Raw genomic sequence first — 141,273 nt, forward strand, 5'->3', positions numbered from 1 at the left:
GCTGAAGTTTCATTTTGCTCCACCAGCAGGCTGCTCACTTTCAAGTCTATGTCCATGCTAGGAGGAAAATACAGAGATTCAAGGGAGTAAGACAGAGCCTCTCTTGGCCTACTCAGGTTTGACTACTGGTTCCCTTAACATGGCAATCCCTGGTTTGGTGTAAATCAGCCTTGGACACAGCTTCCTTCCAGAATCACCAGTGTGGAGATGACTAAAAGCCCCCCGTCTGTGCGTGGAGAACAGTCATTAGGTAGTGTACCTTTCTGGCTCCCATCCTAGTCATGGAAAGGAGGAAAAAGCATGACGCACTTCTGATCCTTCCTTTTCACCTTTCTCCTTCTCACCACCTGCTAGGCAAGAAAAAGGGTGAGGCCTCTGTCCTGAGTGGCAGCCTCGCCTTGCAGTTCTGAGTGCCAGTGCTGCTCCATGTTCAGATGTGGCCTTTAATTCACTTGAGAAGAAGAATTTGGAAAACTTCTAAATCAGAGCTAATTTCTTATCTGATTCATCACTCTCTAAAAGGAGAACCTTCACACTTCTTTGTCTGGATATAGAACATATATTTTACATTCTGACCTCATACAAATATACTGTATATGCATATTATATACAACCAGAACAGATGCTACATGATACAGTACCTGGTCTTACTCAATACAATGCATCCTGATGAATATATAGGTGCTGGTGGCTCACAGCTCACATCTGTAATTCTAGCTACTCAGGAGGCTGAAATCTGAGGATCATGGTTCAAAGCCAGACTGGGCAAGAAAGTCTGTGAGACTCTTATCTCCAATTAACCACCAGAAAACTGGTGCTGTGGTTCAAAGTGGTAGAATGCTAACCTTGAGAGAAAAAGCTCAGGGACAGTGCCCAGGTCCTTAGTTCAAGCCCCACAACCAACCCAAAAAAATCATATATGTGTGTGTGTGTGTGTGTGTGTGTGAAAATGCCTGATGAAATATGCCTGTGCTTGACACAACAGAAAAGAATGGTGTAGCATACACACCTAGTCTGGTATTGGAGAGCTCAGAACTTGACAGCGAACAAGTAGGGTCTGGAAGGTATCCCTGTAGACACTAGTACATACCCCTCTTGCAGACAGGATCTAAATGCATAACAAGAACCAGAGATTAACTAGTTCTTGACCCTTGATTTCCCCCTGCCCCGAACCTACCTATATGTATCCCTACCTTAAATTACATCCTCCACAGTAATTTAATGGTGTAAAAAGTGTGCAGACTCAAACTTAGGCATTTGGAGTTTTTGTAAAGCCAGACTCTAGGAAACATGCCCATTGCTGAACATTGGATGTGGTTTAGGTAGCAAAGCAAATGACCTAACAAGGAATATATGTGCTGAGCCCAGGTCCTGAGAAATTAATAGATTCACATTCTGGCACATTCACAACCTCATGAGTCATAGCAACCGGATGACAGCATAGCAACACAGCAGCTGTGGCCACTGCACAAGAGAAAAAAAATCTGAGCCTGGTATCCCTGGAGGGAAAACAGAAATGGCCTGTACAATTGCCAGTTACTGCAAGGTTGGTTAAGGGGAGGAGGCTTGGGGGCTGAAGCCTGTGCTAGTCAGGGCTGAAGAGAATGATATCTGTCTTGCCTTTTAAAACTTTTTTTAAATCTCAAGAGTAAATAATTGGGCTGGGAAGGTGGCTCAGTGGTAGAGTGCTTGCCTCACATGCATGAGGCCCTGGGTTTGATGCTTCAGCACCACATAAGCAGAAAAAGCTAGAAGTGGTGCTGTGGCTCAAGTGGTAGAGCCATAGCCTTGAGCTGAAGAGCTGAGGGACAGCGCCCAGGCCCAGAGTTCAGGCCCCAGCCACAGAGGAAGTGATACTGAAAGACAGATCATACTGACAGCCTGTTCTTAGCCCTGCAGCAGTACGGAGATGATTCTTATCAGAGAGCCAGTGATTTGCTCTTGCAGGACCTCAACTCTTTCAGGTTTTTAGGCTACTCCTGCAGGTCATCTACCCTTTCTGGCTGCCAAAGTTGAAAGCCCTTATTTCAATCTTTCCTTCTAGAACCAAGGCTCAACTTCATGCTCCCTGACTGTGCCAAGACTTCGGGGATCAGAGCAGATGTCCCAAGGAGGAGGGACACAAAGACATCTGCTGTCAGGTAGGTGACACCCAATACCAAAGCTACCTGCCACTGAGCAGTAGTCCACACCCTTTGACCTAGTTTTAATGGAAGGATAACCTTTGTTCTGCAAAAGGAATGAGGGCCAGGACTGACGTCTTACACTTGAAATCTGGTTCTAACTCTCTTACTTTTTTTCTTCACCATTTTGTTTTCCAGATGAGGGATTAGGAAAGCCTAGTAGGGTTGTTACTGGATGCCCCTTGACTGTTCTGTGGACCTCTATTTAAGTTATCATGCGACAAATTACCTCAAAACATAGCAACTTGGACTAGGGAAGTACCTCATTCATAATCTTGCCAAATCCTCACCAAGTCCTCAGTTCAAACCCCAGAACACACACACACACAGAAACACATTTTTAAAATACAGCAGCTTGAGACATCAAACATTTATTAATGTACAGTTCCTGTGAGTCAGGAATCCAAGTAGCTTAGGTGCTGTGAAGTTGTAGCTAAGAGTTGATGGAATTGCAGGTAGCATTGGAACACTTGTTTAGTAGGGGACAGGGGAGGCATTATTTTCCAAGCTCAGGCAGTTGGTTGTGAGCAGGCTTCACTCCCTCTCCACAGGACAGTCTTAGGATATGCTAGGTGGCTCTCACAGTGAGCAGTCGAAGATAAAGTAAAAGACAGAGAGTACTGAAGATGGAAGCTATAGTTTTCTTTATAATCTAACCTCAGAAGTGACATGACCACTGGAAGTAGAGGCCTGCCTTAAGAGGAAAAAGCCAAGCAAGAGCACAAGGCCCTGAGTTCAAGCTCCAGTACCAACACACACACACACACACACACACACACACACACACACACACACAAGGAAATGACATCACATCACTTAGTCCATTTGTTAGAACTGAGTCAGTGGGTCCAGTTTACACTTCAGCAGAGAGATTAGGCAAGGCTGTGGCTATCAGGAGGCAGAGATCATTGGCAGGGCTCATGATCTAGAAGCTGTCTACCACATCTTCCACACAGTGCCCTGAAACTTCAGCAAATGCCACACATGCAGAGAAAGATCATTATATATGTGCATATGTAAGTGTTGCGGCTCCACAAGTTTATACTATCTGCTAATTACTGCTGGGCATGAAGAAATACTGAATATTCATGTAATCGTGGCTGAGAATTTAAAATCACAATACTGAACAAAGAAATATTCTGCTCTTGTTTTTAGCAAATAATGAAATATCACATGGTTGTCTTTAGAAGCCAGACTTGACACTTCTCTTTTGGTTGGTTGCCTTAAGCATAAGGCACTAAGGAATTACTTCCAATTATTTCAATTCCAAAATTGAAATGCTCAATCCCACCACCATCTACCCCCTCCACCACAGCATGATGTAATAAAAATTTCAGAGAATTATAACCATTAAGTCTAATGATGCACTTATTTCTTAAAACAATATTATTTTTCTTACACTGTACATTATGTATTTATAATGTACCATTACATGTTTCCATAGAAATCAGAACTAGCATATCCATAGCTGTAACTTGGAGGATTTCATGTTGCTGGAGAGCTAGGATCTATATTTTCCCAATATTTGAGTGGATCTGTGTTTTTTCTGGAGGGAATTTTTTTTTTTTTCCAGTCCTGGGGCTTGAACTCATGGCCTGGGCACTGATCCTGAGCTGCTTTTGCTCAAGGCTAGCACTCTACCAGTTGAGCCACAGTGCCCCTTCTGGCTTTTTCTGTGTCTGTGCTACTGAGGAATCCAACCCAGGGCTTCATGCATACAGGGCATACCACTAAGCCACATTCTCAGCCCTTTTGTTTTTAAAGCAGACCCAGGAATTGTTCCCCAGATATCATTTCTTTTCTACACAAAAATATCACTCATACTTATGGTCTTCTGTGCTTCAGAAAAAGAAATATAGGGAAGTCTTATCCTGCCATGTGTTAGTTTAGCTAGGAGTAGGATTTGGGGGGAAAATGAAAATTGTTCAGACTTAATTGAGGCTTTTCAACCACCTTTTAAAGGTCTCTTTTCCAGGGCGAGCTACAGTAAGGCTAATGTTCCTCTTAGGAAACCCTCTACTGTGATGAGGCTGTCTGCTATTTTGTAAACCACAGTCAAGGCTAGTTCTAACTTCTCAGTTGAAAACGATTAAGAATTCTTGAACACAGCTGTTTAACTACTTTGTTGCTAATTACCAGAAACTCAAAAGATAGTCTTCTTTAGCTGGGCTCCAGTGGCTCATGCCTGTAATCCTAGCTACTCAGGAGATCTGAGGATGGCGGTTCAAAGCTAGCCTAGGCAGGAAAGTCTGTGAGACTCTTAGCTCCAATTAACCACCAAAAAAACGGAAGTGGTGCTGTGGCTCAAGGGGTAGAGCGCTAGCCTTGAGCTGAAGAGCTGCGGGACAGTGCCCAGGCCCAGAGTTCAAGCCCCACGACTGAAGGAGGGGAGGACTGGGGTGGGAACATAGCCTTCCTCCTCCTCTTCTTTTTATTTGGCAGTCCTGAGTCTTGAACTCAGGGCCTGGACCATTGTCCCTGAGTTTGAGCCACAGCGCCACTGCTGGCTTTTTCTGTTATGTGGTATTGAGGAATCGAACCCAGGGTTTCATGCATGCTGGGCAAGCACTCTACCACTAAGCCACATTCCCAAACCTCAAAAGGTGGTTTCTATTATATCTATTTTTTTTTTATTATAAGTGAACAAATTTATTCTGGGCAATGTAAATTTCAAAAGTACTATTATTACCTGAAGCTCCTGTTCTCAGGTCTCTACCCTACCTTTTAGGTCACTTTTGGCCAGTGATGGACTGCCTTCTCTTCCCCCATCCATCAGGCCTCAAAGAGACATTCTGAGATTTGAGTGCAAAGAATGAGGTGGAAATCAGCCCGGGGTGGGTGGGGGGGAGGACGAGAACGGTCCACGGTCTCTGACAGCTAACACACTGGAAAGGTACTGCGCTCCCACAACCCATGAACGTAACAGGCAGATAGATAGTGCGGACCTTTTAGGGAAATGTAGGGACAAGTGAAGGCAAGCACAGAATGCACTGCGTTCTAATGGGATTTTTAAAATCTCAACAGCAAACTGACAACGTTGTCTTTCCCTTGGCTTGTCCTTGCGTGTGTGTGTGTGTGTGTGTGTGTGTGTGTGTGTGTTGGGGTGGGGTGGGGGAGCAGTTTCCCAGCTCTCTGGGGTCCTGCATCCTAACACCACCTTCCAGGGCAGCTTGAGAGCAGGGCCCCTCGGCGTGGCGCCCTGATCGCACTTCGGATCGCAGTTGGGGCGAGGCTTCCCCAGAGGCAGAGCTCCGAGGCCGGGTGGGGGAAGGGGGCGCAGGGCCAGGAGCGCGCCGAGCCCGGGGCTCGGGCGGGGCCGCGGGCGGCTGCGGGGGCCCGGCGGGGGCGCGGGCCGGACGGGCGGCTGCAGGGCCCGGCGCGCCGCCACGCTGGTTACCGAGTCACAGCCTGGGCCGCGCCGCCGCCTGCTCGGCGAGGAAGTGACGATTGCGCCGTCCCGTGAGCAACAAAGTTTGGGTCTGCGGGGCCGCTCTGCTCTGCGCCCCGCGTCCCTCGGAACGGCTCCAGGATCCAGCGCCCAGGTGAGCAGCGGACACCGCGTCCCGTTCCGCCGCGGGGGCGCCGACGTGGAGCTCGGAAATGCTCCGGGGCTCGGGCGGGGATTTGGCGAGCCGGGCGCCGGGGTGCGGGGTGCGCTGCGCCGGAGCGGGACGGAGAGAGTCGCGTCGCTGGGCTGCGTCCCCAGAGTCGTTGCTTTGCGGTTTTGTTTTTGTTTGTTTTAATACAGCGATGGCTGCAGCCAGGCTGGCTCTGGACGCAGTTCGCGAGAAGAGGGGTGCGGAGGAAGGGGGCTCCCCTGGGCCTAGATGCGGGCCCCGCGCCCCCCTCCCGTTACCCCCGTCCCCCATCCCCGCAGGCTGGGCTCTGCCTGGCCTTCGCTCCTCCGCCCCCAGTGGGAAACATGCTCTTCCTCTTTGCAGCCTTCCACTCGGCTGCTGGAAGGAAGTTAAAGGAACTTTCCCCTCTTTTATTTGCTCGGCCTTCCCAGTGAGGGAGAGTGGAGCAACATCGAAATGTGGAGGAAGAAAACCTTACGGATTTCCAAAAAGCAAAACCCGAATCGCTTCCGATCCCTCGCGCGCCCCCCTCCATCCTCCCCCCTCCCCACGTCCCCAGCCCGACTGTAATCCTTTGCCCTTTAGCCATAAAAACTGTCAGCGCGCCCATGTCCATATGTGTGTTTTCTATATAAAACCCAGAAAGCCGCTTCCAGGGGGACTCGGTCCTTTCTGTTCTCCAAAACTGCTGGGGCTGCAGGAATGCGCGTGGAAACTTTGATGGTGGTTCCTGCCGCCGCCCTCGGTAGCCTCGTGGCGCAGGGCTTTTTAAAAAAGAACAGCTGAGAAGTTTATGACATCTCTGAGAAGTGACTTGGGCCTTCCTTGGCGGGCAGAGCACATGGCCGCGTGGACTCCTGCTTTTGAGTCTGTCTGCCACTGTAGTGGCAGAGGGGCCCTGGGGGTTGTGTGCCAGAATGTGCTTCTGAGCTGTGGAGACTGGAGGAGCCTCCTCCATGGGATGTTTAGAGGTTGAATGGTGCAGTTCCTAGCAGCAGCTTCCTGCCAGCCTGTAATTACAGCCTGACTGCACAGTCAGGCATTGTTGGTGGGGATGTTTATACACTGGCTATTGTGCAAGACCTTGGTAGAGTTGGCCTCCAACAACATGCAGATTTGCATTGCAAATACTCAGGGCAGATCTGGGCCTGCAGCTTCTGAGTTCTTTTATGCCCTTTAACCTTACCTAGGTGGTTTGGTTCCTTGCCTTTCCCTGAACCTTTGATAACTTGCTAAAAGCTTGAAGAGCTGGAGTGGACTCAGTAAGGCAGGACCCTTCCAACTCCTGCTTTAGGCAGCCCCAAAGAACTGTGCCAGGAATTTGTGTCCAGAGAAAATGTGAGATGATGTCAGTAGGAAAGAGGTAGGAGCTGGCAATCAACCCCTGTAAATGGAAAGGTTGTTTGAATTTGCAGCATTGCAATGGTAGTTGGTCAGATCACGCACGTATGTCTGAGTAGGGCAGCTAGACTTTGAGCCTGGAGGTGTCAGCTGCAGGAATTTAGGTCACCTTTAATTCCTTAATTGTGTTCCACAGTTCCTTAACTGTGTTCTAGGGAAAACATGCTCTATCTTTTTTTTTTTTTTATTGGGGTATGCCAGTATTGAGTGAGGCTTGAACTCAGAGCCTGAGTTCTTGCTTTTTATGCTCAAGACTCGTGGTCCATCCACTTGAGCCATACCTCCACTTCTGGCTATTTGCTGGTTAATTGGAGATGAGTCTCTCAGATATGTCTGCCCCAGCTGGCTTTGAATCTTGATCCTCAGATCTCAGCCTTCTGAGCAGCTAGGATTACACGCATGAGCCACCAGTGTCCAGCAGGAAGCTTCTCTCTGGGACTTTGAGAATGTGTATTTGTGATGGTGTCTTCAGGGACAAGAGACATCAGAGTGACTCACTCATGTTTTCTCCAGTGTGGTCCCTAGCTCTTATTTCCTGAGTAGGGACTGAAGTACAGGGCATATCCAAGGTCCTTGCAAAAGATGATACCCTGCAGGAAGAAAACCAAGCCTGCAAATGGAGGAAGTAGGCACTCTCTCCATGAGGACCTCAGAGAAGGCCAGTTATAATAGTGAGATCACACAATTTCTCTAGTATCCAATCAAAAAGCATGTACTGAATTTGTGCCAGCTATTCTTCTCTCATTCTAAATGACCTCACATCCTGAACTAGGCAGAAGACTTTCCAGGACAGTACTCCACCCCTCTGTAGTACATGGGTAGCCTCTTTGCTCAGAATGGCAGTCATAGATGGCCCTGGCATGCTGGAGCTCCTTCATACACAGCTTTTTCCTCCACCAAACAGCTGAGCTTCACCTGGAAGGAAAAGGCTGTTTTGCAGTCTTATGCCAGCTGTGTGTCACAGACAGTGACCATTTGTCAAAACAAAACATGAACAGTCCCTGGAAGGTCTATATGTGCTTCTAGATACTCAACAGTTTTGGACAGTCTGGGATGGTTGGTCACAGAGAGTGAAGTTTAGAGCAAAGCCCCATTCCAGTAGGAGTCACTCACCACAGGTTGCATAACCCCCTGTTCTAGGAACATTGAGTTTTTACTGAACTTGACTGTCAAGGTCTGGGCTAGCTGTATCACCTGACTAGGACTGCTTTAATAAGGGCTTTGTGGTGCCCCAAGCTTAGTTGGATAGGCAAGAAAGGATCACATTACCTTCTGTTCCTAAAGGAAAGAAAACTATGGGCTGGGAATGTGGCTTAGTGGTAGTGTGCTTGCCTAGCATGCATGAAGTCCTGGGTTCGATTCCTCAGTACCTCATAAACAGAAAAAGCCAGAAGTGGCTCTGTGGCTCAAGTGGTAGAGTGCTAGCCTTGAGCAAAGAGACTACAAATGCCTAAAGGCCTTCCAGAGTGTGACTGGGAGAGGGGAGGATCCTATGCCAGGCCAGAGAAAGAAGGAAGCTCAGTTGCCTGGAGTTGTAGTCACCTGAGCAGTCGTCACCTGCCCACACCTTTAGTTCAGCCTGGCTGAGTTTTGCATAAAGCCCAGGCCCTTTCCAGGCTTGCGTGTACTTTGATGCTGTGCTTCCAGAATTTGCCCTGCAGTGGTACACAGCCCAGTTTAAGACTGGAAACTTGGCCCTGACTTCCTCCCCAACTTTATATAAATGGTTATTTATGGCTTAAAGTTGCCATAGCCCAGTTCATAGCCCCTGAGCAGCCTTGCCTGCCATGTAGCTGTGCAAGGACTGGCACTGAAAACACTGTTTCAAAACTGGACAGGTTTTTAAGAACAATTTTACAGTTCCGAGAGGAAAAAACACTGCAGGTAATTAAGGAGTGCAACAATTCTAGCAAAACTTGAAGATGCCACTGAGAGAGGCTTGAGGTCTCTGAGTAGAGGCCTTTTATGCTGTCCAGGCCTGGTATTAATATTTTTATTACTGTGTCCTCCTGGCTATCTCCCTACACAGCCCAGTGTTTTGACATCATAACTAACCTCCAAAAAAGGAGGCTGAGCACCCCTAGCTGAAGGGGCATTCCATATTCTTCAGAAAGAGCTGGAATTTTCCAAAGGCTGTGGCTGATTGCTCTGCCCTGCAGATTTGGTTCCTTCTTTAAGATACTCCCCCTCTTCATTTCACGTTCTCACTAAAGCATCTCCTTGTAAGATCCTTAAGCCGCCCTTTTCTGGTCTATATGACACTGGGGCAAAAGCATTATGACTTCTCTGTCTCAAGGGCCACTTGAAACTCACACAGAGCTTTGGCTATGCCTCTGATCAAGAGCTGCTCTATAGCCTCACTTCAAATGTCTGTTGGCAAGGTCACCCTTCTCAGTAACTTTCAGTGGCTCCCCATTGTCTGCACAATAAGGATCAAACTGGTTGGCTGGTGGTCAGGGTCTTCTATACCGGGGTCTTGTTTCTGTTGTTGTACCCTCATTCACAGCCCTGACCCAGTGACCCAGTCTTGGTGTTTGTCCAAACCACTGGTGGCAAGCATCCCTACCTCCCGTGCTTTCCTGGAAGCTGCAGATGACTCCCTCTTCCACTTGGCTCAGTCCTGCCCCACTATTGGTCCTGTTCAGGTTCCTATCCTTAAGAATGTTGCTGTCTTACCCATTATGCTTTAATAACATTGGCTGAAGAAAACCTTGAATTTTGGCCTAAAGATTTTCAGCTTCTTTTGGGGGCCATGGCTTCATCCATACCCTTTGTCCAGCTCTGTAAATGTGCTTTAGATAGATAAAAATGATCACTTTTTTTGGGGGGGGGAGGGGAGAGGGCCTGGTCCTGGGGCTTGAACTTAGAGCCTGGGTGCTGTCCCTGAACTTCTTTACACTCAAGTCTGGTGCTCTACCACTCACTTGTGCCACAGCACCACTTCCAACCTTGGTAAGAGTCTCACAGACTTTCCTGATTGGGCTGGCTTTGAATCATGATTCTTAGATCTCAGACTCCTGAGTGCTTAGAATTACAGACATGAGCCACTGGTGCCCAGCACTTTTTATTGTTGTTGTTGTTAAAATAGAAGTTGGTGTTTATTTGATTTGATTTGTTGTTTATTTGATTTTGATTATTTATTTGATTATTTATTTATTTAGTGGTAATAAGGTTTGAACTTTGTGCTTGTTAGGCAGATGCATTACTGCCTGAGCCATGCCTCCAGCCCCCCCCCAATGATCTTTTTTTTAAAACTAAATAGGAAGCCCCTTCCCCCATTTTCTATATCATCTCTGTATCTCCAAGATTAGTGCTCTACTCAGCAATGTCAGCAAACATTTGAAGATACAAATGGTCAGACTGTATTTATCAAATTCTGCCCTCTGTGCATAGGTATGCCCATAAGCCAAGCACAGACTGTAGTGGCTTTTGGTTGTCTTTCAAACATTTGCCTCAGCCTGTCTCCTCTCTCTTCGTTTTTCCTCTGGCTCCTTTTAGCTTTGCACTTTATTGCTTTTTTCCATTTCCTGCTCGTCTTTCCCTTGGGTATCAGACAGGTGTCCACCTTGGGACACTTCCTCCTTGTCTCATTGACCTGCCTTGATGTCTTCCTGTGCCTTGGGGCCAGTTCCAAGGGGAAAAGGGATTATTGTCTGGTGTGACCTGCCTTTTGCAGGAACTTAACCCCTGGGAAGAAGCAGGAACTTCTTTGCACTCTCAGCCAAGCTTGTGAGAAGAAATAAGACCTGCTGCCTGGCTGGCTTGAAGGCTTGCTTTGCCCAATCAAGTGTGAAACCTATAACATTAGGTTAAACTATAAAGATTAGAGATATCCTGGCCACATGCTCATGCTGGCTTGACGGGGTGAGGCTAGTTCTCCGATAATCCCAGCCTTAACTCATAAATAGAGTTTTTCTTTTTAAATTAAGATACAGTTCACAAACTATAAGATGCACCCATTTAAAAATGACATCTGGCTGGGCGCCAGTGGCTCACACCTATACTGATAGCTACTTAGGAGGATGAGATCTGAAGATCACAGTTCAAAGCCAGCTCAAGGAGGAAAGTCCTTGAGACTCTTATCTCCAATAAACCACTCAGAAAACTGGAAGTAGTGCTGTGGCTCAAGTGGTAGAGCCCTCACCTTGAGCTGAAGAGCTGAGGGACAGCACCCAGACCCAGAGTTCAAGCCCACCACTGACAAACAAACAACAATAACAAAAAACATCTGGTAGATTCTTCTCGCAGTTGTCTATTTGGAAAGCTAGTTCATACACATAGTTCAAAATTCAGAATTCACAGTGTATTTTAAAATAATCTTAACATAGATATTATTATAAACATATATATGCAATAGGATTAGAAAAAAAAAAGTAGTTTTTTTTTTTCCTTTTTTCACAGTCCTGTGGTTTGAACTCAGGTCCCTGAGCTTCTTTTGTTCAAAACTAGCACTCTACCACTTGAAGCCACAGCACCACTTCTGGCTTTTTCTGTTTATGTGGTACTGAGAAATTGAACCCAGGGCTTCATGCACGCTAGACAAGCACTCTGCCACTAAGCCACATTCCTCCCATCCCCCAAATTAAGCAGTTTTAGCTAACAGAGAAAGAAGACTTTCTAAAGAAAGATACAAAGCCCAAAAAGCATAAGAAAATATTGATAACTGTGATTATATAACATTTGGAGAAATCGAACTTTTCATCCTTTTACTTTCTTCTATCCAGTTCATAATCCTCCCTTCTTAGCTACAACAAAACATTTTCCCCTACTCTTCCAGACTATAGTCTTAGAAGGTAGAAGAAAAGTCAGACTCAGGGCTGGGAAGGTGGCTCAGTGGTAGAGCGCTTGCCTTGCATGCCTGAGGCCCTGGGTTTGATTCCTCAGTACCACATAAGCAAGAAAGAAAAAAGCTGGAAGTGGCACTGTGGCTGAAAAGGTAGAGCATTAGCCTTGAGTGAAGAAGCTAAGGGACAGTTTTTAGGTCCTGAGTTCAAGCCCCAGTACTGGCACTCAAAAAATGGTAAGAGAAATGTATAAATAAGTGCTATATGCTTTATATATTCTAGAGATTGTTCTATACCAGTATACATAAATGCTTCATTTTTCCAATGGCTATGAAAATGCCATGAGTTATTTCACTGTTTCCTACTGAAGAACATTGGAATTGTTTCTACGCCTTCCCAACCGTGCATAGTGTTAAACTCATTTTTATAGTTGAAAATTCTTTTTTTTTTTTGGTGCAGTGGGTTTGTACTCAAGGCCTGGGCCCTGTCCCAGAACTCCTTTGCTCAAGGCAAAGGAGTCTACCACTTTGAGCCACAGTGCCACTTCCAGTTTTCTGTTGGTTAATTGGAGATAAAGAGTCTCACAGCCTTTCCTGCCCGGGCTGGCTTTGAACCGCAATCCCCAGATCTCAGCCTCCTGAGTAGCTAGGATGACAGGCATGAGCCACCGGCACCCGGCTTAGTTGAAAATTCTAAATAGCTCCATATGAGTAAAACTAGATTACCATAGAAAGCTATTTCTGAAAAGTTATGTGTAAAGTGATTTAATAAGTCAGTATATTTTAGAATCTGCTGCTTCACAAAAGAATCAACTTTTTGAACTGCATAGGATCTTAGGAATTATCATCTTGCCCCAGGATTTTGTTTTGTTTTCTGTTGATGGGGCCTGAACTCTGGGTCTGGGTGCTGTTCTTCAGCTCTTCAGCTCAAGACTAGTGCCCTATCACTTGAAACATAGCACCTCTTCCAGCTTTTTTCTGCTTATGTGGTGCTGAGGAATCGAACCCAGAGCCTCATGCATGCAAGGCAAGTGCTCTACCACTGAGCCACCTTCCCAGCCCTGAGTCTGACTTTTCTTCTACCTTCTAAGACTATAGTCTTTTTAATTAAAAAAAATCTTTAAGTATTTGTACAGAGGAGTTGCCATTTAGCAAAAGTTTATGAATACAATGCGTCATCACCCCTTTCAACATCCTTCCCATCCCTTCCTGCACTCTTCTTAATTTTGTAGGATATACGTTGAATTATTGACTGCATTCTTTCCCCCTACCCTATTCCTACCCCCTTTCTACCCCACTGGTTTCCTGGTATTTATTTTATTGAACTTTGACTTTACCTTTCTAAGGAATTACACTATTTGAGTTTTCCCTTGCATCTATCATGTTTCAATTAGTACATTTGTATATACTTGCATACCACCTAATGTATTTACTTGTAAGTTAATAAGTTTTCCTTTCTAGCCCCAGGGGTTTTTCTTTGTTGTTGTTGTTATTGTTTTGGTCAGTCATGGGGCTTGAACTCTGCGCTTGGGCACTGTCCCTCAGCTCTTCAGCTCAAGGCTAGCGCTCTACCACTTGAGCCACAGCGCCACTTCTGGCTTTTTCTGCTTATGTGGTGCTGAGGAATAAGACCCAGGGCCTCATGTATGCAAGACAAGCACTCTACCACTGAGCCACCTTCCCAGCCCATCTATTCCCAGTTTTATAGTGACTGCAGCAAGAGCATCTCTTCAAATCCATGCAGTTATCAAGGATTTACACAGGAAAGATACCTGTGCTACAAGACTCAGAGCAGGTGTGCGACATTTACTGAGGTTACACAGCTGTGTAATCAATGCCTCTTGCATTGATCATCATAGCAAATCAGTTCCTTGGCTTGTCAACCAAGGATTCCTTAAGGCAGTACTCAAATGTTTACAAAGAAGAAACTTAAAAAGAAACCAAATGGGGGCTGGGAAGGTGGCTCAGTGGTAGAGCACTTGTCTTGCATGCTCGAGGCCCTGGGTTCGATTCCTCAGCACCACATAAGAAAAAAGCCGGAAGTGGCGCTGTGGCTCAAGTGGTAGAGTGCTAGCCTTGAGCTGAAGAGCTGAGGGTCAGCGCCCAGGCCCAGAGTTCAGCCCCCACGACCGGACCCCCCCCCAAAAAAAAAAAGAAACCAAATGCCAGGTGAGAGGGTGAAAGTCTTTGGGAAGAGGTTGGGATGTGAATAGATATTTTACTATTATGTTTTTTCATTTTACTCTTAGTTGAGTTTGTTTTGATTTTTGGTTCTGAGGTATGACTCAGGGCCTTGCATATACTAAGCAGACACTCCTGCCATTGAGCGACACCCCCAGCCCTTCATAGACTGAATCCCCAAAACTTTCTCAGCAGACTTAGTTGGCTAACAAAACCACTTAGTGCTCTAAGTGTGGAAAGTGAGTTGGGTAACACCAAGAAATAGAGGAACTTCCCCAGTTCCCAAGGAGCAAGAAGAGAAGGTTCTAGAACATAAATGGGACACCTTTAAAACATAGAGTTAATGTAGACCCAGCTGTCCATGTCCTTTATGCAACAGCTGCAGTACTCTCTAACACAGTCCAGCACAATGACCACGCATACAAAGTAGGTCCTGAATGCTCTTCTCCTCTAGGAGCCTTGCAGCCAACTCTGGAAACAGATCAGACCCAAGAGGGGAGGAAGAGCAGACTCAGGGTGAATCTGTCACTGGGGCCAAGGAATTTGGTGAAGCATGTAAGATAAAAAATAAAATTGTAGCCGGGCGCTGGTGGCTCACACCTGTAATCCTAGCTACTCAGGAGGCTGAGATCTGAGGATCGCGGTTCAAAGCCAGCCCGGGTAGGAGAGACCCTGAGACTCCTATCTCCAATAAACCACCAGAAAACCGGAAGTGGCGCTGTAGCTCAAGTGGTAGAGCGCTCGTCTTGAGCTGAAGAGCTGAGGGACAGCGCCCAGGCCCAGAGTTCAAGTCCCACGACCGACAAAAAAAAAAATAAATAAATAAAATAAAATTGTAAGCAAGCCAGGGACCACTAGTGCATGCTTGTAGTTTTAGCTTCTCAGGAGGCTGAGATCTGAGGAAAGTCTATGAGACTTACCTCCTGATTAGCCACTGAAGAGTTGGAAGTGGAGCTATGGCTCAAGTGGTAGAGTGCTAGCCTTAAGCAAAAAAGCTCAGGGACAGTGGCCAGGCCTTGAGTGCATGCCCCAGGACTGGCACCAAAACAAAACAAAAAGATAGTCAAGATTAATCTTGAAAGTATTTTTTTTTTTTTTTGTCGGTCGTGGGGCCTGAACTCTGGGCTTGGGCGCTGTCCCTCAGCTCTTCAGCTCAAGGCGAGCGCTCTGCCCCTTGAGCCATAGAGCCACATCTGGTTTTCTGGTGGTTTATTGGAGATAAGAGTCTCATGGACTTTCCTGCCTGGGCTGGCTTTGAACCGTGGTCCTCAGATCTCAGCCTTCTGAGTAGCTAGGATTACATGCGTGAGTCACCAGCGCCCAGCTTCTTGAAAGTATTTTTTAAGGATGGTAGCAGGTGGGTGGGCAGACTGCTTCCAGTTTTGGTGTTCTCTTTGGTTTTGGTTTTGTTTCTTGATGTAGGGTCTTGCTATGTAGCCTAGGCTGGTCTTCAACTCATGATTTCCCTGCTTTACCCTCACTCCAAAGTGTTAGGATTGCCGTTGTGTATCATTATGTGTGGTTCATACTGCCTCTTGATACTTAACTTGTTACTCTTGTTCTAGAAGTTACCATCTCTCAGGCTGAACACCAGGTGAAGTGGAGAGCATTTGGTGTGCAACAGATGTGTATTTAAATGCTAGTGTCATACAGTATACTTATATTACACTATCCCTATACCAGTGGGGCTATGGTTCTTAGCCGGTGAATCCTTTATTAGAACTGCAGGTTTACAGGACTATTTTTCCTTGTTTTTTTTTTCTGTTTTATTTTGCTCTTTTTTTTTTTCTTTTTGGTCAGTCATGGGGTTAGAACTCAGGGCCTGGGCGCTGTCTCTGAGCTTTTTCGCTCAAGGCTTATGCTCTACCACTTTGAGCCACAGCTGTACTTCTAGTTTTTAGGTGGTTAATTGGAGATGAGTTCCATGGGCTTTCCTGCCTGGGCTGACTTTTAACTATGATCCTCAGATCTCAGCCTCCTGAGTAGCTAGGATTACAGGAGTGAGCCACCAGTGTCTGACTCTTATTTTGCTTTTTTCCTTCTTTCCCCCTGTGCCTTTACCTTCCTGTCTTTTGCTAAGTAAGGCGATTTGAATTTCTGTCAGTTAAATGTGCCTACCAAGAACTTCCATTGCCCTGTGTCTCATGGGAAGATCATGGGGGCTGTAAGCTGGAAGATAACATAGGCAATTAATTAATCAAGAAAGGCTCTAGAATATGTGTGTAGAGTGTTATGGGGGGAGAGGCCCTGGAGGAGGTTTTAAACTGCAGTCCATGTACTCATTGCAGATGAGAGCCTTAGGCTTGGCTTGTCCTATCATTAGTGTGGGGATGGGAGAAGGCAGCATCCATATGCAGTGGGCACTTTATTCCAAGGCTGGCTGCCTTGTTCCTTGTCCTCTTCCAGTTTCCTTTTGGCAAGAGGCCTGTAAGGAATCTACCACCATGGCTCTTTGTCTTCCTCTGGGGTAACTTAGAAGTCAACAGACGCTTCCTAGGCCCCTCCTGCACTTGTAGCACAGGGAGGAAGTATCAGAATTCTATCCTCCATCTCTGTAAGGAGGCTGTGCTGCCCTAGCAGATAGCATTTAGGATTCATTTCCCTGGTTCTCGAGGAAAAAAAAACAACCCAGCTGAGCATGGCAGTGGTCACCTTGCTCCATATGATTTATAAAGTACTTTCCCTCCTGTTTTCATCCTTTCACTCACCCATGCTATATGCATATGTTGAGTCCTTGCTGGGTGCTTGGCTGTGTGCTTAGTTCTGAGGACACGGCCCTGAAGAAGGCTCAGCCTTCCCTCCTCCCCCACTTCAACATGTTCCCAGTCTGTGAGAGGAACAGCTGTGCACAAAAGCTAAGAGCAGCCAAGTGCCACAGAAGTCAGTGAGAAAGAGTTCATGAGTCTCTTGGGCTCAGAGGAGGGTTCTGGTCACTTCTGACAGGGTCCAAGGAGTGGGAATAGTGAGGAAAGGCCTAGGATGGACTCCTGCCTCCAGTGGTGCCTGTACTCAGCGACTGTTGTGGAATTAGTGAATGAGAGGCGGCCTGAGGGGCCTGAGGAACGAGTAGACTCTACCAGGTGGCCAAGGGCACCAGGGCATTGTAGGCACAGCAGCAGCTCAGCGAGGCCTGGAGGTACAGCAAAGCTGCTGGGAACAAGTGGTAGGGTGCTGGGCAGGCAGGAGCCAGTCATGAATCAGCAGTGCATGTCGGCTAAGGGGACTAGATCTTCTCCCAAGGCAGCGGGGAGCTTCTAGACAAGTACAGGTGGGTAAGTGGAGAGGAGATCAGAGTTTCCTGACTGAGATATGGAGATAGACTGGAGGGGGGGGGGGAGCTGGGCAGCAAAGACACCAGGAAAGAGATCAGTGCACACTTGAGGCAAGAGGAAGAAAGGTAGTAGATAACTGGTTTAGGGAGGTTAGAAAGGTGGGCTGATAAGTTTTGAGGGCTCCCCAAAGATACAGTGTGAGTGAGAAATAGAAGGGTTTGCTCAGATTTCTGCTTAAGATACAGAAGGTAGTCAGGTGCCAACTGCGAGTCAGGTGTGAGTAATACCACCTGCTCAGGAAACTGAGATCTGAGGATCACAATTCAAAGTTAATCCCAGGTAGGAAAGTCCACAAGACTCTTACCTCCAATTAACCACCAAAAAAGCCAGAAATGGAGCTGTGACTCAAGCGGTAGAATGCCAGCCTTGTGCAGGTAAAGCTCAGAGACAGTGTCCAGGCCTTGCGTTCAAGTCCCAGGATGAGTTCAGTCCTAGGACAGGCACAAACAAAAGAAGATAAGCGGTTTTTAGAGAGACAATGAGTCTAATTCCAGCCATATTGAATTGTTGCAGCCTGCGGGACATCTGAAAGAGACATACAGTAGTCAGTTTGGAGCCGAGAGAGATGATTTTAAAGAGAGGCATGAGGGAGTTAGTCTCTGTACCTGATATGAGGGAGTTAGTCTCTGTACCTGATATAACCTCCATGAACTCTGACCAACCACCAGCATCATCTAAATAAAAATGAGACAAGTGGCAGACAAAGCTGATCACTTCCTCTCAGTCCCCTTTGTCTGTCAGACGTTCTGGAGCAGATATCTGGAGAGTCCCCACCACAGAGAAGAACAGCTGGAACTCAGGGAGCTACTAACGTCTTCCAAGTAGTACATATAGAAGAAGTGAGAGAATGACTGTTTGGAGGGAGCAGTGAGGGGCGTTAGCCATGGAGACTGAAAACAAGCAAGTGAGGAAGGAAGAGCAGCAGGAAGGTATGTGTGTCAGGAGAGCCAGAGGAGGAGGAGGGAGCTTTGCATTTTATGCCAAAAGGGTCCATCATTTTGTGTACACGGTATGTACGGTGTGTTGCCCTTGCAAAGTTCTCCATTAGTGTTTCTTAAACTGAGTTGAAATTGATCAGCCATTGATCAGTGGCAAGTCAAGAAAGAGTGCTTGAAAAGATATATTGATTTGTGAACTAGGAGGTTATGGAGGCTGGAGGAAGGGGTACCTTCCCATCTGGTGTAAACTCCCTGTTAACAAGGCAGTGCCAGCACCACTTACCTCAGGTTGAAGTGGCACGCGTAAGTTCTAGAATGTAGTTTCCCTGAGCTGGTGGGGAAATATGAAAGAGACTAAGGCAAGAGGGATGTCTTTAATTCTGATAGTAATGCCCTAGACTGGGACATCTGGTTAGGTCTGGGAGCCAGGGTTGTGGTATGTCAGCCTTGTAGCATTTGTCTTTGCTTGCTATTCCTAGGTGATTGTAATGCTTTTGGACTGCGTGGATATTTTAACTAGACTCTGCACAGAGGAGAAGATAGAGGCTTGAGGGGAGTGTTGTTCCAGGACAGAGGACCCCATGTGCACACAGAAGGAAATGCTGGTGGCATTCCCAATCTTAGGTCTTCAAATAGCAGATGTTGACTCTGGCTAAATTGAGGGGGAAAGGATTTATTGGGAGGATAGCTGTTTTGGCTCATTAAGTGTCCTGGAAGTTGTAGAACATGACCCACAAAGCAATTAGGACTTGTGGGAAGTTTGATGGCCAGAATCAAAGCCAAGATGATGAAGACACTTCTCCGAGATCACTGCTCTTAGCTCTTAGCAGACCTGGATGCTCTAGATTAGGTCATTTCTTCCCAGTTCTTGCTGTTGATCCTGTAGAACAAGGCACTGGAGGCTGCAGCTTCCCTCCTGGCAGGTAGAATTCTGTCTTCCATTGGGACACAGTGCCAAGTACTTGAAACTAGGTGTGCATGCTAGATGGACAAGTGAACTTCCCTCTCCTAGAACCTGGAGCTTATTTTACTACTCAAACTGGGATGATGGGGTTGTGCTGGGTATGAAGGAAGAGACAGGACATCCCTCTTGAGCCACAACCAACATCCATAGCTCGATCTTAATCACTTTGGATATCTTTCTAGATCATTAGCTTCTAGCTGAACTTTAAAGATTCTTATATGCTCTAGAGAGCTGAGTATTTTAAGCAACTGGATTTCTCCTGTGGAATCTGAACTATTCCAGTGGAAAAGTATGGTCATCTCAGCCAGCATCTGGCTCCTTCCTGTACTTCTAATTTCACTTGGAAAACTTCTGTGCTGCCTCGTGAGAACAGAGGCCAAGGCTTGGCACTCTCTGGCTAAAACAGTTACAACTTGGATTCTGTTCCTCTTCTAAGACTGGGTGAGGCTGACAGGGCCATGGGGTGTTTGGGAGGTACCACAATGCTTCTGAGACTATAGGCTGGAGTTTGACTTCTGGTTTGATTTGTGGAGTAATTGAAATCCTTGTGGCCAAGCTGCTCAGATGACTACAGAGGTGGGCATCTATCCAGTTCTGAAGATGTCAATCTAGGTAAGATATTCTTCCTAGCCTCTTGTCTAAAGGAGCTAAAGGAATAAGAGCTTTGTTTGCCTGGGGTTGTCAGCTTCACCTATTACATCTTTGCCCAATTTTGCATCCAAAAAACCCAGTGAACTGAACTCACTTCCCCCTGCCCCCGCCCATGCACCTTTTCTTTGGTGTACTGGGGTTTTTTAATTGAGGGTCTTGGACTTGCTAGACACAGATACTCTACTATACCCCTAGCTTCCTTCCTTCCTGCCTGTCTGTCACCTTTCCTGCCTCCTCTTTCCCTCCCTCCCTTCCTTTCCCTTCCCTCCCTTTCCTTCCCTTTCCCTTCCTTTCCTTTCCTTTCCTTTCTTTTCCTTTCTCTTATTTTTTTCTCCCTCTTTCTTGCCTGCCTGCCTGCCTTCCTTTCTTTCTTCCTTCCTTCCTTCCCTCTTTCCTTCCTTCCTTCCTTCCTCCTCCCTTACTTTCTATCTTATGTTTTTGCCTGATGCTAGCTTCAGACTATGATCCTCCTACCTGTGGCCTCCCAGCTGGCCTTCTATTTAGCTGAGGATGGCAGGCATATGCCATCATACCAAGCTTATTGATGGAGACACTATATCCAGCTTATTGATTGAGATAAGGTCCCTGATAACTTTTTTGCTGCAGTTGGCCTTGAACCTGAGTAATAAGATTGTAGACATGAACTACCATGCCAAGCTTCTAACACTTTTCTTGTCCTCAGATCACCTGGTTTAGCTCTTTGAAGTAAGGGTACCTTCACTGAAGATGTGGTTATTCAGTTCCCATGACCTTAGGTTAATGAGTTAATTTCCTTCAAAATGCAAAAGAAAAGTGTAATTTTGTGGGGCTGGGAATGTGGCTTAGTGGTAGAGTGCTTGTCTAGCATGCATGAAGCCCTGTGTTCAATTCTTCAGTACCACATAAATAGAAAAAGCTGGAAGTGGCACTGTGGCTCAAGTGATAGAGTGCTAACCTTGAGCAAAAGCAGCTCAGGGACAATGCCCAGGCCCTGGCAAAAAAAAAAAAAAAGGTGTAATTTTATGTTTACAAGTTCTTGGCTGTGATGATCGCCGTGGTCTAAGACTTTGCCTTCGTATCTTGAAATGGGGAGCCGCTCCCTCACAAAGCTTGATGTGTCATATCCTGGGTTCTTGCAGTCCGAACTGGACACCATTCCCAACGTGGAGGCTTTGTGACCTGTGACCAGTGGCGGGGAGGAAAGGATGGGACCTTGAACTTGCCTATTTGTACCTAGGTGAAACATTAAAGTGGAAATGAAGTCTCAAGGGACCCGATTATTTATTCTATGGAAACACCGCTTTGGTTGTGTTACCCTCTTCACAACCTTCGAGAGCTGCCCACATCCTGCAGGAGAAGCCCCACCTTCCTTCGAATGGTCTCCAAAGCCCTTGTTTCAGCCCCACCTCCCTTCACCCTCCCCTGCCCACTGGTTCTACCCCCAGTCCAGCCCTTTATGTTCCAGCCAGCTCCTGGCTTCACTTTTACTCTTCTGTCCATTTGCTCATTGTTGCTTCTGCCTGGAATGCCCTCCATGCCCTTTTCCTCTTGGCAGACACCCACAGGGCCAACCAGAAGTCACCTGCTTACGTACCGTCCTCCTGCGCCACCAGCTTTGTGTTTCTGCCACTGGATTTCCTCACTGTAAGATACTGGAGTCGATGCACATGTTTCTGGCATCTCATCACCCTGGAACTGTGCCTAGCACACAATAAGTGTCCCACGGTGGGCACTGGCTGTGCAGCCAGAGAGACCTGAGCTCAGGGGGATGGGCATGCTTGAAGAACTGGTTTTCTGCACAACAGCTCCCAGTTTTTCTTGGTGACTCTGCTGTTTTTGTTGTTGTTGTTTTTTGAACCATTCACCAACCAGACTCCAGAAGAAGTGAGTGGGAAGGAGTTTGGGAATACAAAGCCCAGCAACCAGCCTTGCTTATTATTTTGAGGACAACTCTGAGGGTCACCCTTACAAGATGTCCGTGGTGCGTTGCTGTTTAAAGGTGGCAAACGCAAGGCACCAGTGGCTCACACTTGTAATCCTAGCTACTCAGGACACAGAATCAGAGAATGGTGGTTTGAAATCAGCCAGGCCAGGAACATCCATGACACTCTTATATCTAGTTAATGACCAAAAGACAGAAGTAGAGGTGTGGCTCAAGTGGTAGAATGCCAGCCGTGAGCAAAAAAAAAGCTAAGGGACAGCAGCTAAGCCCTGAGTTCAAGCCCTAGTACTGGTGCATGTACACGTGTGTGTGCACGTGCATGCATACACACACACACATACATACATACACACACTCTGGCAAAGACTTCCTTTCCCACCTTGAGGAAGAACGAATCATGGCTACCCTCAGAGGACCCCTCCATTTGCATGCCTAGCGCTATCTATCTATCTGCTGGCTTTGCACTGAAACTGAAGGGTAGTGGTAGGGACGAGTCAGCAGGCCATAGGAGGAGAGGTGGGGCGCTTTCAAATGAAAGCCCTGTTCAGTGTGGTCACGAGGCTGTCAGAGTGGGCTGCAGCTCTTCCTGTTGGAGGGTGAGAGGAGCAGATCTTCTTGTCAGTGGCTTTAGGGTACAGCTTGAGCCTCAGCACAGGAACACGGGGTCACACGAGGCTGGAGCACCTGGGGTCTTTCATCACGTGGGATTGTGTAGTCCCGTGAGCAGAGTCGGGGGGGGGGGGGGTGTCTTCATGGTGTCTCACAATGCGAGCTGGAGGGCTTGCAGAGGCTTCCTGATGCTGACTAGACCTCCTGATCAGCAAGTGTGACACTTAGCCCTGGGGAGCCCTTCCCACCATGATGGCTGGTTCTTTCATAAAAGCCTTTTCTTTCTTAAAGCTAGAGTGTCGTTAGGGTGGAACTCAGATGTGCATGGTCCTGCTAGACTGTCGGAGAGTGCGCCACGTAGGTTGTTTGCAAGGTATGTTTCCAGAACATTCTAGACACATGTGATGTTTCTGGAATCCCATTTAGGGGAGCCATCAATATGTGTTCCTGTTCTTACTTCCTAGAAACTCAGCTCTGGGTCAGCCTGGATGGGTGGGGAAATTTTGATGCCCAGAATTGTTGGCTCATTTTAGGAGGGCCAGTATGTCAAATCTGCCTCTGTGTGTGTGTGTTACTGGGGATTGAATTGAACGCCTTGTGTTTTCTAGGCAAGTGTTCTACCACTTGAGCCATGCTTCTGCTCCTTTTTAGTTTGTTTCATCAGCTAGTTAGTGTCTTACCTTAGGCCTCAGCTCTGATTTTTCTACCTCTATCTCCACAGGAGCTAGGCTTACAGATGTGTGCCACCACACCCAGCTTACTTATTGAGATAGAGGTCTCGCTACCTTTTTGCTCAGCCTGGCTTCTAATGTCAGCTCTTACAGTCTCTGACACTTGGCTCTCACTTGGTTTTTGTTTCCTTGAGGCCTGTTCTCCCTTCTCTACCCATCTCAGTCTTCTACCTTCCTATCCATATCCTTCCATCCTCCTTCTTCATCTCTTTAGCCTATCAATTGTGCTTCCTCCAATATACCTTAAGTAGTTGGGTGTGACTTGGATGCCCATCCCATTGAGGAGTTGGGAAAAGTGCATATTAAAATAGATCTGTAACTCACTAAACTTTATGTTGAAGATGAACTATACAACATATAGGTAGGGACTGGAGAGAAAAACTAGGAGAGAGTAAGGGAAGGGATGACATCCAAAAAGAAGTGTACTCATTACCTGACTTATGTAACTATAACCTCTTTGTATATCGTAATTATATTAACAATAAAAATTAAATTAAAAAATTATAAAAAGATGGGCTGGGAAGGTGGCTCAGTGATAGAGCGCTTGCCTTGCATGCCTGAGGCCCTGGGTTTGATTCCTCAGCACCACATAAGCAGAAAAAGCTGGAAGTGGTGATGTGGCTCAAGTGGTAGAGTGCTAGCCTTGAGCTGAAGAGCTGAGGGACTGCACCCAGGCCCAGAGTTCAGGCCCTACGACCAGACCCCCCCCCCAAAAAAAAAAATTGTAAAAAGAAAAAAAAAAGAGCTGTATACAAGGGCCTGGATTCAGTCCCTAGCAACAGAAAAAGAAAAGACAGGGCTGGGAAGGTGGCTCAGTGGTAGAGCGCTTGCCTTGCATGCCTGAGGCCCTGGGTTCGATTCCTCAGCACCACATAAGCAAAAAGAAAAAAGCCGGAAGTGGCGCTGTGGCTCAAGTGGTAGAGCGCTAGCCTTGAGCTGAAGAGCTGAGGGACAGCGCCCAGGCCCAGAGTTCAGGCCCCACGACCGGACCAAAAAAAAAAAAAACAAAAGACATAGACCTTGATTTGTGAGACTGGGAAGTGTTGCCAGGTAAATTCTCTTAGAAAATAACTAATCCAGGAACCAACACAGAACAATATGTATTTTAAAAGGTAGGATGTAAAGTTGTAAGAACATGTTAATTTCCTTTTATTTATTTATTTATTTTTTAAATTTTATTTTATTTTATTTTTTTTTGTGAACATACTGTACAGAGGAGTTACAATTACATGGGCAGGATAATGCGGATATTTCTTATCAAGCATTGCAGCCTCCTCCTTTGTTTACCCTTCACATCCCTTCCCTACCTCCCCCCTAACCTCCCCACCCAATCCTCCCCCCCTTCCCCCCTCCTTTTATTTATTAGTGTCACTGCTGGGAATTAACTAGTTCTAAAAAGGATAAGAAAGTATAGACACAAAGGTATTTATGGCAGTTTTTTTTTTTCTTTTGCTCCCATTCTGGGGATTGAACTCAGAATCTTAGTGCATCCTTAGCTCTTTTATTCAAGGCTAGTGTTCTACCACTTGAGCCACACTTCTACTTTCAGCTTTTTGGTGGTTAATTGGAGATAAGAGCCTCTCAGATTTGTCTGCCCAGGCTGGCTTCAAACTGCAATCCTTAGATCTCAGCTTCTTAAGCAGTTAGAATTATAGACATGAGCTACTGGCACTTGGCTGCCAATGTTGTTTAAAATAGCAAGAAAACTGTGTGAACTGCCTGTGTTCAATGAGGTTATATAATTCATGATACCTGAACTCTGGGAAGTATTATACATTATTATGTTAACATGAAGATGATGTTCATTCATGGAAAAGTGTTGATGAATTTTGATGGACATGATAACAAAATAACATACACTAGATGAATACATGAAAACTTTGTGCAGGGGCTGGAATGTGGCTCAGTGGTAGAATGTTTGGCTAGCATGCATGAAGCCCTGGGTTTGATTCCTCAGTACCACATAAACAAAAAAAGCTGGAAGTGGCACTGTGGCTCAAGTAGTAGAGTGCTAGCCTTGAGCAAAAGAAGCTCAGGGACAGTAACCCTGAGTTAAAGCCCCAGGACTGGCAAAACAAAACAAAACAAAAAGACCTCCAAAACCATAAAACCCAAAACTTTGTGCAGGGGCCATAGTATAAACTTGAATAATGTTAATACTAGATTTAGATGAAGAGGTCATATGTGGAATATTTGTGTTTGAAGCAATTCTAGTAAAGTATACAGTGTTTCTACATTATTTCTTTTTCCTCTCTTTCTTTTACTTGTTTGATAGCTGCTACTAAAAACTGCACTCTCTCAACTTTTTATGAACAAGGTTGGTGCTCTACTATTTGAGCCATCACTCCACTTCTGGCTTTTTGGTGGTTAATTAGAAATAACAGTTTAACATACTATCCTATCTAGGCTGGCTTTGAACTTTTATCCTTAGATCTCAGCCTCCTGATTGGATTACAGGCACAAGCCACTAGGAGTGGCTTTTTTTTTTTTTTTAAAGACAAGGCCTTAACATCAAAGAGACCAGAGAGGGACTCCTAGCCTCCCATCTGTTGCTTCCAGGAAGACAGAATTGGTCTGTCTTATCAGCTACCACTATTGCATGCTGGGGCTGGAGGGATCAGATTGGCTTGCCTGCACAGGCTGCTAACTGAAGGTACAACTTCAGGGTTCAGAGTATGGACTCAGCTTCCTGAGCTGGGGCATGCGACCTCAGGTGGCCTCAGAGCCTTAGAAGATTGCTCACACTTGGGTTTCCAGGGAACCAGCGGGGGGGGGGGGGGGGTGAGCACGAAGCCCTGGGGGCTCTGCACCCACCACCCACTCACCTGCAGGCCCTAGCCACAGCAGGAGGGAGTCAGTTCTCTCTTCTGCAATTTCCTACGGCTGAGGGAGGGTGTGCGCTGCTGACCTTCGGTAGCACAGCCGCACCCAGGTGGGGCCCTCGTGAGGTAGTGTCTTGGGTGTGTCTGTTGTTACACATATTTTAGTATTGAATTTAGACTTGTTTCTTCAGGCTAGCCTCAGAAAAGCCCCGTGTGCATCCAGTCTACTCCTGTTAAAGGCAGGATCATTTGGCTGTCTTATTTTGCAGGAATGGCCCTGTGGCTGCGCAGCCAACCTTCTGATCGACCACCTTGTTATAACCAGGTATCTCTGAACTTTTTGTGCCTGGTAAATGGCTTTCTCCCTCCTCCAGGCTGTGTGGGCTAGTGTGGGTAGCCTTTTTTTTTTTTCTCCTGAGTGAAGAACTTTCTTGTCTTATGGAATTTCTGTTTGGAAAGGCTTTGCTCATCCTATGCTGTGACTAGCCTGGGGGCATGATTGGGAATGGGACCCTCCCCCCACCCCCAAGGAAAAGGAGATTTCCTTGGTATTGTTGAGTAGCCTAAGGAGGGTAGGGGCTGTGGAGCCCTGGGAGTTCCTTGAGCAGGCTTATAGGAGCTTGCTAAACAGAGACCACTGCAGCATTACCTGTGTGGAGAAAGGTTCCTGTCCCCTCTGGGGGACCCAGTTATCTCAAGTATATATCTGCTGAAGCCAAATCCCAAAACTGTCAAAGTTTTTTTTTCTTAATGTGTGTGTGTTCTGTGACCAGACTGAACTAGGACTAAAGAATGTGGGTTCCAGCTGGGTGCTGATGGCTCACACCTGCAATCCTAGCTACTCAGGAGGCTGAGATCTGAGGATTGCAGTTCAAAGCCAGCTGGGGCAGGAAAGTCCCTGTGAAACTCTTATCTCCAATTAACCTTTCAAAAACCAGAAGTGGCGCTGTGGCTCCAAGTGGTAGAGCTCTAGCTTTAAGCAAAAGAGCTCAGGGATGGCACCCGGGTCCTGAGTTCAAGCCATAACCACTGACAGACTAAAAAAAAAAAGAAAAGAAGAATGTGTTTCTGGGCCTGCTGGAATGCTCAGGAGGGGTACTCAGGCCAGTTTGTCTGTGAGTTTGTGTGTAGTGGGGGTGGTGGCCATGCCAGTCCTCTAAAGTATCGTTCTCAGAAGCTTTGGCCCTATGGTCACCCTCCAGTGACATGGAGCTCAGTTCTGATCATTGCTGGTAACTGAATATTAACTGCCACAGATCTAAGAAATCAGCTTTCTTTTTGAGCTCAGGACCTAGCCTGTCTCGGTTCCCTTATTTAGGGAACACATGTATACCCCAGGGTTGTCAGCAACTCAGTGTATTTGAGGCTTGAAACACATTTCCACAGAAACAATGCTATAAGGAAGTGGCGCTGGGCTCAAGAGGTAGAGTACTCGCTTTGAGCTGAAGAGCTGAGGGACAGTAGTACCCAGGCCCAGAGTTCAAGCCCCACACCGACAAAAAAAAAAAAGAAACAATGCTATAAATGGCAGTTGCGTTTCTGGGCTAGCCCACAAAGAGCCCTGATAGCACCTCAGAAGCTGCTGAAATAAGTTATTAGTAAAATTGAGAGTGCAAATACAGCAATCAGAGCTCAAACCCAGGGCAGTAGAGGTTAAATGGTGTGGGTTTATTTGGGTAATTTTTGTTTGTTCTGTGAGAAGTGCATTTCAAAGTCCTCCAGGTGAGGGAAGCACTGAAGCCCTTCTGCCCAGACTTACAAACTATGCTAAAACTTCCACAGGAACACTGAAGGCGATCAGAAGGGAATACTTAACATGACATGCTCTGTCCCCATTTGCATTCTTCTTTCTGTCCTTCAGTCAGGGACCTGGGCCTACCTATGTCCTGGGACCCTGGCCTAGGGTATTTTTATGATGAGGAAATCCTGCTCAGTGACCTTACATCATGATCACGGTCAGGATCATCATAGTCTTTATTGTTACTTAAACCATCTTCCTTCGTCAACTGGGTAGAATAAACATTACGCCCTAACAATTTACAGTGTTAAGAATTCCCCTCTGATTGCTTCTAATGTTCCCGTGGAAGTTTTAGCATAGTTTGTATGTCCACTTCTGCGTAGTTCTTTCTAATTTTGTCATTTCACATGATTTTTATCAGATTGTTTCATGTAGTGAGCCCATTGTATTTCATTCTACTGAATGGATTTTGATTTTTTTTTTTTTTTTTACTTTATAGCTAGGCACTATGAACATCTTTTTAAAAAACTCTTTTGTGCTGGCATTCTAGAATATTTTCATGGAAGGGTCAGGGCCTTAGGACCTTATAGTCTTGCAACAGAATGTCAAACCTCATTGTAGAAAGACTCAAAGTTTATAGCAGCACAGCAATGTATGAGCAGCTGTTCCCCCGTAGCCCTGCCAACAGCAGCATTCTTGTCTTATTTATTTACTTATTTTCAGGTTGACTGGGGCTGTAATGGGGCCTTAATGGTTTTCTAGTTTGCATATCTTAAATTGCTGCTGAGACTATATTTTTCCCTCTTGATGATTTGCTGTTTGTGTTTCCTCATGTGTCAAACCCTGCTCATCTCCTACAACTGCAGAGCCTCCTGCTTGCATTTATCTCCAAGAACTACCTTCCTGCTGGGAAACACAAAGTCCTCCCTGTCTGGGTTGGGCAGGGCTGGCCCCTCAACCTTGTGTAACTCATCCCCACACCTGTTTCATTCACCACCCCTAGTCCTCTGACTGCTGGGGATATAACTGATGGACATTGAGGGCCTGGGCTGGAGGCTGAAGGACCAGAGGTTGAAGGGGGAAGCAGGGGCCTCATCTGAGTGGTTCTTAAGGTGTTCATAAGGCAACCTCCTTGGAGGGGAGGCTGTCCAGGGAGAGTCTAGGCACTTCCTGCCTGTAAGAGCTGGAAAGGGCACAGGAGTTCCTCTGATTCAGGGTTGTATACTCAAAAGACCAGCAGGGAACAGACAGAATGAAATGATAGAGGCCTGGCACAGCGTGATGATAAATGATAGTGACCCGTGACCTAGAAATGAGTAGGACCAGCAGATAATTAGAATGTGTGAGTCTCAGCCAAGAGCTACTCCATGCTACTCAGCTCCACCTTCAAGAAGCAAGGCTTCTTGTAGCCAGAGTTCAGTGATTTTTTTTCTTTTTATGACAAAGTAGAATTCCTGCTTTTTAGTTTGAGAAGCTGTCAGTAAATTCAATTAGAATAAAACACAATATATGGGTCAACTAAAATGAACTAGTGGGGGAGCATGGCTTGTCAGGCTTCCGTCTGACCCTTCATTTTGCTCAACTTCCTTTTGGTAGAAACACAGACCCTTCTCTGTGATGAAGCAGAGAGGACTCCCAATCCAGGGTCACATTCCATCTGTGTGACCTTAGGAGAACTGTTGAACCTTTATGAACTTCGGCTTCCTTACCTATAAAATGGGGACAATGGCTTCCTCTCAGGATGCTGGGTGGATCCAGTGGACTTGCATCATGTCAGGCATGCAGTAGAAACTCGATAGATATGTTAGATAGGAGCTGTGGTAGGGTCACCCAGAAAATTAGACCAGGCTTAGAACTTGGCTCACATGACTCTCAGTCCAGAGCTCATGCCACATGTAAGCTTGCTTTTCTGGGAGTTTCTGGAAGTTCTGGTCATAAGGAGTCTTTCTTTCTTTCTTTCTTCCTTCCTTCCTTCCTTTTTTTTTTTTGTCTTTTCTTTTTCAGTACTGGGGATCGAACCCAGGACGTTGCACTTGCTAGGCAAGCACTTTGCCACTGAGCTACATCCCAGCCCAAAGGAGTCTTTCTTATCCCTAGGAATTTTGGTCACTTTGTGACTACTGGGACCTCACAGCTCTTTGGACTTTGCACTGCAGCACCTAGAACTCAGGAGACCAATCCTTAGTAGTTATGATAATAATGTCACACACTATTAAACCTAAGAAGCCATTGATTGTTATATGCACCATTATTTAATATCTTGTTTAGAAAGAGAAAGTGCTGCTAATTAAACCATACATACAACCTGGGCATGGTGGGTCCTAGCTTCTTGGGCAGTTGAGGATTTCTTGAGTCTGAGTTTGAGGCCAGCCTGGGCTGCACAGAAAGATACCATCTCACATGTACATACAAAACAGAAATAAAAATCATGCATGCTATCCATCATAAGAAACATCTTTATTCCACAGATGTTAAAATGGGGGAAATGTAGCAGGTGCTGGTGGCCCGCTACTCAGGAGGCTGAGGTCTGAGGATCATGGTTTGAAGCTAGCCTGGGCAGAAAAGTCAGTGAGACTCTTAATCTCCAATTAACCACCAAAAATCCAGAAGTGGTAGAGTGTTAGACTTCATCAAGTAAAGCTCAGGGATAGCACCCAGGCCCTGAGTTCAAGCCCCAGGCAGGACTGGCATTAAAAAAAGGGTGGAAAGGTGGCTCAGTGGTAGAGTGCTTGCCTCGCATGCATGAAGCTGTGGGTTTGATTCCTCAGCACCACATAAGCAGAAAAAGCCAGAAATGGCACTGTGTCTCAAGTAGTAGAGCGCTAGCCTTGAGCTGAACAGCTGAGGGACAGTGCCCAGGCCCAGAGTTCAGGCCCCACAACTGAAAAAAAAAAAAAAAAAAAAAAGGATGGGGGTAATGTATATCTTAGAATTAATTAAATAGAACTAGATTACCAATAACAGTAGTAGTGATTGTCCCATTTTATTGATTACTTTAAAATGTATATTGTTTTATTCATATAGTTCTCACAAGTATTCACTAGGCAATCACTATGTGCAGGCAGAGTGGAAGCACCAGGGATTCCAAGACAAGGGAGATCTGGACCAGCCCTTAGGCTCTGATTCTAGATGGTGGTGCTACGATCTCAGAGCTGGAGCAGTAAACACAATAGAACAGTGTGCAGGCAATGAGGTAGAGATAAACAGAGGTGCCATGATGTGCTGGGGGAGAATGGCTATCCTATCCTTAGCAGCAGAGACCAAGAAGGGCTTTGGATGCCTGGAGTTTATTTAGGAAGTGCTCTCAGGAGGACCAAAAGCAAGATAGAGCAGGGGAAGCAGCTAAGCAAAGCAGGACACATTGCAGCTGGAGTCCACAGGGAGCCCTGACATATGAATTACCCCATCACAGATTCGATGCCACCATAAGGCTTACTTTGAGAAGGGGCAGCTGTGAGCTCTTGGCAGCCAACACTCACAGTTGCCAGGGGATGCTGCACCAGCTGATAAAAGATCTGGGAGGGCTCTAACACTAGGCCCTCCAGAAGCTTTCACATTCTTGGAGAAATTAACAAAGACTTCCTAGAAGAGCTACTGTGAAGCTCTGGGGTCTGCTGGGAGATCTGGGCATGATTTACCTGCAGATCAAGGTAGAGGGAGGGGTGAGTGAGGCATGGGTTTGAGAAGGCAGACCTCTTAGAGAACCTCAGATTGTCTGTGTTGGGCTAGAGCTGGGAAGAGTAAGATTGCACGAGAATGTCAGTGGTTAGCTGGATGCCAGTGGCTCACACCTGTGGCTCATGACTGTAACCCTAGCTTCTCAGGAGGCTGAGATCTGAGGATCACAGTTCAAAGCCAGCCGGGGTAGAAAAGTCCATGAGACTCTTATTTTCAATAAACCACCAGAAAACCAGAAGTGGCGCTGTGGCTCAAGTGGTAGAGCACTAGCCTTGAGCTGAAGAGCTGAGGGACAGCACCAAGGCCCAGAGTTCAAGCCCCACAACTGACAAAACAAAACAAAAAAGAATGTCAGTGGTTAACAGCCCCAGCTTTATGTCAAAGCCATGGAAGCCATGGAGGGGTGAACACTCTGATGGCAGTGTGGATAGTAAAGTGTGCAAGACTAGAAGCAAAGAAATCAGTTAGGAGACGAGGAACAATGATAGCCAGTACTGATCAAAGACTTGATGTAAGGCAGTTTTTAAGCTCTTATCATCTTCATTTTGCAGAGGAGCCAATTGAGTGGTTAAATAACTTACTCAAAATCCAGTCAGCACAAGCCAAAATTCAGTCTCAGATCTCAGCCTGTACCCACATGCATGAATATGAAGTTTGGATTCTGGTCCATGACTTAGCAGTATTTGTTTTCATTTTAAAACACAGCTTTAAAGCATGCTTCGTGGCACACATTGGCTCTCCGGGGATCCCCGTTCCTCCTGGCCCAGAGCCACAAACTGAAGCCAGGCTCCAGAGAACAGCCAGCAGGGGAGTCTGCTCAGGGACGGTTCTGCAGGGGGTTTGGAGCTGTGCTGAAGCTGGCAGCTCTTGTTCTCTGATGAAAGGGTCTTTCTGTCCCAAGGCCCTTCTGGCCGGCCCTCCCTGGCAGTCACACCTGTTTTGTCCTTCTTCCTACACCCAGCCAGACGTCTCTTCCAGAGTGACAGCAGCAACTGGGGACATCTACAGAAGTTCCTTCTCAGACCTAACAAAGGCACTCAGAACCTGGCCCAGCTCAAAGGAGAGGGTGTCAGGAAGGGCCAATGGGAAGACCAAAGGATGCAGACAGCTGTGGGCTGGTGTGGCAGGCTGGGGCCCTGCCCCTGAACAGGTGAAGTAAACTTGAACTGAGAAGGAAGGTCCCTAGGTTCTCAAGGGTAAAAGAGAAGAGAGTGCAGGAACTTTGCAGTACAGTGGCTTCACTGAACAAGTTTTGAGCTCCCTGTTCCCTCACAATGGACCTGCAAACAGGGATGAGGAGAAGGCAGCCATCAGTCCAGCAGGACGACATTATGGAAAGCTGTGGAGGAAGAGGCACAAAGAGCAAGGGTTGGAGAGCACTCCCGGCAGGACACTTCAGACAGACAGGACACTAAGTTCATATTGTGCAGTCTTTGAGGCCAGTAAGGCCTCTGGCAGGGGCAAAAAGATCTCTGGAACTTGATTCTTGAAAGGGAGAACCTACATTTTGGGAGGAGGAACTATGGAGAACTAACAGTTGTAACTTATTTGTACATAGCATGATGCAGTGGCAAAGCAGATTATTTTTTCTTTTTCTTTTTGTTTTTTTGGTTGTTGGGCTTGAACTCAAGGCCTGGGTGTTATCCCTGAGGTCTTTTGCTCAAGACTAACCCTCTACTACTTTGAACCACAGCACCACTTCCAATTTTCTAGTGTTTAATTGTAGATAAGAGTCTCACAGACTTTCTTGCCCGGGCTGGCTTTGAACTGTTATCCTCAGATCTCAGCTTCCTGAGTAGCTAGGGTTACAGGTATGAACCACCAGCACCCGGCCATTAAAGCAGTTTTTAGGACCAGTACGATCTTGTCAGATCCCAAGAAGGTTGGTACTCTTTCATTATTCATACAACAAACATGGTGCAACTGTTATAGACCCAAAACGATGAAGTTCAAAGAATTACTGACCACTGTCTTCAGATCATGCAACAGGTTGGTTTCAGACAGCCCTGATTCTCAATCTTGGTTCTCTGTTCTTTCCATATTGCTCTTTCGTCTCTTGTAAACTGAAGGCAATGAAGTCCTGCTTCTGCAAAGGGGAATGACAATAGGAATGGAAGCACATCAGGGTCACAAGAACCTGGCACTGGTACCCCTAATTCCTCAAATTAAGTAAAGATTAATGGTTCATTTACACACCCCATATGGCCTTCATGGAAAGATCCTGACAGGAAGAGGATAGGAACAGGAATGCAGGCGTAGGGACTGAGGACAAAGCCTCATTTAAATCATGAGCCATGGCAGCAGGAAATTAATGGAGGTGGGTGGGTAAGTGGTGAGACCCTGGCTTCCTTGGAAGCTTCCCCCCACCCTTCTTTATAACAGCTTTATTGAGATAGAACTTACAGGGCATAAAATTTGCCCTGGGAAGATTTTATGGCTTGAACACTGGCGATGACCACTCCAGGCACTGCACTCTGAGCAGAGTCTAGAGAGTTGACCTAGACCTAGGAAGCCTCTATAATACCACACTCCACCTTTTGTTGGACCTAGGGTTTGGAGTCCTGATCCAGGATGCTTTGCTTCCTGGAGTATTTCTCAGCAGACACCCCCTGGGAAGTGGAGCGCTATACACCTCTCTTCTTAGCAGTTTGTGGAGAAGTAGGATGGAGGAGAAAATAGCACTCTATAGGTAAGGTCTCAGGAACACCTCCCTAAACCCCTAGTCCTTACATTTCACCTTCTTGGTTGCCTAAGAGGCTTGTAGAAGAGGCTAGAGTTTCTGCATCCAAAACTTTCACTTCATAAGTCAGTGATTATCTTTTTGCATTGTCTTATCTACAGCAAGACTGACCTCCAGGGCTTTCCCAGAAAGGCCACAGTTTCCTTTCTACCTTCTCATCTGCCCACTGTTGGGAGACAGTCTTCTTCTGCCAATCCTTGCTGAGGCAGCCTGCATATAGTTTAGTTGAGGTGAAGGAGTATGGCTGCTTCAAGGGTCCCTACATCTGGCCACCTGCCTCTGTTCCCTGCCTTGTTCCTGGGCCAAACCCCACAGCTGGTCTGGGAAGGGAGGAAGTCCTGGCAGGATTGGGCCGAGCAGTACTCTTTGGAGTGGCTCCCACTTCTTCCCTGGAGGCTGGGCCCTGGCTCTATGGTGGCAGGCGCTTCTAGGAATGTGCTCCCCAGCTGGGTTTTCTGGTTGGTTGGGAATGTCCCTGGCTAGTCTGCATTCTCTCTCAGGGGCCCCCTCTGGGCTAGCCCTAGGCTAACTGAAGGGGCTGGGCCTTTACAAGTCAGAATGCCTTACAGGTCTGCCGAAGAACCTAGTAGCAGTGGGCATTGGAAGCCAAGTGGCTGCTTGTTGTTTTCCTCATCTGGATGAACTGTCAGTAGGAGGGAAGAAACCAGGCAAACAAAAAAAGCAAAAAGATTTTGGACCCCGCTTCTGCCAGGAATCCTGAACTTCTAGTCTCTACTGGGCCTGTACACTGCTGTCCCTCAGTTGCTTATTTCCTTACTCTGTGGGAGACTGGAAGAAGAGCAGAGCAGAGAGGTGATACATGATTGACTTGCCCCATGGCCTTGCATAAACACCCAATCTCTGCAAACTCATGTTCTCCTCTGTTGCATGAGAGGGATAAAGATCACACAGTTGTTCACTAGCTTATGGGGAAGTACTTGAGCTATATCAAGAATACTGTGTATGGATGTTTGATCTGGGAGTCTGAGCTGAGCTTTTCTTTGCAGAACTGGGTTTCCCCAGTTTTTCCATATTTCTTTTTTAAAAATCAGAATCATGGATCTTTTTTTTTTTTTTTTTTGTCCTGAGGTTTGAACTCAGGGTCTGGGTGCTGTCCTTGAGATCCTTTTTCTCAAAAGCAACACTGTACCACTTGAGCCACAGCACCACTTCTGACTTTTTCTGAGTAGTTTATTGAAGATAAGCAGTTCATGGCCTTTCCTGCCTGGGCTGGCTTCAAACTGTGATCCTTAGATCTCAGCCTCCTGTGTAGCTAAGATTATAGGCATGAGTCACCAGCACCCAGCAGAATCATGTATCTTAAACTAGAAGGTATTTCAAGAGGTCATCTAGTCTGGTTCCTGGCATAATAAGTGGTATTTTGTAGATAAGACTGTCTTAAGTGGTCATTACTTTGACATATCTGTCATAACATAGGTCAAATAAGCCCTTGTCCTTTGGATGAGGCTTCTAGGTGGTCACCAATGCTCCAGCCAGTCAAGGGAAGAAGAGGGCAGATGACAGGAAAAAGTCATGTCTCTTAGGAGCAAGTTTAGGTTTTATGGGGTTTCTAGGCAGAGGGGCTAGATGTTGTCTATGTCATCTACTCCCTAGGTGGGGTGAAGGCCCAGGCCCTGCAGACTCAGGGTGTGCATAAGAATCCTATTCTTGGGCTGGGAATGTGGCTTAGTGGTAGAGTGCTTGCCTAGCATGCATGAAGTCCTGGGTTCAATTCCTTAATATCACATAAACAAAAGCTAGAAGTGGCCCTGTGGCTCAAGGGATAGAATGCTAGCCTCAAGCAAAGGAAGCTCAGGGACTGTGCCCAGGCCCTGAGTTCAAGACCTAGGACTGGCAAAAAAGAAAAAAAAAAGAAGAATCCTATTCTTCTGTCCTCCCTCCCTCTTCCTACCCTCCCTCCCCAGCCCCGGCTTCTCTCTTTTCCCTGAGAAAGCAGAGATGTTTCTAGCTCTTAGGACTGACCACAAGGGAAAGTGGCTACCAGTATACAGTATATTCTTTGCTGGTTTTTCCTTCAAAGGAAAATCTCTTTCTGACTCATCTTAAAAAGCAACACCAAAATGCACGGAAGGAAGAGCAAAGTCTCCTCATTTGACTTTGCCTTGGCCCTGTTAAGACCTCCCTGAGCTGAGCTGCAGAAATTGTTTCCTATCTTTTGCCACTCAGGCCAACAGGCCAGAAAAATATTTGGGGCTATTTACGGTAGGCAGGGTGGGAAATGGCCTGAATTGCTAGACTTCAACCCAGGAGCTTTTCGTCTCTTGTAAGGGCCTTGTTGGCTACTGTATAGGGGCTGGGACTGCTTGTCGGTAACCTTTACAAACTGCCGGGAGACTGGTGGGCCAGAGGCTGTTTACTAAAGTGACTTGGAGAGGATTGTGCATGATTTCCCCGCATCCAGCAGCAGCATCTTATTTGTGGAAGAAAACGACTTGTGTGCAAACACACACACACACACACACACACACACACACACACACTTTCCTGGCAGGCTCCATGGGTTTCCAAACATTTCGTCACCATCTCCTCCTGACCTTGGTGTGCAAGGAACAAACCGCGTGGCCTGTTGGTTCCAGCAAAGCCATTGGGGGCGCCGGCCTGGGCTGAGAGAGGGTGACAACCGACTCCGGGAGTGGAGGTGAGGTCTGCTGGAAATCCCCAGCCTGGGCAGCCACCCGAGGAGGTTTGAAGACGCCTCCCTCGGCCTTATTTGGTCGCAGGAAGTGGGCGGCGCCAGGCCTGCAGGCGGAGAGGCCGCCCGAGACAGTTGTGCTGATGAAGTGGTAGAGCTGGTTCCTGCTCGCCGCCGCGCCGCGCGCCGGCCCGCCGCTGGGCGCTCCGCGCTCCCAGCCTCGCTCAGTTGTGCAATCCTTTGTAGCACGCCAGAGTCCTCCTCCTTCGCTGTTGCCTCTCGCCCTCTCTCTGTCTCTCTGTCTCTCTCACTCTTTTTTTTTTTTCAAGCTGTGAGCTCAACCGATGAGTCAGAGCCGTGCAATCCTGACACTGCATCGCAGGACTGGGGGTGACACGGAGGGAGGGAGAGCGCTCTCGAGGCGGACCGTGCGGACACAGGGCGCGCCACGGCTTGGGGGTGACAGCCCGCCTGTCCCGCCTGGGCCCTGCCAGCAAACTTCCTTGCTTTGGGAGGCGCGGGCTGGCGGAAGCCCCTTAAACGCCGTGGGGAAGGCGGCAACGACGACTGTTTGTTTTTAAAACCGGAGAGTGCGTGCAAGCGGCTGGAGTCCCGGAGGCGGCTGGAAGCCAGGGCGGGCGGCGGAAGGGGGACAGCCGAGGCCATTGCTCAGGCAGGAGCGGGGTAAGTGGGGCTGCCCGGGCGGGCGGCCGAGGCCTTGCACGCGGCGGAGTGGCGGGGGAAGGCGGGGAGGGGGGGCGGTCCGGGCGCCGCGCAATCGGTGGCCGCTCACCCCGCGGGGTTTTGCAGGCTTGGCCTCGAATTGGGGGTCGGGTACCGGGTCGCGGGAGGGGGGGGTGGCGGTGGCGCCGTGCGCTTGCGCGTGCCAACTTCTATGGCCTGGGCGGCGGCGGGGGAGGCTGCGAGGGGACACGCGGGGGCCGACACGCGGAGGGGGGGCGCCGCAGCCCGCCCCCGCGTCGCCCGCACCCCGCACTCACCTGCTGCGTGTGCAGCCCAACCCCGTCTCGGTCGTGCAGCTACGCAGCTCACGCGCGGCCCCCGCCCACCCAGGCAGGGTCCCCAGCCTCCCCGGGGGCCGCCGCCGCTGCGCCCTCCTCCACCGCAGCAAAACGTGGTGGCCGCAGGGACCCGCTGGTGTGATGGAGCCCAGGCTCGGGAGGCGAGACGGGGGGGGGGGGGGGGTGAGGGCGGGGGGAGGGGAGTCGCGAGCTGTGAGAACTTGGCCTGGGATCCCCCTCCCCCTAAAAGTGGGTTTGGACGCTGTGTTGATGCCAGGGGCACTTCTAGGGGACAGAGGTGCAGCGGGGGCAGGGAACTGGGGCAAGTGCAATGGAGGCCTAGGCTGGAGCGCCGAGCGCGGGCGGGTGTAGAGCCGCCGTACCGCGCGCCCCGGTGCTGCAGGCGCACCCCAGATCTGTCACCCGTCTCGCCCGCCCCCGCACTCGCCGGCCCCGCTGCGGCCCCGCCGAGCCCTCGCGGCGCCCGGCCGGGGATTGGGAACTCTGGAGCCCGGGTTTGTCTAGCCTCCACGTAGGGCAGACTCAGTGGAATGAACCCAACCCTCCACATTCACACCAGCATGTGTCCAGGGTCGGGGGTGGGGGGTGAGACCACCCAGGCCTGGGGCGGGGGTGGGTGAGTGGGATGGGGGAGGAAGGAGTGGGGAGGCCAGAGAACCTCTAGCTCCCTGGAGTTTTCAGGCTTCAGCTCTAAGGTAGAGGTGCTAGTCACCCAAAAGGGAGGCCCACTGAGTCTTCCAACCTATCCTCTGGTCTGAGCTGCTGGACAGATGAAAGGGGAAGTTCCTTGCCCCGTTTAAAACTTGGTTGGTCACAACTTCGGTGACTACTTCCTGCTTGCACCGTCCTGGGGACGGTGTGCCAGGCTGTGGAAGCTCACGTGCAGGTGGTGGGACAAGGGAGGGCCAGCTGGGCCTTGGCTGGTCCTAAAGGCCACGGTGGCACGCGTTTGCAGGGGATGCTTGGCATCAGTGGCTGGGGAGGGGACACGTGTCTGGCTTCCTCCAGCAGAGGGAAACTGGCCTGAGGTTTAGATTGGCCCGTCCATGGAGTTTTAGAACTGAGGAGATCTGGTGAAAAGTGCAAAGGAGAATTATGGCGGGAAGGGGAAGCTACTTCAACCTTGGGGTCTTCAGATGATGGGAGGAAACCATCAGTCTTGCTCCAGAGCCTCCAGGAAATGTGTGGCCCAAGTTCCTGTAACATAAGAGAAATGCTCCCTGTCCACAGGTGTTCGATGACCTCAGAACCAAAAGGAAAGGTCAAACTTTCCCAGGCTGAGAACTTCTGGGACCTCTCCTGCCTGCCCCTCTGTGTAGTGCATAGGAGTATAAACATTCAATTACTGTGATAAACCATCTCACTGCATGGCCCTGGTCCAGTCTCCACTGTAATTGTATTGGCCTCTGGCTGGTTTCTCTGGTCTGTGTAGCTCCCAGGGGACAAACGGGTGAAGAGCCTGAAGAATCCCTCTACCCCACCTCAGGTCTTACAGCTTGCTCTGGAAAGTCTGCTCTAAGTACCTGGGCAGAATCCTCACACCCTGTGACTTTGTCAGCCCCTCACCCCACTCCAGGAAAGCATGTCCTTGGAGTGCCCAGGAAGATGGAAATTTAACTTTCAGACATGGAACTTAAAAATAACCCTAGTGGGCTGCTACTTCTAATAAAGAAAAGGAAAAAAAAAAAAGGCAGCAAACAATTATGTATGTAGCAGAGGGTCTCTTGTGGCTGCAGAACCCAAGGGAAAGTCACACATTGGAGCCAAGACCACTGGGGGAGGAAGAGGGCAGTGGGAGGAGAATTAGGGTGTGGTGGGTGTGGGGGATAGTGTTCTGAAAGGGAAATGACTCCATCTAGGAATCTTTGGCCTTGCAGTGGGACTCCCAGAAGAAAGCTTTGTACATGGTAGAGTAGAGCTGGTCACCAATGGCTGAAGATCCCTGCTTATTCTTTTAGTCCTATTTCAAATGCCATCAGTTTGGCTTCAGAGTGATGTGATAGTTAAAAACAGAGACTCAGGCCTGGATTCTTTGTTTCCTTTGTAGAGTTGCTGTAAGGATTCTGAGTTAAGAGTATGTAAAACATAAGTTCTACTCTAGCCTAAGCTATGTTGTTCTCACAATGCCTAGTAGCCAGTAAGCGTTTAGCCTATGCTAGTTGAATGAGTGAAAATTTTCCATTAAAAAAAAAAATTGGGACTTGCCTAGCAAGTATGGAAGACTTAAATGATCACGTAAGCTCACAGGTTTGAGGCTAGCCTGGCTACAGAGTGAGACTGTCAAAAGAAAAAAAAAAGATCTGGCATGCAGAGGGTCCAGTGAGCTCCTACTGCTAGAGTGTCCTTAATGCTGCACCATCTGGACCATCTGGTGTTGGTGAATCCAGTTCCCTAGCACTGTCCTGCAGCTGGCCTTCTGGAGCTGGTATCTCGGTCATCCTGACCCCAAGGGGGCCTCACAGTGAAAGAGTTGTGCAGGCTCCTGCCTCTGGATTTGCTAAGCTGGACATTTCCTGTGACCAGGCCCGGTTGGCATCCTTCCTGTGTGTGTGCACATGTACCAGTGCAGGGGCAACCGGTGGGGCGCCATTCTTCCCTGACTCACTGCTGCAGACTACAGGAAATGCAGCCAGTGGTCACATTTGGCTGGAGGGATTACTTCTTCTACACCTTAGAACTTGTACCCTGGACTGGAACTAGGTGGAGTGTGCTGAAATCCCCGATTCGTACTAAGGGATCTGCATTTGCATTCAAAGCAACATTCAGGTTACGGTCAGGCTGTGAGCTCATTTTATGAATCAGAAGCATTACGGCATAACTTTGGTGTTGGAAACTGCTCTTTGGAATCCAGATCACCCTCCCTTCCTCCACCCCAGTGCGCATGCACACACACACACACACACACACACACACACACACACACACACACACGCACTTACATGGGTTCACACAGTCACACACTTGGGAATGGTATAGTTAGTAGGGGCATTGATTCAGATTCTAGAGCCATCAAGCAAAACTTTGTCCACACTCACTTAAAACACCATTCCTGGATGGTGTATGCACCGTCACCCTGGCAGTGACTCTGAAGGAAGCCTGGCCCATGCATGCATGGGAATGAGGTCTGGGCAGACCCAAAGTTCATACTCCAGCTTCTCCATTCTCAATGTGGCTTTGGGGCTTGCTTAATTTCAGTTTCCTTCTCTGTAAAATGGCGAGGATAATAGTTCTTTGCACAGTTGCAGTGCAAGTTAAACAAGATTTTGCATGCAAAATGACTGACACATTGTAGATTCTCAGAACATGGTAGTTGGCATTTCACTGGTCCAGGTTCAGCTTCCTGTTTGCCTTTTGTTCCTACTGGGGAGGAAATAAAAGGGGTCCTGCCTGCAGTAGGAAAGCACTGTCCCAGGCCCCTGGGATTTGTGCAAATGAGGCTCATTTTCTAACTTCCCAGTCTCTGGGCCCAATTCATCCACTTCCTGCTAGATGAGCCCAGGCTCTGGTGCCTTTGTGGAGGTCTCTGTCTCTGAGGACCAGGTTTGAGGGCTCAGATTCCCAGAGATCTGATTGAGCTCTGGGGAAATCTACCTTCCTGGCCCCAGGCTGAACTGCTCACATGGGTGGGAGGTGCTTTCTCCACCTAGGAGAAAGTGTCCTCTTTGCAGTCTGCCACTGTGATTTGAGTGGAGGTTTGGGTGCAGTGTCCCACCCAAGACCACTTTGGCATTTCTCCAATTAAATGAGGAGCTGGGGTGAGGAGAGTACCAAGATATTTAGAAGAAAGTTGCCACAGGTCAGAAAAGAGCTGAGGTTTTCCTGAGTAGGGGTGAGGGTCTCCCTGGGGGAGGCAATTGCTGGCTGTGGTTTGTAGGGCTGGGGGCTGATGCTTCCCTTAAAGCCACCATTGCTCTTGATCTTCCTGGAATGGAGCCTGTAGCTGAGCTGTGGCCAGCCTGGAAGGTGCTCCTGGTTCTCTCCGCTGTTCTTCTCATTTTGCCTGCTACAGGGAGTTCATGTTGACAGTGTTTTTTGCCAGGCACTGTTTCTTCCTCCACAAGACTCCAAAGGCAGAGGAGGGGAGCGGCCAGGGTGAGGTTTCCCTTCCATGTGCTGAGAGACAGAAGTGCTCTAGGCCTGCAGTCAGAAAGGGCTTCCCTCAGAAAGGGGGGTCCAGAGAAGAACGAATGTTATGAGAGCTTTGGGTCCTTGGCCTTCCCAGTAGAGGAGCAGGTAGAGGTCCCAATTCAATTCTGCTATGGCGCAAACTTGCCAGTGCTTCTGGAAGGTAAGGATCCTAGAGCTTGGGAAGGGGCCGAAGCGGGTAAAACTGGAAACTCAAGAGCAGAAAGGCTCATCCTTCAACTCCTCTTCCCAACCTCCTGTAGCTTCTGGAACAAGCACCTGGCTTCTCACCTGTCTCTGCTCTGTCTGAGATCCCAGCTGGTCTTGGGCTCCCCAGCTCTGGCGAGTCAGTGTAGCACTGAAAAACACTGGGGTATTGAGTCTTCTAGTCCTTCACTTTCATACAAGGAAGCCCAGAGTGGCTTGATGGCTCCACTCTTCCCCCCCCCCCCCCCCCCCCCCCCGAGGGTGGGAAGAGGGCTGGGCCTGCCTTTGGCCCTACTAGCTTTCAGCACCTCCCAGTTTGGAAGTTGGGAGGGCTGCTGCCGTGCAGGAAGAGCCCACAGGAATACTGTCTCGGCTCTTGGGTGTGGCTCAGCCCTCGACTGGCTCCATGGTTATTTATTTGTCTGTTTGTATGTATGAGCTCTGTGGTTGGAAGGCTGGATCTGAGTGAAAGCAGAAGTACCCACACAGTGTCAGCTGTGCAGTATGCAGGTTGGGCCTTATAGAGGATTGAGGGCGAAGGGGGACAAAGGGGGAGCGGCCCCTCTGCATGGTAGCTGCTGGTGCTCTCCGTAGCCACAGGCCTGCATACTCAAGCATAAACAGCTCTTCCATGTTGCTAGCAGCTGCCTTTCCTTGCTGGCTCTGGGCAGAAGAAGTGCCAAAAATAACCAGACGGGCACTTCCACTTGTGGGACACTCACTGTGGTGGCCTCTGGGCAGGCTTGCTTGCTTGCTTGTTGCAGGCCCAGTGTCTCTGCTGTCCCTGTTCCTACTTCCTGTGGCCACTCTTCCCCCACCCTCCTCCAGGCAATGACGCTGTCCCTTTTATTGCTCTTCTAGTGGCTCATCCTGTGGGCCTGGAAGCTCTGCCTGTATTATCTGGGAAATACTCCTGGGCCCATGGTGTCCTCACAGGCCCCTGCTGTGACATGGCTGTATCCAGAAGAGGCCTGTGCTGTGTGTGTTTTGGAATTTTTGCCAGCCCTCTCTCCTGGGTCTCAGATGCCTTGTGTACCCACTGAGCCCAACACTGTTGCTAGGATTTCTTGTCTCCTTGTTCTGCTCTGGCCTGGCCAGCCCTGCTTTCAGCCATGTGTGGAGCTGGAAGAGACAGACCATTTCTCCCACATGGTTAGACTGCTACTAACGTATCTGAGCTACCACTGCCTGGCAAAGGGGTAAGGAAATCCCATTTGCTGAGTATTTCGTGCCAAGCACTAAATCTATGTATTTCCTCATTTAATCTTACAATAACTGTTAAGACAAAACTATTATGCTCATTTACCAGTAAGAAACCTGAGGCACAGAGACTGATGATGAGGGGAGAAAGGCATGAGTCCTGTCTGACTCTTCTTACCTGACATCTCTACTCCACTTCTAACTGTTCTCATATGCAAAGAGAACAGTGCTTTTGCCTTTGGAATGAAGTGCTGATGGTAGGAATTTGAATACCATTAAGCCCATTAGGAGTGAGTTGAGGCCTGGAAGTCGGGGGGGGGGGGGGGGGGGGGAGGGGGGGGGAGATCCCTCGGTGCTTCCTTCTCTAGACACAAAGATGGGCAGCCGGAAGTCCAACCTTGAGCGTTGAAGCCCTGTTTTAGAAGGCTCATTGATAGGCCTGGGGATTGTCATGCTTGTGAGTCAGTCCTGCATGGGAGGAGTGTAGATAGGCCTTCCAGGGACCTCCCACTTGTCTTCTCCCTGCCCCTCCTGCCCCCAATACACCATGGTCTCTGCAGTTCTGAGAACTACAGGCTGGGAGTTGATGGGATCTTGGGTCTCCATGGCTGCAGGATTTGGTCCTGGGGCTTATTCCTGTTGCTATGGCCCAGGTCCCAGAGAGCCTGGTCGGTGTGTTCTTGGGGCTTAGGCTGAATACTCTAGTGTGTTATGCCACAGGCTTCTGGGTGTATTTCAGGAACAGTAAAGGATAAATCAACATAGGAGAAAAGGCCCTATAGCAGCTGCTCAGAGACTAGAGAAATGTAAGGAATGTGTAAACATTTGGCAGAGGTCCTGCATCTTGACGGGCCTGAGAGTGAGTTTGACGCTGATGATGTTCCAGTCTGTAAGACAGGCATTCCTCTGCAGCCCCTCTGGGGTGCTCCAGGCAGCCATTCTGGAAATCTTCCTCTGCAGTTAGCAAGTTTTTGTGTGTCCTGGTCACTAGCAGATTAGGGAACCATATCACTTTTCTTCTTCTTCTTTTTTTTTTTTGTCTGTTGTGGGGCTTGAACTCTGGGCTTGGGCACTGTCCCTCAGCTCTTCAGCTCAAGGCTAATGCTCTGCCACTTGAACCACAGCCCCACTTCTGGTTTTCTGGTGTTTAATTGGAGATAAGAGTCTCACAGACTTTCCTGCACAGGCTGGCTTTGAACCTTGGTCCTCAGATCTCAGCCTCCTGAGTAGCTAGGATTACATGTGTGAGCTACCAGCACCTGGCACTTTTATTCTTTATTCTTACCCCCAAGCCAGCAGACACCAACCTTACCCCTCTACCTTCCACTCTTGGCCACTGGGTGCATATCGGGCTCTCTCTAGAGGTGGTCAGACATTTACTTGGGATCCTTTACTCCATATATCAGAGTCCACTGTTCTACTCCATGCTAGAGGGAGGAGATAAGCTAAACAAATGTCAAAGACCTGGCTCGTAAAAGGCTTCCAAGTGTGAGGACATCCACCTTAGACCCCTGACCACAGCTTCACCAAGTCTTCTATTTGTCCTTGGGCTCAAGTGACCGTGGGCTTATGATTACTTTCCCTCTAGGATATTAGTGTCATTAGCTATGAAATAGGGATTTTAGTGTGGTCTTTGGACCCTAATCTCCTCTCCCCTATCCAGAATGTACCATGGATAGCTTTGACTTAAAATTTTAAGTTGTTGGGCAAAGCAGCCTGCTGAGAGTCCCAGGCTAAGATGTGGGTGGTAAACCTGAACTTCATGGGGATTTGGGGCATCTGACAGTCATTGGAGAGGCTTTGTTTTTAAAGAGTTGTTAACCTGGCCGGGCGCCGGTGGCTCACACCTGTAATCCTAGCTACTTAGGAGGCTGAGATCTGAGGATTGCTGTTCAAAACCAGCCCGGGCAGGAAAGTCTGTGAGACTCTTATCTCCAATAAACCACTAGAAAACCAGAAGTGGTGCTGTGGCTCAAGTGGTAGAGTGCTCGCCTTGAGCTGAAGAGCACAGGGACAGTGCCCAAGCCCAGAGTTCAAGCCCCATGACTGACCAAAAACAAAAAAAAGAGTTGTTAACCAACTATGTGCACAGGATCGAGGGTGTGGGAGAAGTGTGGCTTTGTCTTGGGGAGAAGATGTAACACCTTCCACAGGTTGGCCCAGGCTGGGAATCACTCACCTGCGGGCCTCTCCCAGCCTTCTTCCCCAACCAGGCACAGCTCTAGAATATCACAGTGATTTTCAGGCCAGCTGAAGCCACTCTGATTCTGAGAGGTATGAGCAGCCTGGAGGCTTCTGTTCTGATGCAGACAGCCGGGTGTGGCATCCAAGCAGGAAACTGGAGGAAGAAGTTTGTGGCTAGACCTTTGGCAGGACTTTGCTGCAGTCCTGACCTTGTTTCTGTACTGGGACCTTAGGCAAGTGATGTGACCTATTGATTGGATTGTTTCAGATTCTTTGTTGGGAAAGGAGGAGAATAAAATATTTGCCTTGTTGTGAGAGTTAAACAGGATTAAGAGTGTATAGAGTTCTGTGAACCATACCTACACGGTAGCACCCTCAAGAGAGGTTAGAGGTCTTGGGAAAGCCTTATTTGTATGATGGAGGATTAACCTTGGCTCCAAGCATTGCTCACTAATTTGCAAAGAGGTGGAGCTTGCCTGACTTGAGGCATTGTTTATTGGAGTCCTAGATCCTGAGGCCTTGCTGTCCTCCTGGCTATATATCCTAAGGCAAGTTTCTTTCCTTCTCTGGCTGGGTAAGCACCCACTTCCCTTGTTACTTGGAATCATTTGAACCCTGCTTTGCCAGGTGGCTCTGGAGGTAGGTCCAAGCCATCTTCTTCATATGGTGGAAGGCCTTTATCCAGACAGATACTACAGATGCTGCACCTTTCAGGGTACTTCTACAGGAAACCCTTTTCCTCTCCACCTATATATCCTGTGTGCACTCCTGTTTCAGGGGCTTTTAACTAGTGTCCTAGGCTGGAGGGGAACCTGTTTCTGGAAGACAGGCTGGGATTATCTCTGAAGAAACATTATAGACTGCACTCTGGAAATGCCCTGGGGAAAAGCAGCCTTGGGAAGGAACAAGTGGCAAGGGAGAGAACCTTTGCTGGATTTTCAAATGTAGCATTCCTTCTGAGGCCCATAAGAGGTAAATGATGCAAAGAGTAGAGAGCTAGGAGGTAGACAGTAAATAAGCATTTGACTCTTCTGCCACTTTGACAGAAGAATCTCAGTTTCCCTCTGCAGAAAGGAAAGATCCCTCTATGGGGGGGTTTGTAATGTTGGCTTATGGATTAGAATTTACAAAGACAAACCAGGTTCAGCAAAGTGCTTGGTAAAATGTTAACTCCTGTTTTGGGGGAAGCTTTCCAATAGGAGTGCTCACTTCAATGGAGGAAATAATTGCCTGTTGAAATGCAAGGCTGCAAGACCTCTTCATTCCACAGCTGTTTTAGTTCTAGGATCAAAATTGGGGTAAAAATCAGATGTGTCGGGTGAGGAATGGGCAAGAGTCTCTCTACCTAAGGCATTCACGAATACATATGAGGTCTACTGTGAAGGAAGACATGGAAAGCAATAGCTGGTGGAGGGAGGGGGCTTTTTGAGCTGGGAAACTGTCAATAGTTATTTCTAACCTTAGAAATAATTTTTTTGGCTGGGCGCCAATAGCTCATGCCTGTAATCCTAGCCACTCCAGAGGCTGAGATCTGAGGATCACAGTTCAAAGCCAGCCCAGGCAGAAAAGTCCCCATGGGACTCTGATCTCCAATAAGCTACTCAAAAAAGCTGGAAGTGGTACTGTGGCTCAAGTGGGAGAGTTTTAGCCTTGAGCACAAAGAGGCTCAGGGACAGCACCCAGGCCCTGAATTCAAGCCTCAGGACCAGCAAAACATATTTTTTGGCTTTTATTATTTATTTATTTACTTTATTATCTTTGTAAGTAGTTGTGTAAAAGTTGCTGTTTAACAAAGTAGTCCTAACCTTTGTTTTCTGTAATTTTCTCAAATTTATTATCCAATTTCAGCCCATTTTAATCAAAGAACATACTTTATATGATTTCAGTTCCTTTAAACTTGGCTTGATTTTTTTTTTTTTTTTTTTTTTGCTGGTCCTGGTCCTGCTTGAGCTTAGGGCCTGGGCACTGTCCCTGAACCTCTTTGTCTTCAAGGCTAGTGCTCTACCACAGCACCACTTCCAGCCTTTTTTTAACAGTTTATTGGAGGTAAGAGTCTCATGGACTTTCCTGTCCAGACTGGTTTTGAACCATGATCCTCAGATCTCAGCCTCCTGAGTAGCTAGGATTACAGGTGTGAGGCAGTGGTGCTTGGCTGCCCCCATGTACTTTTGGTTTTTTTGGTCAGTAATGGGCCTGAACTCTGGGCCTGGGCGCTGTCCCTCAGCTCTTCAGCTCAAGGCTAGCACTCTACCAGTTGAGCCACAGACCACTTCTGGCTTTTTCTGCTTATCTGGTGCTGAGGAATCGAACCCAGGGCCTTAAGCATGCAAGGCAAGTACTCTACCACTGAGCCACCTTCCCAGCCCCACCATGTACTTTTAAGAAGACTATATTCTGATGTTCTTGGGTGGAGTTTGTATACAAGTCTATGAGGTCTAATTGGTTTATAGTGTTTAAGTCTTCTTTTCCTTGTTGATTTGTTTAGTTGTACATCCAATATTGAAAGTAGAATGTTGAAGTCTCTGATGTTGAATGATCTGTTTTCCCCTTCAATTTGGATAGTTTTGTTTTGGGGGGCTCTGATGGTAGGGTGTGTGTGTGTGTGTCTGATGGTAGGGTGTGTGTGTGTGTATTCCAGTTAGGGGGCTTGAACTCAGAGCCTGGGCACTGTCCCTGAGCTTTTTCACTCAAGAATAAAGCTCTACCACTTTGAGCCACAGTGCCACTTCCAGTTTTTGGTGGCTAATTGGAGATAGCCTCACAGACTTTCCTGCCCGAGTAGCTAGGAATTACAGGTGTGAGCCACCAGTGCCTGGCTTGTAATGACTTTTTGATGGATGGACAAAACTTTCCTCATTTCTAAATGTCCTGTGCCTGCAGTTACCATTTTTGTCTGAAGGCTTATTTTGTCTGATGTCCAGTCGAGCCATTCCAGCACTCTTTTGGTTGTATTTACATGGTATCTCTACTGTCTTCAAATCTACCATGTTTTTGAATGTAAAGTATGTCTTCTGTTGAGTAATCTTTTTTTAAAATTTTATCACCCACTGGTTTTGATGCATTTATATTTAAAGTAATTATTGATAAAATAGAATTTCTGTCTATCATTTTGCCATTGGATGTTTTATGTCTTACGTATTTTGTTCCACTGTTGCTCCATTATTGGCCTTCATTACTGTTAAATAGGTATTTCCAGAGTATGCTATTCCTAGCCTGTAAAGTGAGACAAAAGTAAGGTTTGAATAAGATGCTGTCAGTGGTGCAGTTAAGGACTGTGCCTGACAAATAGACTGTGCCCCATAAACGTGGGCACTCATTTGGGCCTCATGCTCTGTAAGAGCCCCAGCCATCCCTATGGTTAACTGAGAGCAAAATCCATCCAGAACAGTGGACTGGGTAGGGACTGGGTAGTGGAACAGTCTTCTGGGTAGGGTACAGCACACTGGCAGGAAGTTCCTATTGGAGGGTGGGTAGTTATGGGTGTTGGAAAACTTTACCGTATTAGACTTAATCTCATCCCCTGTTCCAGCACCTGGCATACTTCTTTTTTTTTTTTGTCAGTCATGGGGCTTGAACTCTGGGCCTGGGTGCCGTCCCTTAGCTCTTCAGCTCAAGGCTAGCACTCTAACACTTGAGCGATGGCACCACTTCTGGCTTTTTCTGCTTATGTAGTGCTGAGGAATCGAACCCAGGGCCTCGTGCATGCAAGGCAAGCATTCTACCACTGAGGCACCTTCCCAACCCTCGCATACTTCTTGTGAAGATGTGTCCTCCTGTTCTTTCTTACCCCAGCCAGATCCATGAACCTCTTATGGCAAGTCTTCTGCGCACACTGAAGTTGGATACCCACACTGATGGGCAACAGAGTGTGACAGAGAATGACTCGGTTTGGAATCAGTTAACTTGGATTAAATCTTGGCTCCTCGCTTGTGAGCTCTGGGATCTGGGATGAGCCAGCATCTTCATGTTTCAGATAGAATAAGTGCTTCTACCAGTAAGCCATGGCCACATACCTCAGGCACACAGAGTGTGCCGATGGCCACTGTTTCATGTGGCAGATGCTTGTTACAGAGGTGTTTCCTTGGTTCCTACGTCCCCTTACCCCACCGCTAGTTCTTAAGTTCTTCAAAGGCAGAACCAGTGAGTGAAGACTATTGAATGGGACACCTGGTTCCCTGTAAGCAATCTGCTGTCTCTGCCTCACTGCCTCCAGATCCTGCTGTTTCCAGCCTTGGGGCAAAAACAGATGGGACTTGAGGAAACATCATGGGATAATGCTGGAACAGAATGAAGATTCAGAAAGAGTAGTATGTGCTCAGGGCTCCATGGAGGAGGCTGGCTTGAAGAAAGGAGATTATTAGAGTAGAGGCGAGGTTTTCAAGGCAGGAGTAGCTTCAGCAAAGACTGAAAGTCAGGGAGATCTGGATTGAGGGTAGGGAGGGTGGGAGATCACCTGTTCCTTGTGTTTATCTATAGCCTTTGAACCAGCCACCTTGCATTATGATTAATATGTGTTTCTATGTCTCTCTGCCCACCCACCATTTGGGAGGCTCCACAGAATAGAGACACAGTGCCTTGTCTCCCTGTCTGCCCAGTGCCTGGCCTCCAGCCAGCATTAACTAGCAAAAGCTTGCTGAATGGATGAAGAGGCCTAGGCAGACCTACAGGGCTGCAGCAGGGTGTGTGGGGTGGAGGAGGAGGCAGGGCGGGCCTGGTAAGGGAGGCCCCTGTGACTGGCCTCCTTTGTATCCTGGCACAGGGCCGAGGTAGGCACTGGGGCACTCACCGGGGCAGTCAGGCATGGACTCCACAGGGCCGTGCCCTAGACCTGCTAGGAAGCCAGACCTTTCTAGAAGAGGAGAGAAGAGCCAGAGCAGCCTCTGGTGGTATGCATAGAGCATAAAGGGTGTTGTGAGGGGCCAGACCCAGAGGCCCCAGCAAAACCCAGCAGGCTCTCAGCAGGGAGTGTCAGTCACTTTGTTTATTGTACAGAAAGCTCACCTCTGCCAGCTAAGTCTTATGCCCTGTTGGGAAGGGTTTTCTTGGACTACCTGTGCCCATGGCCTAGGGGGTGGCATCAGCTATTCCCGCAGTAGAGACACTCACTAAGCCTGGTGACGTGATTCTCTGCTGGCTTTGCTTATGATTCTGAGTTTCAATCTGCCTCAGCTTCCACCCTGGAAAAGGGACCTAGTTATCTTGTCCTCTGCTGGACATATGACCATGTTTGTGGGACGGTAGGGGAGGGAGACGACAAAGGTAGATGCGGATGCTTGGATGGAATCTGGGATGTCTCACACACCAAAGGATTCACTTCTCACATAGCCCTCTAAAAGCATCTCGGTGGTGGCATGTTTGCTGTCAAACTGCAGCCAGCTTGAACCCTGGCCAAGATTCTGAGTCTGGCCAAGACCCTAGGACTCCCTCCTTGTTCTCTTACCTGGCTTCTGTGTCTCAGAGTTGAAGTTCAGTGCAGGGAATATTTAGGGATTCTGGATTGAGAAGAGGGTTGAAATAGGTCTCTTGCCCACTCCCCTCTTCCCTGTGACTGCAGGGCCACACCTCTTGTATTGGAGCCTTCTTCATTACTGGTTTGCAAACCTCCTGAGAACAGGGCTTATGTGTCCAGTGATCGGGAGAAATGGGGTCCTCTGGACTAGGGCTAAACTCTCAGTTATAGTAGGGTAGTGAGCAAATGACAAATAGCTACTATGTCCAGGGTAAAAGTTCAGGGCCTGGACAACTCTAGCTAGCCCAAGATGGCAATTCCAGACTATTTTCTCAGTCTAGCTGTACCCAGAGAACCAGATACCTGAGAGACAGCCTTTCAGAAAGTGAGCCTGAACTAGGGAGCCAGCTAAACCACACGGGACACCTTGTCAAAGCCCCTGGTATTCTGAGCCGACCTCCACTTCGGTGTTTTAAGATTCAGCCCAGCCATGTCAGGGCACGTGGTAAACAGATCCACAGCCCATGTTCCTGGCCATGGTGTAGACAGGAGTGGGAAGCTCATGGAGGGAAGCTGGTTATTTTTCCAGGTGTTTTACATGTAGTGTAGGAGCCAGTGACTCATGGGCTGGCCACTAGAGGACTTGTGTTCAGCTTTGTTTTCGAGGGCCTGTGTTGTGAGGGTGATGGGCTTCTGAGACTGGGCCTCTTCATATGATCTCAGCTTTTTGGGGAGTTTTGCTGAGCACTGGAAGAGAGAGAGAGAGAGAGAGAGAGAGAGAGAGAGAGAGAGACTGGCCTCAGGACCAGGCAGGAGCTGTAGCTGGACACCTGGCTATGAGTAGTGCCTTTGCCTGGGCATGCTCTGACTCACCTGGGGTGTTGTCTTGAGTGAACATTGTATGTGTGAAAGCACAAAGGCCTGCAAGCTCTGCCTCAGAGCCCACCTGGGGGATGAGGAACCAGGCATGAGGAGGTCGCGTGGTGAGCACGTGGGAGCCAGCTTAAGACTAGGTGCTACACTCACAGCAAGTTCCTGTCCCTGCCTGGGGGTTAAAGAAGCTTCCTGGAGGGAGGTATGTGAGGCCTGACGGACAGCCTGGGCCAGATGAGGAGGGTGGGAAGCTTTCCTAGTCAGATGTACAGTCTGCATTGAGATCTGGAAGCAAAACAGCAGCATCACATTGGAGGCCTTGATTGGAGGCCTCAAGCATGAGGAGACGTGCAGGAGCCAAAGTTGGCCGGGACTTGGAATTTAGACTTTGTCCTAAGATAGTCTCCTGCGTACTCAGAGAAGTGACTGTCTTGAGTTTAGGGCTTTGTCTTTATTTTCCTCTTTGCTTGGGAGATCATGAGCTCTGTCGCCTCTGCTTCCTTGTGTTGAGCTTGCAGGGCCTGAGGTTGTGCAGATTTAAGAGCAGGAGCTGGAGGCATCAGCCTCCAAGTGCTGGGGTGGGGGGAACTCTCCAGCCAGCTCTCACCCCCAGATCAGAGCTGAGCTGTGGCCTTAGGATGAATAGCTCCTTCCTACCCTGTATGACTGACTCATAGCCATCTGGTTTCTCAGATGAACACCTGGATGAATGCCCCAGGTGACTTTTGTTGGCATCCAAGGGTGTGTGTGTGCGTGCGTGCGTGCGTGCGTGCGTGCGTGCGTGCATGCGTGTGTGTGTTGGAGCTGCCATCCCTATTGTGCCCCAAGCTTTTCTCACACTTGCGTCTCATGAGTCTGGAAAACTCCTGTGTGGGTACAGTACTGCTTTCTTTTGTGGAGGGAAAAGTGTTTGTTTTCTTACCATAGATCTTTCTGAATGCTTCATAGGCCTCTAGTCACTGGTACTGACATTTGCCTGGTCTTCAGCCTTGGCAGACCTCTGGGTCTGGTCAGAAGTTGGTTGCAACAGAGAGGAGGAAGCCTGGTAGAAAGGGAGAGGGAGGGTTTAAGAAAGAGTGACAGACAGGTAGTCACAGGGACTGACAGCAGGCTGCAGCGTGGGTGCCTGGGCCTCATGGTGGCTGTGGGTTTCCTTTTGTAGTGTCAGATGCCCTACAGCTGGTTCCAGAGGGGAGCTGTCTGCAGAGGTTCCTCCTTACACCCTCTTTCCTGCACCTCAGCTGGTAGCAGCCTTGGAGAAAGTGGCTTTCTTCCTCTTCCTCACTGAGAAAGGCCAGACAGGAGCCACCTGAGGGACAGAGGAGTGGGGGCGGGGAAGGTGAAATGGAGGAAGCGGCTATGCTCTCCTGAGTTGCCAAGTTGGGATGTGCCATGAGCCCTGAGTGTTGGGACCCCCACCAGCTGTAACCACGTCTATGTAACCATGCCAGGGATGGGAGTGCAGGGGTTGGAAAGGCCAGGTTCAAGGGGTGGGCCAAGATGGCTAATGCAGGTATCAGACCTCCCATAGCTAGACCTCATACCCGCACTGACCCACCTCTGTGGTGAGATCCCTGCTTCTTGTAATAGTGTGCGTCTTAGCTATGGTAGGGGAGAAAAGCCATCGAGGAGGGAGATCTGTCCAGCAAGTCCTTGGTCTGAGCAGGGTACTGTGGACAGATGGGTGCAAGGGGACCTGAGGTCTTAGAGGAGTCTGGCAAAGCTGGCTTCAAGTCTTGGCTTTGTAACATAATTGCATGCACCATAGGCAAGAAACGAAGCCCCTTCAAGCCTCCTCTAGTTCACCTGCACGGTGGAGGTTAAGATAGCAATGCTTAGTTGTGGGAATTAAAAGAATGCAAAAGCTCTTTGGGTCCTCCTGGTGCAGGCTCAGTATTACTTCAGCTATCAGTGTTTGCTGCCTGAGTGGTCTCTCCTCATTTCCTCCCCTCCTTCCCCCCTCCTGCCCCCTTCCAGGTTCCCCAGCATCCACTCCTCTTTTCCCCTGCCTCTTAGGGCCTGTGTGTCCTTGTCCCTGGCAATCTTACTCTCCAGAGAGACCTCTGTAGCAGGAAAGTTCTTGGGTGATTCATCCTCCCCTATACCAGGCCCCTTGATTTGTTTTAGTCAAGTCCCTGTCTCAGCGTTAGAAAACTGCTGTGGTGTTATGTGTGATGACCCTTGTTGGTGAGCAATGGAAAGGAGGCAGAGCAGATGAGCCTAGCCTCTCCTCGTCTGCCTTAGGCTTCTAGTCCCTTCTTTGGGCCAGAGCAGCCAAGTCCTGGAGTCCATTTCATAGGCTTTACGTTGTTCCAAACTCTGTACCAGGTCTGAGTGGCCTTTCCTTTGCCAGTATCAGGAATCTGCTGGCGCGTGTCCCTGAGCTGGCTGGCCACGTGGACCTACCCTTGCTCTGGGCCCCAAAGCCCTGCAGTGGCTCACAAATTGACAGGGCTGTGATGGGAGGGAGGCATAAACACATGTGAGTATCCTGGGGCTCACAGCCTCCTGGAAACATGTGGTTTGCTGGGCCACCTCTGTACTGCCCCCTCTATTGCACGTTCTTCCTTCCTCTCTCGCTTCTGTGTCTGCAGTGAAAACGTTCACTGGGCTTAGGCAGCGTCCCAGAGAAGTGCACAGTTCCACCTTGCAGCTTCATGGAGTTGCCCAGGGTGACTCGATCTAGGGATGGGCTTTTGGGTCTTTGCTCCAAATAGGTTTGCCAATAACAGCAACTAAGGGTTTAAAATCAAGAGAAAAAGCGATTTCTCTGGCCTTCTGATCTTTCTTGTCTCAGTCTACTCCCAGGTCTGTTAGCCTGGATGCTTACTAACCTGCCTCTCTCCCTCCTGGCACCTTTTCACAAATGAAGACAAAGAGGGTATACTGGTAGGGTCTCTTGGGGTCCAAGAGCTGAGGAAGGAAATGGAGAAGTTAATTTCCTTCTGGGTGCCTGGTGAAAGTGAAAGACAAGGAGGGGACCTCCAGTGAGTCAGGCAGGCCCGCAGCAGACAAGCAGGTAGGCGGACAAGTAGGCAGGCATACAGGCCCAGGAGCCAGGCCCAGGGCTGGAGCTGCGGAAATGTGCTGAGGAGTGATAGCTTGGCAAGTTGAGGGGAGGGGCTAGTACTGGGTGTCGCCTGGACTTTGGACCCACCCACCCTCCCTGTGCTGGGCTGGTTTCCTGGGAACTGCCTGGGCTGCTGACAAGATCTGGAAAATCCAAGGACTGAGGTCACCTGGACCTGCAGATTCATTCTCCCCAGTGAGCGAGCAGGCTGAGTCCCTCTTCCCTCCTCTCCCCTCCCTGGCCAAGTAGCCCAGGACCAGAATCTTGAGGAAGAGGTGAACCATTGGACCACCACCAACTTTCTAGAGAGAAACAAGAACAACACACACAACACACACACACACACACACACACACACACACACAGGCACACATGCATGCACGCACAATCTGAAGAAAGAAAAAAATAAAAATACATGGAAGCAGCTATGTAAAATGCAGGTCTGGATTTTGCTCTGTAGCAGGATGGACCTTTTTAAAAATCAAGTCTGAGGGAGCTGGGGGTGTGGCTTAGCATGCGTGAGGGCCTGAGTTTAAGCTTCAGCTTTAAAAAGAAGCTCAAGTTAGCAAAGGCAGAGAAACCAGGCACTTTACACATGCTGTCATGGAGAATACCTGGACCGAAGTTCTAGCAAACGTACCCCTCCTATTGGAGTTGGGCTATTCTTTGCCCAAAGTAGCAAGGGCTCTAGCAGTAGAGGGGCAGGGATTGGGGAGCAGCAGCAGCTACTGACCCTGATGGGCTACTGAGCTAGATCTTGCCTCTAGCCTGCCAGGGCTGCAAAACGGGTTCTGTGCTAGTTCAGAAAAGACTTGGCAGCCAGAGCCCCACCTAGTAGCTCTTCCCAGGGGTGGGGCCTCATCTACACGCCTGAGCTGGAAGGACTGAGCCTGGTCCTGAGCGCTGGACTCTGTGAGCGCCTGGCAGGACTACCCAAGAGCCATGGCGGTGCTGGGAGTGACCCTTGACCTCCCACTTATTGTGTCTGGGATGTGCTTGGCGTGTGGAAGGAGGCTTTGTCTGGATAAGGAGCCTTCTGGGTGTGGTGGGAGGATGTTACGTGGACAGATGTGTGAGAAGGGCCAGGCTTAGCTGCCCAGTGATCCGTGGCCTGGGCTAGGAGGACAAGGGAGCCCAGTTTTGCCTGTGTCACCCATTTCCCAGCTTGCTTCAGGGACATAGGCTGAATATCAGCTCTGGAGGGTACAAATGACCCAACCAAGCACCACAGCTCTGGAGCCTAACCAGGAGGTGGTGGGACAAGAGGAGAGAGGCAGCATCTCAGGGGAGGCTGCCAGTTCTCCTGCCTTTCTGGCTCTTGCCTCACTAGTGCTGCTCTGTGGCATAAGGTGGGATCTTCTTGGGGGATCTTCGGACCTCCTTCTTGCATTTATACTGGCATACCATGGTCCTGAGGCTGACACTGCCACTGTTTTTCCTTCTGCAGGCTCCCAGACCGTGTGGAACATCATGAACTGGGAAGCGTAGCCGAGCCCAAGAGCTTCCAGAAGGAGAAGGAGGAGCCAGCCTTCCTCTCCCAGGACCTAACCCCTGATCCGGTCATCTAGCATCTTCCTCTGCCTCTGCTTTACCCTCACTTGGCTTCTGAACAGGGACCTGGTTTCCTGCAGGCTCTTTCCCCAGGGAATGGGCAGCTGGTGAAGGAAGTCTCAGTGCCCAGGCTCAGTTGGTCACACCATGAACCTCCAGGCCCAGCCCAAGGGTCAGACCAAGCGTAAGCGCTGCCTCTTTGGGGACCAGGAGCCAGCTCCTAAGGAGCAGCTCCCACCCCTGCAGGCCCCACAGCAGTCCCTCAGGGGGAAGGAGGAGCAGTATCGGGGGCACGAGGCCCCCCCAGGAGCTGCTTCCACCTCTCAGCCTGTGGAGCTGCCACCTCCCAACAACCTGGCTCTGTTGAACTCTGTGGTGTACGGGTCCGACCGAACCACTGCAGCCGTGCTGTCCCAGCAGGTGGGCTCCTCCGTGAAGTGGCCCAACTCCATGATGGCTCCAGGGAGGGGTCCGGAGCGCGGAGGAGGCGGGAGTGTCAGTGACAGCGGCTGGCAGCAGCAGCCGGGCCAGCCTCCACCCCACTCCGCCTGGAACCGCCTGTCCCTCTACGGTGGACCCAAAGGGGGCCCTCATCCTGGTGTGGGGGTCTCTACCTACTATAATCACCCAGAGGCACTGAAGGGGAACAAGGCCGGGGGCCCACAGCTGGACCACTATGGAAATGCAATGCGGCCCGTGATGCCGCAGAAGTTGCCTCTGGAGGTGGGGCGGCCCCAGGCACCCTTGAACTCTTTCCACACAGCCAAGAAAACACCAGGCCAGACACTGCCCCTGCAGCCCTTCCAGCTGGCTTTCGGCCACCAAGTGAACCGGCAGGTCTTCCGGCAGGGCCCACCCCCTCCCAACCCCGCCGCGGCCTTCCCGCTGCAGAAGCAGCAGCAGCAGCCGCAGCAGCAGCTGCAGCAGCAGCAGCAGGCAGCCCTGCCCCAGATGCAGCTCTTTGAGAACTTCTACTCCATGCAGCAGCCGCCCTCTCAACAGCCCCAGGACTTTGGCCTGCCACCCAGTGGGCCCCTGGGACCGTCCCACCTGGCTCACCACAGCATGGCCCCCTATGCCTTCTCCCACAACCCGGATATGAACCCAGAACTGCGCAAGGCCCTCCTGCAGGAGTCCGCCCAGCAGCCTGTGCTACCTCAGCCCCAGATCTCCTTCCCCCGCCGCTCCCGCCGCCTCTCAAAGGAGGGGATCCTGCCCCCCACTGCCCTGGACGGGGCTGGCACCCAACCTGGACAGGAGCCCGCGGCCAATCTGTTCCTACATCACTGGTCCCTGCAGCAGCCGCCACCTGGCTCCTTGGGACAGCCCCACCCTGAAGCTCTGGGGTTCCCACTGGAACTAAGGGAACCTCACCTGCTGCCTGATGCGGAGAGACTGGCACCTAACGGTCGGGAACAGGAAGCTCCTGCCATGGGCAAGGAGGAAGGTTTGAGGGCAGGGGGCACAGGGGACTGTGGGCAGATTGTACGAGGTGGGGTGATCCAGAGCACAAGACGGAGGCGGAGAGCGTCCCAGGAGGCCAATTTGCTGACTCTGGCCCAGAAGGCAGTGGAGCTGGCCTCGCTGCAGAATGCAAAGGTGAGCTCCACACTGGGGGCTTGGCCTAGCAGGGGGCAGGTAGCAAGTGGCCCTAGACTCAGAGTAGGGCATTTTTATTTTGTCAGTTCATTGAAAGAAATGGGAGAACTTCTTCAGTGCAAAGAACCTCTGCTCAAGGCACTCTACCTGAAGGAAAGCCAAAGTTTGTTATACTACAGAGGCAGGCAGGCAGGCAGAAAGAAAGGTGTCACACACCACCCTGTTAGCTTCTTCATGCAGGACTTGATTGGGAATTGAGGGAGGTGAGACCATTTCTGAATCAAGTATGCTAAAAGACAAAGAGTGTGGAGATTGCCAGGTGCCAGTAGCTCACTCCTATAATTCTAGCTACTCAGGTGGCTGAGATTAGAGAACCAGAGTTCCAAGCCAGTCTGGGCAGACAAGTCCAATTAAACTAGCAAAAAGCCAGAAATGGAGTAAGTGGTAGAATGCTAGCCTTGAGCAAAAAAAAAAACAGCTAAGCAAGCACTCTAGACCCCAAGTTTAAAACCCAGTACTCACACACACACACATAAAGAATATAGTGATCATTACACAGTAGTTTTGTTTGTCAAAATGCATTGAAGTGTAAATAGGTTTTAGTCAAGTGTTGGTTGCTTACCCGTGTTCCTAGCTACTCAGGAGGTTGAGATCTGAGCTAAGGATTGAGGTTCAAAGCCAGCCTGGGCAGGAAAGTTCCTGACTCATCTCTGGTTAACTACCAAAAAGCTGGGAATGGAACTGTGGCTCAAAGTAGTAGAGTGCTAGCCTTGAGCAAAAAAGCCCAGGGACGCCCAGGCCCTGAATCCAAGCACCACAACTAACCTTCCCCGCCCCCCCCCCCCAAAAAAAAAAAAGGGAAAAAAGGCTTGTTTTGATTGAACATGGTGGTTGCATACCTTCTAGAGTTAAAGATTGGGAGGATCAAAATTCTAGGCCAGCTTAAGCAAAAAGTTACCAAGACGGTCATCTTAACAAACAAGTCAGGTATGGTGGGGCAGGTAATTAAAGTTACACTGGAGTTATAAGTAGTAGGATCACAGTCCAAAGCTAGCCCAGGCATAAATACAAGACCTGACTGAAAAATAACTAAACAAGAAAGGAGTTGGGAGTGTGGCTCAAGTGGTAGAACACCTGCTGAACAAGTGTGAAGCCCTGAGTTCATACCCCAGCACCTCAAAAAGAAAATGTTGTATGTTAATTGTAAAACAATAAAGTTGTTCTAGAAAAACGAACAGAATTTGACCACCGTTGTTATGCTTGGAGCTTTTAATGCCAGATCACAAATAATTTATCACACCCAATAGGAAAGGTGCTATTACCTGTTTTCTAGTTAAAGAAGCTGAGACTCGGGTTGCATTTTCCAAGGCCACATAGCTGAGGTGGAAACCTCATATCTGACTGCGTTGCTAATGTTTGTCCCTTTCTTCATAGAGGTCTCTGCTGATGCCTCTAGGGCCAGGCTTGGTATTTAGGAGGCTTCACAATTAGCTTAGAATTTCCTTAGGGACCATCTATTTACTGTGGCCATCAGCTTGGGGAGACATAGATGCAGGAACCCTTGCCACAGCTTCCTTGCTTGCTTCTTTATAGATAATATTTTTTGAATATTTACCTGCTATACTTTGTGCCGTACATTGTGTCTAACGCACTTGTGGCATGAGATGGCTATCCAGAACCCCTGCTTTGGGGCAGGATGGCAGGCCTGGTGGAAGAGAAGTTATAGAGAGAGAATGCTTGGAAAATGTGGGTGGAGAGAGGGCTAGATTGTCAAAGACCAGTGGGAGCCATTGTGGTTGTTTGCGTTCCCTGGATTCATGGGTACTGGGGATAGGATGTTCTAGGGCTTCTCTGAATCTCACTTTCATCTACTTAATTTCCCTTTTCTTTAGGATGCCAATGGCTCTGAGGAGAAGCGGAAAAGTGTATTGGCCTCCACTACCAAATGTGAGGTGGAGTTTTCTGAGCCTACTTTAGCTGCCAAGCGAGCACGAGATGAGAGCGGGATGGTACCCCTCATCATCCCAGTGTCTGTTCCTGTGCGGACAGTGGACCCAGCCGAGGTGACCCAGCTTGGCAGTGTGGATGAAGATGGGAAGGGCCTGGAACACAGCCTCTCCGAGCACAAGCCATCCGTCATCGTTACTCGGAGGCGGTCCACCCGTATCCCTGGAATGGATGCTTCGGCTCAGGTAAGAGAGACTGTTCTTCTAAACCTCTCCTCTCTAGGGCTGAGAGCTTCTGAGGCCCAGGATGTAATGGGATGAGACCTTTTTGTATTTGAAATTAAGACTGTCTGGGAAGATCTAAGATGTGTGAATCACGCTTGTTTCAGGTCTTCAAATTGTGACTGGCCCCTAAAGTGAGTCAGGGCCCTATATGCAAGGTAGTGGGATGTAGCAATGTTTACTTGCTGTGTTAGTACTGAGAAATAGGTACCCTGAAATCTTCCATTCAGATGGAGGTTTTTGTCCATTTCTCCTTTTACTTCTGTCATTATTTGTGTTATATGTTTTCAGGTAATGCTACTCAGGTACATACTCCTTTAGAATTGTATTAGACACTTCATTGCTATGAAATGTTTCATTTTATTTAGCAATAGTTTGTCTTAAAATCAACTGGTATTTGGCTTCCATTTGATTAATATCTGGAAGGTATATTGTTTCTTTTTCTTTTCTGTGTCTTTATATACAGCTTTTCAAGTTTATTAATTTTTAGGCTAACAACTTGTCTTTTTAACCAGAGTACTAATACAATTTACCCTTTTCTTCTGTTTACCTCCTAATAAAACTATACATGGTCCCAGGCATACTTATGCATAGCTGTAATGCCACTTACTTGGGAGGCAGAAACAGAAAGAGGCTAGCAGGGCAGTATTAGGAAAACCCTATCTAGAAAGCAAAATACAAAAGAGAAAAGGACTGGTAGTATGGCTCAAGAGGTAAAGCATATGAAGCACAAAAGGTTTCAAACTCCTGACTGGGGTGAAAATTGTATATATGGTGAACAACATAATGTTTTGTTATGTGTGTACTTTGTGGAATGACTAGATCATGATAATTAACCCAGTCATTACCTCACATACTTATTTTTTGTGTGTGTATGGTAAAAACACTTAAAATCTGCTGTCTTAACACTTTCAAATATGCAATACGCTGTTATTAATGAGAGTCCGTTGGAGTAGATAGTCGATCGACTTGAACTTAACTTCTGTCTGACTGAAGTTATGTTTCCCTTGACAGCCTGTCCCCAGTCCTCACCCCAAGTTCCAGCTATGAACTCCACTGTTTTAGATGCCACGGATCTACTTATGATGGACTCTTTTATTTACTCTTTGCTTTCTTTGTATCCTGTCCTGTCTCTCCTGCACTGTGCAACTTTCTTCTCTTTTCCCCTTGATTTTGATTGGTCAGCCTTGTCATTGTGTTTTGCCACTTTGGAAATATGTTAGTTTTTTTTTTCTTTTTGTCTTTTTATTTTTGGTACTGGGGATCAACCCAGGACGTTGCACTTGCTCAGCAAACACTTTGCCACTGAGCTACATCCCAGCTCGAATTTATTAGTTATATACTGGGATTACTCCAGCAGGTCTCTTGGATTTCTGTAGAACTAGAAAGAAACCGATGCATGAACTGTTCTCTGACGAATGGTCAGTGGTGAGTACCAGTGTAGATGAGCAGGAGGGAAGCTAACTTGTTATGTACACTGAATGCACCATGATACTGGGGCTGAGAAGACTGCTGGAGATTTAATCACGTGTTCTTGGCTTATTGAAATCTAATGGAAGCACTATGACCTCTTCTTGGATTCTGAGTTTTTACAGGACTTGAACTCTATTTGCCACAAATATAAAATGATTGACAGGCATTTTCATTTTATAGGTATTTTAACATCAACAAGGCCTTGTAACATGTTTTTTTTTTCATTTGTTATTAATTTTAGATTTGCCCCTAACATATATCCCTTTGGCTGCTTTTACATAGTTTATCTCGTACCTCTAAGCTTTTCTCTTGGATACGCAATATGCTGTTTGTGAAGAATATCCTATAATATTTATTTCCTTTACTGTGAGTCTACTAATGATACATCTTTGTTAGGCTTTGATTTCAGAAGGTGTTTTCATTTTATCTTTCTTTTCGAAGGATAGCTTCACCAGGGAGTAGATTCTATGTTTGTGGTTATTTTCTTTTGACTCTTTAAAGATAACATCCTATTGTATTCAGGCTTCTTTTTTTTTTTTCTTTTTCTGGTCCTGGAGCTTGAACTCAGGGCCTGAGCACTGTCCTTGAACCTCTCTGTGCTCAAGGCTAGCGCTCTACCAGTTGAGCACAGCACCACTTCCGGCTTTTTCTGTGTATGTGGTACTGAGGAATCAAACCCAGGCTTCATGCATGCCAGGCAAGCACTCTACCACTAAGCCACCTTCCCAGCCCTCAGGCTTCCATTTTATTTGCTGTGTTAAACAATTCCAGTTCTTAAAGTAGGCTGAGGCAGGAATATTTCAGGTTCAAGACCAGCCTGGGCTACCTAGTGAAATCCTGTCTCAAAAATTTTTTTTTAATTGATTGATGAATGTTTAAGCCATAACTATCATTTAGATGTAAGGTACCTTTTTTTTTTCTTGTTACTTTCAAGATTTGGGATATCTTTTTTTGTTGTTGGTGGTCATGGGGCTTGAACACTGGGCCTGGGCATTGTCACTCAGCTCTTCAGCTCAAGGCTAGTGCTCTACCACTGGAGCCACAGTGCCACTTCCAGTTTTCTGATGGTTTATTGGAGATAAGAATCTCACGGACTTTCCTGCCTGGGCTGGCTTTGAACTGCAATCCTCAAATCTCAGCCTCTTGAGTAACTAGGATTACAGGCATGAGCCACCGATGCCTGATTTGGGGTTATCTTTTGTCTGATTGTTTTTTGCCTTTGATTTTCAGCAATTTTGTTTCCATAAATGTGGTTATTCTCTTTTAGAGTTTGTAGTTCACCTTAAATATTTCTTCTCCATCTTCTTTCTTCTTCTGGAATTCGTTACATGCTCATTGGACCTTTTCACATATATTACTTATTTTATGACTGTCATGCATTTTCTTGTATTTTCTAATTTTTTTCCTGTCTGATCTTTCACTTCACCAATTTCTCACTAGCTGTATCTAATATGTTGTTAAACCCATTGGTTGAGTCATTTTAGTTCTTTCACTTTTTAATTCTGAGATTTCCATTTGGTTCATTTTCAGAGTTTCTAGTTCTTTGATGAAAGTTTCAAATTTGGCTTTTATTTTATAAATTAAATCTAGTTTTTCTTATTATTTTTTTTTGGGGGGGGGTCCGGTCGTGGGGCCTGAACTCTGGGCCTTGGCACTGTCCCTCAGCTCTTCAGCTCAAGGCTAGCGCTCTACCACTTGAGCCACAACACCACTTCCGGCTTTTTTCTTTTTGCTTTTGTGGTGCTGAGGAATCGAACCCAGGGCCTCAGGCATGCAAGGCAAGCGCTCTACCACTGAGCCACCTTCCTAGCCCTAAATCTAGTTTTTCTTATAGTTTATAGCTGGTGGTTCCATTAATATGTTTTCTTCTATTGCCTCACTGGTTTTTTGTTTTTGTCGGTTGTGGGGCTTGAACTCTGGGCCTTGGTGCTGTCCCTCAGCTCTTCAGCTCAAGGCAAACGCTCTACCACTTGAGCCACAGCAGCGCCACTTCCTGTTTTCTGGTGGTTTATTGGAGATAAGAGTCTCACAGACTTACCTGTCCAGGCTGTGAACCTCGATCCTCAGGTCTCAGCCTCCTGAGTAGTTAGGATTACAGGCGTGAGCCACCAGCGCCCAGCTTTTATTTCTTGTTTTTAAATGACGTCTTGCTTTCTTGTCTATGGAGTCACTTTATTAAGAGCCAGTATATTAGTCCATTTTCTTATAGTAACCTGAAGCTACATACTTAATTTTTTTAATGATTTATTTTGCTCATAATTTTGGAGCCTAAAATTCCCATCTGTTCAGCCTCTGGTGAGGACCCCCTGACCACGTACATCACAGCAAGGCAGATGGCATCAAGGTGGGAGTCTGCAAGAGAGAGCAGTCATGTAGTGAGAAGGGAAGCAAGAAGAGTGGGACAGGGGCTGGGGAAGGTGGCTCAGTGGTAGAGCGCTTGCCTTGCATGCCTGAGGCCCTGGGTTCGATTCCTCAGCACCACATAAGCAAAAAGAAAAAAAGCCGGAAATGGCAGTGTGGCTCAAGTGGTAGAGCACTAGCCTTGAGCTGAAGAGCTGAGGGACAGCGCCCAGGCCCAGAGTTCAGGCCCCACGACTGGACCCAAAAAAAAAAAGAAGAGTGGGACACATGGGGCCAGACCTGATCTTACAGCAATTTATTCTCGTGAGAAGGAACCTACTTCTTGAGAACAGTGTTAATCTCTCTGAGGGCAATGGCCCTCTGACATAATTACCTAGCAGTAGGCCCTAACTCTTAAAGCTTCTGCCACTTAAACACCACCAAACTGGGCTGGGGTGTATGAACTCTCAGGGAACAAACCACATCCAAGCTATAACATCAGAGACTATGAAAAGATTGCTTAATGTCTGAGGAGTGTGGCTTTGATTCCTAAAGACCCGCCCTCTGATTCCTTCTTTCTTCAGAGCTTGGTTGGGACTATGTGCAGGTGGGTCCGGGAACTCTCTGTACTAGCCTCAGTGTACACTAATCCCAGCACTTTTCCCATGGTCCTCCTATTGGAAATCCTGAAAAACGGGTACCTAATTCTAGTATTCTGTGTCGTGTGTGTGTGTGTGTGTGTGTGTGTGTGTGTGTGTGTGTGTGTGTGTGTGCGTGTGTGCGTGTGTGCGCGTGCACACGCGCGAACGTACTTGTACGCGCATGCTGGGGCTTAAAATCGGGACCCAGATGCTATCCCTGAGTTGTTGTTTTACTTAAGGCTAGCACTCTACCAACTTGAGCCACAGCTCCATTTCCAGCTTTTTGGTGATTAATTGGAGATAGGGTCTCAGGAACTTTTTTGGCCTGGGCTGGCTTTGAACCACAATCCTCAGATCTCAGCCTCCTGAGTTGCTAGGATTATAGGTATGAGTCACTGGTACCCAGCTCTAATACTTTATTTTTTCATATAAAAATGTAAGTCTCTTCTCCTTCATTCAGTATTGTTCAGTTAGCATCTCCCCATTTCAGGCAAGATTTAAACGCTTTCTTTTTTCCATTTCAATTAGATATTTTATATGATCAGAGGCACATAGTTAAAAGCCTTCTTATTATGTCTCCTCATTGTCATGCACCATTTATTTCCCAGATTGGAAACCATGACTTCACAACTAAGTTCTAAAATGACCTGAAATAAAAATGTGTGTTGTATGTATGTGTATCTGTGTGCAGAGAGACAGAAAGAGACAGAGAAGAGAGAGAAAGAGACAGAATTCCTTCCAGATGTGATTCTTTATTTTTATTTAAAGACTGGAGCCAAGTGCTGATGGCTCCTGTCTGCAATCTCAGCTACTCAGGAGGCTAAGATCTGAGGATCACAGTTCAGAGCCAGCCCAGGCAGGAATGTCTAGACTCTCCAATTAATCAGCAACAAGTCTGAAGTGGAAGTTGGCTCAGGTTGTAGAGTGCCAGCCTTGTGCAAAAAAGCCAAGCATGAACTTAAGGCACTGAATTCAAGGCCCCCCCCCCCCCCCCCCCCCCGCCCCACAGCACCAGCTCACCCCCAAAATAAGACTCTAGGTGATATTTTCCTCTTCCAAAGAGGATTTATCTTCACTGTGGTATGTAGCAAGGGGCACACAATCTTGAGTTTTTGTTTTTGTTTTTTTGGTAGTGGGGCTTCAACTCTGGGCCTCTGGGCACTGTCTCTCAGCTCTTCAGCTCAAGGCTAGAGCTCTATACCTGAGCCACAGTGCCACTTCTGGTTTCGGGTGGTTTATTGGAGATAATAGTCTCGTGGACTTTCCTGTCCAGGCTGGCTTTGAACCACAATCCTCAAATCTCAGCTTCCTGAGTAGCTAGGATTACAGGTGTGAGCCATGGGTGCTTAGCCCTAAGTCATTTTAGTCAGAGGTTGAGATGGGAGGATTGGAGCTATGAATTATTTTCCGTAAGGACCAGCCTATTTCTGATTCACCGTTGTTCTCAGATACAGCTCTTTGCAGTCCTAGTCCAAACCTGGTGTTTACCAGACTCGCCTTCCTTGGTAAGCCCTAAACTCCAGTTCTTATTCTGATAGCCTCTTTGGGTTTCTTAGCCCCTCAGCTTGCAGTTATGGCATCTACCTCTAGGGAAAAGGTAGCTAGCTCCAGTGCGGCTCTTACCTCCTGAGCTTCCTCCCCCTTCTCCCCCCTGCCCCCAAAACCCACTACATCCTTGGTTCTTTAATTTGTTGCCAACCTATGTGTGCTCTGATACCTTCAAAACAAGTGCTGTTTGTTGTTGTTTTTTTAATTGAGATCAGGTTTTCTAGTTATTTCCAGTTAGAGAGTTGGCTTGCTCTCTATAACAGAGTGGTGGTGTTTGGGCAGGAGGGCTAAAACTCCCAAGATTATTATGTTAATTAATCCAAGACTATCTGTTTTCTGTGGTTTGGGGGGGGAATGTTCAGGAAAGAGCCTGAACAACTAACTACATGGAGGTGTTTAATATTTCAGGTGAGGAAATAGGCCCAGAATAGACAAAAGATAGATTGTATTAGCCTGCTTTTCACTACTATAATGAAACATCTGAGGAAGGCTAACTTATGATGAAAAAAGGCCCATTGGATTCATGGTTCTGAAGGTACAAGGTCCATAGGCCTTATCTGGTAATAGCTTTTTGTTGTTGTTGTTGTTGGTCATGGGGCCTGAACTCTGGCCTGGGCGCTGCCCCTCAGCTCTTCAGCTCAAGGCTAGCTCTCTACCACTTGAGCCACGGTGCCATTTCCGGCTTTTTCTGCTTATGTGGTGCTGAGGAATTGAACCCAGGGCCTTGTGCATGCAAGGCAAGCGCTCTACCACTGAGCCACCTTCCCATGTTGTTCCCCTACCCCCCACCTTTTTTTTTTTTTTTTTTTTACTGCCACAATCCCAAGGTAATTCAGAGAATCGTATGGCAAAAATCAGGGAGCACATATGGCTGGTCTTTGTTCTGCTTCCTGTAAAGCCATGAAGATTCATCTAATGACCTCATCTAAGCCTAGTCATTTTCTAAAGACTCCACCTCTTAACACCATACTAAGTATCTGCCTTTTTAATGCCCTTTCACGAGTATGTGCTAGGGTGTGAATTTACACGTTAGCACTGTCTGCTCAATGGTAGAGCACTGGTCTAGCATCGGTGATGCCACAGTTCCGTTCTCAACACCAAAACCAAAAACTCAAACCTAAGCATGGCGCTCATCTCATGCAGCAGATAATGGCAGTGCTAACCCTGGAATTTGGGTGACATGAATCTGTGCTCAGGGTTGTCACAACACCAGGCATTTGTGGGAGGTTTATTTTTGATTATTTGTTTGTTTGGTTATTTTTCTTTGTATTGTAGATGTTTCAATCATGAATAAAACAGAATGGTATAGTGAGGAAATGTTTAGTCATCACCCAGTTTTCCCACTGGTCATAGCCGTATGCAGGAGACTCTGACTAAAGCAAACAGGGCTGGAGGTATGCCTCAGATCTGATTAGCAGGTGAGAGTCCCTGAGTTCAAACCCTACTACTATCAGAAAAATAAACAAAAACTATAGCCATCTGGGCACTGGTGGCTCACGCCTATAATCCTACTTAGGAGGCTGAGAACTGAGAACGTGGTTCAAAGCCAGCCTGGGCAGGACAGTGTGAGACTCTTATCTTCACCAAACTAGGTAGAGTGCTAGCCTTGAACAAAAAAGAAGCTCAGGGAGAGCACCCAGGACTGGCATGTACGTGTGTGTGCACGTGCGCACACGCAAACACTACACTACACTCAGTTGTATTCCATCTTTATCAATCTTCAGTTCTCCCTGTCCCTAGGTTATTTTGAGGCAAATCTCAATACACACAATCCCTACACACTATCTGAATATATATGTATCATACATACGTGCACACCATACATACCATCTGAATATAGAAACACATGCATCTGAATACATCCTTTTTTTTTTTCTTTGCCAGTGCTGGGGCTTGAATTCAGGGCCTGGGCACTGTCCCTGAGCTTCTTTTGCCCAAGACTAGCCCTCTACTACTTGAGCCATAGTGCCATTTCCAGCTTTTTCTGTTTATGTGGGTACTGAGGAAGCGAACCCCAGGCTTCATGCATGCTAGGCAAGCACTCTACCACTAAGCCACATTCCCAGCCCTACATCCTTTTTTTTAACCTACTTTCCATACCATTATCACATTTAAAGAATTGTCAGATATATGGGATCGTTTAATTCTTTTAACTATGAATACTCTAAGCTTTCTGGATTTACGTTTTATTTCTTGTCTAGCAAGTTGGTGGAGGGGGGCCTTTTGTGCTGCTGCATTGTTTTCTGTCTAGTCGTGTTGTTCCCTTTAAGAGTAGAGAAATGAGCACTTCAGTTTTATTTTGTGTATAAAAGAGAAAAGAGGGCACAGATGGAGGAAGGCCATGGCTAGGGCTTCACAGGGAGTCAGGGCCCTCTGGTGGAAGGTGGCATGGGAGTTGGATTGTCGGGGAGGGGGAGAGCCTATTTTCCGTTCAGTCAACATGGCCAGCCTTGCTGTTCTGTGTACCCAGAGAGATGGATGGCCTGGGTGCTGCTCACCCCTGCAAGTTCTATCCTCTCCGTATATGACTGAAGCAAGGAAAGGTTTCTATTCCCTCACAGCCCTTCCTATAGGCTGTGAGACATACCATGGAGTCTGAATCAGGGGGCCAGCCTCTGACAGCATGAGTGGGGTAGCCTCTGATAATAGATGGAATCCTGCAAGGGCAGGGATTCTCTTGTTCCATTTTGGTAGTCCTATGCCTAGCTCAGGTCTTGGCACAAAATAAGAGCTCTCATCTAATGCAGAGACTAGAGTTCAAGTAGTGATGGGTTTATGGAGTTGTTACTCTGTGCTAGGGAATGCACAGATTGGTTTCCATGAATTAGATCACATGGTCTTCAAGCTAGCGTATTAGTTTAATTTTTTGAGACAGGGTCTCCCTATATAACACAGATTGGCCTATGTAACTAAGGTGGCCTCAAACTTGACATCCTCCAGCCTCTGCCTTCCAGGTGCTGAGATTACAGGCCAGGACCACTACAGGTAGACACAGACTTCTTTTTCCCATGTTAAAAATGACACATACAGGTTGTATAATTTTAAGTGGCATGGGGCTGGGAAGGTGGTTCAGTGGTAGAGCGCTTGCCTTGCATGCCAGAGGCCCTGGGTTCGATTCCTCAGCACCACATAAGCGAAAAGAAAAAAGCCGGAAGTGGCGCTGTGGCTCAAGTGGTAGAGCGCTAGCCTTGAGCTGAAGAGCTGAGGGACAGCACCCAGGCCCAGAGTTCAGGCCCCACAACCGGACCCAAAAAAAAACAATAATAATAATTTTAAGTGGCAAAGAAAAGTGATAGACCCCAATCCAAGCAGTCTAGCAGCACCACTGAACCCTCCACTGCTGAACACTCCACAAAAGGGCATCAGAGCTATGGTGGGGGCCACATAACAGAGCTCAGGATGGTTTCTACGATTTTTCTTTTAAGAAGAAGAAAAACAGACGACGTGTGCAGCACAGAGAACATGCAATAACATCTCTGGCCCTTTACAGAGAAAGTGTGTGACTTCTGAGGAGGACTGAGACCTGCCTCCTCCTCCCCAGCTTGCTGGGTGGGCACAGAGGCCGGGCCGTTTCAGGGGTGGTACTGGCCGGCCAAGATGTGAGTTTCCCTTGGGCTGCAGGAGGCTGAAGCCATCTTTACTTTTCCTTCTCTAGGCTGAGGACCTGAATGTTAAGTTGGAGGGGGAGCCTTCTGTGCGGAAACCAAAGCAGCGGCCCCGGCCAGAGCCCCTGATCATCCCCACCAAGGCGGGGACCTTCATCGCCCCTCCAGTCTACTCCAACATCACCCCGTACCAGAGCCACCTGCGCTCCCCCGTCCGCCTCGCTGACCACCCCTCGGAACGGAGTTTTGAGCTGCCCCCTTACACGCCACCCCCCATCCTTAGCCCAGTGCGGGAAGGCTCCGGCCTCTACTTCAATGCCATCATATCAACCAGCAGCATCCCAGCCCCTCCACCCATCACGCCAAAGAGCGCCCATCGCACCCTGCTCCGGTCTAGTAAGTGATTGAGAATGCAGGGGAAAGGGCAGGGGAGCAGCTTGCTTTATGGGGTTGCTGAGGATTGGACTGGACGCTGTGGGAGACCAGAAGTGGAATGAGGGGAGTTCTACTGCTCACATTCAGATCCCAGTTCCATTATTTATTACATCCCCCGCGCATGCCCTCCCCCATACAAATCATTTAAACTCCGTTTCTTCAGTATTAAAATGGACCTTAGTAGTACTTGGTTGGTGATGAAATTGCTGGTATTTAGCTATGTTTTGGATCTACAATTGCAGTTTCCTATGGTACAACTTGATGGCTACCTACCTCTTAGGGTTGAAGTGAGGATCAGATTCATTAGCAGGTAGGAAGCACCTAACACCGTCCTGGCAATTCATAATGTTATGGTATCATGTTATTCATAATATCATAATATTATAATATTTATGCAGTAGGTCTTGTCCCCTAAACCTCTTGGGTAGTATTTTGACCAAGAGCAGATATTTTGGCAATGTTTGACCTGGGTGGTATATTGCTGGAAAAATGTTGCCCATTCCAAAATGGGAAAACAAAACAGGAATAATCCTAGCTATCCCTTAGGGAGAGGATACTGTGGTATAGCACTTGGTTGGTTGCCTTCACCCAGTTCACCTCTGACCTTCACCTCTGACCTAGACCTCACCCATGATTTAGCTCTCTGGCGACCCCTAGTGTCTGTGGGCAGGAATGGTTTGCCCTGTGTCTGGCAGGGCAGCCTGCTTTCCCCCCCTCCCCCGCTTCCCCCCCCCCCCCCCCCCCCACCTCCAGGAAAGCTTTTCTCCCTGGCTAGGTTGTGCAGGAAGCCATTGTAGAGAGCAGACAAGAGGAGGTCAGTTTGTTCATTGGTATTTATGGAGTACTTGGGTGTAAAACGCCTTGAACTGGGTCTTGTGAGGACTCCAAGAATGTATGGGACATCATGATCTATTCTAGAGAGAAAGTGCAATGCAGGGTCATTAGGGAGCTGGCAAGAAAGCCTTGGAGACAGAAAAGCAGAGGTTGAACAGTTTGAGACCAGCAGCCAGTGAGTGAAGCTGACACTAAGTTCCAAGCCTGGGAGGGTGGAAAGCATTTGGGAGTGGGTGGGGCTAGGGCTGAACTCTGGAGGGGGAGGGGCAGGAAGAACACGCCAGGCCAAGCAGATGACTGCTGCAAAGATCTGTAGGTGAGTCTGTGCAGGAAGAGGTATGGCCAGGAGGTGAGCACACCATTGGGCTGCTAGGATGGACAGGCCAAGCCTTGGGCTGGTGGGAGGCATAGACAACGGGGAAAATCTGAAACTCCTAGCTATGGATTTCAGGCTTTATCTCCTGTTGTGGAAGGTCTTTTGTTTGTTTTGGAGCAAGGGAGTGTCTTAATCTTGTGGAGCCTGAAGATGAGTTTGGGAGAAACTGAGGCAGAAATTCCAGAGAGTAAGTAAGAAGTTAGTTATAAAACCATGATTCTGCTCACCATTTTCCTAGTGCACCCAAAGTTTCAGCCTCTCTGCTAGCCACCATAGTTTTAGGTTATAGTTGGTTCTGTAGAGTAGAGCTTGTGGCAGTAATAGCTCTGTGCATTATTTCATACAATCCTTATGTTAACTCTCAAGACATAGAAAGAGCCCCTTTAACAGATATGAAAAACCAAGGCACCTGAATATTTAGTAAAGGGCCTCAGTTGGCACATACTTATCAGTCTGGGCATCAGGACAGGGTGCCTGAGTTCCAAGTGCACTCTGAGTCACCGCTGTGACTGTTGCATGCAGGACTGTCACCCAGGGCTGTGGGTGCTTTGCTGAAGGGAGGAGGGTACCATTTATCAACATGCTCTTTGTCCCATAGACAGTACTGAAGTTACCCCGCCTGTCCTGTCTGTGATGGGGGAGGCCACCCCTGTGAGCATCGAACCGTAAGTGCAACTGTACTTGGGCCCTTGCAGGCTAGGGGGTGGGGGTGGGGGCAGAGGGATTGCATGCAGGTGGCTTCTGAGAACAAGAGGGGGGCTACACAGGCTACTTCTTTGGACTTTTCTGCAAATCGGTCCTGGCCTCTGCTGTCTGTCTTCTTCTGGATTCCATGTGGAAATTTTCCTGAAACTTCCAGCTCAGCTTGAATTTTTCTCTGAGAAGAGCAGGGCTGGGGAGGTGGGGGGTGGTCCCAGAGATCTCCCTGTCAGCATGGAACAGCTTCTCCCGCTCCAGCTTCTGGGCCTTTCCTTTCTGGCAGTGCCAGGCTGTCTTCACAGTCTTCTAAAGCCAGACTCCCTGCACTCAGAGGTCTTACTCTGTCCTTTCCACCCTGCAGACGGATCAACGTGGGCACCCGGTTCCAAGCAGAAATCCCCTTGATGAGGGACAGTGCCCTGGCAGCTGCAGACCCTCACAAGGCTGACTTGGTATGGCAGCCATGGGAGGACCTGGAGAGCAGCCAGGAGAAGCAGAGGCAAGGTGAGGAGAGTCTGGGGGCTGAGCATGTCGGGTGAGACTGGTATGAATCAGGCTTAGCCAGGCGTGGCTCTAAATGTGATTGCCTTCTCTTCTCTATGATTCTCATGAAATCCAGTGGAAGACCTTATGATAGCTGCCTGCTCCAGCATTTTCCCTGGTGCTGGCACCAACCAAGAGCTGGCCCTTCACTGTCTGCATGAGTCTGGAGGAAACATCCTGGTAAGACAGCACCATTGGTTCAGGGCTGGCCCCTTGGAAAGGCCGCCATAGATCTGTGACTGCTGCCCAGAAGCTAGGCCTGCTGACATGCTGTGTGGAAGGAGGGGGGAGGGGGATGCTTGACACTAAGAAGGGGTTCAGCCCAAGAACTCTAGTTCCATATTCCAGATTGGATGTGCAGAATCCTCTTGTCTGTTCCAGTCCCTAATTCTAAGGTCTCAGGGTCCCACTCTCAGACTGGACTGTCACCGTGGGCCTTCTGCATCCGTGCTACTTGCTTCCAGGACCATGTATCCCCTTTAAGAGCCCTTGTAGCCTAGTTCCTGAGCAGCCATGCCTCCCATGACTTTGCCATCTTCCTACACTTCCATCCCTCAGCAGTTAAGGGGAGCAGGAATAAGTAGCCCGCCCCACTGAGAAGTTTGAGGAAGCCCTCTGCATTTTATCCAGGCCTAGGATGCTAGTCCTTCACTGAGACCACACTGACCCTGACCTTCTCTTTGCTTTCCCTCCAGGAAACACTGAACAAGCTGCTACTGAAGAAGCCCCTGTGGCCCCACAACCACCCACTGGCAACTTATCACTACACAGGTGGGTGGGACCAAGGTGGCCTGTGGCCTGGAGTCTTGAGTCTCCAGCCTCCATGTCCCTGCTTAGGGCTGAGTCATAGATAGCCCATTGGGGTCAGCTGAGAGCTGACCAAGTCAGGTAGGTCCTGAAAGACTTAGTGCCCTAGAGAGGAAGAGTGAAAAGGGTGGGCAGGTGGGTGTCCCTCCGGGCAAAAGAGCCCAAGTCAAACATACAAGAGACAGGAAGCCAGGGAGTACCATCTAAAATGCCCATGGGTACCTGGGAGCTTAGATGTCTCCTGGAGTATCATTTTGGAGAATCTACTTTAAAAGGGATATCGAAGCTGGGTGCTAATGGTTCATACCTGGAATTCTAGCTACTCAGGAGCCTGGGATCTGAGAATTGCAGTTCAAAGCCAGCCAGGAAAGTATGTGAAACTCTTATCTCCAGTTAATCATCAGAAAGCTGAAAGTGGTAGAGTGCCAGCCTTGACTGTAAAAGCTAAGGGACGACACGCAGGCCCTGAGTTCAAGCCTCAGTACCAGCACAAACAAAAGGGAGGGGGAGGGACATTGACCAAATCATTTAATCCTAGCAGCCACCGTATTCATCCGTGCGAGTGCCACATTTCCTGTGCACTGAATCATGTCTTAGTCCTCACCACACCTGGTGGGTTCTGGTGTCAGCTTCCCATTTCTCAAGTACGAGAGTTAGGCTTCAAGTGACTGCGAGTGAGTAGCCAAACTAGGATGTGGAGTCAGTTCAAAGTGCCTGCAGAGGCCATGTTAACACTTTTCTAAGCAGGTGCAAACCACCATCATCTCCTCCTCCTCCCCCGCCCCCCCATGCTTACCACCCTGCCTACCTCACAGCCTGCCTCTCTCTCTCTGCCTCTTAGGCTCTGACCAGTGGAAGATGGCTGAAAGGAAGCTGTTCAACAAGGGCATCGCCATCTACAAGAAGGATTTCTTTTTGGTGCAGAAACTGGTGAGCCTGGGGCATGTGAGGGCTGGGAGCTATCGCCATACCTCCCTCTACAGGAGCCAGGGTGAGGAGAAGGGGGAAATGTAGCTGCTGACCGAGCTTGCTAGGGATGAACTTAGTGGTTCAACGTGTGCCGGTTACACCTGGCGCTCTAGTTTCCATCCCTAGCACCGCAGAAGAAAAGAAAAAAATGTAATTCCATTAAATAGACTGAGAGACAGTTTTCTAAACAATGCAAGAAGGGGAAAAGATCTGACCTTGGTCATCCTAAGTTCCCTTCCCCTACTTTAAGGTTCTGTGGTCATGCTCTAGCAGGGTTGAAGAATGTCTAGCCAGCAGGCCAGGCCTTCTAAATCATTTGTGTATGACCTGACAGACACATGACAGACATGTATGTCTCTTGTTGGCTCTGGTGGGCTATCCGAAGTGCATCTACTTGTACTGATAATTTTGTACATGTGTGTGCAAGTACTGGGGCTTGAATGCAGGACCTCAAGCTCAGGCTTGGCTTTCTTGCTCAAGGCTGGTGCTGGCTTTGAGCAGCTAGATTACGGGTGTGAGCCATGAGCACCAGCCTGTAGTGATAACTTTGTATGGCCCTCTAATATTACAAATATCCAAGTGGCCTTGGGCAGAAAAAAAGGTTCCCTAATCTTGCCTCATTGTCTCAGTTTAGAGGGAGGCCTTGGTGGCAAGACAAATCAGGTATGAGGGCTGTACACAGGTGAACCTGTTGTTTTTTGTTGTTGTTGTTGTTTTTGCCTTTATTTATTGGGCGCTGTCTCTCAGCTCTTCAGCTCAAGACCAGTGCTCTACCGCTTGAGCCACAGCGCCACTTCTGGTTTTTTGAGTGATTTATTGGAGATAAGAGTCTCACGGATTTTCCTGCCCAGTCTGGCTTTGAACCGCGATCCTCAGATCTCAGCCTCCTGAATAGCTAGGATTATAGGCGTGAGCCATGAGCGCCCGGCTTATTGTTGTTTTTGCTAATCCAGAGACATGCATCTTTTCCAGCATTATCTCAGAGACTCTGGTCTCTGGGGAGAGTGAGTTGTGTGGGTGGCCAAAGGAAAAGAGCTTCTGAGAATGGGCTGTTTCCTCTTGGGATGTACATTGTATCTGGAATGGTCCTGAGGAGGGGACCAAGTGTTGACAAATTCTGTGAAGGCCCTGTTAGGGCAGTTATTTGTTAGGCCTTAGTAACATTGTTGCCAATATTTCCAGGAAGCACATGTTCATGAAGTTCACTGAGGCATCCCAATGCCTAATGAAGACAGCAGACTAATGGTCAGATTAAGGATCAGGGAGAATTGACTGGATAGCCAGCCAGTCTAATTAATAAATGTATGGCTTGGCCATTCCCATGAGACAAGGCATGTCTTCTTTCTTTCACAGGTCAGAGTAGTGCACTGCACCTGGGCTGTCTGAACTGGACGCCCAGCCCAGTAGTGGCTGGGTCCAGGGAGTAGGGGATGAGGGAGGGGAGCACCAGAGAAAACAGCCCTTCTGCAGGAGAGTAGTCCCAAACTCAAACCCAGTGTCCAAATAGATTTATGAAATGGGAGGAGCAGAGTGTCAGGAGTCCTTGGGGATGACTCACCTCACTGGTGCCATGTGGAAAACTTCAAATTAGGAAGTCGGTGACTTAACCTGAGGTTGTACAGCCATTTGTTGGGAAAGTTATACCTTTTGCTTCCTCTCAGGCTTTCTTATTGGTTTCCTTGGGGTTGCTTTTCCCATATTTTTCTCCCTCTCACTTGTCAGGTGCTGCTGAAGAACAATCAAACAGCTCACATGAAGGGGCCCATGTAGAAGCTGGCTTAAGATGGGGAGTGGTCTAGATCTTCCTCTTACCTTTATTTACTCATTATTTTGTCAGTCTTGAACTCAGGGCCTGGGTGCTGCCCCTGAGCTTTTGTGCTCAAGGCTAGTACTCTACCACTTTGAGCCACAGCTCTACTTCCAGATTATTGTTGTTAATTTGAGATAAAAGTCTCACGGACTTTTGTGCCTAGGCTGGATTTGAACCTTGGTCCTCAGACCTTAGCTTTCTGAGTAGCTGGGTTTACAGGCCTGAGCCACTAGCATGCAGCTTTCTCTTCCTTTTTAATTGGAAAAGTTTCCAACTCATACAAAATAGAAGGAACAGTATGATGAACACTCACTATTGCAAACGTTCGCCCTATTTACTTTTTTACTTTGTCTACATCTAAACACTACCCCGCCCTCAACTATTTTCTCATCTGTTTTAGATAAGCAAGCTGGGTACCCATGGCTCACGCCCATCATCCTAAATCTGTCATCCTAAGTACTTGGGAGGATCATGGTTCAAGGCTTCCATTTTAACTGAGAGCTGGTCACAGAAATGCACACTGTTAACATAGCTCCAATGGGAAGCCTAAAAGGCATATTGAAGCTGACCGAAGTGTGGCCTGGCCAGAAGTGAGATACTATCTCAAAAATAACAGTGCAAACTGGGTGCCGGTGGCTCACTCCTGTAATACTAGCTACTCAGGAGGCTGAGATCAGAGGATCATAGTTCAAAGCCAGCCCAGGCTGGAAAGTCTGAGACTCTTACCTCCAGTTTACCACCAGAAAACCAGAAGTGGCACTCTGTCTTAAGTACTAGAGCATTCGCCTTGAGCTGAATAGCACAGGGACAGAGCCCAGGCCCAGAGTTCAAGCCCCATGACCAACAACTAATAATAATAGTAATAATGACAGTGCAATAAAAAAGGGCTAGGAGATGCAGCTCAGCCATAGGGTGTCTGTTAGCAAGTGTGAGGCACCAAGTTCAAACCCTAGTTCTGCCTAAGAAAATAAAAGTAAGTCATAGCTATCCCGGCACATGACTCAACAGATTTTCAGCATGTATCTCCCGAAGCAAGAATTATTTTCCAGTAAAACCACAGTACCATAAATACAAGAGTGCTCGCCTAGCAAGTGCCAGACCCTGGGTCAATCCACAGTACCACAAGAAACAACACAAAACACTCCCAAGAAATTAAAACTGACAGGAACCCCTCCAGTATGTGGTTCTCTGTCAAATGTCCCCAGTGACTCAAAGTGTTGTCCTTTATGGTTTTATTCACTTACGAACTGATTGATTGAAGTCAGTGTGGAAGCATTGGTTAATTGCATTGATCACAGGTTTGTGGCAGAATAAGGCATAAGAGAAATGCTTGAATTTCTTGGGTTTACTGGATTGGATTTTTTAGCCTAAGGCTAACATATTTTCAGAAACAGGAAAAGCTGGATTCTCTCCAAGTAGGTGAATTAAACCAGCAGCTTCTGACCTCAATTTTGGCTTGACACCAGATCCAGACCAAGACTGTGGCCCAATGTGTGGAGTTCTACTACACCTATAAGAAGCAGGTGAAAATCGGCCGCAATGGGACTCTCACCTTTGGGGACGTGGATGCAAGTGATGAGAAGTCAGCCCAGGAAGAGGTTGAAGTGGACATTAAGGTGACTCCTTTCCCAGCTGCATCTGCCTCAAGCATGGCTGGGGCTGAGCCCACAGCTGAGCTGGCAGGCTGAGGCCAAGCTCTCCAGGAGTCTGTGGAGGGCAGGCAGAGGAAAGCAGAGTCCCCTCACCCTCCAACTGAGGTCCCAGACCCTGGACCTTTGGGTTCTCCTTGCTAGGCTACAGGGGTCGATGCAGAACATTGGAGAATTTGCTACAGTAGCATCTGCTTTCCTGAGAGCAGACCTCTCACATTTTCCCAGACTCTGGTCATTCTTGCATCACCTTTTTGATTTCTGCTCTATCTGCCTCCCACCGCATGTCAACGTTACTATTCCTGTCATGTCCACACTCCGCATGTGCTATTACTGAACACTTCTCTTTGAGTCAACTTTTTTTTTTTTAACTCAAATAAAATGGAAGCTTTATGTGACAATGATAAATAGAAAGCCAGGATTGTTTCCCCTGAATAGAAGGTACTGATAAAAGTAAATATGTTGAAAACCAAACACTGTTACTCTATTCTAGCTTAGAAACTGTTGTTGCCTGTTAGCACTCTGAGAATGCAGCCTGACCTCTCTTTGTTAAAGAGATTATCAGGTCTAGAGCAGTATAAAAAAACACAGTAACACAAACCCCAGACTTTGTCCTTGACATAACCAAGACTAAAAGAGAACTGAAAAAAGGAATGTTACTTAACTCCGCATCTGTATATCCTTCTGGCATCATCTCAGGGTTCCAAGCTCTTATGTGGGGATATGCTGCTTTCATACAAGGAGTGGGCTGGGCCCCATTTTCCAGATGGAAAGGGAGTGGAGATACAGAAAGCATTACAGACGTGGTGAGGAGCTGGAAGCTCAAGGCTCCTACCTGGCTCACTAGACCACTGTGCCAAGGCATGTCTTCAGTGCGCATCTATCCAAGAATGCGGGTAGCTTATGGATCCTTGCATACTTCCTCTGCCATTGGCTCAGTTTCAAGTGTTCAAGCTCATCCTAGGGGCTCCCAGGGTCAAAATTCCCAGGTAGACTAGACATAGGAGGGCTAGTCTGTGACAAGAGTTCTAGTACAGGAGGCTGGGCCAGGCCAGGCCAAGTAGCGGCTTATGAGCTCTGGCTAAGTGAGAGTCAGTGCACTACAGCAGTGTGACTGAGTGTGTTCTTGTCCCCATAGACTTCCCAGAAGTTCCCAAGGGTGCCTCCTCCCAGAAGAGAGTCCCCAAGTGAAGAGAGGCTGGAGCTCAAGGGAGAGGTAAAGGAGCCCAAGAGAGAGGGAGAGGAAGAGGCATCAGAAACCCAGGAGAAGGGAGAACAGGAAGAGGGGCGAGAGCGCAGCCGGCGGGCAGCTGCTGTCAAAGCCACGCAGACACTACAGGCCAATGAGGCGGTAAGTGTGACTTCCACCTCTACTCCCTGGACGCAGGGCCAGGAGGGCTGAGCTGGGCCTGGGGTATGGGAGGAGGGCAGAGCAGAAACATGGTGCGAAAAGCCTCACCATCGCAACAACAGGAAGTGAATGAAGTACTTTTTGCTGTCAACTGCTGGACTCGCAGCCCTATGTGGTAGAGGCTACGATTAACCCCATTTTACAGACAAGGAACTTGAGGCCCAAGTAGTAGGCAGCCTGATGCCAGTTGCTATTTATTTTTATACTCTACTGCTTCTATGTCTTAGATTTAGAGGGAAAATAATTACCTTGTATAGACCTAGTAGGAACTGGTGCTGACGACTCAGACCTAGAATCCCAGCTACTTGAGGGTCAGTTCAGAGCCAGATAAATCCTAGAGATTCTTATCCTACAATTAACTGGCAAAATGCTGCAAGTAGAGACATGTCTCAAGTGGTAAAGCACCAGCAGTGAACGGAAAAGGTCAAATGAGAGCATGAGGCCCTGAATTCAAGCCCCAGTATCTGGTGCAAAACAATAACAAGTTAAAACAAACAAACAAACAAAAACTTATCATCTCCCTCCTACCCCAATACTCCACAAAGTCGTAACCCATTCTACAGATGTCAACTGATGCACCTGGAATCATACCCTATACACTCTGTCCACTACATCACACATCAGGAGGCTAGACCTCCTGCTAGAGCTGCCCTTATCAGCAAGAGTTCTGTCAGAAAAGCGGAGGGCTGGGAGTTCCTTCGTACATTTTGGCCTGAGGATTGCCTGTCAACTGAACACACATGCTCACTCCCTTCTGAGCGTGGCCACTCCTGTACCAAGACCTGCACTGTGTGCCCCAACTCTGTCCAGCTCTGCTTTCCCATGAGAATTGGCCTAGGACACTTGCCACTTCTGAGGGCTCCTTCTCTAAGGCCTGCCCCACAAGTCCTCTGCCCTCTGATACCTGCTTTCCTTCTGCTCTTTCTCTTTCTTAGCATTTTCCAGGCTTTGCTCAGAAAGTTAGCCTTCCATGAGATTAGGAGCTCTTGGAGAGCAGGGGAGCTCTTGGAGAGCAGGGGCTCTTGTCTGCCCACCTCTGTGTCCCCAGTGCCCGGCACATTTTGTGGATCTTAATCCCTTTTATGACATGAAGGCATTCATGGACTAAATGACAGGAAACCTGAATTCTTTAAGTGTGATGCCAAGATTTCAGGTCACCAAGCTGTCTAGTAGCTAACTGAGGGCCGCCACGTCGAATTATTGGGCCAGCCACTTTGGGAACAGTAGCACTACAGTTGATCCAAGATGCACCGGGCTCCTGAAGAGGCACGGCCTGTCACTGGAAGGACGCAGGATGCTAGGTGACCCATTAGCAGGATTGTGTGACCTTGAAAGACTCCTGTTCTTGAGATTTCACAATTCTGGATCTACCCTTCCCCGAATCACCCGACACTTCTTGCTGATTCTCTTCTCCATTGTTCTCTCCAGGCCAATGACATCCTCATCCTCCGGAGCCACGAGTCCAACGCCCCTGGGTCAGAAGGTGGCCAGGTCCCAGAGAAGCCAAAGGAGGGGACAGGGAAGTCCCGAAGGGCACTACCTTTTTCAGAGAAGAAGAAGAAACCAGAGACATTTAATAAGACCCAGAATCAGGAGAACACTTTCCCTTGTAAAAAATGTGGCAGGTAAGATGGCTAGTCCCTGAGGGCCGTGGGACAGAGGCTGGGCAGCGGGAGCTGCTAGTATTGAGATGGCATCAGATTGGCACCATGGGGTCCCAGAGCAGCGGTGTCATCAGGTGGGCAGCATGTGGAAGAGCGCCCATAGGGGTGAGGGAGTAAGGGTGGGCAGAAGCCAGGTGCACACATCCCTACCCTGGGATGTCCGGGGCCAACCAGCCCTCACCTGATTCCCTGCCCCACTGCAGGGTGTTCTTCAAGGTGAAGAGCCGCAGTGCACACATGAAGAGCCATGCGGAGCAGGAGAAGAAGGCCGCGGCGCTGCGGCAGAAGGAGAAGGAGGCCGCGGCAGCTGCAGCCTCGCACCAGCAGGCACTGCGGGAGGAGAGCAGTGCAGGCGAGAAGGGCTGAGAACAGCTGGCCCCGCTCACTGGACTCCCCAGCCCTCCGCACCTGGGAACACGAGGGAGCCAGGAGAGGGCCCCATGGACTTTGCAACAATGAAATAGATGGCTTTTATTGATAAAGGCCCCAGGAGCAGTGTTAAAGGGCTGCAGGATCCACGGTCTCTTGACATCTGGTCTGTTGGAAGTTGTCCTGCTTTCCTGGAAGCTTGAGAATCCTGGTCCCCTTGGAGTGTGGGGGGCTCTGCAGCTGCCTCTCACTCTGATTTCTGCTGCCTTTGCCGCCGCGCAGTCTCTGCCCTCCTCTTTGCCTCTCTACCCTACTCCCTCTGTGTCCAGGAAGCCACCTCGGCAAGCCAAGCACAAGCCCAGCCCCCTTGCAGCATTATTTCTCCCTCCCCACGGGACTCAGAAGGCTGCACCAGCCCTGTCTCAAACCCTAGAAAATGGACTCCATTAGAGGGAGTGTGGTGGCTTAACACCTGCTGATGTCCCTGCCCAGCAGCCACCAGGCCTGAGCTGTGCCAGTGACCTGTTCAGGCTCCTTCCTCCCTAGGAGTGATGCCCAGGGCAGATCCCGGCCCTCTGCTGCTTACAAGCAGTCCTGCTGGGCTCTGAAGTTTTCTCAAGTATTCATGTCTCTGCTCTCACCTGCTGCAGGGAAAGGGAATGTCAAGAGGCTGGAAGCTGCAGGGCTAGGTCTGAGAGCTCTTGAAAGCCTGGCTCTTGCTTCTCACCATTTTGCCAAATACCTTGAGGCCCTGGAGGCTGCTAAAAGGGAGCTTAGCCTCAAACAGGTCCTGGAGAGGCCCAGCCTGCTCCTCCTTGGTGCCAGCTCCCTGGCTTGCCCCTGACCTGCCCTCGGCAGCTGCCACCTAACGCCACCACACTCCTCAGTGTTAATGTTCACAGCCAACCTCCCCTGCCACCCCCACCCCAGTCCTGCATGCTGGAGAGTTTCTGGATCCTTCCCTGGGAAGGGGAAGTCTCCCAACTAGATTGGACAGGAGCCTTCATTCCTTGACTTGTGTCACTTTGGAGCTATTTATTTATTCTTAGTATTTAATTTTTAACATCCTCTCAGGGACCAGTGGCCTCTTGCTTTCTGAGGCCCAAGTGCATTTATCCCCAAATAAGGCACCTTTTTGGCATCCCCTCCCCATCCCATCCCCAATTCCCAAGGCGCTAGGGTCCCTTACCTTGTTGCTCTGGAAGCTTTTGCCAATAGGACTAATAGTAGCATTGAAGGAGGCTGGAAAGATGGAGAATGTCACCAGAGCCACCCAGAGACTAGCACAAGTGGGTGAGTTCAAAGGCAGTTCTCGTGGCTGCCTCTTCTGTACTTTGAAATTGCTTGAGGGTGTTGGCAGGGAGTCAGAATTCTAGTTTTATTTATCAGGCCTGGATTCTGCCTTGAAGAAGCCATATTTGGTGTGGAATCACTGAAATAAAAGGAGCCAGAAAATTCTAGAGGCTCCTTTACTTGCCAATCCCGGGAAGGGGGGGTGGGGTGGGTGCGGCCGCAGTAATTAGTCATTTTTTTCTGATCTCATCAGTCAACTTTAGTTGTGAAAAGAAGTTGAGGTGTGTGTGTATGAGGTTAACATGTCAGGAAGACTCCTGAGGAGGGAGATATACTAAATGCATTGTGTTGGTAACTGGGAATGGAGAGATAGCTTTCTTTTTAAAGTATGCACGTCAGGTAATTTTCAGTTTCATGTATGCATTCATGTAATGCATTAATGTAATGCATTGATATAGGACCCCAGCTAGGGGAATGACAAAATTCTCCCAACTTCCTGAACTATTGCCTCAGTCTTCAGTTTTCTTGTTAAGTTCCTTCCATAGGCTTCTCTAAACTCAGAGCCCCAACACTGCAAAAATCTAATATACCATCTAGAAGGAGGGCATCAAATTTATGTTCTCTTCTAAATCACTTGTATAATGAGTGCCTTCACAGCTTAGCCCCAAAGTGCTACTTATGTTTCCCAAGGTTTGTGGGGGTTTTTTTGTTTTTGTTTTTCCTATTCAGACCATATTTGGCTTTAGGCCCCTTTACGGATGTAACAAAAACCTTCAGTCACATGAAACCATCCTGTTCCCGTGGTAATGTCCTCTAGTACTTAGAATTTTTTTTAAATAGGGCAGTAATTCTCTAATAAACACAGAGTCAGAGCAGGTAAATGGTGTCAGGAAAATTCAGATGGTACCTTTTGCTATTAATATAACCCAGACACCAGATTTTCAGGAGTGTCCTTGCTCCAGGATGCATTTATAGGAGAATGCACTGTGAAAAGTGAAATATTCAGAGAGCAGATGCACTTTTGGCAAGTAACTTGCCAATAAAGTATTTACACCCGTGGAAGCTGGCATAGGTTTATCTTTAATGGTGCTTTCCCCCTGTGAACACATTAGGCTTGTCTTTTGTCTTTTTCCTTTTCAGAGCTCTCAGCTTTAAGAAGTGATAAACACCTCCAGCTTTACAATGTCCTTTCCACACTGTCTCGTTATGGCCACCTCCATCTGCACTCAGCTAAGGGTGTGAAAACTGACCTAGTGCCTATGTTTAGACCATTTCTGAGGTCTTTTACCCATCCAAGGAGACAGTGCCATCCTTGCTGTCCTCCATGCCTTCAGCAGTCCCCTCTCACAGCTAAGGTACCCATCTGCCCCTTCTGTCACCCGGCCTCTAGCCCTTGGCCAAAGGTCTTGTGCTGCTTATGTCTAAAGGGATCGCCTATATTTAACTGCCTCAGTGACCTAACCTCTTTCTTCTCATGTGCCAGATGTTAAGATGAAGGAGGAATACAACACATACTCAAGACTCAGCTATTCAAATGTTTTCACTGGGACTTTTTTTTTTTTCTGGGATATTATTTATTACTAGACTGGCAAGCCTAACTCCTTAGGTTTACAAGAAGTTTGCATATTTTTTTATAAAACAATTGTGCCCACCCCACATTTGGCTGTGTTAATATTTGCCTCTAACAATTAGCAGCTGTTTTGACCTTTTCCTCATTTGTCTCTCAGTTGAAGGCCTTGCTGGGACAGAGCACAGGAACAGCCTTGACAGTCTGTAATTATTGTACAAATATTTTAATAGCATATAAATAAGTATATTCCTCTTATTTTGAAACAAATGATCAGACACTGCCTTTTGTGTGTTTGCTGCCTGTGGCACCCCCCCTTTTGTTTAAAAAAAAAAGACTGTTACATATTAAAAGTGTACATATATAAATATTACCTCTTTTGCTGTACAGTTGTGATAGACCAGACTGAAGATTTTATTTTTTGTGTGCTTTTTATAAAAAAAATTAATACACTAAAGAGAATCTTGCTGATGTGATTGTAATGTACCTATGTAACTTATTTACTTTTGAATGTTCTTCTGTATCTTCAAACCTTTTATTAAATAAGGTTTCAGAAAACTCAAGAGTTGAAGGCTATTTTCTTTTAGCAGGATTTTAACCATCTGGGATTGATGTAAATAGGCCTTGTTTTGGTTGAAGGGAGATTACTCAACATTTTTTAAGCAATAAGGGTTCTGTTTTACTAGCCCAAGTTGGTAAGGCCAAGAGGGGAAATAACAGTCTGCTTTACAAAAATGAGTGCATAGACATATCTTTCTATAAAATTGTAGAGAACTTTGAAGGCAACGCCTCATACACAAACACAGATGCTTTTTCGTTTGGATGAAATATGGTCAAGAAGTCAGGAAAGTCTGAGTACTGAGGAGTTTGTTTTTTGTTTTTTGGTTGGTCGTGGTGCTTGAACTCTGAGCCTGGGTGCTGTCCCTCAGCTCTTCAGCTCAAGGCCAGAGCTCTACCACTTGAGTCACAGTGCCAGTTTTCTGGTGGTTTATTGGATTACAGGCATGAGCCACCTGTGCCCAGCTGAGGAGTATTTTTTATCCAGTATAGATTGCATATAGAATGAATGAGGAACTGTTTCCAGATTGATGATGCTCCCAGAGGAGGCCTCTGCCTGGCCCTTGGGTACCAACTTCCTAATGTTGCAAATAATAATCATTTTAGGACATAATGAGGTAGAGACCAAGAAAGCTTATCAGTAAAGCAAAACAAAGATAGTAGACAAGCCAGACAGGTGTGTGCATCTGGTACAATGAGTGTTCTAGCATCACTTATTATATATTAAAAAGTAGGTTGGAGAGTTGTGCTCCCTTGTGATCTTTCACATTCCATCAGTCTTGTCAGCATTTTATCAGTTGGGCAAGTTGGTCTTCTCATTAACTTCAGGTCATTATGACATAGATATTTTAGTGTCCTTTCAAAGTAAGGGCTCTGCTTGGTGCTCCCTTCAAGACAGGTATTCATACTTGAGATATATATTCTATCTTGTAAAATACTTATGTGCCCAAAGGAGTTATTTTACTAAGGGTTTTCTGTTTTTGCAGTATTTTAAGATAACCTTGCTCAGTCCCCAGAGCACATTATTTGGACAAGTGGACACAGGGAAAGCGCCTCCCTCTTTCTCTTTTTAATAAATGTTACAGTTTGTTGGAGGAGTTTAAGGCTTAAAGCAAATAGTGCCTTTGTGCTTCTCATCAAGCTACTCACTAATACAGTGTTTATCTCTGAGTTTCTGGCTATTTTTCTTGTTTCATTTTCCTTCATCTAGCCTGCCTCACAACCTGATAAGTTGATTGTGGTGCATGCATTTTTCAACAGGATCAACACCAAGTTTAGGTTTTTTTTGGAGGGGGGGGTTAAACGCAATTTTTATTTTATTTCTTTGCCAGTCTTGGGGCTTGAACTCAGGTCCTGGGCACTGTCCTTGAGCTTCTTTTGCTCAAGGACAGTGCCCATTCTACCACTTGAGCCATAGCTCCAATTCCGGCTGAGGAATTGAACCCAGAGCTTCGTGCATGCTAGGCAAGCACTCTACCCCTAAGCCACATTCCCAGACCTTAATGCGATTTTTATGAGTATTGTTTAAAAAAAAATGGAGCAGACGCTGGTGGCTCACCTCATACCTGTAATTCTACTCAGGCAGCTGTCAGCCCCAGCAGGAAAGTCCATAAGCCTTACCAACAATTAACCAGCAAAAAGCCAGCAGTGGAACTGTGGCTCAAGTGGTCGAACACCAGCCCTGGAGCCAAAAAAGCTCGGGGACAGCACCTAGGCCCTGACTTCAAGGCTGGGCGCGTGTACACACGCACACACGCACACACGCATAACCCTGGAGAATATGAGAAGGAAAGGCGCCCTCAGAATGGCGTTTCAGAGCCCTTCGCTCTCACCATGGCAACCAAGAGACCCGCTGGGCGCCGGAGCCCGCGGGTCTCGCGTTGTCTGGGACACGGTTGCCATGGCTACGCCAGCGCAGGCTCCGCGCGGGCTGCTCGAGGGCGGCCCCGCCCCCCGGTACCGCAGTAACGTCTCAGCCGGCGGGTGCGGGAAGGACGCGCCGCGGCCGCGCTGCGCAGAAACAGCTGCTGCGGCCCGCGCTGTGGGCCGCCCTCTCTCGCCCTCGCCTCCCTCCGCTGCCTCCAGCCTCGCTTCTCCGGCCTTCCCGCACCTCACTCTGGCCTCGCTTCCCACGAAGAAGCCACTCGCCGGCTGGCCCGGCCACCGGTGCTGCGAGCTCGGGACCGCGTCTCCCGCCGCCTGCCAACCACCGACCGACCGCCCGCCGACCCCAGGACCGTGAGCGCATCCGCCATCTCCGGCTGCGCCAACCCCACGGCCGCAGACCCGGGCTGGAGGTGCAAGATGGCGTCGGCTGCGTGACCGACCCGGCGGCCTCGAGACCCCCCGCCAGCCCGGCCGAGGCCCGGAGGGCGGCCCGAGGACCCGGCGAGGCGGCCAGGCTTGCGTGCGCCCGCCGAACCTGCTTCCGCAGACTGGGCACCTCGGCAGCTGGGGAAAGATGGCGATGACACTGTTGGAAGACTGGTGCCGGGGCATGGATGTGAACTCCCAGCGAGCTCTGCTGGTCTGGGGGATCCCCGTGAACTGCGATGAGGCCGAGATCGAAGAGACCCTTCAGGCTGCCATGCCCCAGGTGCCCTATCGGGTTCTCGGGAGAATGTTCTGGAGGGAAGAGAATGCCAAGGCGGCCTTGTTGGAGCTCACCGGCGCCGTGGATTACTCCGCCGTCCCCCGGGAGTTGCCGGGCAAAGGCGGCATGTGGAAGGTGGTCTTTAAGCCGCCGACTAACGATGCCGAGTTCCTGGAAAGGTTACACCTCTTCCTGGCTCGAGAAGGGTGGTCCGTGCAGGATGTGGCCCGCGTGCTCGGGTTTCAGAGCCCGGCCCCGGCCCCGGGCCCAGAGATGCCGGCGGAGATGCTCAACTATATTTTGGATAATGTTATTCAGCCTCTCGTGGAGTCTGTCTGGTACAAGAAGCTGACGCTGTTCTCCGGGAGGGACGTCCCGGGCCCCGGGGAGGAGGCCTTTGATCCCTGGCTGGAGCACACGAATGAGGTCATAGAGGAGTGGCAGGTGTCGGACATAGAAAAGAGGCGGCGGTTGATGGAGAGTCTGCGAGGCCCCGCCGCTGACGTCATCCGCATCCTCAAGACCAACAACCCGGCCATCAGCACCGCCGAATGCCTGAAGGCTCTGGAGCAGGTGTTTGGGAACGTGGAGAGTTCTAGGGATGCGCAGGTCAAGTTTCTGAACACTTATCAGAACCCAGGAGAAAAGTTATCGGCCTACGTCATCCGCCTGGAGCCTCTCCTGCAGAAGGTGGTGGAGAAGGGAGCCATTGATAAAGATAGCATCAACCAGGCCCGGCTGGAGCAGGTCATTGCCGGGGCCAACCACAGTGGGGCCATCCGAAGGCAGCTGTGGCTGACGGGGGCCGCCGAAGGGCCGGCTCCCAACCTCTTCCAGTTGCTGGTGCAGATTCGCGAGGAGGAGGCCAAAGAGGAGGAGGAGGAGGCTGAGGCGGCCCTTCTGCAGTTAGGCCTGGATGGACACTTCTGAGTCCCTGGAGAGGGGCTGTATAATGGCGCCCCACCACCGCTGCTTTTCTCGTCCCTCTGCAACCTTGAAGGCCTGTCTGAGTAGTAAAGACCTAGCCTCGTTCTGTTTCTGTTGTTTATTGGGGAGGGGGGGGCGGAAGGAGGGGTATGGGAGGTTGGGGAGAGGGAAGGAACAGGCGGAGTCAGACCGGCCTATTCATGTAACATTCGTGAAATTGTGCAAGCACCATGAGCTGCTGCAGCTATATAAAGTGGGTGAGGCTGACTCAAATGCCAGGGAAGAGCTGGACCCAAGTGCTTGCTGTAAGCTGTTTTTAAGACATCGTTGGCAGTCGTGAAAACCATGAACCTGCGACGCTTCCCATCCAGGTAATTCAATGTAAAATTGCATGTTCAGATGCTTAGTCCAGGCTTGGCTCACAAGAAGTGTTTGGTAAAATTGTGAATTGTTATTTTACTAATGTTGTGAAGTTCTCTTTACTATAAATTGCTCCTCATATTACTGAAATGTAAATTAGATATTATGCAACTTTATGATGCAAATTTCTTCTCAAGATGTGGGCCCATTTAATTAAAAAGTTCTGAGAGTATAAAATGGAGTTTTTAAAAATACTGCCGTTATGGAGCTGTGTAAATTTTTCATGAGGAGGCTGATAAGCCCTAGTTGATCCATTCCCCTACTTCAGATCTTTTGTCATAGTTCTTGTTTAGGCTGATTCTGTGTTCTAAATTTGAGGCTATCAAATAGATGTATGCAAATAAAAGTAATTTTAAAATTTCTGTTGTCTTGTTTTTTGACATGTATATTTCCAGTGTAAATAACTGCATCCTTTTACTTATTAAAAAAAAAGTTCCCCTATGTCATAAAATCTAACCTTAATTACTATGTGAGTTTAAGTTGCAAATACTCTCTAATGTACTATTTACTTTTTCTAGACAAATATTACCTTAAGCTAGACTTTTACTAAAAAGTTTTAGAAAATCAGAATACCTGACATTTTTTCTCCTTTTAAAATCACTTTGTGGGCTGGTGGCATGGCTCAAACGGTAGAGCACTTGCATAGCAACTAGAAGGCCCAAGGTCCAACCTACCTTAAAAAGATGTACTTTCCAACTAAGAACTTGTTTCACTGAAAAAATAACTATAGCTTCTCACACCTGTGTAAAGTGATTTCTTTTTTAGTATCTATACCAAGATGTGGAAAGGGAAAGACTTTAAATGTTTGCCTGTGAAAATATTTAGTGACTGCAGATATCTTGAAGTTCTTAGGAAAATCAAGTAATTTTCATAAGCATTAAGTGATTGGGTTTTTTTCCCTTAAAGTTTTAAAATTATAACTGATATAACCATACACTGTGGAATTGATAAAGGTGCTTTCCCCTTTTTCTGTTCACTCATATCTTCTCACATCTCTGTTCCTCCATTCTCACAAGTGCATATCCCACAATTCTTGCCCTTCTCCCTCAACTGATACGCAGTTCTTCACTTCCACCACAAACACTTGCAAGACCCTTGTCCCCTACCCATCAGACTCAACTTCCCTGTCCACTCCCACCAGTGGGGAGAGTGCATACTTCTCCTGCACACTGTGTGCAGGCGTGGACTTAGCACTCTCCATTCATGGGAGTACCATGCCATTCTCCCACCCTCAACATTCATTCCATGTCTCATGTTGTATATACATATGCCCTTTGTATCATATTCTAACCAGGCACACTCCCATACATACCCATATTCACAAAAATGGGGTCCGTTTTTAACCCAGTATGTTATGGGTATCCACTGTACAAAATATATGGTTTTTTGACTGATATTTTGGAGGACAGGCTTCTGTGGCCCAGGCTGGCCTCAAACTCCTGATCCTTCTGCTTCAGTCTCCCAAGTGCTAAGATTGCAAATATGGGCCACTAGACCTAACCTTTATCTTTTCATCACTGCAGAATTGATTACATCATAGGAGAAAAGGTCTTTTAGTATTATATCACACATACTTCTAATGCAATACACAGATGTGACATGTCAGGATTCCCAGAAACTCATCCTTTTGTGACAAACCCAGGCTGGCCTAGACATTATAAAGCCAGACTGACCTCAAACCCTCCTTAGTCTTCCAAGATGCCCACTTTGTCCTAGAAAACAATGAACTATGATTTTTCAAGGCTTTATAGACTCAGAAATCAAAATATATTTTTTAAGTCAGACACTGGTGGCTCATACCTGTAATCCTAGCTACTCAGGAGACTGAGATTTGAGAATCTCAGTTTTTTGCCAGCTCAGACAGAAAAGTCTATGAGACTTTTTTTTGGGGGGGGGGGAGGGGTCAGTCGTGGGGCTTGAACTCTGGGCCTGGGTGCTGTCCCTCAGCACTTCAACTCAAGGCAAGCACTCTACCACTTGAGCCACAGCTCCACTTCTGATTTTCTAGTGGTTTATTGGAGATGAGTCTCATGGACTTTCCTGCCCTGGCTGGCTTTGAACCGCAATCCTCAGTAGGTAGGACTACAGGCATGAGCCACTGGCACCCAGCGGGTGAGACATCTCCAATTAAACACCAGAAAATGAGATGTAGAGCTGTGGCTCTAGCGTTGAGCAGAAAAGCTCAAGGACAGTGCGCAGGCCCTGAGTTCAAGCATCACAATAGCAAAAAAAAAAAAAAAAAAATGTATCCTTATACTTGGAATAAGTAGAATCTGCACTATAGTCCTTGTCCAAAATTACATTTTTCTGATAGCACAAAATGTATACTTGTAAAATGTCTAATGTTACTGATACTGTGGTGGTGGTGTTCTTGAAGGCTTGCCAGCTAACCTTTATCTTATGCATGTTTGTAAGTAAAGCAAGGACTAAGAATGGCAAGTTCAGTAATACTGTCCCTGGAAGATTTCCAGGGGTTAAATAATGCTGGAAGGTTTATAAATCAAAAAATAAATGTTATCTCTGATAGTAAACTACTGAAAAAGCATAAAGAATTGTCTCCTCCTGTCCCTTCAACTTCCTCTCCCTCCCTGCCATTGCATCTTTCTCCCTGCTCCTCTCCTCACTCCCACAGCTGCATGGACTATGTTACCTAAAAGGCTAGATTTCTTCGCAACTGAATATAATTTGAAGTTCATGTAGTTAGTCTCTACTAGCTCATTTAACCAAACAGGACACATTTTTTTTTATAAAATAACACAATTTATTATTTTAAAACAAGTCACAAAATAACCTTCAGAAACAATATTTCTAAATAATTTAACACAATAAGTTTAGTCAAAGTCATGCTACAAAATTCTGGTGTATAAAAGATTATTACCAAAATATTAATAGATGGTAAAATGTTTTTCAGAATGGAATTGCTTCTAGAAGCCAAAGATTGTGGAATGACTCTCATGATCATAGCTGATAACCTGGGAGAAGTAGCTAGATATAAGTCTATTCTCCTTAGCTTCCAACTCATCAGCCTTTTGATGGAAGTGACCCCTTCAGGCAATAGCACCTCAGAGCAGGTCCCCCCTACTTACTGATCAAAGAAGCAAAGAGCTTCCTAGCATATAAGTTAGCCAAAACTTACATTTAGTCAACATCAAAATTAACTTTGAGGATTCAGATGTGGGAAAGTCAAAGTTTCTATTCTAAGTAAGAAAATGACTTGATATCCCCCAGACAGGCAACTAGATGCAGTAGACAGGGACATGACCCAAGTAGGGAAGCTGGAAAGTCCTGACTGTAATGATGCCACAGACAGCAACTCTGGAGTGGGGCTTAGAAAGAGCAAGGGTGGTTCCCTAACATCTCCATACTGGTGAAGTGTTTATCTGCCCTTTGCAAGTACTTTCAACAGCCAGGTTATAATTTTAAAGTGCAAATCTATGGAAAAATAGTTAACTCTCCCATACCCCTTTTTCAATTTGCTAGACCATAATTGGGTGGTTTGGTTCCCCTCTAACTTGCCCAATATGAGAAATTAGCTAAAGCCCAATTATGATTTCTCCACGTATTGAGAAATGTTATTCATTCATCTTACATCCAAAGATAAGACTCAGTCTAGTTTTTCTTTGTTTTCTTCCTTTGGAGTTACCAATGAATAAAAAATGGAGGAATATATACATATAGTATTTCTACAAGCTTAATGCTTTTTTAAAATGTAACTTCATTTAAAATTTTTCATCTATTTTATAGTTCACTAAAAAGAAAACAGTATTCCATACTTGAGAAAAGATAAAGGAACATGATCAAGTTAGCTATGTCAGAAGCACCAACTCTTGCTACACTGACTCATTTCATTATTTATAATCTTGTTTCATTATTTATAGACACTTAAAACATCCCACATACTAAAAAATGAATATCTAAGGAATAGATTTCTGGTAAAGAGTAATTTGCTGTTTAACAGTTCTCTTTTTCAATAATTTACAACATTAGTCTTAGCAAACGGATAGTCTACTGCAAAGGCAACAACCACTCATGTCTGATGCTTTGACACTTCCCCTAATTTTTTTGAAGTAAATGATTCAAATCCAACTTTTGTAGAGAAGTCAGCCGCTTTCCTATTTAGAAGATGCCAATTCCTTAGACATTGCCAACTCTGAGAATAAGTCAACAGTAAAGATTAGTTCTCATCCACTGGCACCTATTCACACAGAAATGACCAGGCAGGACCACATCAAAGTGTCCTACACACCTGAATCTGTGCAGCCGTCCAGTAAGCTTCCCAAGTTACGGGCCAGCTAGGAGTAGGCATTCTTTTCACGACACTCAAACCTTCAAACATACTAAACTGTATGCAATATCTTTCTGTGTATAACATCTGCAATAAGTTGTTCATTATTAAGCAAGGAATAATGATCTATTTTTAAAATAAAACCATGTCAAAGCACAATTTATCGTAAAGTTGGATTCTGTTGATAATAACAGAGAGGTAGGTTAATAAACATGGTCCTAAGACAAGCAAGGATACTAAGAAATAAAATCTGAGCCCCTGCTGAGAAAAGATAAGTTGAACCTTCCGGCCCTGAGTTTTTAGTTCTATGTGAAATTTATATTGAGCATTACAGAAAAGGGATATCTCTCTGGCCCTTCTCTTCCTTCCATAACGATGAAACACACTGCTTTCTTCACACTCTAGTGGCCTACGGCTATAAACTGAAAATAAATGGACCCTGGACAAAAGGACTGTTGGAGCAGAAAGCACTGGTGCCCCAGGAAGAATTTGTTCCCACACACCTTGTCCCAGCAGGCAGGTAGCAAGGTCTGGAGACATCTTATCACAACTGTGGAGGAGGAAGAGGTGCTACTCACCTGGAGTAGAAGCTAAAGATGGTGCTGAATATCTTCCAGTACACAGCACTGCCCCCTCCATACAATGAATCATGCACCCCAAAGTAATTAGTGCCAGAGTTGAGAACCTCTGGCTTAAAGGAACAAACTCCTATGAACTGAGAACATAAAACCTTTCAAGGCCTGCCTACATAGGCCATAAAATTTGAATTATGGGACATTGCAAAGTTAAGTTCCTTGGTAGACAAAATCAAGTTTGCTGTGAAACATCAAACACCAGAGCGATTCCCGAGCTGTACATGATTAGAAATTCAAATGATCCATGAGCATAGATAGGAGCACACCCAGCGTCCACTCCTACTCTGTCAAACATCATAGCTCAGACGCATAAACCAAAGACATTTTTTATATCAACAGGATTTTCAGTGGTAAAGGATGATTTCTAGTACAATTTAGGAGAGTATCCTGAACTTTGTCTTGTACCCAACCTTCCATTTTTTAATTGCATGGATTCTGGCATTAAATCCATGGGCAGGGATGCATAGAAGTCACTCAAATATTTGTTAAGTGGGACTGAATATGCATTTTGTCTGAAATGGACACAGAAAAGCACATTGCATTTCTCTGAAAATGACCAGTGATTAAACATAAAAAAGAACATCAACTAACTTCTATATTACACAATTCAAAAAATCAAACACTAAAACTCTAAGCCATTTTCCAAACTCAATAATAAGTCATCCATTTCTAGTATACTACTGTCCAGGTAACATCTAGGAAATATACTTAATCATAGCAATATGGCTTCCAGCTTGCCTACTAGTTAAGTACAAACAATAAGAAAATATCACCAAAGAGAATGAAGACTCATTACCCATGACTCACAAAAGAACTGCCAACCCCGGTAAAGGTTTCTTCCTATCAGATTGAAAAGAAGAGCAGAAGAAAGCAGAAGGTGTTAGACTAAATGCTTAGATTTAGATTTAGATTTAGATTTAGAGTTGATTGTCAAAGCAGAGTTCCCATTTGATCAGAGCAACTCTCACAGAAATCTAGTAATTCCTACTTAAACAACAGCTGCAAATTTCTCAAGCCTAGGACTACTAGGCAATCACTCTCCCCTCTTTCACTGTGAGTTCACAGTGAGTTAACAGATGGGAAGACAAGAATCTGCAGTCTCTGGCTAAGGGACTTTAGGCACAATTAGGCGGGGGGGGGGGGGGGGGGACACTGATGTCTTTTCTGCAGTGTATTCGCTGCATGGACTTCATCTGGTCACTGACATCTTCCATTTTCCATAAAGCATTATTTTCTTACATGATCCATTCCAACCTGTGCACCTCATTATTGCTTTGCAGTGTTGAGGTTGTCACCTAAAGGCTGCCCACAGGAAGTAACCTTCAAATGTGCTGCCATCTGCCTGGCAGCAAACATGCCGCCATGCTACTCATTCTGAATCATCTCCTCTTCTCTTCCCTTCCAACAACTTGCAGAACATACTTTAAGAGCTGTTAACTTAAAACGTCTCAAAAAATATTTTGAAATGCTATGCTAATTTATGGAGAGGCACCAAATTCAATCTTTTAAGTCTGTACTCTTATAGCTGTAAAAGTGAGACACCAGGCAAAATCATTAGGACAACTTTGGATGTTATCAATGGTTAGCACTTATGCCAGGACTACACACATACAGAGAACTATATGCCAAAGAAGTGTGCCTCTTCAGGCCAGGTCCACAAGATCAGAGCAAAATGAAGGATCCTGCCACTCACTTTAGCCACTCACCTGAACCACAGGTAGACAGTACACAATGATTGTACACAAATGGCCATGAATATGAGCACAAGCTAACTTCCAGTTGATAGTTCAGTTTTGGAAAAACAAACAGCCATCATTTCCTGGACAACAGGGCCTCCAAGACAGTAATTATTTCTTTTTTCTATAAAATTTCTGATTGGACTTTGGGGGTCTTAGTTCTTGGGCTCTGAGGTTCAGAGGGGAACCTCTTCTTGTCACCATGCTGTCTTCTGAAGCAAAGGCAAGATACACTTGTGCTTCTGCATCCTACAGAGATGGCCCTCTACAAATATTGAAGTATCTTTTAAATGCCTGGCTGCAAAAAAAAAGACTAAGCAAATTGAACAAAGAGCATTTGTTCCTTTGCTATTAAAGATGACTGGTCTATCAAGATCAGTAGATGAGGGCATGCAGTAAATAAATGGGACCCGAGACAAAAATGGAAAATCTGGAAGCCAATGAGAGCGCAGACATGCGGTTCTGCAGGCGGGGCTCTGAGGCCCGGCCCTTGAAGGAAAACTCCATAGTTGGGAGTCATGGAGGGGCCTGGGCCCGCTGCCGCCACTGAAGATCATCACAAAAAGCTCCAGGCGCCTCTGTACAGTATCTTTACAATAAAATACAATTAGAAAAAAAAAGCTCCAGGAGTACCTAGTAGCCAAGGGAAAACTGAAGAACCTAAATACCAAGTCTTACTGAGTGTATGGCTTACGTGGTAGAGCCCTTACCTGGCAAATTAGATCCTGTGTTCAAAATCCTAGGACATAAGCCCTCAGAGGCCTTATCTAAAAGTCAAGAACAATGCCTTGATCCTACCACCTTCTAAATCCACTATAAGACTCCAAAAGGATATTACCAGCCATGCTGTTCTGCCTATCAAATCTACAAGAACTATCCACATTAAACTCCAGTTTGGACCAATTGATATAGTGTCTCAGAAGCCAAAGTTGGAGCCACTTCTGAGCAAAATGCTGACTTCAAGATATGCTTCTTCTAACCCAAATTGTAAACCATAGAGCAAGAGTCAGCAGCAGCATTAAGCTGGGTCATCCACTGCAGAACTGCCAACAAAACCTAGGAAGTCCTCTACTAGAAGGGAACTGAAAACAAAGCAGCATGGAGTCAGTCAGGGACATGCTAAATGGATGAACTCTATGTATAATTCCCATGTTGAAAACAAATCTTTGGGTGGCTTTCTAAAAGAGATGAACAAAGAGAACTTCATCAGAACCAAAGCAAAAGCCAGATCCTGAATTATATACTATAAGTTAAGCCAAAGACTGACACTTACAAGCAAACCAAGTGCAGTTTGGCTCCTAAACAAGTATTGGGCAAAATTTCAGTTAATAGTGCTGTTCTGAAAGACAGAGTTAATAAAAAAAAAAATTGTTGGAGAAACACAAATACGGACTCTACCAGTAAAATCACAGCAACTCTCTAGAATTGCAGATCTTACAAAACCAAGAGAAAACCCCTCAAGACAGTTCTCTCTCATTTTATTCACACTCCTAGTAGGTCTCAAGAATCAAAGAAACCAGTGGTTAAGGGCCAATAGGATATAAAGGCCAATGGGAGTAAATATGGAAGACCAAATGAAACTAAATTACGGTCACTCCATACTACTGAACAGAAACTAAAACCCATGAGACTTACAACATATCCCAACTTGTTTGAGGGAGCACCAACCAACCAACATCCAAACATCAAGCAAGACCAGAAGACCAGGCAACATTCTCTAAGACCTCAGACATCAGTCATTCCAAGCAGTCCTCGCATAAAAGCAAACAGAATCAATGACAACAGATTTAACAATATCTTTCAACCAAAAGCACAGACTTTGAACTCCGAGTTAAAAATGCTCTTCCCCCAAAGAATTTTCTGAACAAGATAGCTCCCAAAACTCAAGCAGGAATCACAACCATAAATGGGAGAGGAGTCCCAGATGATACTGAACCAATCCAAATATTAAAAAGAAGGCAGCAACAAAGGACTGAAGGAAACAACTGGAAGAATGGCAGAAATTCTAGGGGAAAATCTATAAATGCCCTCCTATGGAACTTAAAACAAAAAGAAAAATAATAGAAGAAATGAATATTTTATTCTAGAAGAGCATTGAAAAAGAAGAGGAAGAAAAGAAAGCACAATGGGAACTGTTCAAGAAAATTAACAATACTCTGAAAGAATGTCTGCAGCACATTGAAGATGGTGTGCCTTTTCAGACATATTTACAGTATTGCCCAGCAATCCTAAGGCTGAGAAACTTGCTAAATTCTGAACCTGCAAAGCAAAGTTGCTGGCAAGTAAAGCATCTTTGATGTTACTGGGCACTATTAACTGAACTTTTGTCCAAGACTTGTTTAGGAGCCAAACTACACTTGGTTTGCTCGTAAGTGTTCGTCTTTGCCTTAACATTAACTTTCTAACATTAAAAGTGGGGCAGTACCAATACAAGATTTACAGGAAGTTGTTCTTAATATTTTACAAGACCCAAACAGAACCACAGATGGGAGTTACTTTGAACTCTGGTTGCTGAAACCACAGCAACAGAAGAGGAATCTGGGCAGGCTTGTCTTCCTCCAAGAGAAGCAACCGGTTATGGCAACACCCCACGTAACCAAGACAGAACAGGATAATCTTCCTGGTACCAAATTACAGATTGCCTCAATCCCTAGAATCAATGGGATGCCAGAAGTGTAAGACATGAAGCCCATTGCTCCTGCAAGGCACTCTGCAAGGATCGAGCGAGAGGTATCCCGCTACCCAGAAATGCTGCAGGAACATGATCTGGTTGTGGCTTCTCTTGATGAACTTCTAGAGGTGGAAGACACAGAGTGCTTTACATTCTGTAAGAATGAGGCTTTGCCCGTGACATTAGGGTCTGAGATCCTTGAACTGTAATTTTTATGTGTGTGTGTGTGTATGATTCAGAACCTTCAAGAAATGCCTTTGTCCAGATAATCTGAAGAAAATGTCTAATATTAAGACATCACAGATACAGAGAACTCTTGAGACTGAGGGAATATGTCACCAGATTTACCCTCAGGTTTATATACACACAGAAAGTGTTCAGTTTATGTGCTTAAGACTGTAATTTGCCAGTTTTATAACGTAAGTTTCAAAGCACTGAATATTAATCTACTTTACAAGTTTGGAAAAAATTTGCACTTACTATTCTACTTTAATCCCATTGCCACAGTCTTTTCAACCCTAAGATTATTGTGCAGCATGGTGAGACTTCCTTTCACATCCTCCTTAGCAGAGTGGGTAGTTAAGTTCCTCCGGTTGAAGAGCTGAGCTTTGAAGCCAGCTTGCCAGGCTGCATGAGCACCCCTCCCCTAGGTTATAGATGAGCTGTAGGGTAGCTCTGCCTTCTCTCGGAGATCACAGATGAGATTTGCAGTGATCTGGACTTCCCTCCCAGTGACCCCGCAGAGAAGGGGTCTTGCTCTTCAGTCCCAGTAAAACACAATCCTGCAGTAGGTGATCATTTAACTTTTCATATCCAAACCTCGTTTTGCATTTGTTATTCAGCAATGCTTCAAGTAAAAATAAAAGGCCAGGGAAAGGGTGTAGGGGAGAGGACAGTTTCTGCTTCACTTCAGTTCTTCTCTCTGCCTGGGGACAGCTCACCTAAAAAGGCCAAGTGAGCCTTACAGACAGGTTGCTCTTTCTCCGTTCTGGGCAACCACTTGTAGTAGGAAGAATCAGAATTGTTTTAGATATATAATGTATAGAAAAGCCTAGTCAACACAGGCACTACTCATTTTCTTTGTATTTAAGTATGATCTATAATAAAAAATATGAAATTGTTGAAAAAAATGGAAAATTTGTAGTACCAAAAAGACTAAGGTTGGTGTTACTTGATTAGGGAAGAAACACTAACTAGGATTAAAGGAAGATGGAAGGAGAGATTTGTTTTATCTTCAGAACTTTTTGTCCCACACAGAATCTTTAAAATAGACAATTATACAAAACTTATCTATTGTTCTCATGACATTTAAATAAATTAACACAAAGTGGAAAATATGGCCTTAGCCTTCTTCTTCCTCATCCTCTTTGATTACTGGAGTACCTACAATGCAAGGAAAAGTGATTGCTGGTCATTCTCAACAGATGGTTAAAATTGTTTTTGTTTTGCTGTTGCTGCTCCTTCCTTTCCTTCCTTCCTCTCTCCCTTCCTCCCTTCCTTCCCCTCTCTCTCTTTTCCTTCCATCTTTCTCCTTTCTCTCATTCCTTCCTTTCTTTCTTTCCCTTCTTCCCTCCCTCCCTCCCTTCCATCCTTCCTTCCTTTTCTCTTTCTTCTTTCTCTCTTTCTTTCTTTCTTTCACTCTTTCTTTACTTCCTTCCCCCCCCCCCCCCCCCTCCCCGCTTTCCTTTCTCCACAAGGTCTCACTACCAGAAAACTGGAAGTGGTGCTGTGACTCAAAGTGGTAGAGTTCTAGTCTTGAACAAAAAGAGTTCAGGGACAGTACCCAGGCCCTGAGTTCAAGCCCTACAACAACAAAAATAAGGGGGGGGGTCACAAAAGTAATAGGTATATACTCATTACGTAGTTTAGGAAATAGGACATTACTAGCATTGTAGAAATCTGTTTGCCCTCTTCCTGATTATTCTTGTACCTCCCCACAGGAAGGAACTTGTCTATTGTGTCATTTTATTCCTACGTATATGTCTAGAGGGGAAAACAAAAGAACATTCTGCATAGTTTCATTTGTGGGAAAAAAGAACACAAGAAGATACAAACTGATTGAAAGGGACAGAAAGAAGCTCAGTGACCACCTTGAGAGAGTGGTAGCAGGAGTGGTGGCGAGGGAGTATGAAGAAACCTTTGAGGGCCATGCTGACGTGTGTGATCTTCACCTTGAAGACGCCTTTGGAGTGTATGTACATATCAACACCTACCTAATTGTGCATGTTATTTATTTGGTGTTACTGGGTTTGAGCTCATGGCCTCACCCCTGGTAGACTGGCATATTTCCAACCCTGGTTTTTGCTTTTTTTTTTTTTTTCTGTGCCAGTTCTGGTGCTTGAATTCAGAGCTTTCCATTCTTGTTTAGCTTTTTTGCTTAAGACTGCACGCTTACTACTTGAGCCACAACTCCATTTGTGGCCTTTTGCTAGTTAACTGGAGGTAAGAATCTGTTGGATTTATCTGCTGGCTGGCTTCAAACTGCAGATCTCAGCCTGCTGAGCAGTGAGGATTTTGAGCATGAGTCACCAGCACTTTGGCCTTACTAGTTATTTTTGAAATAGAGTCTTATACTTTTCTGACCAAGCTGTATTCAAACTATGATCTCTCAGCCTTCTTTTGAGTAGCTAAGATTACAGGCAAGAGCCACTATGCCCACTGACAGACTCAATCTCTTTAATAGCTGAATTGGGATGGTGGTGTTCAAAGTCAACATATATTAACATATATTGTTATACTAAAATATTTTTCATATCTTTGAACTTTTGGATTATTAAAATCTTTATGAAATAATTATCTTGTTATAATAAATATTGTTGGATACTTATTTTGTGTTAGCCACAATGCTTAATAGATTATTTTGTTTAACCTTCATTAACAACAATATGACATATACTCTAAAATGATTACTAATGATATTATCATCATCCCAGCTTTTATATTCCATATAAACAAGGTTTGCTGAGATGAACTGACTAGTATAATGTTAGCAAAGCTATTAAGTGGCAGAATGGGGTCCTGAGTCAGTCAGTCAGCAATACCTAATAATGTTAACATGGACCTTAGCGACTGAAAAAGTAAATTAGTGGGGAACTGACAAGAGAGAAAACTACAATTTCGATCTAACCATGGGAAAGCAACTACTTATCACTTATCTCTAATTCATTCCCCAAATAATACTTTCTGCAACTTGAGAATAATTCTAACTTTCCTAGAAGCTTTAGGTCTAAGGATGATTTTGGACCAATCTAAATATCCTAGCAGTTTTTCATTTCACCCTGGGCTATTAAATTTCATACATTAAATTTTATAAATCAACAGAAATAGCCTTGATAATTAGAGACAACCTAGCATTTAAACCAGTTTCTTTCTCTTTGGTCTATGGGCATATACTAGTTATACAAAGGGGTTTCATTGTATTATTTCCATACATGCAACATAATGTACCTTGATCAAATTTGCCCCTCTATTGCTCTTTCTTATCATTTTTTTTAGCTTTGCTTCTTATCATAGTCTTACGTCAAACCATGCTTTTTTTCTTTTTTTGTGTGCCAGTACTGGGGCTTGAATTCAGGGCCTGGGTTTTCTCTCTGAGCTTTTTTGCTCAAGCATAGCTTTCTACCTCCTATCCCAGCCTCCTGAGTAGCTACAATTAAAGGTGTGAGCCATTGTGCCTGGCTCAAACAAACACAATTTTTATAGCTAGGAAACATTCCCACACTAGCCCAGGGTTACTCACCATCCAGCTTTTTGAGTTTGGAAACCCTCTTGGTTGCTTCTTCAATCCAGTTGCCCTCAGCAGAATGCTTCTCTTCCAATGGATTGCCTACAAACACCAGGTCCTCCAGACATGGCAGATCAGCCAGCTTCATAAATTCAGCTACAAGTATAAAGAATACGTGCTACATGAAAGTGGTGACATACACTGTTACACTTCTTGGAAACTAAATTAATAACCCTAAATTTGTCAGTATTCAAAACATTGGTTTAGACTTTGAAGAAGGCTAGAAAAATAGTGCCATATCAAGACATTTTCTGAAGACATTATGGGATGGAAGGAAAAATGAATACCTTAATTCTAAGGAATTCTAATTCCTTCTACCTTAGCTTTTTTACTCAAGGTTGATCTCCTACCACTTCAAACACACATTTGCTCCTGGCTTTTTGCTAGTCTCATGGATTTTCTTGCCCAAGCTGGCATCAGAAGGCAATCCTCAGATTTCAGCCAACTGAATAGGTAGGATTCCAGGCATGAGCCACCAATACCTACTAGCCCAAGGGTGGGATGAAAAGAGATGGTGGTTCAGATTTGAAAAAAAACCAGAGCAGTCTTTAGTGGCAGGTCTTCTCTATGCTGTGCCATTCTCTCTCCATGCAGTTCCCTCATCTTTGAATTTATAAGGCAATTCATCCCCCCTCCTCCCCCGCCGCCGCCACATTCCTGGGGTTTCAATTCTGGGCCTTGTGCTTGCTGGACAGGAACTCTACCTTGAACTTCTTTGAAGGCAAAGGTAGTGTCCTGTTCAACTATCTATATCAAAATCCTGACATAGGTCATGGTTTATAACAGGGCTTGATGACATGTTGAATAAATAATGTACAATAAAGGGCAAAGTAGTATAGATATCAAATGTCTGCTGCCCCCAAATTCTAAATTTAAACAGATTTCTTTAGACTTTAGACAATTTTTTTCATAATTAATAGGACCAGGACCTGCCCCAATTATGTTTATTATAATTAAACATATTTAAATGCATTTAAAATTTAGGAATTCCTATAGCTAATTCTATAGGAAATACAGAAACTTTTACAGAAACTCTCTGTGCTTAGAGATAAAAATTACAATTTTTGTATCTTTTTATTCTTATTGGGTTCTCTCTCTCTCTCTCTCTCTCTCTCTCTCTCTTTGCCAATCCTGGGTACTAAGGCCCTGGGAACAATTTTCCCCACCTTTTTTTGCTCAAGGCTAGCATTTGACCACTTGAGCCACAGCACCACTTCTGGCTTTTTCTGCTGATGTGGTACTGAGGAATTAAATCCAAGACTTCATGTATGCTAGAGACAAGCACTCTACCACTAAGCCACATTCCCAGCCCCGTATTTTCTCTTCATTTTAGTTTAAGACATAACCTTGCTATGTAACCCAGACTGGCATCAAAGAAGAATCTCTGCTTCAACCTCTTTAGTGCTGGGCTACAGGTGTGTAATAACACACTGGGTTCCTACTGGGCATTTTCTTTTGTGCCAAGCCTGGAAGTCCCTGAGCTTTTTTGCTCAGGTCTAGTGCTCTATCATTTGAGTCACAGTTGCACTTCCAGCTTTTTGGTGGTTAATCAGAAATCAGAGTCTCGGAGACTAATCTGTTCTAGTTTCAACCATGATCTCAGATCTCAGCCTCCTGATTATCTAGGTTAGAGGCATTAGTCAGCGCCATTTCTTAGCTTACCCCAGTCTTTCACCAGGTTATTAGACATGTAGAGAATCTTCAATTTCTTCATTACATGGATACCTTTCAACTTTTCAATAAAATTGTAAGAGATCCACAGTTCTTCTAATGTGTCCCCTACTGCTTCCTGAAAAAGAAAGAAATCTGGTTTATGTTTTTGAGGGTTTTTTTTTTAATTTATTTATTTTTTGTCGGTGGTGGGGCTTGAACTCTGGGCCTGGGCACTGTCCCTCAGCTCTTCAGCTCAAGGCGAGCGCTCTACCACTTGAGCCACAGTGCCCCACTTCTGGTTTTCAGAGTGGTTTATTGGAGATAAGAGTCTCTCACAGACTTTGGTGCCCAGGCTGGCTTTAAACCGCAATCCTCAGATTTCAACCTCCTGAGTAGCTAGGATTACAGATGTGAGCCACCAGCCACTGGCTGTTTTTGTTATTTTTTGTTTTTTGGTGACAGTCCTGGGCCTTGAACTCAGGGCTTCAGCACTGTTCCTTAGGAATGTTTTTGTTTTTGTTGCTATTGTTGTTGTTGTTTTCTCAAGGCTAGAGTGATACTATATGAGCCACAGCTCTACTTTTGGCTTTTTTGATAATTAATTGGTGATAAGAGTCTCACAGAGGAGTGGCAACGTGGCTCAAGTGATAGAGTACTTGCCTTGAGCTGAGGAGTTGAGGGACAGCACCTAGGCCCAGAGTTCAAGCCCCACAACTAGGAAAAAAAAAAAAAAGTCTCACAGACTTCTCAGCTCAGGCTAGCATCAAACCATGATCCTTATATCTCAGCCTCCTTAGGTAGTATTATAGGCCTGAGCCACTGGCACTTGGCTTTTTATGCGCCCCCCCCCACCCTTTCTCTCTCTCCTTTTCCCTTCCTTACAAATCTATAGACAATCAATGGCTTTGTAAGATGTTGGGGGGGGGGGGGGGAGAAAACAGCTTCTAAAGCCCTTGGTGGCCTGGCTCCTGGCTCTCTTTCCACCATCACTGAAGACCTTGCCTAATCAGCAATTCTTGCTCTCACTCAAGCACTTCAAACAGATCAGATATAGTACATTTGCACTTGCTGCTCCTTTAGCTTAGTATAGTTACTTTCTCTTTGTCAGCTCTGTAGCTCTATAACCTATATACATAACTTTCACAGAGAGAACTGTCCATTATTCTTTTATTCTGACTCACTTTATTTCCTTGAATTCATCACCACCTAATAAACTGTACAATTATCTTGGCTGTGTCTTTGTGCCAGTGCTGGGGCTTGACCTCAGGGTCTTTGCTCTCACATGGCTTTTTGCTTATGTTTGGCATTCTACCACTTGAGCCATACCACCAGTTACAGCTTTTTGCTGATTTGTCTGCCCAGGCTGGTTTTGAACCATGATCCTCAACCTCCTGAATAGCTAGGGTTACTTGTGTGAGACATCAGTGCCTGGCAGGCACAATTATCTTTAAATATATCTCCTATGACTATAAGGTAAGTTCTATGAGAGCATGTGCTGCTTATTTTTAAATTTTTATTATTATAAAGGTGATGTACAAACAGGTTACAGTTACATAAGTCAGGACATCACCCCTTCCCCTACAGTCTTAAATTATTTCCCTCCCTGTTTTATATTCTTTTTTTTTTTTTTTGGGGTCCGGTCGTGGGGCCTGAACTCTGGGCCTGGGCGCTGTCCCTGGGCTCTTCAGCTCAAGGCTAGCACTCTACCATTTGAGCCACAGCGCCACTTCCGGCTTTTTTCTTATGTGGTGCTGAGGAATCGAACCCAGGGCCTCAGGCATGCAAGGCAAGCGCTCTACCACTAAGCCACCTTCCCAGCCCCCCGTTTTATATTCTGTTGTGTCTTTAATACCTAGACTAATACTTGGCTTAAAGTAGGTATTCAGGAAGTAAGTTGAATGAATGACACAGAAAACTGTTTTTGTACATGAAGGGAAAAAAAAGGTGCAAACAATATGTAGTTGATTTCAGTGTCTATATATCCATTGAAGAACTGAAAAAATAATGTAAATCAATCAAAATGCTAGCTGTGTTTAAATATCAGTGGCTTATACTTTGCTTTCCTCCTTTGTAAAGTTTCTATAATGGACAAACATTATAATAAAAAAGTATGTGCTGTTTTAAAAGTAATAAATAACAACTTACCAGTCCATTCAAATTCTTTATGTTGTTTCTTCCTAAAGACAATATTCTCAAGTTTTCTATAGTGGAAAGAATTTTATGAGAATCATATCATACAACTGTTATAAATAATAAGATTTTGGCAATTTTATGTAATAATTATCCCTTACACAAGAATAAAAAAGCTGTACTACTAAAAATAGGTAATCCTGGAGGAAATAGCACAGATCACTGACACTAAGCACTGAAACAATAACTTTAAATCATGCCAATATTAAATTTATAACTACTTAGTTATTTAAATTGAATGGTCTCAAAATGCTGACTAGTAAAACATACTAGAGGAAAAGGTTTTAATTTTAATGTTTGGGAGCACATGTATTTCAAATATGTATGAAAATATAGTAAGGACTTGCACAGGAAAATAGAAACACATAGTTATGACTAGCTCACCTTCCTCCAGGAAGGATTAGAAGAGAAATGAAATAAACTAGTATTAAAAGCATTTTTCAATCTTTCAAGTGATAAGATTGTGATTTGGTAAAACATATATATAAATATATAAAATATATTTTATTGTAAAGATACTGTACAGAGGGTTACAGTTACATGCCTGTAGTTTTTTAAAGGATGTTTCTATGTGTATATCTTAGGTTATTTCTGGAGGAAGATTAGACAGCAGTGGCCTTTAGGGAGAAACTGAGAGTCTATGGCCAAAAGATTTTCATTGTAATTTCTTTTAGACCATTTGAAGAAAACCATGTATATTATTTTTCCAAATTAAACAAAAGAAACAAAACAGGAATCCTCATTTCTGTTACAAGAAACTACTGTTATTAATTTTGTGTAAGAATACAATTAGCTTTTACAACATAAACTTCTGTAACTACTTGTCTCATCAATTTGTCATTAGCCACATGTGGATATTTACTCTAAATGCATTTAAGTTAAATTTTCATTAAATTAAAAATTAGTTTTCAGTCACATCAGCCACAGTTTAAGGGCTTAGTAGCTATATTTGGCTAGTTGTAACCATACTGGGACACTGCAGATAGTGCTGGAAACCATCAATTTCTCTGAATCTGCTTTTGGGTTTTTTTTTTTACTAGTAGTAGGACTTGAACTCAGGCCCTTAGCTTTTCTTCTCAAGGGTAGTGCTCTACTACTTGAGCCATAGCTCCAGTTCTTGCTTTTTACTGGCTAAGTGGAGATAAGAGTCTCACAGACTTTCCTGTCCAGGCTGGCCTCAAACATCAGTTCTCAGATCTCAGCTTCCTGAGTAGCTAGGATTAGAAATGTAAGCCACCAGCACCTGCTTTCTGCACCTGGCTTGCACAGACTTTTTTTTTATTGCTCTGTTGGACAATGTGGTTCAGAAACCTTTGGAACTGGTTTGTAGGATGAAATCAGAAAAACTTGGAAAAGCTGGGCAGATAAAGTAAGTAGGGCAATTCTGGTGTGAGCTCAGAAGACCAGAATGCTGATAGGAGTGTGGACAGAGCCCGTCCCGTGCTCATTAGGTTTCAGAGTGAAATGAGGATTCTATTGGGAATTGGCCTGGAGGTCATTCCTGTGACACTGTGGAAAAAACAAAAACGTCTATATTTGTCTGTGAGTTAGGACAATGTGGAGACTGAGTTTAAAGGTGATGAATTAATTAATTTGGCAGAGAAAATGTCAAGCTAGCCCAACATTCAGGCTGACTGCTTTTAGACAGAGTTACAGTAAGAATTAGGGACAAAAGTCAGAATGGAAAGATTTGAAAAACTTGAAGTTTGGTCAGAAAAGCCCTAGGTAAAGTTGGGGCTAAAGAAGGTATGGTTTCTGAAGAGAAACTAAGTTACCATTTAAAAGAAGCCAAAGGCTTTGCACTAGCACAACAGAAAAATGTGCCTTGACACTGTGTCAGGAATCACTGAGACTCTACTCTGTACGCAGCTGGCCAGGTATGCAGAGGCTGCTGCAGTCATGGTACAAGGAGGTCTGGCTACTGCTTGAGTTAGTGGCAGACCCTGACATCATCCACATGAGGGTAGCCTGGAGAATGCAAGAAGTTGTAGGGTCGTGGAGGCCTCCTTCCAGATTTCAAAAGAAAGTTTAGGAGTCCAGGCCTTGTATAACAGAGTCAGGATCTCTGTGAATAGTCCTGGAGGTCTCATGCTATCTCGAATTTTCTTTGGATAACCAAACTTTTTTTTATTTGCCAGTCCTGGGGCTTGAACTCTGGGCCTGGGCACTGTCCCTGAGCTTCTTTTGCTCAAGTCTAGCACTCTACCACTTGAGGCACAGCATCACTTCTGGCTTTTTCTGTTTATGAGGTACTGAGGTACCCAGGGCTTCATACATGCTAGGCGAGCATTCTACTGCTAAGTCACATTCCCACCCCCTGGATAACCAAACCTAAGCCATGTGTTTTATATATGTTCTTTGTCAATTGACAATTACTGTGGTTAAAACAGGTGTCAGTTGCTAGAACTACACAGTGTTTCTGGAGTGTTCATTCCAATAACTAAACAGATCTGAGAAACATCTGCTACTGTAGATCACTTACTTAAGCCATTCAGGTTGGCAATTTTTTCAATGCAATTTGTAGACAATGAAAGCTTCCTTTAAAAGAAAAAAAAAAGAAAACATAAATGGTACATTGGAAATTATCCTTCAATGGTAGCTCTTATAGAAGCTAATATTTAAATCATGTTTCTTTTTTATTTCTTCATTTTGAAATCTTTTTCCCCTTTGATTATAAAAGTTAATACACATTCACCATAGAAATTCAAAAAACTATTTTGACAGTTTGGCGTTGTCTATTAAATTTTTTAACAAATGTATTCTTGGATCCAATATTTCACAATCTTCTGGGGTGAGTATTATTATATACATTTATACATGAAATGGAGGCACACAAATGTTAAACAATTTCCCCATTATTATAATAGCTATGAAGTGACAGAGCCAAAATTAAAACCCAGGTAAGTTTGACTCTAGAGTATGTATCTTACCCTTATGATTTGACTTGAAGAGGAATTATTCATTTTTTATCTGCTTGAAAAAGCAAAAGCAATTACTATATAGTGTTAATAACTGGTCAAGTTTGCATGTTTTCTAATCATCCCCCACTCTTGAGAACTAACAGGAGAGAACATGGTGCCTTTAAATCTAGGGATATTGTTAGAAAATATTTGTCTTATTTAGGCAGCCTGCCCAAAGAGATGATCAGAGAAAATATGAACAAGTTGACTCTCTCTACGTGGTTTCTAAGCTGCTTTGGTATGGAGTACAATATTTTCTCAAATTTGAGACAGTTTTATGAAATGATGCTTGAAATCATGCTTGAAGAAAAAAGAAAAAACCCAAACCAACCAAATGCCCAAAGATAATCTTTAAGTGGTACAGTATGCTTTCATAGCAAAGACCAAGTTACACACAACACCTAAATCTGTTTGATATCCCCTTTAATCTTCTAAATAACTACCAATCTAATGAACAGGTGGCCGAAAACCACCACTCAAAGAGCTTATTGTTAACATGGGTTCCTACATTTTACTAGAGGTGAGGGCTTATCTCCTGCAGAAGATGCAAGTGGTGAAGAGCTCACAAAAAACAAAGAGCAACAACAAAAAAAAACACAGGGTGAAGAAGTCAGGCAGAACCTCTGTAATTCTGTGTTTTCTACAGTCCTGACAACAGAGTCAAAAAGTACAATTATGAGGCACTGTGGTTTAATCACCTCAAATTAGCCACAGGTTCCTGATTTAAAAAAACCTGTGGGTTATTTAGATAATAAAAGGAATTAATATAGATCTGATATTTAAAGTCATGAGAAATACAATTACAAAATGAGTATAATTCAATCCCAATTAGAACTTTTAAAAAAAAGTCAGAAAGCTCTACATCAGTAGAGCTGGTTCCAATACATACTACTAATTTTCTTTCTGGTTCTTAAAAACATCTTCTTGATGGTTTGCAATGTATTTTTAGTTTAGTATTTCTTTAAGAGGAATCTCTTATTAGGCATCTAGGAACTAAGTGTGGTCTGACTTTGGTAAGTGATTTTTCAAAAGAAAGTGGATGACTTTGTGTGTAGGGATGTGGGGTACTGGGGATTGAACCCAGAGCATTGCACATGCTAGCCAAGTCTTCAGTCACTAAGTTAAACTCCTGTCCTTTAAAAAAAAATTTGTGGATGGAGTCTCACTACATTGCCCTGGCTGGCTGGAACTCACAATCCTCCTGTCTTGCCCTCCCAAGTAGATTGGATGAAAGATGTGCACACCACGAACAGCCTACACAGAGTAATAATAATAGCAATTGTGTTACTTAGTCTCTGTCAACAGACTGTGTATTCTCTATTTCCAAACACATTAAAACAACTAAAAAGAATATTGAAGAAAATATACTGTGTAGTATTACTGTCAAAAGTCCAATAAACCAGCTGGGCACTGGTAGCTCACACCTATAATTCTAGCTACTCAGGAAGCTGAGATCTGAGGATGGTGGTTTGAAGCCAGCCCGGGCAGGAAAGTCCATGAGACTCTTATGTCCAATAAACTACTCAGAAAAAGCTGGAAGTGGTGCTGTGGTTCAAGTGGTAGAGCACTAGCCTTGAGCACAAAGAGCCTCAGGGACAGGGCCAAGGCCCTGAGTTCAAGCCCCAGGACCAGCAAAAAAATATATAAATAAATAAAATAATAGTAGAAAAAACTTAAATCCAATAAACCAATAATCTTTCATATTTGATGTTTCCAAGAAGAGAATTGTAATAAAAAATGATTGCAGGCAACAACGGTTTTTCTAGTTTGTGCAGGAAAAGGAAGAAAAATATAATAGCAATACTAGGAAAATGAAAAAAGAGAACTTACTCGCAGTTACCAAGCATAGACAAGGATGCGTCCATCTTCTCTATTGGGGGAATCTGGGCATAAAGCTTTATCTCTTTAGCTTCAGCTGGCCTCTGCCCAGTTTTCTCTTCCTATGAGATAAATAACAAATTTGGAACAAAATGATCCCTGGTTGTAATGTGAAACAGAGACTAGAGTTTTCCAAGGCCTTTCTATGTTTATTTCAAAACAATGATTAAAATCTAATAAGTGTTGGATAATTATTCATCATTCACTTATTTGATACATTTACTTGCTGACTCTACCAGCCTGGTTTCTACCTGGCTATTTCAAATAATCATTAAGTCCCTAACAAGTGGAAATTAAGGGAAAAGAAATATTTACTTTTATGGTATTTTAAATCCTTTAAGAGTCCATGTTTTTTGTTATTGTTGTTGTTGTTGGTTGTGGGCCTGAACTCTGGGCCTAGGCGCTGTCCTTCAGCTCTTCAGCTTAAGGCTAGCACTCTACCATTTGAGCCACAGTGCTATTTCCAGCTTTTTCTGCTTATGTGGTGCTGAAGAATCGAACCCAGGGCCTCATGCATGCAAGGCAAGCACTCTACCACTGAGTCACCTTCCCAGCTCCATGAGTCCATACACTAATAAAATCATAGCACAACAAAAATATTGTTCTGGCTGGGCGCTGGTGGCTCACACTTGTAATCCTAGCTACTCAGGAGGCTGAGATCTGAGGATCGTGGTTCAAAGCCAGCCCAGGCAGGAAAGTCTGTGAGACTCATATCTCCAATATACCACTAGAAAACTGGAAGTGGCACTGTGACTCAAGTGGTAGAGAGCTTGCCTTGAGTTGAAGAGCTGAGGGACAGTGCCCAGGCCCAGGCCCAGAGTTCAAGCCCCACAACCGACAAAAAAAAAAAATTATTCTGAAAAGAATTCCTTGCCCCTAAACAACTATTTCTTAAATATCACCTCTAGGTGTGTAAGACAGATTTTTTCTCTCATTATCTTTTCTTTTTGTACCACAGTTCAGCTTACGTGAGAGCCCCAAATACTAAAAGCGTCAACTTACAATATAGCCGAAGTCAAAGTTATCCATACTACTCTGATTCACTACTAAATCTTATCTTAAAGTTTAATTTCATTATTGAGCTCACAATTCAAAATTTAATTATCAGTATCTGCTGCCTATTAATATTTTCAGGGGCCATTTGAAGTTCAGGGACCATTTCCTCTGCCTTCCTATGTTTTCTGTGACCTGGTACAGTTTAAGACACAAAGAAGGTTCATTTGAAAAATTAAATCACACACCAACAATAGAAAATATTCTACCTACTGAAAGAAAGTGACTGAATACACATCTATTCATACTTCTTTTTGTGCCATACATTTGTAGCTTATGGGAAAGAAAACTGACATCTAGTAAAGTCCTCCAATAGATCTCCAATAAATGCTGAGTTTGTTGTGGCAATGTGAATGAGCTTGGAGAACTCATTTATTTTGAATGAAACGTGCCAGGCACACAAAGACAAATACTACATGTTTACATTCATGGAAGCTCAAACAGTTGCTCTTACAGCAATTAAGAGAATACTGGTTAGCAGAGACTTCGGGAGCAGGTAGGAGAGAAGGTTAGGGAGAAGGTGGTTAACAAGTACAGAATTATAGTTAGATAAAAAAAAAGTAAGTTCCAGAGTTCACACTCAGCAAAATGACTATAGTTACAATAATTAGTTGTGTATTTCCAAATAGCTATGAGAAGATTTGTAATGTTCTCACCACAAAGAACATTTTTAATTTGGGAGTGATGGATAAAATAATTACCTTGATTTGATATTTACAGGTTTGATTATGTATTTATCAAAATGTCACATTGCACTCCATAAATATGTACAATTGTTTGACATGCATTAAATGTTTTAAAAAATAAATGAAAGAGTGATCTTGATGTCTTCAAATAATCTTGAAGCTAAAGACTGATAGCAATAATATAATATAAATAGAATCTACAAACCAAAACAAACTAAAAATGCACTAAAAATAAGTTAAAGTCCTAACATCTAACTTAAAGAAATCAAATCAAATCTGAGTCTATATAATACTCACATATTTATCAAATATTTAACCTGATAAATGAATTTTCAAAATGCAATTATTTAGAGAAAATAATCTGTAAGCACCAGAACACGAATTTAAATTATTTTATTATTCTATCCGCATTTGTCCCTTTTCCCCACAATACAACTCCTAAGAGACTTTTTATTCAAAGTGACAAAAGCAAAAGGTTCACAATTATGTAACAAAATATACTGCCAAACAAAGAAAACTCTGTACTCTATGGAAATTCAATCTATAATGCTGAATTACAGCTGTTCAAGCTATTCAGTTACAATATTCAAAACACTTAGGGTTCATAGTTACTATCTATTTTGAAATGCGGTTTTCTCTAACGCATTCAGTATTTTAACTCTGTGTTTTTTCATTTGTCTATGTGTGATTTTCATTTGTCTGCATGGGCTGTCTCTGTTCTAACCTCAGGAGACTAAGACAATGTACCCAATATACACTCTATTACTTGAAATGAAGTAGAGTCTAATGATGACAAAGTTTAAAGTGTAGCATAAAGATTTCAGTCATTTTTATAGCAACAGATGAATCAGCCATACTTAAATATTGTAGTGGTCAGAATTTTCTGGCTGAAAATTTTATTAACTTATTTTATTAACATAATGAAAGATCCACCTGCAAGTTGTAAAAAACAAACTACAACAGAGAACCTGGATTTCATCTCAAGCAGTGAAGACAAAAACAAAGCAGAGATTATATGTTCAGTTTCTCCAGTTTCTTTCAGTGGGAATATTCTGTAAAACTAGAGTATATCACAACTAGAGTATTGCTGTTGATCTAACTTTATCAGTCTTGTTCAGGTTTCCCCAGATTTCAGATATGTATACATATTTGTAAGTAAAAATTAAGTCATATACAATTTTATCACCTGTGTAGGTTCATGTATCTACAACCACAGACCAGACAGCCGGACAGCTGCAAGGGCACTTGGTGCTCAACTCTTGTGTTGAGTGGTCAGATTTCAATAACTACCCAAATATTTTTTATATAGTTTCTAAAAGAAGCATAATTCAGCCGGGGGCTGGTGGCTCACGCCTGTAATCCTAGCTACTCAGGAGGCTGAGATCTGAGGATTGCGGTTTAAAGCCAGCCCGGGCAGGAGAGACCGTGAGACTCCTTTCTCCAATAAACCACCAGAAAACAGGAAGTGGCGCTGTAGCTCAAGTGGTAGAGTGCTCGCCTTGAGCTGAAGAGCTGAGGGACAGCGCCCAGGCCCAGAGTTCAAGCCCCACGACCGACAAAAAAAAAAAAAAAAAGAAGTAAAAGTCATATACTCACCCAGCGGGCTAAGGCTTCTTTGATGGTTGTTGCTTTAGCCTTATCAAGGAAAGAGGAGAAAAAGGAAGATGAAACAAGATTGTTTTTATTGGTGTGGTAGACGGTTCAATTTCATTAACTTTGTTTTCTACCATTACACTTATTCATTTTTTTCCTTTGAGACTTTAAGATAAGAAGTTGTTTTAACTTTGTAAAATGAGAAGGATTTCTTTTAATCTCGGAAAACAAAGAAATTATTATGCAATGGTCATATATTTCACTTGCATTAAGTTTACAAAAATTCGTAGCTTTCAACATTTGATAGTAAAGTAAATCTTCATTGATTCTGTGCAGTATTTGCCAGTTCTTTGTTAGGCAAGAATGCTGCCACTTGAGCCATGATTCTAGAATATTTTAGTTCAGGTTATTTTTCAGCTAGGGTCTCATATTTTTGCCCATGTTGGCCTTGACCTTCATCCTACTTACCCTTCCCATGTATCAAGGATTATAGCTATTCACCACCATGCTCAGCAAGAAAAGTAAAATTTTTAAAGTCATCATTATATCTAAAAGGTAGACATATATATATATATATACACATATGTTATATATTAACAACCCTTACATCAAAAAGAAAATTATAAATTAAATTTAAGAATAAAAGACATGCTGGGCACTGGTGGCTCATGCCTGTAATCCTAGCTACTCAGGAGGCTGAGATCTGAGGACCACGGTTCAAAGCCAGCCCAGGCAGGAAAGTCCGTGAGACTCTTATCTTCAATAAACCACTAGAAAACCCAGAAGTGGCACTGTGGCTCAATTGGAGAGCACCTGCCTTGAGCTAAAGAGCTGCAGGACAGTGCCCAGGCCCAGAGTTCAAGCCCCATGACCCGCGCCCTCCCCCCATCCCCCACACAAAGACAGGTCAGATGCTGGTGGCTCATGCCTGTAATCCTAGCTACTCAAGAGACTGAGACTTGAGGATTGTGTTTCAAAGCCAGACCAGGCAGGAAAGTCTGTGAGACTCTTATCTCCAATTAACCACCAAAAAAGCCAAAGTGCGGCTGTGGCTCAAGTGGTAGCACGTTAGCCTTGGGCAAAAAATAATAAAAGAACATTCACAGCCCCAGGACTGGCACTGACACACACACACACACACACACACACACACACACACACACACACACACACACACACACAAAGTTACATCACTGAAAATTCAAAGAAAGTAAGAAGAATATGCAATGAAATCAAACAGAATGGGAGAAAATTATTAACAAAACTGAAAAATTTTTGTTTTTTGTTTTTTTGTTTTTTGTTTTTTTGCCAGTTCCAGGGCTTGAACTCAGTGCCTGGGCACTGTCCCTGAGCTTCTTTTGCTCAAGGCTAGTGCTCTACCACTTGGCCACAGCTCCACTTCCTACTTTTTCTGTTTAAGTGGAATCGAACCCAGGGCTTCATGCATGCTAGGCAAATGGTCTACCACTAAGCCACATTCCCAGCTCTAATATGTGGTTAAGTTTCTTTCAAGCCTGATTAGGCAAAAATGAGAAATATACAAACTAAAAATAAAGAGGGGAAATAATTGGATACCACAGAGATTCCAAATACAAAATAGTGGGCTGGGAAGATAGCTCAGTGGTAGAGCGCTTGCCTTGCATGCCTGAGGCTCTGGGTTCAATTCCTCAGCACCACATAAGCAGAAAAAGCCGGAAGTGGTGCTGTGGCTCAAGTGGTAGAGCGCTAGCCTTTTGCTGAAGAGCTGAGGGACAGCGCCCAGGCCCAGAGTTCAGGCCCCATGACCAGACCCAAAAAAAAAAAAAAATAGCATAAGCAAAATATGGTGATAGTTTTAAAAAGTCAACAAGTTTTTTTCTATAAAAAAAACTGTCAATCAAAATTGTCACAAGCCAAGTTCAGTGTCTCACAACTGTAATCAGGAGGCTGAGATACAAGGATCAAGGTTTGAAGTCATCCTGGGCAGACAAATCTGGGAGACTCATGTCTCCAATTAACCACTAAAAGAGGAGCTGTGGCTTAAGTGTTAGAGCTTCAGGCTTGCATGTAAAAGCTCAGGGACAGCAACTCTGACAAAAATCAACAGGAAAATTGGGAGAAGACATTTTCTCATATGAAGCCAACAAAAGTCTATTACAACATGTAGTGCATACAAGGAACTCATAAAATTCATAAGCAGAAAGGGAATTGGAAAAAATATGAATGAACTCAGGTAACTAATGAGAATTAGCAGGAGTTATTGAACTCATTGAAAAATCAGAAAAGTTCAAGGAAGAGCAACAGGATATTAGAAAAACAAAACATTTTCAGACTGGCAAAAGTTAGAAAGTTAGTGAGATGTAGAGAAACAGAAACTCTTCTGCATTGCTGGAGGAAATTAAAACTCAGGTAGCCTTTCAGAAAAGTAGCCAGTGAGCTAAGGAAATCAAGTACACTCAGACCCTCTGTGAGAACAATCCAATCCAGGTTGTGTGTCCCAGAGAAATTTTGTATGGGTCTATAAAAAATACAACACTGTCTGTGATACAATGTTAGAAGCAATGCAGTTACAGATTAGGGCAATATAAACTGATAGAGGCCACGGATTTCCCCATGGTAGAAGCCCAAACCTCAAATGCCCAATGGATCAAGTGGACCTTCTTAATGGGTCAAGTTGTCCTGACAAGGCCAGAACCAATGTAGAGAGGGTAACTTCTACTGAGCTCCAAATAATTGCTAGCAGGCAGAACTTGGGAAAGAGAGTTATCCTAGCAACATACTTTTAAGTGTAAGCAGAACCTTTATCTCATGTACCATTAAGAAAGAAAAAGATGGCCACATCATTAAAAAAGAAAAGATTGCTAGGCTTTGTGGTGCATGCAGGCCTGTAATCCTAGCACCTCAGAGACTGAGGCAAAGAGGATCATGTTTGAGGCTAGCATGATCTATGTCGTGAGACTGTCTCACAAAAGAAAGAAAAGATGCTACCAATGATTTAGCACTATATTTCATCAATACTCAAATGTGAAAAAGTGTGTCCGATGGTAAAATATGATAGTTCTGATTTTTCAGAGTATAAAACAGAGTTTCTTCAGACTTTGGAAGCTACTTTTAAAAACTTTAAATACTATATTGGCCTGCATTTCTGGAGAATCCAGAACTACCACTCTGTAGCCCCAGCTAGCTCCATCAATGACTGGTTCCGATTCTCTAATGAAAGATTTTCAATAATCTCATGGTTAAGACTTTCTTATTTACGACTAAGTGGGGTTTTTTTTTTCTCACCAGAATAGGTAAACCTAGAACCTGAACACAGAACCTATGTTGTAAAGCTTTTTTTTTTTTTTTTTTTTTTTACTTTCCTTGATAGTAGTTTTTAGTTAATTGCCTGTGGAGTAACTAAGAAATGGAGAAGATATTTAACATAATTGAAGGTTGGCGTGACTTCATCATTTTAATCTCCTGGGCTCAATTTCTGCCACTCAAATGGCATTAGAAGTCTCTCTCTCTCTCTCTCTCTCTCTCTCTCTCTCTCTCTCTCACACACACACACACACACACACACACACACCCCTGATATAATTACAACGTTCGTTCGTACGGGGGATCCAAGGGCAGGCTGAGTAAATGCTCTATCAACAGTGAGCTATCTCCCCTAGCGCCAACAGTCATTCTTCATCAACACCTCCATCCATCCTGTCAATCACACACTTTGCTCAATAGCTTCCTCAGGGATTGTTAACTCTCTCCCAACTAGTTGGAAATACCAAATCACAAAGCAAGAGAAGCGCACACTTTAAGCCGTGGTGGTGAAATAGCATTACTCCGGAAGAACTCTGGACAGGCGGCTGGTAGGTTTTAACCGGAAGGCAGCAGCGTTTCTCCAAGCCTGGTGGGATGCTCCCCGATTGTAAAGTCAGTTGAGGTGCACTGTTGAAATGCTCGCTCCTGGGCCCTCCCCCCAGGAACATGGAAGATAACCTACGCTGCACTCCAACGAGCTCACCGTGGCACCCGGGGGAATCGGAGACCACTGTCCCAACTCCATCCATTGGGGGGGGGGGGGGGGGTTCAGCGTTACCCAGTAACCGCTTTCACCCTCATCCACAGGGCCATTGGGCACGCTGCAGGTTACAAACCCTGCCACGATCCATGTGGCAAGGCCGACGGTGGGGTGCAACCAGCCCCCTGACCCTTCCATCTGGCTGGGGGCGTGGGGTGAGCGCTGCAATCACTGCTAGGCGAAGATACCTTTGTCACACGCCCCCTTCCCACGTCCTCGCCCCCTCCACTCCCTGCTTCCGCCCTCCCCCCTAAATCCAACTTCCAATGCTCCCTCCTCACCCCCCCATCTCCGGCCGCCCTCTCCCGGGGTCCACCCCAGAGCCCGGGCTCCTCGTTCGCCTCGGGCCTGTGACTCCAGCCTTCGCCACGGGCTCCCTTCCCCGCTGTTCGAGGACCCCGCCGCCCACGGCCCCTCGCAGTCACCCCTTCCCACACCCCGTCTCCGCTCCGCCCGGCCTGCCAGCCCCGGAGGGTACTCACCATCCCGGCGGTTGCTACTGTCACTGCTCTGGTTGCTAGGGCCCGCCGGGGTCAGCGCGCATGCGCAGCGCTCGGCGCGCTCCGCGGACGCCTGCCCCGGCAGCGGTCCTTTCTCCCCGCCCTCGGGTGGCGCGAGCGGGGCATTGTGGGACGGGGGGGACCTCCCGCGGGGTCCTCCCGGCTCTGCCTCCTGCTTCCCCGTGGCTGCCGTGTGGCTCAAAGGCCGGATGCCCTCCGTGCCTGGAGTGACAGGGGGTGTGCATGTGTCTCCCCCATCCCCTCCCCGCGCAAGCCTCTCCAGCTGATCGCCAGTGAAGTTTCTGCCAAAAGTTGAGCTCTGGGACCTCCCCCAACGTGGCCTTTGTCCTTCTCCTAAAGGAACTTTTAAAATTCCTTTCTCCTAGATTGACGAAGGGGAGAAACAAACAAACAAACAAAAACAAAAAACACCTCTGAAATTCTCCAGCGCTACACAAGGTCTGATTTCTCGTATTTCCTAACCCCAGACCCTGAGATCCCCGACAGCCTGGCTCCACACGCAAGATATCTCAACATGTTGGTTTTACATAACGGACTTATTTTCCCCAAAATTAGCTAGTAATTCTGTTTGTGTGTGTGTGTGTTTTGTAGAGTTACTAGGGCTGTGGAGAATAGAGATAAGCAAATATTATTACTGTTAATAATTCGGTACAGCCTTCTAAGGAGGGCTGTTGACAATAGCATTAAGGATTCTCATATCTCTTGTGACCAGCCTGGAAGTTCCATTTCTAGTATTTTGTCCTGAAAAAAATTCAATCAAGTGCATACACACATACACAAGCACACACATATATCTATAGTCATATACAGATGCAAAGCTTAAATAGAAACCCAAAGATGAACAAAAGAGAATTATGTCATAGTGTTGAAATGAATAGGCATTGAAAGAATATATTAAAAAGATTGCTCATACTGGGAAGGTGGCTCAGTGGTAGAGTGCTTGCCTCTCATGCATAAGGCCCTGGGTTCAATTCCTCAGAACCACATAAGTAGAAAAAGCCAGAAGTGGTACTATGGCTCAAGAGGTAAAATGCTAGCTTTAAGCTAAAGAGCTGAGAGACAGCACCCAGGCCCAGAGTTCAAGCCCCACAACTGGCAAAAAAAAAAAAAAACCCAAGATCTAATTCTTTGGGGCTGGGAAGGTGGCTCAGTGGTAGAGCGCTTGCCTTGCATGCATGAGGCCCTGGGTTCGATTCCTCAGCATCACATAGGCAAAAAGAAAAAAGCCGGAAGTGGCGCTGTAGCTCAAGTGGTAGAGTGCTAGCCTTGAGCTGAAGAGCTGAGGGACAGCGCCCAGGCCCAGAGTTCAGGCCCCATGACTGGACCCCCCCCCCCCAAAAAAAAAAAGATTGCTCAAACACATAAATGTATGCTTATATACATAAACAGGTATCTCAAAAAGAAAATGGTGGGCTGGGAAGTTGGCTTAGTGGTAGAGTGCTTGCCTCACTTGCATGAGGCCCCTCCTCAGCACCACATAAGCAGAAAAAAGCCAGAAGTGGCGCTGTGGCTCAAGTGGTAGGGCACTAGCCTCGAGCCGGGAGCTGAGAGACAGCGCCCAGGCCCAGAGTTCCACCTCCATGACCAACAACAACAACAACAAAAAAAATAGGATAATGGTTGTGATGGACAGAAATCTATGCTTATCAATCCTATCCTCCACTGTGACAATACAAGGAGACGTGGCCATGAAGGCCTGTAAGCCTATAACGGTGAGGCCATGAGCCAACAGGACTGATGTCCTGATCAGAGGGGTAAGAGACACCAGGAGCACCAGCACAGGAGCAAAGTCACACAGAGCTCACTTAAGAGTAACCCTATCAAGCCGGGCGCTGGTGGCTCACGCCTGTAATCCTAGCTACTCAGGAGGCTGAGATCTGAGGATCGCGGTTCAAAGCCAGCCCGGGCAGGAGAGACTGTGAGACTCCTATCTCCAATAAACCACCAGAAAACCGGAAGTGGCGCTGTAGCTCAAATGGTAGAGCGCTCGCCTTGAGCTGAAGAGCTGAGGGACAGCGCCCAGGCCCAGAGTTCAAGACCCACAACCAACCAAAAAAAAAAAGAGTAACCCTATCAGCACCTTGATCCTGGCCTTCCAGCATCTCACAGCTGAGAGAAAATTAATTTTGTATTAAAGTCATTCAGTGTTAGTAGCACCCTAAGCTGACTAGCACAACCTTCTTGCTGGTCTATTTTCTGATTGTCCCGTAATGCAGATTTATTTTTATTTTTTTGTCAGTTGCGGGCAATGAACTCGGCTTGGGCACTATCCCTGAGCTCTTCAGCTAAAGGAGAGCACTCTACCACTTGAGCCACAGTGCCACTTCCGGTTTTCTGGTGGTTTATTGGAGACAAGAGTCTGGTGGAGTTTCCTGCTTAGACTGGCTTTGAACTGTGATCCTCAGATCTCAGCCTCCTGAGAAATTAGGATTATAGGCGTGAGCCACCGACACCCAGCTGAATTAGCCAATTTTGTAGACAACATACAAATGGTCATGGTCAGGAGCCAGCAGATCAGATGCCTTCTTGTGTCTAGCAGGTTTGATTAGGGGATTGAACTCGGCCACATCAATGTCACAGAGTGTCTTCACAGCCTGGTTGATCTGTTGCTTGTTGCCCTTGACATCCACAATGGACGCTGTGTTATCTTCTGCCTTCTTCATGGCTGACTCAGGGATGAGGGAACTGGTAAGCGGCACTGTGGTCAAGCTTGTTTTCTCCAGCGGATGCTCTTCTGAGCATATTTGGGCTGCAACATCTTGGGCTGCAAGAAGGTGAGTGACATGTGCAGCTTCTTTTTATGTCTGTGGATGCTTCTTGGCCTTCAATGCTTTGTCTTTGGTTTGGCTTTGGGAAAGGTGGGAGCTTTGGGTGCAGTTTTGGTGAAAGGGATCCCATGCCCATTTCCACCTTAATTTTTTTTGGGGGGGTCCGGTCATGGGGCCTGAACTCTGGGCCTGGACGCTGTCACTCAGCTCTTCAGCTCAAGGCTAGCGCTCTACCACTTGAGCCACAGCGCCACTTCCGTCTTCTTTCTTTTTTTTTATGTGGTGCTGAGGAATCGAACCCAGGGCCTCATGCATGCAAGGCAAGCGCTCTACCACTGAGCCACCTTCCCAGCCCCTCCACCTTAATTTTTGACATAAGAAATTTCATTTTGAAGACCGGTAATTGAACCACATCAAATAAAATAATCAGGAGCTGGAAGGTAGCTCAGTGGTAGAATGCTTGTCTTGCATGCATGAGGCCCTGGGTTCAATTCCTCAGCACCACATAAGCAGAAAAAGCCGGAAGTGGCGCTGTGGCTCAAGTGGTAGAGCACTAGCCTTGCGCTTGAAGAGCTGAGGGACAGTGCCCAGGCCCAGAGTTCAGGACCCATGACTGACAAAAAAAAAAAAAAAGCAGCCAGGCACAAGTGGCTCACGCCTGTAATCCTAGCTACCCAGGAAGCTGAGATCTGAGGATCGTGGTTCAAAGCCAGCCCAGGCAAGAAAGTCTGTGAGACTCTTATCTCCAATAAACCACCAGAAAACCGGAAATGGCTCTCTGGCTTAAGTGGTAGAGTGCTAGCCTTGAACAGAAGTGGCCCTGTAGCTCAAGTGGTAGGGCTCTAGCCTTGAGCTGAAGAGCTGAGGGACAGCGCTCAGGTCCAGAGTTCAAGCCCTACAACCGACCAAAAAAAAAAAAAAAGATAACAAGTGGGCCTGGGCACTGGTGGCCTGCCTATAATCCTAGCTACTCTGGAAGCTGAGATATGAGGATTAAGGTTTGAGGCCAGCCTCAGGAGGAAAGTCCGAAAGACTCTTAATGCCAATAAAACTGCTTAGAAAAAAAACCAAAGTGGCACTGTGGTGCAAGTGTTTAGAGTACTAGCCTTGAGAAAAAGAATCTCAGGGACAGTGCTCAAGCCCTGAGTTCAAGCCCAGGACTCCCCCCTGCCCCCCCCAAAAAAAAAACATGAAAAGTGAATTGTTTTTCAAAAACCACTTTTGTGCTGCCTGGATGCTACAACATTAGGCCCAAAGAAAAGCTCTCTCAGATGACCTGGCCTACTTTTGATCTTTTTCATGAACTAGTAATGGAAGGAAGAGGTGGCAGGGTCAGTAGCAGTAGCAGCGCTTCAGTAGCAGCGCTAGAGGCAGAAGTGGCAGTAGCCACTGGCCCAGAGTTGCTGAAGAGTTCCAGAGAGTGGATGAAGGGCAGAAACGATGGGGAGCAGAGGCAGCAGGGGTAAGGAAGGCCAATGGGAATAGAGGTGAGAGTGGGTGGGAAGCCAAGGCTGATGGAAGGAGTCTGTGAAGAGCCAGGTAAAGAAGCAGGCCCCTGTTTGCTGAAATTCCAGAGAACTGCACTCTTTAATGGACTAAGGGTGTCAGACCCTATGCCTGAGAGCTATATCACTGTGAGCTGCCAAGGGCAGAGGGCTGCAGCACTGTAGCCCCAAGAGCTGTATGTGACAGTAGCTGCTGTGGATCTAGCAACCAGGACCCAAGGCCCATTCAGGAAACTGTAGGACTAGCTGGCACTGCCTGCTACTTACTGCTGTCTGTTACTCACTGATGCTGGAAGCAAGATTACAATAGCTGTCAAGTGCTAAGGCCCTGTGGTAAAAGTCCAGAGCAATAAGCCTTCAACATGAACACATAGAGAAATCAGCTCAGGGTTTGCAGCAGTAAGCCTCTGGGTATGACACTCTCAGCTGTGGGGATGCGCCTGGCCCAAGGCCTAGCAGATCTTCTGAATTAATTGGTACATAACGGGACAGACATGTATGCTTCCACTGCGCTGTCTGTGGCCAGCTGCATGTCTCGGTAATTTTGCATGGCTCATGAGTGATGCTAGAAAATTCCAAATGGTAGAAAAAAAAGACTCCCCATTTCTTGGCACTCAGTGACCTAAGATTGTTACCACTGGAGGAGCTCTCCTCGCCAATTTACAATTTCTGAGTAAAGTAAAATGATCACGACTAACTGGCCTGTAACTAAACCAGTATAAAAAACCAGTATCTATCTATCTATCTATCTATCTATCTATCTATCTATCTATCTATCTATCTATCTATCTGTCTGTCTCTGTCTGTGTCTGTCCACCTATCTACCCACCTATCTATCTATATCAGTATTGTTGAGCCTCAGGGACTTAAAGAGATATCTTATTTTTTTGTTCTGGTTCTGGGGCTTAAACCCAGGGCCTAGATATTGTCCTTAAGCTTTTTACCCAAGGCTGGTGCCCTACCACTTGAACCACAGCTCTACCTTTGGGCTTGGTAGCTTTTCCCACTTTTGGTAGCTCATCTGTTAAGTCTCATGGACTTTCCTGCCTGGCTTCAAACTACAATCCTCAGATCTCAGCATGATTACAGGTGTGAGCCACCAGCACCAGGCTACTACCTATCTTTTTTTTTTTTTTTTTTTTGGTCGTGGGGCCCGAAGTCTGGGCCTGGGCACTGTCCCTCAGCTCTTCAGCTCAAGGCTAGTTTCCTACCACTCGGGCCACAGTGCCACTTCCAGCTTTTTCTGCTTACATAGTGCTGAGGAATTGAACCAAGGACCTCATGCATGCAAGGCAAGCACTCTACCACTGAGCCACCTTCCCAGCCCTACTACCAATCATTTTTAACAAGAAATAGTAACAGGAAAAATGAAATGAACATTAAAGTTCCATTTAGTAGAGATAGGAAGACATTCAATGCTAGGAACTTTTGCTGCAGTTTTGTGGTTAGTATATAACAGAAGAAAGGTATATACTGCCAAGCCACAGTAGGGGTTTGGAGTGTGGACAGCTGGCAGAAGAGAGGTGTTCAAGCAGATAAAATGTCAAATCCTAGCCACCATCCAGGGAGAATGAATGTTCCACCACAATATGTGGGAGGAAAAAATTAAACAATTAAGGCGCTTACTTTGTTTTCAGATGACCTATTAACTACCAAAGCAAACCATCCATAAGGAGGCCAGATACTCTCCAGAAAAGGCCTCTAGTACCTGGGGCCACAGGAAGACACTGGGCGGGCAGCACGCTTGTAGCCAGCCTGTTTGTAGCCAAGTATCAAAACTCAGTACTGCCCATAGTGAGAGGCCAGCAGTGTTGTGCTATTACTATTACCTCCACTTTGAAGTTGGGTTGTTTTGTTTGCAATCATGTCATTTAGCATCTGGCAAATGCTGGGTTCAGAGCCACATGCGTTCCATGCATGTGAAGTTGTCTCCCAGAGCCAGGCCTCTGACCAGATGGAGGCTATAGCCATCTTGTGGTGGGGCAGTGCATCACCAGGCAACTGTCCTCCAGGGCCTATGCTCCTCCCAGGAGCTTTCTAATTTAATTAAAACTACTAGTGCTGTGGCTGTAGTGGCTTTGATGTGGGCCTGGTATTCCAGGCCTGGAAACAACACCACATAGTCACAACGTAGGAGCCTGAGGAGCACCCAACAAAGTACTTCAAGATGATGTCACTGAGGAGCCACGGTGGAACCACCGCAAAGAGTCAGGATGTCATAATCAAGAAAGAGAAGTCATGATTTCTAACAAAACACAAGTGCCAGTTGTCTTCACTAAAACCCTCCCTGGCCACCACAGGGCACTATTCCCTTAAGCTGGCTTGAAGGAAGCCACTTGTGCCAGGCAAATTCATGTCCTTCCTTGAAATAATTGTTTCATTGTAAGAAAGACTGATGAGGTTAACATTTAAATGTTTCAGATGACTGAGTTGAGCTGTATTAAAATGGCAGATGTGACAAAAAAAAAACTAGAGCAGAGAAAGTTCCTTGACTTGAATGCTATAAAGCCCAGTTGGGATGGGGGTCTAGAAATTTGGCTTTTTTATTTTTTTGTTTTTTGTGGATCATGGGGCTTGAACTCTGGGCTTGGGTGCTATCCCTCAGCTCTCCACTCAAGGCAAGTGCTCTACCACTTGAGCCACAGCGCCACTTCCAGAAATTTGGCTTTTTAACTGAGAAAGCTGAAGGGAAAAAAAAAATCCTCTATTGTCCTGTAGCCTGACACAAGTATGAACAATGTGTATTTTGTTTGTAAAAAAAAAAAATCTTACATAATACAACTTTAAGGATTTATTTTTGTTTAGAAGAGGCACTGAACTTTGATAATAAAACCATGTTTTTCCATTCATTCATGCCAAAAATGGTTCTACTTCAAGTTGGTAATGGTAACTACCTTTGAGAGGAGACTGAAATTGGATAATGAATTAAAAAGGTCCTTTAAAAAAAATTTTTTTTTGGCAGTACTGGAGTTTGAACGTAGGGCCAGGCACATGGCACTCTTCCATGTGAACCACACCCACAGCTCTTTTTGCTTTCGTTATTTTTCAAATGATGATTCACATTTATGTCTTTTTTCTGTTTTCTGTTTGGAAAGGGTCTCACATTTATGTGAGAGCTTGTCCGGACCATGCTGTCAGTGCTTCCTGCACCGCTAGGGTAACAGGTCCGTACACCCAACATTTACTGATTGAGTAGGGAATCTTGTGAATTTTTTGCCTGGGCTGACCTCCAACCAAGATCCTCCTGATCTCTATTTGTGAAGTAGCTGGGATTATAGGCATGAGCTACTATGCCAACCAATACGCTTTTTCATCTGTATTACTTCACTTTTTCACAATGAAGAATGCACATATAAAGGTATCTTTTGTGTGTATACCAATCTTGGGACTTGAACTCAGGACCTCTTGCTCTTGCTTTGCTTTTTAACTCATGGCTGGTGCTCTACCACTTGAACCATGCCTCTACTTACAGATTTTTTCTGGTTTATTAAAGATTCTCTTGGATTTGTCTGCCTGGGTCCAAATTGTGATTTGAAGATCTCACTCCTGGAGTGGCTAGGATTATAGGCGTGAGCCACCAGCACCTGGATGCTTCACAGACTTTTTACCATTGAGATGTTTATGAAAAAAAGTTTGAATCTTCAGCCAGGCATCTTCCTGTGCCCTTGAGTGAGCCTTTGGCTCTCCTCCATAGAACACTGCTTCACCCAGCACTGCATGCACAGAGGCTCTGGAGGGAGGAAAATAAGGTGGGTCAATACAATGACCAGTTTCTGGATAGTAGATTATTTGGGGTCTGTCTTTTCCATGGGCTTGTAACCGTTCAGAGGCTATTTGAGCATAGAATGCACTCTTCCAGTTATGATCATCCATACCAACAATAAACAGAAAGGGCCCTTGGGCCTTTTCCAATGGAATGAGACTTCCGTGGTTGGGTTCCTCCAGTGGATTATTCCAGACATCTACAAAATCCAAAAGGCCTGACTCAGTGGTTTTTTGTTTTAAGGAGTCAGTGCCAAGATCAGAAATGATCATATCCTTGTAATGCAGAGGAACTATAGTGTTGGCCACACAGGAATTGATAAGTACAGTGGCTGTGATGTCCTTCAGGAAAGCAGCCATGGAAAGACACAGGTCACCTCCTTTGGAGAAGCCAAGAAGCCCAATGCTAGGGCCTTTCACCTGAGGAGAAATGGGGGAGGAGAATAAGCCCAGAATCCATAGGTAAATGGTGATTTTTACATTCTCTCAGTAGTTTTCTCAAATATAACTTGCTTCCCTTCTGTTTGTTTTTGGGTCCGGTCGTGGGGCCTGAACTCTGGGCCTGGGCGCTGTCCCTCAGCTCTTCAGCTCAAGGCTAGCGCTCTACCACTTGAGCCACAGCACCACTTCCGGCTTTTTTTCTTTTTGCTTATGTGGTGCTGAGGAATCGAACCCAGGGCCTCAGGCCCTGGGGCCTGAACTCTGGGCCTGGGCGCTGTCCCTCAGCTCTTCAGCTCAAGGCTAGCGCTCTACCACTTGAGCCACAGCACTACTTCCGGCTTTTTTTCTTTTTGCTTATGTGGTGCTGAGGAATCGAACCCAGGGCCTCAGGCATGCAAGGCAAGCACTCTACCACTGAGCCACCTTCCCAGCCCCTTGCTTCCCTTCTTTAGGCAACAATATACAAAGTCCAAGTGTATCTTCTATTGATTTCCTAGTATATAGGCCATCTCCTAATATATATACAGGGAGGACCTTATACCTAAACCAAATGAAAACTGTTAAATATATTCTTTGTCCCCCCCTTACCTTGATAAGTATAATACCATAAAATTTTACAAGATTGGCTCCAATTTAAAACCTTAGGACTCACTGGAGTTCTGTATTGAAATGTGGCACAGGCTGGGCACTGGTGGCTCATGCCTATAATCCTACCTACTCAAGGGTTGAGATCTGAGGATTGCGGTTACAAGCCAGCCTGGTAGGAAAGTTGCTGTGAGACTCTTATCACTACTCAAAAACCAGAAGCAGAGCTGTGGCTCAAAGTGGTAGAGCAAAAGAGCTCAGGGACAGCACCCAGACTTTCCTCTCAGACTTTCTTTACAAAAGCATAACGCTACTTATCACACTTAGCATGAATAATGATTCCTTAATACCATCAAATACACTACTCCTATTCAAATGTCACCAATTGCCTCAAAAACGTGTTTTTAGACTATTCCATCTACACTTTAACATTAGCATTATAAATGAGAAAAATTAAATCTTCGAGAGGGCACCTGCCTTATTCAGGATGGTAAGAGATAGAACCAGAACGCTGGGTTAGTACTGACTTAGTTCAGTACTCTTTGAATGACAACAAATAGTCACAAAGGGAACTAAAATATTCAAGTCTTTAGAGACAGTTGGAAATGAAATCATAACTAGTAACTAGAATTTTTTTTTTTGGTTGGTCATGGGGGCTCAACTCTGGGCCTGGGCGCTGTCCCTCAGCTTTTCAGCTCAAGGCTAGCGCTCTACCACTTGAGCCATGGAGCCATTTCTGGATTTTTTCTGCTTATGTGGTGCTGAGGAATCGAATCCAGGGCCTCATGCCTGCGAGGCAAGCACTCTACCACTGAGCCAACTTTCCAGTTCTAGTAACTAGAATTATTAACTAGTAATAATAAATAGTAACCTTACAAAGAGCCTTTGTGTTTCCTTGTATGTCCTAGTAAGGCTTTTGGGTCCAGCCCTGTGTTCACTACTATTCCATTTAGGAAAACACTGGGACTCACCTTTGGATGTTGCAGCATAAAACCCACAGCTTCTTCAAAGTATTCCAGGCACACGTCACTCAAATACTCAGGGAGGTCTTCATATCTGAAATAAGCCAGGGCAAGCACAGCAAAACCATGTCCCGCCAGGAGGCTGGCTCTGTATTCACAGAGACCACCGCTGCTTCCAAACAGATCAATGATCCCTGCAAAACACCCCTCACCTGCAGAAAACAAATCATGGGAAGCTTTAGGCTCCCAAATATCATTCTGAAACAGAGCCAACTAACTGTGGAAAGAGAGAAAGAAAGGGGAAGGGAAGGGAAAGGAAGAAAAGGGAAGGGAGATGTTCTGAGTTTGAGATTTTGGCAGTCAGCAGGGGGAAAATAGGGAAAAAGGATTCTATTTTAATTTTTGGTTTTAATAACCTACAGAGGAAGTGGTGCTGTGGATCAAGGTGGTAGAGTGCGAACTTTGAGTGAAAGAGCTCAGGGACAGCATCCAGGCCCTGAGTTTAAGCCCCATGATCAACAAAATAAAAACAAACCTACAGAGACAGAGGACAATAAATAAAAGAGCTTAATTTCTGATTTTTGTCATATACTTGCATAAACAATACTATAAATGCACATATATAGAAATAACATATAAGATGTACATTCCCACCAACTTTTCTTTCTCATTTTTCTCAAAAAGCAGTATCTACCTGACAACTGTCAAATGTCTGCCTTTCTTAAAGAACACCCACACTAAATCTGCCAAACTTTTGGCCATGCCAGCGAGCCAAAAAAGCCAAGCGTGAGAGGCCCTAACTTCAAGCCCTGGTGCCAATACACACACGGAAGAAAGAACGCCAGACGTGGGGGGCTCTGGTGGTTCACACCTGCGATTCTAGCTATTCGCAAGGCTGAGATCAGAGGCTCCGCGGATGCAAGCAAATCCACCTAGGAAAGTCCGGAAGACTTTATCGCTCTGCTGGAGGAGTTGGCCTATGGTAGAGAGCCAGCCAGAAGCGCGCATACCAGAGAGAACTCCCAGGGAGTTCAAGTTCGAGCCACGGGGAGGGGTGGAGGGACCCGGGGGGCGTGGAAGGGGGAGTTTAGACGTTCCATGATCACGTGGTTAGCAGGCTAAATCAAAGACCTGGGACGAGACCAGACCTAGGGAGCAAGTCAGGCTCTGGGTAGCGGCGGCTCACCTGGCGGCAGGAAGAGGGTGGCCCGCACCCGGCCCTCGCGCACCGGCACCCGCCGCACCCCGGCCGCCATGAAGTGCCGCTCGTGCACCGCCCGCGCCAGCACGCGCCCGCCCTCGGGCTCGCCGGGCCCGGCGGGCTCGCGGCCGTCCAGCACCTCCAGCTCCAGCAGCAAGGGCGTCTGCACGTCCCGCTTGAGCAAGCGCCAGAAGGGCCTGTCGGGCTGCAGGGCCCAGACGAGCCCCATGGGCTCGAGCCCCGCGAAGCTGCCGCCCAGCGCGGGCGCGCGCTGCAGGTCCAGCTGGCCGCGGGCGTCGGCGCGGTAGCGCGCGTGGGCCCGGAAGAGCGCGCCCTTCTCGTCGCGCAGGGACGCGCGCAGCGCCACGGGCTGCTCGGGGGCCAGGCCGTGCACGGCGATGCGCACCGGCTCGTCCCAGCACACGCGGCCCGCGGGCTCCACCACCACCGTGGCCGCCGCCATGCAGACCAGGGTCCCAAATCAGAATATACTGGTTGGATGGATCTGATTAGGGGAATTCAGTCACCACTGACTCTTCTGCTTCTGCCCTTCTACTGGGAGCCGCTGGCGCGCTGTGGAGGATTGCAGGGTGGAGAGGTGATCTGCTCGGACTAATGATTAATTCGGAGCTGAAGGAGCGCAGAGAGCACGTGATGATTGCGAAAGCGATCTCCCTCCCTCCCTCCCTCTACTTTCAGCTGCTACCCATATCCTTCCTCCAAAACCAAAATACTAAATCAAAGTCAACGCTTATGGTTCCAGACTTTTTTTTCTCTCTCTCCCTCCTTCCCCCCCCCTCAGATATGGTCTCACTAGGCAGCCTGGACTAGCTTCAATTTTTCAATCTTCCTGTTCTAGCCTCCCAAATGCTGAGATTGCAAGTGTGTGACTGGCTTCAGCTCTTAACTCATTTAAATGTTACAAATTCATGCTGTCTTGAATTATATCTGTTGTCCAACCCAAATCCAGGAATTTAACCACAAACTTGTGTGGATGAAAAGTAATCCTTCCTTCCCCCCATGTCCCGGGGCTACTATTGTCCTTGGAGAGCTTAGATAGGCTTTGAGAATGGCAAGTTCCTGCACTGACAGCACATACTGTTGAATGAGGACAGGCATTCGCCAGCCAGGCTGGTTGACTAGGGGCAGAAATGGATGGACAAGTTTTTGTGACCTAATAAAATAAGCACAGATTTAAGAAGGGAGAAGGAACTCAATTGGAGAGTGCTAGTGAGGAACCTAAGCAACTCCATTTCACTTAAGACTCCCAACTCAGTTCTGCAACTTAACCCTTGACCCACTTCAGCCCCAATGCCTGGAATTACAATAGCTGAAATTCCAGAACAGCCCCTTCTAGGGTCTGGTGAGCATTATCTAAAGCAGACACCCTGCAGTTTAGCACCTATCCTCTTGAGACTCCCCTGTGGTGCAAGCCAACCAGTTTAAAGTACATCAGCCCCCTTGATCTAACCAACTTGTTTCTGGCCCTTTCCTGCTTTGTAGTGCGCCAATCATACTATAGAGTTGTTTTATGATTTTCCCGCGGTTTGTAGTCATTTGTTACAAGAAGTTATGATGTATGCAAAGCCCCTGCCTTCCCTAAAAAATGTATAAAAAGTGCTGTAACCCTGGGCTCGGGGCCTCTCAGCGTCATGGGCTGCTGCCATTTGGGGGGGGGGGGGGGAGGGAATCAAGCTCAAGCTTGCAATAAAGACCCCTTTGCTTTTACATTGGTGATGGTCTCTGGTGGTCTTTTGGGTTAAGGATTTCCGAATTCGGCTTTACATTTGGTGCGTTGGCCAGGAATCCCCCCCAAGCCCACCCAGACACCTTAACCAAGGAGTCGTGAGAAACCTGGCCGGTAAGTCTGAGGCATTGCCATTCTGTCTGTCTGAATCTGAAAACCTAGGTGTCTGTCTGGTCGGCAAAGGATCTTGGTGGATGCACTGTAAGGCTGCCGACGCGGGTCTGTGGGAAACGTCCCCGTTCCCTCATCTGAGTGGATTGTTATCTGCTGGAGATTTTTCTCTGGCACCTGCTTGACTTTCCACACCTGAACCGGAGTGGCCACATCTGAGTGGATTGTTGTCTGCTGGAGATAGATTTTCTCCGGCACCTGCTTGACTTTCCACACCGCACAGCGCTTTCATTTCGTGTCATTATCTGTCGAAATTATGTTTCTTCCTTGCCCTGAGACCACTGTTCATGATATTTACTTTTGATTTTCCGCAGGAAACTAACCAGACCAGTCTCCCCCCCGGAAAATTTGTGCTTATTTCCATCGTCCTGTCCTCTCCCTCCCCTGACTCTTGCAGGTTAATAATGCACGGCATTTGCTGTTTTTTTGTGTGTCATAACCTTGATTTTATAAATTGCTTATTCCTGTTTGTTTGCTAGATTAGTGCTGGACATTTTAGTTGGCCTGACTACATGTGCATGTAAAAAAGGGCTGGAGAGACTTGGTGAAATTCTTCTAATACCCTGCTGGTTCTGATTTTGTACTTGCTTCTTTGTCAATTATGAAACTGTCACTGGCCACTGCAAGTGGCCCCAGCAAGATCTCAGCCTCAGGCCTTCCTTGGCTCAGGGGGTCTGAGCACGGGGGAGAACCTGTCAGTCTGAGGGGACGGCCACTAGGGACTTCTTTCTCTTACCCAAGATGACTGGGAATTCTCCTCCGCCTTGGAAGGCCCCTGGGTCAACATTTGCAGGAATCTAAAAGAAAAATCCTCTGGAATGAGTAGAGGGGGTTTGAGTTGCCTGGTAAGTGGATTTGAGATGTCGCCCCATTCACTGAGACCTGATTTTGTCTTTGTGGCCACTTGTCTGTCTTGTTTACTTCGGTGTGTTTTCTGTTCTATGTTTCCTGGGGTAGGGAAGGTCTGAGTGAGAGTGGCAGGCTCACTCAGCAGACTCTAGATTCAGCTTGCTGAATGAAAACAGCAGAGTTCTGGTAGAGATAAACTGGGGGCCCATTAGTCCCCAACTCAGCCTTTGGTTGTCTTGTCTAGTTCTGTTTTAGAATTGGTACCAGTTTTAAATGTGGATCCTTGGTTTTTTTATTTGTGTTTTTGTTATTTATTTGAACATCTCTGTGGGAATAAAAGTTCCAGCCTCCGGCTGGGCTCAGTCACAGACCTGCTATGCCCCCCTCCCTGTGAGGCGTGGAAGGTTGCTGGGCTAGTTTGGTTCCCTTCACGCCTCAGGCTGCATTTTCTCCTAGTGGAGGCTGCCATCGGTGAGGGTGTAGAAGGCTGTGTGCCTGGTTTGGACTCTTCAGCTAGTCCTGACAATGTAACAATTTGAAAAGTGCTCTTGTTTAAAAATTGGATTAAAAAAAAAATCAGGCCAGTTTAGTTTCAGGTGATCCCCTCCCCAGCCCTCCTCCAACAGAAGGGATTCAAAAGACCCATTGGTGAATTGCCTGGCTAAATAAGCAAGCTCTGGGAAAATGAAGCTCAACAAAGGTACTTAGTTTAAAAGAAATACTATCTTAAATTTTTGTTTAAAAACTTTAGAAAAATGTATGTACAACTGATTTTGCTTTTTGCGTGCTTTAAGATCTGTATGAGTGTTTTGTATGTTTGTGAACATGTTTGAGATAAGAATTGTTAGCATGCTGTAACAATGGGGTGAGTTTAAGTGTCAAATTTAAAAGGTTCTGAGTTTGGACATTACCAAAAAATTTTTAAAGAACTTTCACATTATTTTAAAAGGCATTTTAAGGATTCTTTAACTTAAAAATTAGAAAATCTGGTATTTTAAAATCTAATATTTTTAAATGCATAAGGCTGTTAATACTGTAATAAGGTTATCTGGCTTAACAAAAATGCATTGGCTGTTTGGGATTTAGTTCCCTGGATTAAAATTTGGGGATAAATACTAGAAATTTAAGTGTAAAGGTTAGTTTAACACTGTCAAAGATGTTACTTGTTCTGTCTGTCTAAAAGTGTATTTCATTCAAGAACCAAGAGAAAAGAAAGGAAAAAAAAAACTTAGAAGCCAACAGAAGACCTATCTTTAGGGGTGAGGGGTGAGCAGGCAGTTCAGGTGGTCATGCATGGTGGGACAGGCCCTGGGGGGGCGGTTCACAGATGGTGGGACAGGCCCTGGGGAGGGAGGTTCACAGATGGTGAGACAGGCCCTGGGAGGAGTCCACGCATGGTGAAAGAGGGCAAGCTGGCACAAACGCAGTTTATCTAACCCTAAAGAGTCGGATTGGGTGCGTGCCCATTCCATAGGAGGGGCTGAGTGGCCCATCATTGTTCTGTCCCTTTTCCCTGCAGATAGACACTGGAAACATGATGGTTAAAATTAGTGATGTGATGATCTGAGTAGTATTGCTAAAACTGCCCCTTGGATGTGTTAAAATTAAATAGGCCTTAAAAAGAGGGTTAAAAAGCTTATTTGTATAATGTGACTTGCTTTCAATGATGTTCTACAAGTAGGATATATTTTTAAAAGTCATAAAGGTGTTAAGTCTTCGTACAGTGATGGTGATTGTAATTCTTGCATTAAGGAAAAATTGTCATTTGAGTTTAAAAGTTTTAATGTGTATCTGTTTTAAAACAAGCAGCCAAGAGACAATGAGTGATATTTGGCCTCAAGATTTCAAGGGATCTTTTCAAAACACAAATTAAAACTAAAGTATAAAGTATTAAAGGAGATTAAAAAATTAGAAATGGATTTTTGGATATAAAGTTGAAAAGTAAAATTGTTCTTAACATTTGCCTCAAAGTGCACAAAGAAAAAATTAGGATTACCAAAATAATTGCTATTCCAGTTTGCTCTTATAGGTTTTTTAAGTTTTCAGCAAGCCCAGAACAAAGCACAAAGGATTCTTACAAGTTTGTCAGATGTAACTTTGGCTCTTAATAAGTTTCAGGTAAGTGGGCTGGGAAGGTGGCTTAGTGGTAGAGTGCTTGCCTTGCATGCATGAGGCCCTGGGTTCGAGTCCTCAGCACCACATAAGCAAAAAGAAAAAAGCTGGAAGTGGCGCTGTGGCTCAGGTGGTAGAGTGCTAGCCTTGAGCTGAAGAGCTGAGGGACAGCGCCCAGGCCCAGAGTTCAGGCCCCACAACCAGACCAAAAAAAAAAAAAACACAAATAAGTTTCAGGTAAGAGCAAGCTTAAAAGCTACTTCTATGTTGACCACTTTGTTGCTTTTAATTGGAGTAAAGTGGTCTTTTATAAGACTCATTGATCTTCAAACTGGTTCAAAGCCACCCCGGGCAGAAAAAGGTCCCTGTGAAACTGTCACCTCTACTCAGCCAGCAGAGTGCTGAAAGAGCAAGCAGAGTTGCTTTGGGACTCAAAGTGGCAGAGTGCTAGCTGTTAGGTTTTTAAAAAGAGGTAGCGGAGTAAGAACTGCACCATGCACCTGGTATTCAGGTAAGGGGTAGGTTTATTCAGTAGACCTGCTAGGACCAGGCAAGGTTGGCACTCCACGTGGCTGGCAAAAGAAAGAAGAAAGAGAGGAAAGAGAGAGAACAGAGAGCTAGAAAAGAGCAGAGAGCAGAGAGAGCTAGAAAAGAGCAGCGAGAGAGGGGAAGAGAGGAGAGAGAGAGAGCAGAAAAGAACAGAGAAAGAGCTAGAATAGAACAGAAAGAGCAGAGAGCTAGAAACGAACAGAGAGCGCCTGGGCCTGCGCTAGCCCTCATCTAGGGTATGGGCGGGGAAAGGTGTGACCACATCAAATTCAGATGTGACCTCAGGGATGCAGATGTGACCTCTTCCAGGTGTCCCAGTTGCCTAGGTAACACAGGTACTGGGTGGAGACTTTGCTGCAAGGAGGGTGGAGTCTGCTAGCCATCCAGGAGAGGAGGGTGAAGTCTGCTAGCCATCCAGGAGCGGACCTTACACTAGCCTTGAGCTGAGGGACAGCGCTCAGGCCCCAAATTCAAGTCCAGCGACCAGCTAAGGGAAATGCCAATGAGGCATTTATCCCAGTGTAGAGAAGACACTCCTGGGACAAGAGCAGTAGAGGAGATCCAGAGGCAGTAAGCCATTGCTTGGATGGCAGAAATGTCAGATCCTAGAGTCATTTGTGCATGGCCCTTCAAGAATTGGTTAGAGCCAGGAGGTCATGGGAAGATAGTTTATAAGCATGCCTAATGTCCATGACTATCTACCTTGTAAGGGACAGGAACTTGCCATCCTCTGTGATAGTAGTAAAAAAGCTAAAGTTATAAAATATGGGGGATAGTTTAAATCCCAACCTCTATATGTGCCAAAAATTCTAATTGGCAGTAACTTTTGAGCTGACACCAGCTACATGAAATTCATCTGCTCAGGAAAAAAGTTTTTGTAAACCTGAGTGTGTGTTTTCTACTGATATCTGCTTGAAGGTCTACATAGGTAACTTAGGCATTGTTAGGATCATTAGAGATCACATTCCTAAGCCATCCAGAAAGATGTTTTTGCAAACCAGAGTGCTAAACAAGCTACACTGCTGTAGCTAGAGAAAAGGTTTGTGCATTTGTCAAAAGTTAAAATATTGTTCTTAATGACATTCAACCCTGGTAACCTCTCTTTGTAAATTAGGCTAGGGTTATAGGTTCCTGGCTAGGTAGGATCAACACCCCTGATCCCGCTTGAAGAATTTTCAGAAGATGAATCATCGCCCATCTTCCCCTTTTAAGAACAAGGACCAGAGTCAATTAAAAAAAAAAAAAAAGGCAAAATAGACAGAAGGAAAAGGCATGGAAAATATTAGTACAGGCCTGAGCCCTCTATATCTGCCTGAAAAATCCTAGCCTTATTAAAAGAACTATCTAGTTTAAAAAGTTGTCATCTTGGTAAATTGTCCTGGGCTATTGTTTAAATAGTCTTAAAAACTAGTGGGGTCACAGCCTGCCAAGCCTATGTATTACTTGTATCCTTAACCAGTCTGTGTAGGAATTTGCAGCCCAGCATGAGGTGTGACAGTCGCTTGGAGCCACTGAGAGACCCTGCTGCTGCTGCTGCTGCTGCTGCTGCACACCCTAAAGGGTAAAGCTCAATGACAGCCCAACAGTCACCTGGAGGAAATCTACATCATCACCAAGACCACCTTCACCATGGTAAAAGTAGACTGAACTCCTGCCTGATTCCATCACCTGAGACTGCTTCCCTGTTGAAAGCTGCTAAAATTAAGATCTTGTGGGACATTCTTTTGGTGATATCCAGAAACCCTCTCTGCTCCCACAGTAGGTATTGGGGGCAAGGATATCACTGGCCTGCCTTAGGCACTTCAGGGTCACAGCCTAGTTTGGCTCTGGTATGGTATGGTAATAATCTGCTTCCTCCCCGGTGAGGGTTAAAGATAAAGAAGAGATTTTTTTTTTTAATTAATGGAGGTGGTAAATGAGACCCAGCCCTACTCTTAGCCTTAAAGTCTAGCAAGCTTATGCATCCGTGGTGCCTTAAGGCTGTTCTGAGATAACTTGGTTCCACAAGACAAAGGGAAATTGAGCAGTTTTGAACTCTAGCCACAAAGAAGCTCAAGGAATTGTAAAGAAGAGGGTAGTAAAGAAAGCCTTGGGAAAGGAATTGGGGGAAAAAATTGGTATCCTCTGAATAAAAAAGGATTTAAAAAGGATTGTCTTAAAATGTTTGTAAAGGAGACAAACCTCAGAAAGTTTAAGTATGTAGCAAATGGTATGAGTGTTAGGTTTTTAAAAAGAGGTAACCGAGTAAGAACAGCACCAGCACGCACGTGGTATTCAGGTAAGGGGTAGGTTTATTCAGTAGACCTGCTGGGACCAGGCAAGGTTGGCACTCCACGTGGCTAGGAAAGAGAGAGGAAAGAGCTAGAGCAGAGAGAGAGCAGAGAGAGCTAGAAAAGAAGAGCAAGAGCAAGAGAGCTAGAAGAGCAAGAGCTAGAAACGAACAGAGAGAAAAAGCAAGAAAGCTAGAAGAGCAAGAGCAAGAGAGCGTCTGGGCCTGGGCTAGGCCTTATGTAGGGTATGGGCGGAGAAAGGTGTGGCCACATCAAATTCAGATGTGACCTCAGCGGATGCAGATGTGACCTCTTCCAGGTGTCCCAGTTGCCTAGGTAACGCAGGTACTGGGTGGAGACTTTGCTGCGAGGAGGGTGGAGTCTGCTAGCCATCCAGGAGCGGACCTTACATTGAGTATGTCTTTTTTTTTGGGGGGGGGGGGGTCCAGTCGTGGGGCCTGAACTCTGGGCCTGGGTGCTGTCCCTCGGCTCTTCAGCTCAAGGCTAGCACTCTACCACTTGAGCCACACGGCCACTTCTGTTTTTTTCAGCCACTTCTGTTTTTTTTTCTTTTTGCTTATGTGGTGCTGAGGAATCGAATCCAGGGCCTCGAGCATACAAGGCAAGCACTCTACCACTGAGCCACCTTCCCAGCCCGGTATGAGTATGTCTTAACATTGGAGTTTACGAGTACAGCTGATATAAAATTAAGTTAGTTGTGATATACAGAGTCAGGCCTGGTGGAAAAATGTAAGGGCCTTTGGTACTGTTAATTTTGTTACTCACAATTGGACCTTGTATACTCAACAGACTGGTGTCCTTTGTAAAAGAAAAAGATCAGCGCAGCCCATCTATTAGTTCTGAGATCCCAATACCAAACTGTAAATATAAAAGATTGTGCTAACAAGGGGACCATGATTGGCCCCTGAGGCTTTAGAAGAGGAGGGAATGAGAAACTTAAGCAACTCCATTTCACTTAAGACTCCCATCTCAGTCCTGCAACTTAACCCTTGACCCACTTCAGCCCCAATGCCTGGAATTACAATAGCTGAAATTCCAGAACAGCCCCTCCTAGGGTCTGGTGACCATTATCTAAAGCAGACACCCTGCAGTTTAGCACCTGTCCTCTTGAGACTCCCCTGTGGTGCAAGCCAACCAGTTTAAAGTACATCAGCCCCCTTGATCTAACCCACAACTTGTTTCTGGTCCTTTCCTGCTTTGTAGTGCGCCAATCATACTATAGAGTTGTTTTATGATTTTCCCGCGGTTTGTAGTCATTTGTTACAAGAAGTTATGATGTATGCAAAGCCCCTGCCTTCCCTAAAAAATGTATAAAAAGTGCTGTAACCCTGGGCTCGGGGCCTCTCAGCATCATGGGCTGCTGCATTGTACACAGCGGGGGCTGGGGGCGGGGGAGACCAAGCTCGAGCTTGCAATAAAGACTCCTTTGCTTTTACATTGGTGATGGTCTCTGGTGGTCTTTTGGGTAAGGATTTCCAAATTCGGCTTTACACTAGAACCCTGACTAGGCTATAAGCATGTATGTGTATACGTGCCTGTAGTGGGGCTTGAACTCAGGGCTTCGGCACTGTCCCTGAACTTTTTTGCTTAGAGCTAGTGCTTTACCACTTGAGTCACATCTAGCTTTTTGCTAGTTAATTGACGAGGTAAGAGTCTTATGGTCTTTGCTACCCAGGCTGGCTTTAAACACTTTCCTCAGATCTTGGCTTTCTGAGCAGCTAAGATTACGGACTGAACAACTGATGCCTAACTTGCTATGAACTTTTTTTTGTTGTTGTTGGTCATGAAGCTAGAACTCTGGGCCTGGGCGCTGTCCCTCAGCGCTTCAGCTCAAAATGAGCACTCTACCATTGGAGTCACAGCGCCAGGTTTTCTGGTGGTTAATTGGAGATAAGAGTCTCAAAACCTGAGCTGGCCTTGAACCGTGATCCTCAGATCTCAGCCTTCTGAGTAGCTAGGGTTATAGGCATGGGCCACCAGCACCTAGCTGAACTTCTTTAAGACTGGGATTCCTCACTGAGAAAATGAAGTTTTCACCAGGTACGAACATTTTTGCTCATACCTTGAGCAAAAAAGCTCAGGGACATGCCTAAACCCTGAGTTGAAGCCCCAGGAATGGTACCAATAAAATAAAAAGGTCTTTAGCTTCAGAGAACAGTGAGACTCTTATCTCCAATTAACCACTCAAAACCAGAAGTTAAACTGCGGCTCAAAGTGGTAAAGTGCTAACCTTGAGCAAAAGAGCTCAGGGACAGCACCCAGACACTGAGTTCAAGCCCCACAATTGATCAAGAAAAACAAAACAAAACCATAAGAGTCTATATGTATAAACAGGAACTTAAATATTTTATTTGCTAGAAAAATCCTTTTTCATCCAAGGAAAAGATAATAAAGAACTACAAAAAAATTTCTTTTGAATTCTTCCTTATTTTTATATCTAATGATCAGTTTGCAGTAAGATGTTACTTCTATAGTAATAGAAAAAAACTCAAATCTGATATTATGACATTTTTGATCTTACAGTTGTCACACAGTATTCATAAGGGATTATTCAGACCCCTTGGATATTAAAATCTGTAGAGGTTCAATGACACTTAATTTCCATATAACTTCCTGTATCCTTTAAAATCACCTCTGCATTATTTAGAATATCTAGAACAGTGTAATTACTGTACAACTAGTTGTTATATTGTATTATTTAGGAAATGGTGATATCAAATGAGTCTGCATAAGGTTAGTACAGATGCTGTATTTTTTGTTTGCGTGCTGATAGTGGGACTTGAACTCTGGCCTCCTACTCTTGCTTGTCTTTTTTTGCTCAAAGTTAGTACTCTTACAGCTCATAGAGTGATTAGCTTCAAACTTCAGTTCTCACATGTCAGTCTCCTAAGTAGCTAGGAGTATAGGCCTAAGCCACCAGTGCCTGGCCAGTATAAAATATACATATGTATATATATATATACATATATATACATATATATACCCATATATATGTATATATAAAGTTTAATCTGCAGTTACTTGGATCTGCAATATAGAACTGACAGACATAAATGTATTGTGTATACTTCTCTTACAATAATAAGAAAAGCACAGTAACTAGTCATAAGGCATTCAGTAAATAATCATTGCACTTTAATTCTAAAGCTGGCCCTCCTAATCCGTGTTACTCACGTTGCTTTTCAGAGCTAAACCCTTGCCAGTTTCATGTTGTGCCACAGTAAGGGGCAGACTTTACCCACCTCTTAAGTTTTCTACAGAATCCCCCAGCTCCCAAACTGAGAAAGTCTGAAGTTTATGTTAAAAACTTTTGGGAAGCCAGGTGCCAGTAACTCACACCTATAATTCTAGCTATTCAGGAGGCTGAGATCTGAGGATCATGGTTCAAAGCCAGCCCAAGCAGTCCAGTCAGGAAAGTCCGTGAGACAGACTCTCATCTCCAATTGACCACCAGAAAAACGGAAATGGCACTGTGGCTCAAATGGTAGAGCACTCACCTTGAGCTGAAGAGCTGCCAGACAGCGCCCAGGCCCAGAGTTCAAGCCCACCACTGACAAAAAACAAAAAACCTTTTGGGAAAGAAACTAAGCATTTATTACAAAGAAAAGTATGTTAAAAGTGGTGGTGATTCCTAGGGCAGACCAGCATCAGATGTTACTCAAATAGAAATTACAGTTTTG

General features: G+C 46.1%; 5 protein-coding genes and 1 pseudogene across 8 annotated transcripts in view; 3 read left to right on the forward strand and 3 right to left on the reverse strand.

Moving 5' to 3' along the window:
• Window positions 1-5,633: 5,633 nt before the first annotated feature.
• On the forward strand, window positions 5,634-85,028 carry Mideas (mitotic deacetylase associated SANT domain protein). Of its 4 annotated transcripts, none has more exons than XM_042692601.1 (13): window positions 5,634-5,725; window positions 56,502-58,204; window positions 60,097-60,396; window positions 70,090-70,435; window positions 72,283-72,349; window positions 72,745-72,887; window positions 73,003-73,106; window positions 73,622-73,697; window positions 74,575-74,663; window positions 77,979-78,128; window positions 79,300-79,512; window positions 81,001-81,197; window positions 81,440-85,028. In XM_042692601.1, the coding sequence occupies exons 2-13, from the start codon at window positions 56,753-56,755 to the stop codon at window positions 81,600-81,602; spliced, it is 3,300 nt and encodes a 1,099-aa protein (XP_042548535.1). In that variant the 5' UTR covers window positions 5,634-5,725; window positions 56,502-56,752; the 3' UTR covers window positions 81,603-85,028. The 4 variants fall into 4 exon arrangements, with proteins under 4 accessions (XP_042548535.1, XP_042548534.1, XP_042548537.1 ...); XM_042692600.1 differs by lacking the exon at window positions 5,634-5,725 and adding an exon at window positions 37,095-37,587; XM_042692602.1 differs by lacking the exon at window positions 5,634-5,725 and adding an exon at window positions 44,390-44,400 and having other exon boundaries at window positions 56,510-58,204.
• Window positions 85,029-87,005: 1,977 nt separating this feature from the next.
• On the forward strand, window positions 87,006-89,325 carry Pnma1 (PNMA family member 1). The gene has a single exon (XM_042692810.1). The coding sequence runs from the start codon at window positions 87,485-87,487 to the stop codon at window positions 88,544-88,546; it is 1,062 nt and encodes a 353-aa protein (XP_042548744.1). The 5' UTR covers window positions 87,006-87,484; the 3' UTR covers window positions 88,547-89,325.
• Window positions 89,326-96,061: 6,736 nt separating this feature from the next.
• LOC122118777 lies at window positions 96,062-98,552 on the forward strand (annotated as a pseudogene).
• Window positions 98,553-99,407: 855 nt separating this feature from the next.
• On the reverse strand, window positions 99,408-118,680 carry Dnal1 (dynein axonemal light chain 1). Its single transcript, XM_042692720.1, has 8 exons — window positions 118,612-118,680; window positions 114,091-114,129; window positions 110,708-110,817; window positions 108,400-108,455; window positions 105,873-105,928; window positions 103,737-103,863; window positions 102,030-102,170; window positions 99,408-99,673 (listed from the first exon to the last, which is right to left on the reverse strand). Exons 1-8 carry the CDS (start codon window positions 118,612-118,614, stop codon window positions 99,633-99,635), a joined length of 573 nt encoding a protein of 190 aa, XP_042548654.1. The 5' UTR covers window positions 118,615-118,680; the 3' UTR covers window positions 99,408-99,632.
• A 7,004-nt stretch (window positions 118,681-125,684) lies between these two features.
• On the reverse strand, window positions 125,685-130,421 carry Acot6 (acyl-CoA thioesterase 6). Its single transcript, XM_042692606.1, has 3 exons — window positions 129,860-130,421; window positions 128,683-128,885; window positions 125,685-127,105 (listed from the first exon to the last, which is right to left on the reverse strand). Exons 1-3 carry the CDS (start codon window positions 130,335-130,337, stop codon window positions 126,485-126,487), a joined length of 1,302 nt encoding a protein of 433 aa, XP_042548540.1. The 5' UTR covers window positions 130,338-130,421; the 3' UTR covers window positions 125,685-126,484.
• Window positions 130,422-139,918: 9,497 nt separating this feature from the next.
• The window catches only part of LOC122118703 (acyl-coenzyme A thioesterase 1-like), a 10,264-nt gene continuing 8,909 nt past the window's right edge, over window positions 139,919-141,273 (reverse strand). Inside the window, exons 3-4 of the mRNA XM_042692607.1 lie at window positions 141,163-141,273; window positions 139,919-140,900 (exon numbers count right to left, since the gene is read on the reverse strand). The exon at window positions 141,163-141,273 is cut by the window's right edge and continues 595 nt beyond it. Of these exons, the coding sequence (XP_042548541.1) occupies window positions 141,263-141,273 (11 nt within the window). The 3' untranslated portion in view covers window positions 139,919-140,900; window positions 141,163-141,262. The remainder of the gene's footprint in view (window positions 140,901-141,162) is intronic.

This window comes from Dipodomys spectabilis, unplaced genomic scaffold, assembly GCF_019054845.1.
Source record: "Dipodomys spectabilis isolate Male_0828 unplaced genomic scaffold, ASM1905484v1 ptg000157l, whole genome shotgun sequence".
Taxonomy (NCBI): domain Eukaryota; kingdom Metazoa; phylum Chordata; class Mammalia; order Rodentia; family Heteromyidae; genus Dipodomys; species Dipodomys spectabilis.

Excerpts from the sequence above, each read along its gene's own strand:
- Mideas (XM_042692601.1), top strand. The coding sequence starts at position 56,753 with ATGAACCTCCAGGCCCAGCCCAAGGGTCAGACCAAGCGTAAGCGCTGC. Across the intron at positions 73,107-73,621 it reads AGTCTGGAGGAAACATCCTG|GAAACACTGAACAAGCTGCT; the intron begins GTAAGACAGCAC and ends CTTTCCCTCCAG. Across the intron at positions 78,129-79,299 it reads AGGTTGAAGTGGACATTAAG|ACTTCCCAGAAGTTCCCAAG; the intron begins GTGACTCCTTTC and ends TTGTCCCCATAG.
- Pnma1 (XM_042692810.1), top strand. The coding sequence starts at position 87,485 with ATGGCGATGACACTGTTGGAAGACTGGTGCCGGGGCATGGATGTGAAC.
- Dnal1 (XM_042692720.1), bottom strand. Across the intron at positions 110,818-114,090 it reads AAGAAGCCTTAGCCCGCTGG|GAAGAGAAAACTGGGCAGAG; the intron begins GTGAGTATATGA and ends TTTATCTCATAG. Across the intron at positions 103,864-105,872 it reads TAAAGAATTTGAATGGACTG|GAAGCAGTAGGGGACACATT; the intron begins GTAAGTTGTTAT and ends TTTCTTTTTCAG.
- Acot6 (XM_042692606.1), bottom strand. The coding sequence starts at position 130,337 with ATGGCGGCGGCCACGGTGGTGGTGGAGCCCGCGGGCCGCGTGTGCTGG. Across the intron at positions 128,886-129,859 it reads CACCCTCTTCCTGCCGCCAG|GTGAGGGGTGTTTTGCAGGG; the intron begins GTGAGCCGCCGC and ends TGTTTTCTGCAG. Across the intron at positions 127,106-128,682 it reads TTATGCTGCAACATCCAAAG|GTGAAAGGCCCTAGCATTGG; the intron begins GTGAGTCCCAGT and ends ATTTCTCCTCAG.